This window comes from Carassius carassius, chromosome 50, assembly GCF_963082965.1.
Source record: "Carassius carassius chromosome 50, fCarCar2.1, whole genome shotgun sequence".
NCBI classification, from domain to species: Eukaryota; Metazoa; Chordata; class Actinopteri; order Cypriniformes; family Cyprinidae; genus Carassius; species Carassius carassius.
In genome coordinates this window covers 14,666,005-14,798,764 of record NC_081804.1, presented here as the reverse complement: position 1 = coordinate 14,798,764, position 132,760 = coordinate 14,666,005, and the positions used below count along the sequence as shown (strand labels likewise).

General features: G+C 37.4%; 8 protein-coding genes and 1 long non-coding RNA gene across 11 annotated transcripts; 2 read left to right on the top strand and 7 right to left on the bottom strand.

Moving 5' to 3' along the window:
* Positions 1–25,569: 25,569 nt before the first annotated feature.
* LOC132133599 (troponin I, fast skeletal muscle-like) lies at positions 25,570–29,349 on the bottom strand. Its single transcript, XM_059546487.1, has 4 exons — positions 29,186–29,349; positions 26,441–26,530; positions 26,155–26,331; positions 25,570–25,855 (listed from the first exon to the last, which is right to left on the bottom strand). Exons 1-4 carry the CDS (start codon positions 29,282–29,284, stop codon positions 25,769–25,771), a joined length of 453 nt encoding a protein of 150 aa, XP_059402470.1. The 5' UTR covers positions 29,285–29,349; the 3' UTR covers positions 25,570–25,768.
* A 311-nt stretch (positions 29,350–29,660) lies between these two features.
* LOC132133600 (uncharacterized) lies at positions 29,661–30,815 on the bottom strand. The gene is made up of 3 exons (XR_009429177.1): positions 30,524–30,815; positions 29,849–29,880; positions 29,661–29,742 (listed from the first exon to the last, which is right to left on the bottom strand). It is a non-coding gene; the product is annotated as an uncharacterized LOC132133600 (long non-coding RNA).
* An 8,695-nt stretch (positions 30,816–39,510) lies between these two features.
* Positions 39,511–43,996, bottom strand: tnni2a.2 (troponin I type 2a (skeletal, fast), tandem duplicate 2). Its single transcript, XM_059546460.1, has 7 exons — positions 43,910–43,996; positions 40,997–41,024; positions 40,565–40,601; positions 40,336–40,464; positions 40,160–40,249; positions 39,907–40,083; positions 39,511–39,819 (listed from the first exon to the last, which is right to left on the bottom strand). Exons 2-7 carry the CDS (start codon positions 41,002–41,004, stop codon positions 39,724–39,726), a joined length of 537 nt encoding a protein of 178 aa, XP_059402443.1. The 5' UTR covers positions 41,005–41,024; positions 43,910–43,996; the 3' UTR covers positions 39,511–39,723.
* Positions 43,997–44,584: 588 nt separating this feature from the next.
* On the bottom strand, positions 44,585–46,298 carry LOC132133574 (troponin I, fast skeletal muscle-like). 2 transcript variants are annotated; one of them, XM_059546459.1, is made up of 6 exons: positions 46,267–46,298; positions 46,051–46,087; positions 45,843–45,971; positions 45,651–45,740; positions 45,387–45,563; positions 44,585–44,915 (listed from the first exon to the last, which is right to left on the bottom strand). In XM_059546459.1, the coding sequence occupies exons 1-6, from the start codon at positions 46,272–46,274 to the stop codon at positions 44,820–44,822; spliced, it is 537 nt and encodes a 178-aa protein (XP_059402442.1). In that variant the 5' UTR covers positions 46,275–46,298; the 3' UTR covers positions 44,585–44,819. The 2 variants fall into 2 exon arrangements, with proteins under 2 accessions (XP_059402442.1, XP_059402441.1); XM_059546458.1 differs by lacking the exon at positions 46,267–46,298 and having other exon boundaries at positions 46,051–46,107.
* Positions 46,299–51,898: 5,600 nt separating this feature from the next.
* LOC132133661 (uncharacterized) lies at positions 51,899–57,822 on the bottom strand. Its single transcript, XM_059546556.1, has 5 exons — positions 57,743–57,822; positions 57,230–57,318; positions 56,399–56,485; positions 52,881–53,062; positions 51,899–52,790 (listed from the first exon to the last, which is right to left on the bottom strand). Exons 2-5 carry the CDS (start codon positions 57,306–57,308, stop codon positions 51,918–51,920), a joined length of 1,221 nt encoding a protein of 406 aa, XP_059402539.1. The 5' UTR covers positions 57,309–57,318; positions 57,743–57,822; the 3' UTR covers positions 51,899–51,917.
* Positions 57,823–61,939: 4,117 nt separating this feature from the next.
* syt8 (synaptotagmin VIII) lies at positions 61,940–69,927 on the bottom strand. The gene is made up of 9 exons (XM_059545998.1): positions 69,798–69,927; positions 68,282–68,408; positions 67,902–68,071; positions 66,592–66,687; positions 65,928–66,095; positions 65,626–65,793; positions 65,392–65,509; positions 62,562–62,695; positions 61,940–62,276 (listed from the first exon to the last, which is right to left on the bottom strand). Exons 2-9 carry the CDS (start codon positions 68,379–68,381, stop codon positions 62,037–62,039), a joined length of 1,194 nt encoding a protein of 397 aa, XP_059401981.1. The 5' UTR covers positions 68,382–68,408; positions 69,798–69,927; the 3' UTR covers positions 61,940–62,036.
* A 5,228-nt stretch (positions 69,928–75,155) lies between these two features.
* On the top strand, positions 75,156–79,534 carry LOC132133031 (cytosolic 5'-nucleotidase 1B). The gene is made up of 7 exons (XM_059545690.1): positions 75,156–75,271; positions 75,420–75,459; positions 75,574–75,696; positions 75,795–75,927; positions 77,744–77,866; positions 77,989–78,152; positions 79,247–79,534. Exons 2-7 carry the CDS (start codon positions 75,445–75,447, stop codon positions 79,517–79,519), a joined length of 831 nt encoding a protein of 276 aa, XP_059401673.1. The 5' UTR covers positions 75,156–75,271; positions 75,420–75,444; the 3' UTR covers positions 79,520–79,534.
* Positions 79,535–79,640: 106 nt separating this feature from the next.
* LOC132133030 (ras association domain-containing protein 8) lies at positions 79,641–99,981 on the bottom strand. Its single transcript, XM_059545689.1, has 5 exons — positions 99,707–99,981; positions 90,689–90,875; positions 83,081–84,045; positions 81,860–82,004; positions 79,641–80,878 (listed from the first exon to the last, which is right to left on the bottom strand). The coding sequence occupies exons 2-5, from the start codon at positions 90,789–90,791 to the stop codon at positions 80,757–80,759; spliced, it is 1,335 nt and encodes a 444-aa protein (XP_059401672.1). The 5' UTR covers positions 90,792–90,875; positions 99,707–99,981; the 3' UTR covers positions 79,641–80,756.
* Positions 99,982–101,645: 1,664 nt separating this feature from the next.
* Positions 101,646–111,260, top strand: kras (v-Ki-ras2 Kirsten rat sarcoma viral oncogene homolog). 2 transcript variants are annotated; one of them, XM_059545907.1, is made up of 6 exons: positions 101,646–102,027; positions 106,046–106,163; positions 107,215–107,393; positions 107,522–107,681; positions 109,397–109,521; positions 110,407–110,541. In XM_059545907.1, exons 2-5 carry the CDS (start codon positions 106,053–106,055, stop codon positions 109,514–109,516), a joined length of 570 nt encoding a protein of 189 aa, XP_059401890.1. In that variant the 5' UTR covers positions 101,646–102,027; positions 106,046–106,052; the 3' UTR covers positions 109,517–109,521; positions 110,407–110,541. The 2 variants fall into 2 exon arrangements, with proteins under 2 accessions (XP_059401890.1, XP_059401891.1); XM_059545908.1 differs by lacking the exon at positions 109,397–109,521 and having other exon boundaries at positions 101,648–102,027; positions 110,407–111,260.
* Positions 111,261–132,760: the final 21,500 nt, after the last annotated feature.

Genomic DNA, 132,760 nt, shown 5'->3' with positions numbered 1-132,760 from the left:
TCTGAAGGACCATGTGACAAAATTCAGCTTTATATCACAGGAATAAATTACATTTGAATATGTATTCAAATAGAAAACAGCTATTTTAAATTTTAATAATATTTCGCAATATTTCAGTTTTTACTGTATTGTGATCAAATAAATGCAACCTTGGTGAGCAGAAGAGACTTCTTTCAAAAATATTACAAATATATATATAATGCTCACATTTTAGGAAGCATGTAATTACAGTTTAGAGTTTCATACAGAGATACTTTTTTCATGAGTGACTACTGTACGTGTAATATTTGTTTTTATTTGTTATTGATCTACAAATGATGAGAAATGGTGACCAGTCACAGCATATAAATATTAAAGTTTCTTAAACATTCGTTCACCGTATTAAACACTGTACTCTATAAACTAAATTGATACTTTAATTAAAGGTGAAGTGCGTCATGTTTCCATTGATTGAACAAGGATATTAAACTGACATTTTAACCCCCCCCCCCAAAAAAAAAAAAACTAACCAAAAGCAAAATTCGCTTTTAAATCTCAATATGCTAATCTGCTTGTTTCTCATTTGCTCAAAGCAGATTTCCATATCAACATGTTTCCACTGTCTCTGATCTCATTTTTGACTGCACACAGGCACATTCACACACATAAACACAGGCTGTCTCAATCCACTGAAGCCACAGTCTTGTTAACCCGGTTACTATGGTAAACTACACAGCATTGAGCCCTGAAGACCGTTTCGCTCTCTCTCCAGACAATACTGGCACTCAGCACTGCAGTCCTCAGCTCTTTACTGAGCCTTGTTTAACAAGTCCAGCCCTGGCTTGAACACTGGCCCAGCGGCCCACACATGAGAGACATCAGCAAGAACTCGAGTCCTTCACTTCAAATACAGCTGAAGTCTCTGTTTGACTTTCTGTTACAGATTGAGTTGTGAATCCTTGTAGGATTGTGCTGATAATTGAAAATGAATAGTTTAAATCCCCCCAAAAAGGAAATATCCATCTATCTAGCAAATTGTTTTACACATTCACAGTGATTCATTGTAACATTTTAGTATTAAAAGTGAGTCTGTCATACGAGCTGGTGTGTAAATAAAGCGCACGAGGAAGAATATATATCTAAAGAGTTGTTTTAATTATCATGGGAGGAAAAAGGGCACATCCAACACAAATCTTCAACCATTAGAACATAACCTTATACATTAACAGCGGACAGAAAGGAACTGAACAGACAGGGTTTTTAAACACAAGGAAAGTAATGAGGGGAATGGAAATTAATTAACAAAACGGGGAACGGAACTTGACCAAATAGGGATAAAACAAAAGGAACAGAAAGTCCATGACTGTGACAGAGTCATAGTAATGGAAATGTTAAGAATATTAATGGTAGCAAATATATTATATATGATATGAATCAAAGGTACCAGTAATTTCAGTATTATTTCTATACTATTTTTATTTTTTGTTTTTGTTTTTATAAATATTTTGGAATATCTTATTTTTATATGTCTGGTTTTCATTTTAATTTAAGTTTAATTTTTATTTATTTTTTAAGTGCTTTTGTCATTTGTATTATTATTTTTAATATTAGTCTTTAATATATTTACAATTTTAGTTTAATTAATGTTAGTATTTTTGTTTCTTTTAAAAAGATGTTAAAGGTTTTTTTTATCTAATTTTACATTTTTAGTTTTTTTTTCTTTTCTTTTCTTTTCTTTTTTTTCTTTTGTCATTTTCATGACTTATTTTAATATGTGTATTTTTCATTTGGTTTTAAGTTAAAAAAATTCAAGTATTTATCTTTTTTTTATTGTTTTTTAGTTTAGTTTTTCATATAATATTCGTATATAGTTATTTCAGATTAAATTCAGTTAACAAATACTAGTTTTAATTATTAGCTTTTGTCTTTTTTATATTTCTGTTTGTCTGTAATTTATTTTAAGTTTTAGTTTTAATATTTCAACTAACAAATTCGTTTTTAATCAAACTGTTTCCTTATTCATTTATTGTTTGTTTGTCATTTCATATTTATTTCTGTTAACAATTTAGTTCTAGTTTTAGTTAACAATAACAACACTGAATTGGGACTGAGGAACACCTGTTTGGTTTTATGCAGCACGCATGAAGGAGTTTTTAACTACTGGGATCGTGTCAGTACATATGACAAAACCGGTTGGGAAACTCTGCAGTCTAGACCATGACAGTTTCTGTGGGTGAATCATCTGATACTGATGTGATCGCGAGTCAAAGTCACAACACAAAAGAAAGACATCAACAGAAGCCAACAGACAGGATGATCGTAAAAAAAGTTAAGACATGTTCCAGGATATCGGCCAAAATCTTGCTAAACATGTCAATAATGTCTCACACCAGCACAGCTGTGCTAATGACAGTTCAACTCACAGACTCACAAATATGAATCATGCCATGTGAAATATGGAATCACTGTTTGACGAAAGTAGCTCACATGCCAACAGTAAAGTTGTAGGGGAGAAATCATGTCATTTGCATCGCTCAGTTGAATCAGTGAGGTGGAAAGTTACACTGAGTATATTTGATATTTGATGACAAACTTATTTTGCAAGCATGAAATTAGGTATTGAACGAGACGGCAACTACTTTTTATTATACAATAGTGAGTTCCAGTCCTCAAATTGTCTGTTGGCGATTCTTTCTACAAGTTACGCCAGGTGCCAGGTTATCATTATGCCAAGTGACGACAAGTGACTGTCTTATGACTGAGACATCTGAAAGTGTGACTGTATGAGTGAGTCATTGAATTATTCATCCAATCAATTTGTTAAACTCTAATAATGTACATTCAGGAATGAAACACCACTATTGTGAGTTACAGCAATTCAGATTTTGCCTATTTTTGAAATATTTTTGAACCCAACTTACAGTACTGCTTCTTAATATCGATCTCTTGTCTACAGAGATGTTCTATAAAAATGGTTTGAATTTGTGATACATAGATATTTCAAAAATACAGAAAATTAAACTAAAACTTCACCCAAAAATTCATATTTGCTGAAAATGTACTCACTCTCAGGCCATCTAATGTAGATGTAGATGGACTTGTTTCTCTGGAACAGATTTGGAGAAATGTAGCTTTCCATCACTTGTTCACCAGTGGGTCCTCTGCAGTGAATGGGTGCCGTCAGAATGAGAGTCCAAACAGCTGATAAAAACATCACAATAATCAATTAACATCTTGTGAAACAAAAAGCTGCATGTTTGTAGGAAATGCATCTTTTATTAAGGCTTTTTAACTTGAAACTGTCCAAAATATACCATAATCAATGAACCAACCAATAAGCCATAAGCCATAATCCATAATAACGCTTCCTCCAGTGAAAAAGTCTATCCTCTGGTGTCCTCTCACATTAAAATCAACTGTCATATTTGTTTAGAATTGTTTTGAACTGATGTCACTTGTGAGCGGAGCTTGATCTCTGCAAACTTCTCTCTTAATTCAGACTTTTCCTTTTGAGAAAGTAATATTATGATAGAGGACATTCGTTAGCAGGAAACAATGGTTTGGAGTTAAAATGTCTTAATTGTGGATCTGAGTCTAAACCACAAACCATCCTTGAGTGAGTGTACAGTGCAAACAATTTGTCAACAAATGTGACACCTATTTATTTATTTTTTTGAAAAAACACCTTTGAATAATTGTAATGGAGCATCATAGAGTTTTAATGTGGTGTGGGTTTAAATGAATGTTAGAGAAAATGCTGACAGGGTATTTATCGCTGGACCTTTCTCTTTTTGCTCGCCTCAACTCACAGATGAAAAGAAAATGCTAATGATCACAGGAAACCAACCCTGTCATCTAACAGGACTATGCACTGACATATGACTCACCATGGGAATGCAGAGTCCTGCACTCCCTCACACAAACGCACACACACAGCAAGAGTTTCAAGCAACTACCCCAAATTCCTGTTGTCTCCCACACTTACACAGTCCTGCCCTCTCAAATTCAGAAAAACACACACAAACTAGTATTTTACATAGATTAATAAGTAACTACCTAGCAACCACTCACAATACCCTTAACATTACCCTAGCAACCATCTAAAACATTTTAGAAACTCCATAGCAAAACCTTGACAGTCACCAAGAGTTTTGCATGGGCAGATATAAAAATACTTCAACGAAAACAAACAATATATTGAATTTTTAAATTCTATAATTTTTACTTTTATCTTTAAAAATAATTATGTACCAATTTGTTGCTCCATGTACTTTACATTTGGACTTGTGGACAGAATACGATAGGGTCCAAAACATAACCCTGGGGGACACCCATTAAAAAATATGGACTGGTCAGTTGTTTACCACTATTTTTATTTACATACCTTGAAAGAAACTAGTCATGACATTGATCAAGGTTAAAGCTTGTAGTTATGAAGCCCAAAAAATTAATAAACACTTATTTCATTACTTGTAAGCAATGCAAGCAAAATATAATGATTCTTAAAACTTCATAGTACAGAGGCAATAGCTGAGAGACAAGATACCAAAAAGCTCCTCTTTTATAAATAATAAAAGTTGTCAATAAAAAAGCTTGTCTACAAATGTCACTGTCATGATACGCTTCGCAACAGAAATACTTCTGGAGCATTTGTTTTCTATGGTTATACATTACTCTTAAACTCTTATAGCAATGATATGTTTTAGAGTTGAATTGAATGATGTATTATTTAATTGACAAAATTGGGGATTTGGTTTTCTGAGATATTGAGTGTCTCTGGTAGGAACTCGATGGTTCATTCAATGGTCTTGAGTTTACTGAAATCATATGGGACTGATGATTACTTTGACATCATCATACAGAGAATTCTGAAAGAATTCTACATTTTGTAATTATTGTTTTCTATATAAAGATGAGATGTTTCTTCATCTGGTTTCTTTTTGGGATTCTGGCAACAATATTTTCAAAAAGTTACAATATTTTACACATTCAGACACCAACTCACAAAATGACATCAACAGAACTCAATGTTAAAATATCAAGATTGGAGATCTACGCAGTCATGCAACAGAAAAACTAAATAAGCATTTATGTTTAGTCGTTACTGTAACAAAAGACTTCAAATACTGTTTAACCACCATAATTTTGATTCACAGTACCTATAATTTTACCATAGATGGTAAAGAATTGTAAAACAGGCTTGAGTAGTTACCTGTTTGTTATAATCCCTTGTTAAAGCACAATAAAACCAGCTATTTTTGTTGCCAGTCATTTATAGATTCATGAAATGCAAACACCAGAGATGTCCTATACCCTTACAAGCATGTTTTTATGAAGATATATATTTACAAAATAGACTGAAACTGCACACCACACTATCGTTTCACCATCTCTCTTTCTAATATACATCATGGACTTTATGTTCAGATTTTGTGGGCCAATATCGTGACAAATTCCACAGAATTGCTCTCTGTTTTTCCATAAATTCCAGCTTGTTTGGACAAAGCTGTAGGACAATTTTATAGCCTTTTAAAATGGAGTGAAAACCAGAGGCCATGCCATCACGTTGAGCTGCAATCTCATTAGAGACTCCAAGAATAACGCAACTTTTTGTCAAAGCCATATTCTCACCATGAAGAATAAATTAGAAGATAAATACACTACCTTTGATTCATTAAATAAAAACAAGTTACATACAAAATACAATTGCTCTAAATTGCTTTAAAAATACAATTACAGCTTAGTTCAAGTTTAAATTACCAAAATAAACAGGATAATAAAGAAAAAAAATCACAAAGTGTTAACTGGTAAAGGGTATAAAAGAGCACATTCACTCATGTTTGAAATAACGTGTGTTGTGCTCTTTAAAAGCTCACTTAAAAAAAAATCTTTAACCACCTTAAAGTGCTTTTCTGTGCAAAAATAACAAATTTGACTAATCAGTTATGAAGTTATGAAATTGGTTGTCGATTATAATCTTTAATGGTTATTAATATGATTCAGTTAGCCATAGTGAGTCAAATTCAGGGTATAACACTCACTGTCAACTCAAGGAGCCATTCAGAAGTGCAACAACAATGCCAAACAGCAATTCTGATGTGATTATTGTACCAGTTTTAATTAACAATCACAGTCCACTGCATTTTCTCTGTTTCTAGTACTTCCTCAATGTAATGCCCTACAGCAGACTAATGCCCCAATAATCTGTCCTCACCATGAGGAATTGAGTTTCCAGAGGTTGTTAACCCCGCTGTGTTTTGGGAATAGGAACAGCATGCAGCACATACCAACCTGCTGAGATAATAGCTCAGAGGTGATACTTTTCTTCTAATAGGGTAAACACATGCCATGTGGTTCATTTTCTAACAAGTGGGTGATTGGGTGTAAATGGGGTAGACGTCAGTGGATGTTTACGACAAGCATTCATTTGCTTGCTGACCAAGGCCAAGGCCAAACCTGGGTAAGAAAATTGGCATTTCAAAAAGCCAGAATTTTGGTGAAAGAATAAAAACAACCATATTTGGCTCGATGGACTCCGTTATAAAAGGGGATCAGAGCATGTTAGGTCATGAGGCTGGGTATATTCACTTTCAAATCCAGGAATTTTGATGAGAAACATACATGTTTTAGTTCTTGGTATAGCAAGAACATGAGTATCTAAAACATTAGTTATATTTATGCCTCAAACATGAATTTTGATGCTCTTGTTGTTTTAAAAATGTAAGTTGCTAAAAAGGTTCCTATTTTTCCCTGTTTGCCTGTCCAGTCGGAAATACACTAACTGAACCCAACCACTTTAAGCAATGAAATGTTGAATAATGACTTGGATTTTCATCTTAGGATTTAAAATGAGGAGAAATGAGTTATAAAATGTCCTGTGACTTCATTCTTTTCTCAGACCCTTTCTGAATGCACTCAAGTGTTTATCATTCTTTGATACCCCCGTTTAAACCAGAAAATTTACTTGTTTTCTTAACTAGAAATAAAATGTTTTGAAGTTGTTTGTAAATTCAAATCTCCAAAAAAATAAACCACCTTGATATTGTTCATTATGCATTTTAATGTTTATATATATATATATTTAATTAATATAATTAATTAATACTTAATATTGTTACCTATTAGAGAGGATATCAGCATTCATGTTAACTATTTTCCAACAACCTAAAAATAAAATGTTCAAAAGAAATAACATTTTGTATACCACATAATTAGTATTATAATTATATCATCACATTAAGAAGAAATGAAGTTACTATTGCGGCCAGTCTCCTTTCTGTTCCTCATTTGTACTAATCTTGAATGTCTCCTATATGTGGTAAAGAAAACACACAAATCTATGACTTAATCTGCCCTCTAATGGCCAAATACACAAACACTAGATGAGACCCAGGCACATTCCTGTCATGTGGATGTAATCGCAATCCCTCTTTCCATGGGAAAAGAAGATCCATTTTTTTTTCCCAGCAAGCGCATTATCCACAAACAAGACACAAGGTGTCATTCTCATGGCCTGGACGATGGCACACTCAAGACTGCTCAGAAATATTTCGGATTTGGAATGCTCATGTTTTGAATGAGCAGGTATTCTCCCTGGCACAATGGATTTCCTGTGAATGACCAGTGGAAGCTGAAACCAACAGCCAACTAAGCATGAAGGTCTAACCCTACCCTAACTTAACCCTTAGTGGGCTGTGAGCACATCCTACAATAACATACAAAGATGAGATTGTTCAAAATCATATGAATTTGACACCAGTTTGTCACAGTGTCTGGGTTGTGTTCCCTGGGTTTCCACTAGGTGTCCTCCTTTTCCACGGTGTCTGTCACCTTACCACTTCCTGTTCCCTTATTTGGTCACCTTCCTCCTTGTTTGAGTTAATTGATTGTTCCCCACCTGTCTCCTGTTTCCCCATTATCCTTTTGTGTATTTATACCCGGTCTGTCTGAGTCTGTGTCACGGAGTCCTTGTTTAATGTTCATGTTAACCCGTTGTCTTGCCCTTGCTGTGTGTTCTTATCTGTTCTGGTTTATGTTTGGATTCTCTGGTTTTGACCCTGCCTGGACTGTTTACCCTTTGGATTTGCCCTTTAATAAAGTCACATACCTGCACTTGGATCTCTCCTCGTTTCTTGTATCAACGTACGTGACAGAACGACTCCGTCACACTGAGATCCAGCGGTATGTCTTTTTCCCGTTCCCCAGCCAAAATGGCGGAGCGGAGAGCTAAGTATCTCCGGCTGATCGCCCTCCGCCAAGAGGGCAATGAGGTGGGTGCCCTGGCACAGGTGTTCTGGTCCCTGGCCGAGGGTATGTGATACAACGATGCGGCCCTGAAGGATTATTTCAACAGCGGGCTGGATGATCCAGTTTCTCAGGAGGAGATGGGGCATTTAGAGACACTGGAATTCTGGGAATTCATGTACTTCTTGCAGCATAGGCTTCCGTGGGATGCCCCAGCCACTCCTGTCTCTTCCGCCAAGATGGCCGCTAACCCAGCGCCAATGCCCAAATCTGTCACCGATCCAGATTCATGGCCCAAGATGGCTGCCAGCCCAGCGCCACAGCACAGGATGGCCGACAGCTTAGAGCCACAGCACAAGATGGCCGCCAGCCCAGCGCCACAGCACAAGATGGCCGACTCAACGCCTGAGTCTCCAGACAAGGTGCCACCGACTCGCCATCATAGAGGGCGGAGGAGGAGACAGGCGTCTAACGTTCCTCAAAGCCCGGAGAATGTTCCCGAGGGGACCGCTGCCATCCAGGAGGACATTCCCGAGGAGGTGCCCGGGGCTGTTCCGGAGGCCGAGGCGGTGACCGATGCCGTTCCGGAGGCCGAGGCGGTGACCGATGCCGTTCCGGAGGCCGAGGCGGTGACCGATGCCGTTCCGGAGGCCGAGGCGGTGACCGATGCCGTTCCGGAGGCCGAGGCGGTGACCGATGTCGAGGCGATGCCCGATGCCAAGGCGGTGCCTGATGCTGAGGCGTCTCATGTCTCCACAAGCAGTCCAGAGTCGAGTCTGGTTCCAGTTGACCCTCCAGAGTCGAGTCAGATGTTTGTGGACCCTCCAGAGTCAGGGTTAGTTACCGTTGACCCTCTAGAGTTAGGGCTAGCTCCTGTTGATCATCCAGAGTCGAGTCATGTTCCAGTTGTTCCTCTTGAATCAAGTCAGGTTCCAGTTGACCCTCTTGAATCAAGTCAGGTTCCAGTTGACCCTCCAGAGGCGAGTCAGGTGCCAGTGACCTCTCCAGGGTCAGGGCTAGTCACCGCTGGTCCTCCAGGGTCAGGGCTAGTCACCGATGACCCTCCGGAGTCAGGGCTAGTCACCGATGACCCTCCGGAGTCAGGGCTAGTCACCATGGACTAGGTACCATGGACTTTCCAGAGACAAGGCTAGTCATCGTGGACCTTTCTGAGTCAGGTCAAGTCACTGGGTGGCCTTCTGCTCCGGCATCGACCACAGGGGCGTGGTGGTCCTCTGCTCCGCTCTGGGGGGCTACCGCTCTGACCACGCGGACATGGTGGTCTTCTGCTCCGCCCTGGGGGACTCTGGCGCGTCGACCATGAGGACGTGGTGGTCCTCTGCTCCGCCCTGGGGGGGCTTCCGCTCTGACCACGCGGACATGGTGGTCTTCTGCTCCGCCCTGGGGGGCGCTTGCCCTGACTACCCGGTTGTGGTGGTCTTCCGCTCCGCCCTGGAGGACTCTGGCGTTGACCACAAGGGTGTGGTGGTCTTCTGCTCCGCCCTGGGGGGCTTCATGTTTTCTTTTCCTGTGGTTTTTTTGTTAATTTCTGTCCTTGTTCCTTTCTGTTAGTCTGGCCCTCCATCCCTCCCCCTGAACCTCCTCCGGTCCTCCTCCCTCCTGGTCTTCCTGTTTTGTGTTTACATTCTGGTGCCTGTTCCCCATGTTTTTCTTTTCTGACCCGCCGTCCCTCCCCCTGAGCCTCCACCTGTCCGCCTCCCTCCTGGTCTCTGTTTTGTTTCTGTCTTGGAGCGTCTGGGAGCCGCTCCGTAGACGGGGGGTACTGTCACAGTGTCTGGGTTGTGTTCCCTGGGTTTCCACTAGGTGTCCTCCTTTTCCACGGTGTCTGTCACCTTACCACTTCCTGTTCCCTTATTTGGTCACCTTCCTCCTTGTTTGAGTTAATTGATTGTTCCCCACCTGTCTCCTGTTTCCCCATTATCCTTTTGTGTATTTATACCCGGTCTGTCTGAGTCTGTGTCACGGAGTCCTTGTTTAATGTTCATGTTAACCCGTTGTCTTGCCCTTGCTGTGTGTTCTTATCTGTTCTGGTTTATGTTTGGATTCTCTGGTTTTGACCCTGCCTGGACTGTTTACCCTTTGGATTTGCCCTTTTAATAAAGTCACATACCTGTACTTGGATCTCTCCTCGTTTCTTGTATCAACGTACGTGACACAGTTTGCCAAAAATTTTAATAGTAATGAATTGCCAATTGAGTGTGTTGCAATTGCTTTTTCTTTTTTAAATCGAAGCATGTTGCTATGTAGTTGCTAGGGTGTTCTGTCATATTTCTAATGCATTGTTGGATGTTGTTTAGACTGTTTTAGCATGTTGCTAGGGTGTTCTGAATATGACTTGGGTAGCTCGTTCAATATAAATTCAATAATAGATTGTATCACTCATTTAATGCAAATTGACAACATATAGATCTGGCTTGTTCACACCAAGAGCAATAACTGTGTAACAGAACATTATCGCTCTGTTTATAATAAGCACTCGCTGATGTTACATGCATGTCGTCTGCCACTTGAAATGCTCAAGCATAAGCTTTTTAAAAAAAATAAAAAATATTCTGAAAGTGCTTTGATAAATCATAATTATGACATAAAAAGTTCAAATTATGAGATGGTAAGTTATAATTATGGAATAAGAGTTAAAATTAGGTGGTCAAAACTAAGTCTTAAAAATTCAACATTTTAATTGTAATTAAAAAATAATAATAATTATGAGATGAAAAGACAAGTTTGAAATGTCAATCCAATCATAAACTTGTAAAATGTAAGATACAATGTCAAATTTATGACATGCTTAGTTAATAATGAGATAAGTCAAAAATTTAAGATAGAAATTAGGGGGAATGATGAAAACAATATGTACTTAAAAGTTTGTTTTTTTTAAACTGAAATTCAATCTTCTAAATGTTATAACGTTTGTTTTAGGTTTCAGGGTGTCTGTTTGAGTGCCTGAGGAAATGAGGTGCCCTCAGCATAGTTTGGCATCTTCTTGCATTTGGTGCAGTGGGGTCAGAGATATACTTAGCAAACCAGCTCCTCGCAGTTCAACACTTGTGCTCCTTGGAGAAATCTAATAGGGTCCCTGAGCAAATGACCACACAAGCTATTAAATCCAGACCAGCTTGACTGTACATGGAGGCGATGAGAGCCCTGGATTCAGAAAGAGGAGCTGATGGGTGGGCTGGGTGTGAAAGAGCAAGCCTGAACTGGTTCAGGGTCCTGAGGTGAAAAGAGTGCTGGGGGTTCCTGTGTTGACTTTGTGGAAAAAATTAAATGGTCAGTTATTTGTAAGTAGTAGGAACAGCTGGGATGACTGAGATGGATGTTTATTTTTTATTAATTAACTGAGGAAAAAAATGCCTAATTGTAACGAAGAGGCTGAGGCAGAATGTGAATCCATTTGCAGGAGTTTATTAAAGGAAGATAGTACAATCAGAGTCGTGTTACCAGGCAATGTGTCAGTACCGTAAGGGCAGTCCAATCTTTCAACATACACAGGGGTTATCCAGTAGGCAGAGACGAGTAGGCAGGCGAACAGGTCAAACACAAACATCAGTCCAATCAAGCAATATATCCAAAGGGGCAATCCAAGAGACGTGAGCAAGATATAGGGCAGAATCGTGATCAAACAGGCAGTCAGAATACTCACAAGGAAAACGCTCGGTAAGGCAAGTTAACTGGCAATACTTCGCAGTAAAGTGTCATGCTAGCACTGTCACAACCGGGACACAGGAAAACGCAGCGAGAGATCCAAATGCAGATAGGTCCTTTATTAGGGGTAATCCAAATCGTAAACAGTCCAGGTAGGGGTCAAAACCAAAGTAGCAATCCAACAACATAAACAGACAAAAACACAAGGGCAAGAACAACACTTCGAACTAGACGTGATAACTATAAGGACTCCGTGACACAGAGGGAGGAGAGGTGGACCGGCGGAGGATCAGGGGGAGGGACGAAGGGCCAGGCTTACAGAGGGGAACAGGGACAGGAAGTGAACAAACAACCAAAAAAAAAAAAAAACAACAACAACAACACAACAGGCGATCAGGGTGGGTCAGGGCGTTCAGGGACCCAGGACAGTGCCGACCTGGCAGGATTCCCCATCGGCACGACACTCCTCCGCCGCCCGGTGGACGGCGACGGCTCCTCCGGCTTTGGGCAGCCGTGGGCGGCCGGTAGCGAGCTCGCCCGTCCCCGGCAACTCACTCCAGCCCACCGCTTCGAGCGTCCATGGCGGCACACTCCTCGCCTGCTCGATGGCACCGCGAGGGATCTTCAGCACCCTCATTCTCCCGGGCTTCGACACCACTGTAATAATACAAACTTCGTATTCATCCGGAAGAAGGAGGCGGGAACCGGCGGACAATCAAAATGACATTTTAATAATTCCAAAATAAACACAAAACAGCGCACCAGCCCCTCACAGACGACTGATGCGCTCAAATAAAAAAGCAAAACATAAACTAAAGCCCAGGCCTGGTCCTCTCTCGTCCTTCAGTGTCGTCGCTCCAGTTTTATATCCTTCCATCTCCTCTGTGAAACTTCCGCTGGATTCAGTTGAGGTGAAGTATTCTGTAACGAAGAGGCTGAGGCAGAATGTGAATACATTTGCAGGAGTTTATTAAAGGAAGATAGTACAATCAGAGTCGTGTTACCAGGCAATGTGTCAGTACCTTAAGGGCAGTCCGATCTTTCAACATACACAGGGGTTATCCAGTAGGCAGAGACAAGTAGGCAGGCGAACAGGTCAAACACAAACATCAGTCCAATCAAGCAATATATCCAAAGGGGCAATCCAAGAGACTTGAACGAGATAACAGGCAGAATCGTGATCAAACAGGCAGTCAGAATACTCACAAAGAAAACGCTCGGTAAGGCAGGTTAACTGGCAATACTTCGCAGTGAAGTGTCATGCTAGCACATGTTAAATAGTCCCAAACAGGAAATGACTGTAGAAGCAGAGGGAGTGGGGAACAGTCAGTACTCCGGTGAAGGCTCCCTCTGCTGGCGTGGTGTTACACTAATATACCATGCAATTACCATGTTTTATTTTGGGGGGCATGGTACTATGGTATTACCATGGTATTTTCCAATGGGACTATGTAAATGAAATGGTACATGACTATGGTACTGGAATCATTTAGTAACATTTCATAAAAAAGTACCATGGTATTTCCACATGACACTATTACTGTATAAGGGGACTACTTCAGTGTAAGTTGTTATAATAATTTAATACAGTAATTTAAATCTTCATTTATGCCTTTCAGGTTCTTTCATAAATGTAAACTTTTTGCAGATAAAATAAACGTATCACGGATTCCACAAAAATATGAAGCAGCACAACTATTTCCAACTCTGCTAATAATCAGAAATGTTTCTTGAGCAGATCTATCTATCTATCTATCTATCTATCTATCTATCTATCTATCTATCTATCTATCTATCTATGTATCTATCTATCTATCTACGTATCTATCTATCTATCTATCTATCTATCTATCTGTCTGTCTGTCTGTCTGTCTGTCTGTCGTCTATCTATTTTTTATCTATTTTTCATTTATTTTAGTGTAACATTAATTTATTTAGTTGAACTAAATATTTTCATTATTTTGGTTGAAAATAACTAAAACTAAAATGTAAATATTAGTTAAAGCACTATCAAATCATCAATAACAATTTTAAAAGCATCTCAATGATACTAAAATAATGTATATTACGGTTTTTCTCGATTGGTTTGGCTCATTTCTTGAAACCGAGATGACATTCTCAAAACCATAAGGTCATTTGGCCAAACAGTCTTACAGTTCTGCTCAACATTATAGCTCACTAACAAAATCAAATATCTTTCCCCAAACTCTTCTTCCATGCTTCAAAAGCAGATTCCTTTCCCATATAAAAGGTCAGTACAGTCAAAATAGCACAGATCCTTCTCAATTGCCTTGGCACATGTGCATTCATTTAGTGCTTTTGTCAAAATAACCTGGATGGTTTAGCACAACACCATGGATCCCCTGCAAAAGCGCATATCTCTCCCAAAACAGTTTATCCATGTGTCAAAACTAAATATCCTTCTCATATAAATAGTCAATGCCCCCAAAATGCATTATACCTATGGCATTGTTTAAGCACTGCAAGTCAAAATGCTTAGACGTTTTGTCACTGAGGCACAGGTCTAGCAACAGAATACCACTATGAATAAAACTAAAAGATTTTACAGTAAAATCAGCCTCCAATAAACCACTCATACTCAAGGAAACTGTAAACATTTTTATTCGTACAAAGAAATGTTAACATTAGAGAACATACTGTGAAAAGAAAACATATACAGGATTCTGTAAATGTGAACAGTTATAAACACAAACAAAAAACAAAAAAAAACTCTAGCCTACCATACTGTAAATAATGTTTCAGAACTATAGTACAGTAATATTTTCAGTGGTCACCATTGTCACCCTCTCTTTCCTGGCCACCATCCTCATCCTCCTGGCCATCGACGCGCTGCTCTCTGTTAGGCCATAAATTCTCATCCACATCGCAACAGATATTTTCTCTTGCGATGCAGCGAGGGAAGAAACGGCGTGAATGTCTCAACCATCCCCTACATTGATCCCCTGTGATGTCCTCACATGCAGCATCCATTGCATGCAGCAGGGCCCTCTGGTCTTGAGCCTGATGCTCATACATCCTCCACCTCCAAGCTGAAAAAAAACTCCTCAATTGGATTTAGGAAAGGAGAGTAAGGTGGAAGAAACTCCATTAGCATCCGGGGATGGGTGGTGAACCAGGTTCTGATGCGTGGGCCACGGTGGAAGTTCACATTATCCCACACAATGACATAATGTGGTAGCTGAGGTCCTTCTTCACCTCTCTCATTTTCCGGGATCAGATCAGTATAAAGGTGGTCCAAAAAATTGAGGAGCTTTTGTGTATTGTAGGGCCCTAAACTGGGAATGTGTGTGGCCACACCTCTTTCTGATATAGCGGCACACATGGTTATATTTGCTCCTCGCTGGCCTGGGACATCCACAGTGGCTCGGTGGCCAATGATGTTACGGCCACACCTTCGACCTTTGGCCAGGTTGAAGCCAGCTTCATCAACGAACACTAGGAAGTGAGAGGTTTCGTTGCCTTCTAATGCCATTATTCTCTACAATAGAATAAAAATAAATCTAATCAGTCAAGTAGAGACAGATACTGCAGGGAGGATCTAAAGTACTGTAAAAAGAGGGAGTGAAAAACTGAAGACAATTTCTAGGCAAAATGCTCTAGTCACACAAAGCTGGATTCTGAAGGTAAAAAGGATAAAGCAAAACAAAAAAAAGTGGTAACCATGTCTTACTGTAATAGTGTTACAATGATAGACAACCAGTAGTTGACTTACATGCACATACTTGTACCACAGCTCTTTCACTCTGTCAGAGTTTCTCTCAAATGGTACCCTGTAAATCTGTTTCATGGTCATCTGATGTTTCTTCAATACCCGGTCTATTGTGGAGATGCTGATAGAGTTTATATTTTGGAACATTACATTGTCTAGAAGGATTGCATTACGAATCTGTCTCAGTGTGATGGCATTATTTGCAATGACCATGTTGCATATTTCTCGTTCTTGTTGTTCATTTAGAAGTTTTGTTCTGCCACCCACTTGAGGCTGTCGTCCAATCCTAGACATACAAGTCAAAGGTCAACACTGTAAATTTGTTACAAAATGAGTTACCAATGTAATTGTACTGCTGTTTTATGGTACTAAAAGTGTGATGCACTGCACAGTCACTGGAATACTATTCACAGTATTTTCTCCATTTTTTTCTCTTTGTCATTTTTATAGTATCATATAACATCACATGAAGATATTACAGTACTCTAGGCCTACACACACACCAACACTGAATAGTTCAATAGAATAGTTCTGTACCTGTTTTCCCTGCGAAAGGTTTGGATGATGGAGGAGACTGTAGACCGAGGCACATTAGGCTGCACTCGGCGACCTGCCTCTGCCATTGTTTATAACATAAATGGCGATGGTTTATAACATGGTCAATAAGGGTGGCCTGGATTTCATCTGGGACATCATGGTGCCTCCATGCTCATCGGCTTCTTCCCCCTATTCCTCCACGCATTCTCACTCCTCCTCTTCCTCTTCTTCCTCCTCTTCCTCGAGCAGGAAGTTGCTGTTGTACTTGGCGAGGTGCTTCCATGTTCACACTGCAAATGAAACTAGCCCCGGGCCAAGCTCTGTCTATATACTTTTGGCAGCAGTCATAATCATAGACAACACCTGTCAGGTAACTAAACAAACTGTTTGATTGGTCATCTGAGATGTGGGAAACTGCTCCTTCGTTAGTTCTAATTTCACCTGATTGATTGTCAAGTACTGTCATAAATGTATCAAATGTTCCAAGAAATTCTTTCATGGTATTATATCTTTGACTAATTTTGACAGTTGAACAGACAATTGTGCATATGATGACTTACACAATGAAACCGTGCTGATATGTTTTGGAGAGAGTAACCATTTCACTGAAAAATCAACTAATCAGTTTAGATCAGCAAGATCTATTTATTTGGAAAATGTGCTAAATGTGGGCTTATTGTGCTAACTGTAGCTACTTGTACATAATCATTTGAAAAAAATGCACTGTGAGTCACTGGAGTCACTTGAGACATGTACTAAAGCATTTGCAATTTGATAAAACCAATGAAAAATGACATTCTGTTGTGAACAATTGCAAGGTGGTTTGGAGATTTGTCCATGTTATTTTGAGAATGTCATCTCGGTTTCAAGAAATGAGCCAAACCAATCGAGAAAAACTGTAACGTCTGTTTGTTAAAATAATAATGATATTATTAATGAAACTCAAATTTTTATAAAACAATAATATAACTTTTTTCTCTATATAAAAAATACATATAAATTATGTAATTATATTTATTAAATGTTTATTAAAACATGGTCATTTTTTTATGCATTATTGTATGTATGTGTGTAATACACATAATACAAAATACACTTTTAAAAGCTTCTCAATGATACTAAAATAATGTATATTAACGTCTGTTTGTTAAAATAATAATAATATTATTAATGAAACTCAAATTTTTATAAAACAATAATATAATTTTTTTCTCTATATAAAAAATACATATAAATTATGTAATTATATTTATTAAATGTTTATTAATACATGGTAATTTTTTATTCATTATTGTATGTATGTGTGTAATACACATAATACAAAATACTACAAATAAGGTACAAACGGATACAATAGTTTTGATATGATAATCAATACAATATAATTGTTATTTAACCATGTCTATTAAAATTATTATTATTATAACTATTACTAATTCTTTTATAGTATGAACCTGCAGCCAGGGCCGTCGCTAGTGGGGTGAAAGGTGGTGACCTGAAAGGGGGGGGGGGGGATGTGGCAGGCGATCTCAACCGACTCAACCAGCCTAAAAAGGACAGTTGACGGGCCACTGCTGCGCGTCATCACGAAAGCTTATCATTTTCACGTGTTTTTAAATTACCACTTGTGTCGATTTAAACATTAAAGCATCCAAACACAAGACGCGGAAAAGCTGAACAGAGAAGCTGGTTACTCGCGCGCTGTGTTCGGTGCGAACGAGAGAGAGAGAGCCGCGTATTCAATTTTCAATTCAATTCAATTCAAGTTTATTTGTATAGCGCTTTTTACAATACAAATCGTTACAAAGCAACTTTACAGAAAATTATGTTTCTACAATATTTAGTAGTAGCTAGTAGTTTGTGCACGTTTGACAGGATTTTAGAAAAATAAAAATAATAAATACAAGACGTAGTCAGCTAGATGATGAACTATCAATATTATTAATTAATAGTAATTATATGATGCAGTCACACATGTAGCAATATTTGTTAGTTCTGTTTGTTGATTCAAGGTTAGCGTCATCTGGGGTCCTCTGAGGGTCAGCATCATCTCTTCTCAGGTGTTCTGGATCCAGACTGGAGCTTGTGTAAATCCTAGTTACCATGGGATGTTAATCCCGTGGCAAAACATAGAAACAAAATAGAGACATCATTAGCATAGCTGCTGAAACTGAAGTAAAATTAGTTTAACCCAAGCTAAAGAATAAAAATGCAGATGCAACTACACTCACAATTTAAGAGATACATTATTCGAATGCTTGGCGAAAGAGATGCGTTTTTAATCTAGATTTAAACAGAGAGAGTGTGTCTGAACCCCGAACATTATCAGGAAGGCTATTCCAGAGTTTGGGAGCCAAATGTGAGAAAGCTCTACCTCCTTTAGTGAACTTTGCTATCCTAGGAACTACCAAAAGTCCAGCGTTTTGTGACCTTAGGGTGCGTGATGGGTTGTAGCGTGGTAGAAGGCTAGTTAGGTACGCAGGAGCTAAACCATTTAGGGCCTTATAGGTAAGTAATGATAATTTGTAACTGATACGGAACTTAATAGGTAGCCAGTGCAGAGACTGTAAAATTGGGGTAATATGATCATATTTTCTTGACCTGGTAAGGACTCTAGCTGCTGCATTTTGGACTACCTGTAGCTTGTTTATTGACGAAGCAGGACAACCACCTAGAAGTGCATTACAATAGTCCAGTCTAGAGGTCATGAATGCATGAACTAGCTTTTCTGCATCAGAAACAGATAACATGTTTCGTAGCTTGGCAATGTTTCTAAGATGGAAGAATGCAGTTTTTGTAACATTGGAAATATGATTTTCGAAAGACAAATTGCTGACCGTAGAGGAAGTAACAGTACATCCGTCTAGTTGCAGATTGTAATCTACAAGATTCTGTGTGGTGTTTTTTGGTCCAATAATTAATATCTCTGTCTTATCCGAATTTAATTGGAGAAAATTATTTGTCATCCAATCTTTTACATTTTTAACACACTCTGTTAGCTTAGATAATTGGGAAGTTTCATCTGGTCTCGTTGAGATATATAGCTGAGTATCATCAGCATAACAGTGGAAGCTAATTCCGTATTTTCTAATAATATTACCAAGGGGCAACATGTATATTGAAAATAGAAGGGGACCTAGGACGGATCCTTGTGGCACTCCATATTTTACTGATGATAAATGAGATGACACCCCATTTAAGTAAACAAAATGGTAGCGATCGGACAGGTAGGATCTAAACCATCTTAGAGCCTGCCCTTGAATACCTGTATAGTTTTGTAATCGATCTAGGAGTATGTCATGATCTATGGTGTCGAACGCAGCACTAAGATCAAGTAAGACTAGAAATGAGATGCAGCCTTGATCTGACGCAAGAAGCAGGTCATTTGTAATTTTAACAAGTGCAGTTTCTGTGCTATGGTGGGGCCTGAAACCTGACTGAAATTCTTCATACAGATCATTTTTATGCAGGAAGGTGCTCAATTGAGCAGACACAACTTTTTCTAATATTTTAGACATAAATGGAAGATTTGAAATAGGCCTATAATTTGCCAGTACACTAGGATCTAGTTTTGGTTTCTTAATAAGAGGCTTGATAACCGCCAGCTTGAATGGTTTTGGGACGTGACCTAAAGATAACGACGAGTTAATGATATTGAGAAGCGGTTCTTCGGCTACAGGTAACAGCTCTTTTAGTAATTTAGTGGGTACTGGATCTAATAAACATGTTGTTGGTTTAGATACAGTGATAAGTTTATTTAGCTCTTCCTGTCCTATATTTGTAAAGCACTGCAGTTTATCTTTGGGTGCGATGGATGAAACTGAAGTGTTAGACGCTGTAGAATCTACATTCGCTATTGTATTTCTAATGTTATCTATTTTATCAGTGAAGAAATTCATAAAGTCATTACTATTTAACGTTGGTGGAATATTTGAATCAGGTGGCGTCTGGTAATTTGTTAATTTAGCCACTGTGCTAAATAAAAACCTTGGATTGTTTTGGTTATTTTCAATGAGTTTGTGGATATGCTCTGCCCTAGCAGTTTTTAGAGCCTGTCTATAGCTGGACATACTGTTTTTCCATGCAATTTTAAAAACTTCCAAGTTAGTTTTTCTCCATTTGCGTTCAAGACTACGAGTTACTTTCTTGAGAGAATGAGTATTACTGTTATACCATGGCACAGTACGTTTTTCTCTAACCTTTTTCAATTTGATGGGGGCAACAGCTTCTAATGTATTAGAGAAAATAGTGCCCATGTTGTCAGTAATTTCGTCTAATTCATGTGTATTTTTGGGTACAAATAGCAGTTGAGATAGATCAGGCAGGTTATTTGCGAATCTGTCTTTGGTGGCTGGAACAATAGTTCTGCCCAGACGGTAACGCTGAGACATATAGTTAATATCGCAGTTATACGCAGCATGCACGACACAAGGAAATGGTCTGTAATATCATCACTTTGGGGTACAATATCTATAGCAGTAAGATCGATTCCATGCGATATAATTATATCTAGTGTATGATTAAAACGATGAGTGGGCCCGGTGACATTTTGCTTGACTCCAAAGGAGTTTATTAGGTCAGTAAACGCAAGTCCTAATGTATCATTTGCATTATCAACGTGAATATTAAAATCTCCCATGATTAGCGCCTTATCAACTGTAACTAGAAGGTCTGAGAGGAAATCTGCAAATTCTTTTAGGAATTCTGTATACGGCCCTGGTGGTCTATACACAGTAGCCAGAGCAAGAGATACATTAGACTTCTTTTGCATGTCTGACAGTGTAACATTTAGCAGAAGTATTTCAAAAGAGTTAAACCTGTATCCTGTTTTCTGGGTAACATTGAGAATATCACTATATATTGTTGCAACACCTCCGCCACGACCAGTCTGACGGGGCTCATGCTTGTAACAGTAGTTTGGTGGAGTAGACTCATTTAGACCAAAATAATCATTCGGTTTTAGCCAGGTTTCAGTCAAGCAGAGTACATCAAAACTATTTTCTGTGATCATTTCATTTACAATAACTGCTTTGGGTGTGAGTGATCTAATATTTATGAGCCCACACTTTAAAAATTGTTTTTGTTCATTTACTTTACATTTTTCTGGTTTAATTACGATAAGATTTTTTCTAGATCCTACATTATATTTTGACCTCACTATTCGGGGAACAGACACAGTCATAATAGTTTTTACAGCGCACGTACTTTTATCATTTAAGCGGGTGGAACAAAACTCATCATAATAGTTATTAGAGAATTGTCTTACTAGTCAAATGGAGCGAAGTGTCCTTGAGATGTTGTCAGAGAGCAGCTCCGCTCCGATTCTGCTGGGGTGTAATCCATCAGCGCGAAACAGCCTAGGACGCTCCCAGAAAAGATTCCAGTTCTTAACAAATAGCAGTTTCTGTTCTTTACACCATGACAACAACCATTCATTTAAAGCAAAAAGTCTACTGAACCTTTCGTGTCCTCGTCGATACGTGGGCAGTGGTCCTGACATGACGATCGTCGCCGCGGGCGTCGTGCTGCGAACCGTCTCGATCAGGCTGCTGAAGTCCCTCTTCAGCGTCTCCGTCTGCCGCAGCGTGGTGTCGTTAACCCCGGCGTGAAGCACGACCACTCTGGGGCTCTCGTCGGCCTTCACGATCGCGGGTATCTGCGCAGAAACATCGAGAACACGAGCACCAGGCAAACAGTGAGTGTGCACTTTACCTTCGGCTAACGTAGCACTTACGTGTCGGACGATGGAGTCTCCGATGATCACAGCGTCGCGTCCTGTCTCGCGGAGGGGAGCGAAGCGGTTCCGGATGGAGATGTCGAAGGCAGGAGGGGGAGAAGTCGTCGCCCGGGACCCGGCTCGCGTCCTCCGCTGTGGATGCACCCAGGGTCCGTGGTGTCCCGGCGTCGCAGTGAAGGACATCTGGGAAGATCGCGTCCTGGGTGCACCGGGCCTGTGCAGAGAAACACACGGAGTAGACGTGGTGGGACTGTCAGCAGATCGCTGTATACTTACCCCGGACTTGTGAGCGTCAGCCCGGGATGATTCCAGCGTGGCTCTCCGCTCTCTCAGCTGGGCCTGCCTCACCTCCAGGTCGTGAATCTGCTTTCCCACGGCCTCGAGCTTGAGCTGCACAGAGTGGAGACATTCATCTGCCATTAAAGCAAGTAACAGTGAGTACAGCAGTGGTAATGTGTGTGAATAGAGTATTAGCAATGTAAGCGCAGTTAGCTGCAACCACGCCGCTGATGCTAACGGGCTAAAAGCTAATAGCGGACCCGGGAGATCAAAATAAAACTAGTGATAGCGAGGCGCTCTGATTGTTTTTGTTGTAGAATACAATAGAGGATATATTCACACGTTATATAAACGGAAACGATGATGTATAAAATTGATTTTTGAGTTAAAAATAGTCAATGAAAAGAATATAGTGACGGAGCTCAAACGCAGTACAGCCGCCAACAACAAACAGGAAGTGAAACAGGATGCTTATCCCAGGATGCTTGTCCGTATCACGGACAGCGACACTGAACCGAGCTCTCTTCTGCGAAGTTCTCCTCGAAGTCCCTCCTGCACCTGAACGAACAAATACAAATCGCAGCACAAGTTCATCATGTGACACTGTGCTAAATGCTGGATTACTCAAACTATACTCATCAAAACAAACACAACTCAGCATAAATTCTATAGAGTTTTACATTAAGTTGAACATTTTTCTAAACCAATAAAAACCCACAATCAGAATCAGAATATTTACTCTTACATGTTGGCAGTTTAGTGTGTTCTCACCCTGAATTGGATGGAAATTAACCATTAGATATCAGTTACAAGGCATCTTAGTTAATCAGCTAATCCAGGACAAGCACTTTTACATAGTTCTGAAATACAGGGAAACCTGAGTCTAAATTAAGACTTATGGCGTCCCCATGGACAGTTCATTTGACACCTGACTTTTCAAGTCCAACGGTCATTGATACCAGAGATCAGCTGCTGTATTCAATTAAAAATCAATTAAAAATTATAGTATTTCATATTATCATTCAAGATTTGCATGAATATATATATATATATATATATATATATATATATATACACACACACACACTAATACTTAGCAGATTGTGTCAATAAAAACAATATGTCATTTGATTATCATACACGTGATATATCAATTTAAATTGAATATGAATATTCAAGAAACAAACTTAATATTAGTTTAACCCCTTTGTGTGCAAGGATTTTTTTGACGGCCCCAGTTTATTATTGTTTCACTTTCACAGCACGTTAAACATCACTCTCTTACTTGATCTGGACAAACTGTGCATCAATTGAAAGTTTAAAGACTCTAGCTTCGATATTTGACCAATGTTTTGATAAAACATTGTTGCAGTGACAGTAATTTAGTAATTTATGTCAGGAGTGCAAAATAATAAATCTGTATTATGAAATTCACCACTCATTCATATTCAGTCACTTCTGCAGCGGTTTATTTATGTTCACATAGACTCACTGGACAGCGTCAATAAGGATTTATAGACCAAGGATGCATATCTGTGGAGATATATGGATATATTTACTGATGTTTACTTCATATTTCTTCAGACAGAATCGTAATTTCTATTCATTTTACACTGATTTATACGATCTGATGATAAACAGCCTCTCCCAGCGATCTCTGTGTGTGTGTGCAGTGCTGTGTGCTCGTGTGTGTGTCAAACTCTGATTGGTCCTTTGCCTTGTCAATCTTTAGAGTGTCATAACCGGACACCGCCACATCGTGTCACATGCTTCCTGTATACTTCCTGGTTGTTATCTGCCCATAACAACAATGAAACATCTCTGTACACATGAAATATCCAAATAACAAACCCGCGATTACGATAGTAAAGCTTGGTGTGAGATTTTCTTGAGATCTGGGGCAGTTTTATAAAAAATATAAAAAATGTACATCTCAAATGACAACTTGTGCAGCGATGAAAAAGGCTATAAATAGCATATTTTTACAACAGCAAATGACCAAATTCCACCCGTGATCGCTAAAGGATGTTATTACAAACACTGTACAAACACTATGATGATGTGTCATACCTGGCAGAGGTGTGAAAGACTAGTTTGGTGAGAACAATAGAATCATGAATGCGGGAGTATTCACAGCCAAAAACACAGACAAAGCACACAGGAGTGTTTACATGTGAGATCTTACAGATATGACAAGTGCCATAAATCAATCAGATTAGCCTTCTCTAAAAACACACAAGACATGGCCTTTGAAAATATTTCATAAAATTCATAGTTTTACAGATTGGATTATGAAATTTCAAATGAGGCTTTGGTAGACTTGTGGCTTTAGCTACACTGTGCTCCTAAACTCATATCCTACATCAATATTTTTTAAATACATTTAAAAAATATGTTTTTAATATTTTTATTTTTATGTTTGAGCTTATATATCTCTATTATCATAACAGTCTGAGTGATTCTGATTCCTGAACAGTAAACTTTGAAGTGTCAGCTTTGTGAAAATGTTGATTATGTATCTAGTCAGAAAGAATCGTGAGCAGAAACATTTTTATTTTGTATGTCATTTCTGTCTCCATGCCAAAAAATGGGGGATGACTGGTAAGGGGTTAAACTTCCTATTACTTCCTTTCAATTGATTTATAAAAATTCTCAACAAAACAAATTAAACTTCATTTAATGCATAGCCATTTAAAACAGCATTTAGCAATTTTAAACATTTAAAACATAGCAATCAAAATGTATACTTTATCATGTAATTTATAACTTTTGCAAACACACGTATATTCACGTATTTACACATGTTCTATCTGCTCATGAACATTAATAGATAATATGTGTCTAGACACTTATTGGACACAAAAATCAAGCAGTTAGAGCATGATATGTAGCAACTGTGTTTCTAACCATCAAGAAAGATCCAAACCCAAGGACTGACGTTTGTCCTTTACATTCAGATCTACAGAGAGTTCTGGATTGATGCTCACCTATGAGAGAAGGAGAGGGCAGTACACTAGGAAGAACTGAAAAGACTAGTGAGCCCCAGAGGGAGAAAATAGGATATATATGTTGTAGTCTGATGGCTCAGCAGATCCTGGGAGTGGATTCCTCTTCAGACCATTAAGTCTCAAAGCTCCTGAAATATCCAGAGCTCATACTCGTCAATTCCCCTTCTTTCTAGACGCATATGTGTGTGTGTGTGTGTTTTTAAAATTAAATTAAATTAAATTAAATTAAATTAAATTAAATTAAATTAAATTAAATTAAATTAAATTAAATTAAATTAAGAAATGACTGCTGTAATAGCAGCAATACAGTATTTATTCCTTAAAGTCATAGCAAACCACTAGTCATAGACTGGAAAAGAGTGGCATGACCAAACAAACACGAAAAAGGATTTTCCTCAAAAGCATTCGTTTAATGGTAGTGGCTCTGCGATGATACATAATTCCCTTCAGGACATACATGCTGCATGAAACAAATGCTCACTTGAGGCACTGAAAGCAGAAAAGACATACGACTATGGCAAAAAGATAAATGACCGCACAGCCTTAGACACATCCCTAAGGTAAATAAACAAAGAAACGTCCAGGAATTTAGGACTCGCCCTCGAACATCTTCTTCCTGCCGTCCATACCGGCCTTGTCCTCGACGTTCTTACGCCAGTCGCCGACATCTGCAACCTGGATTATGAGAGAAGGATTGGGTGTGAAGCAATGGTAAGCATATTTGCACGTTCACAGATACGGAATATTACTTTGTTATCTTTTTGCTGCTATTCTAAAAATTTATATATTCAGGGATATATATATATATATATAGAGAGAGAGAGAGAGAGAGAGAGAGAGAGAGAGAGAGAGAAATTTAAGACTATGTAAGACTATGTTTTAACGGCTTTGAACAAGGCATATCCAATCAGACTTTATAGCTGTTACTATTCATATCTGTTCTGTACTATAAGAGCATGGGAATATTCACTCACCTCCTCTTTGACCTCCTTCTTGACTTGTTTGAGGTTGGATCTCAGATCCAGAGACACCTTGTGTTTGGAGCCCAGCAGAGCCTGGAGCATCTGATCGGCAGAGAGACGCACTTTCTTTAGCGCAGGTTTCTTGAACTTGCCCTGCAGGTCGACCACCTTGATCTTCAGATCCTCAATCTAGAAACACATTAAACCGCAGTCACAACAGAGCTCAGAGAACCCAGTGCATAGACTCATCAGAAACATCATCACCGGCATAATAAGCTTTTTGAGTATCAGACATCACCTCTTTGTTGGCCTTGCCCACTTTGGCCTCCAAGTCATATCTCTCCTCATCAATATTGTCGATTTGCTGGTGAAGTTTCTTGCACAGTTCCTAAGAAGCAATGTTTAAATAGTCAGCTACTGTTTCAAGATATTGTTTCAAGAGCGTGTAATACAATCAGTCACCTGCACATACTTGAAGACATCTATGAAACATCTGGAATGCACTAATAAACATCTCAGCATATCTGTCCATTAACAGCTAGCATTGTCAAGGGAAAAAAAATAATTCAATGTACTTGCGCCATGGTAATACCTTCATCAGTGTTGTACGATGAACATTTGAATTAGTGTTCATTTTTACGTTTCAATTTTATTTCAGTTAAAGTTTTAGTAGTTTTGATGTGCGTTTTGTCATTTCTATCAGTTACGTCTAGATTTATTCATTTTAATTTCAGCTTTATGTTTGGTTATTTCAGTGCATCAGCTTAATCTAAATGAAAATAAGAAATGTTGCCTTGGAAACTAGCTGAAATAAAAAATAAATTGGGGTAACATTTTAAAAAAGGGCTTAAAAAACAATGAGCAATACATTTGTTACAGTTCTTTATTTATTAATCTTCGTTTAATGTTAATATATATAAAAAATGTTCACTGTTAGTTCATTTTAGCTCAGGTCCTTTCGAGTCGATTAACGCGGATACGCGTTTTGAGTCATTTTCTCCTGATAACCCCGAAAAGACCTTGAATTACACTTTCAGTTTTAATCGTACAGATAAGAGCAATACATCAATCGAATCTGTAAAGGGTCTACTTTTTTTTTGGATACAGACATAATAACAACAAAACTTTGTGCACTTATAAAATAAAGATAACAAACAAGGTGTGCTGTCTGCAGCCTTTGTCTGCGCTTATCTTCATTTACAAACAAGTCATTAAAATGAACTGTAACTCCGTGAATACTCAACGAAAATACATGGGGGAGATATCTATAGAAAGCTTGACATGTCTATTTTTAAACTAAACAAGTGCCGCCGAAAACAGATATTCTGTGATAAAGTAATCCATATGAAAACAACGCGATGTCTGTTTTTCAAGTCTCCCTTCATTATATCTAATGTGACCACGCCCCCGTGCTGAACGCGCTATTCAGATTCAAACTGAAGCGCGCGGCCTGAATACGCCCATAACAGAAGAAAAAGCAGCGAGACTGTTCTTCAAGTGTTTATTTTACTGTTTGCTTCGCGATGAGAGGAATAAGACATAATTCACCCCAAAAAGATGTGATGTGGTTGAGGATTTGAGAAATGGATTTCCTCAGAAAAAAAAGAATGCAGCACTTTATTCAGCAGAGATCATAAACATGAGTAAGTCTCTTTTTATTTATTTATATACTTGTACTAGTTTTCACATAACGTGTAAACATTTTACTAGTTAGACTTTTTCCAAATACTTTTTCCAAACTATAATTCCTTACTAAATGTATAGTAATCAAGTGAAACATTATGAAGTTTCAATAACAATATACAATACTATACCATTCAAAAGCTTGATGTAAATAATATAAATGTAACAAATAGATAACTGTCACAAATGTAAAAACATGCTTTTCTTTCAATTTATTCCCCCTAAAAACCCAGAAAATATTCTCAGCTCTTTTCAACATTAATAATAATGATAATAATAATAACAATAAATGTTTTTTTTGTAGAAAATAAGATTGTTAAAAGGATTTCTGAAGGATTGTGTGACTGGAGTATTGATGCCAAACAATTTGTTTGAAAGTCAGCTTTGATTGTTTCTAATAAACTGTTTAACTGCTCCCCCAAGTGGATATTAAATTATGTTGTGGGATAATTAAATATATTCTAAATAAACTACAAACATAAAATTATATAGATTTATTTTGTTCTTGCATTCTTTCTTGTAACTCCTTCCTCTCAGTGGCACAGATGACTGAAAGGCTCATTATGCAGCTCATTATGCAGGCCTTTGTCTTCTCAGGTGTAAATCACAATGATATTCATGGTAGTTGACGCCTACTCGCATATGACTTTTACCAACAAAAAGTGTCTTAGAAAATTTAAATCAATATATTGTTCTCTGTGAGTGAGTAAACAAGATGATTTTCACATCATTTAGAAAGAAAAATTCTAGGCTACAAGCTCCAGTTCTCAAAAATCCCGGGAACCATTGTTCTTTATGTGTTTTATTGCCTTATTCAAGCGTTTTAACATTTTTAGTTTTTCACTAACCACGCATAATATTTTTTTTCTCAAAAACACAATCATGTACATACATGCATTTCTTATATTATTATAGCCCAGTTTGTGCTGATTACAGTGAGATTAGACTTTACCCATTTAGATATTTATAAGAAACTGAAAAAAGCACAAATGTCAGGGCATGACAAAACTTCTCCAGGCCCCAAAAATACCCTTAGACTCCAGAGGGTTAAATCATATTAACAGATACTAAAAAGTAAAGTTTACTAATGTAGTTATGTATGTATGTAGCCTATATGTGTGTGTGTGTATGTGTGTGTATATATATATATATATACTATAATAACCCTACATGCTGTTTTGTAAGTAAGTTGTTGAAAATAATCACAAAAAATAAATCCATCTTGCTGATGAAAATGTAAACAAATAAATATCTAAGTGATACACATGTGCTGTGTGAGAATGTAAAAACATATTTTCTGTACTTCCATGGATTTGAATTGATTTAGCCTTCTGGACATATCCTGGATGAGGAAACTGACCTGCAGTTCCTGTGTGGATCCGGGAAGGGACAGAGGGGGGCAGTTTTCTGACAGGTATTTCTCCTTATCTACCTTAATCTGAATGGCTTCTTTCTCCATAATGCCCTTCGCAATGCTGAGCACCAAACTCTGTGGATAAATACATCACTGAGACCCTGAATCTCACACAACACCATTTCAGTGTTGCTTACATCAATAAACACATACGGACAAAAACAGAAGCAGTCAGTGAAAAGCTAAAAGCCACAAAATCGAAATATTAATTTCTTTAACATTATATTATATTATATTATATTATATTATATTATATTATATTATATTATATTCCATGCAATATTTAATAATTAATTATTGAATTTTTTATTACATTAAAAAGGCGAAAATTCAAATATTGATTTATTGTGGTCTTTAGTTATTATATTATATTATAAAATCCACAATAAGTAAAATATTGTTTCCATGCAGTCAAAATAATTATTCTATTCTATTCTCAAAAGCATCTGTGCATTATTTACTCCACCTTGAGATGTTGCCGCCGGCTTGATGTCATCTTTTTTCTGTCATGATAAGATGACGCAATTACAATTTAGCAAAAGAAGAAAAGGTTCCCATTTCTGTAATATGAAATGCAAGCAACTGAGATATTCATATTCATATACTCACTCGGACATCTTGGCCACCTGTTTTCTTCACCCCTGTAAAAAACAGAGCAAAGAGCTCTTTTAGAAATCGACTTGACAATGGTATACATTATTTAATCATAATTCATTCAGATGGCCTTATGACATCATAGAGACATCATATGGCATGCATCGATATGCAATTGCATCATATAGCTCGTGCTATATTTTCTGCATTCCGAATTTGAAACTGGCACTCGGAAATGTCTTGTAAGCGTGCCCACTGCGATCCAGTATCCCAATCCCCCTGCTTCTGGAAAAATCTATGCAGATGCCAACAATACAACCAGTCTGAAACCTGCATAAATCACACAGATCAGATTTTGCTGTGTTTATATGTCTTACAGAAATATAACAGATCTCTTCAAAGGGGTTCGACAGATATCTAGATATGAATACTGGTTGTTTTGAATGTTTGTTTGTTTATTTCCCATATGCGTTAATGCTATAATCAGAATGCATTAGAAATCCTATTCTGTCAGCATCCGATTGCCATTTTAGCAAAAATATCATGCTCTTCAAATATGTAATTATTGTGCCAAGCTCAAATACAAACCACAAGTTCCGTAATTTCCAAGTGTATAATAACCCAAAAAACTGAGCAACAAAAATGTGGGACAAATGGAATTAAAGTCTTAAAGACAGACATTCTCCTCACCTATATGAGAAAGTTAGGCAGCCGTGCAGACCTGAAAGAAGAATGCCTGAAGGAAGCAGAGCACTTGCAGAAGAGCTGCGCTCAAGAACCATATATAAGGCTGGCATCATCATACGGCTCCCTTCTTTATGGTAAGGAACTAAACACAGTTGGTTTGCCAGCCCCTTGAAATATCCACTTCTTATTTCTGCCAATCAGACTGCTTAAAATAGATGAATGAGAAAGACCAGATTTCCAGATGTCGGTATGATTCAACTACCAAGAAGAACTAGGTCAAGACGGATGTTTGATGTGACCTGATATGGGCCACCTGGAGTCGTTCCTCTGCCAGATGAATCTATTAACATGCAGGTGTTTGGTGTTTCTGTGTTTCTTTTATTGGCTGCTCTTTTTGGGTTATTATAAAAAAATAAAAAATAATAATAATAAAAGTAGTGTAGTGTAAAAAGTAGTGGCTGAAACGACATCCTGTCTTGTAATGATCATTTTTCTTATATGTGTAATTAAAAGAAACCACTTATTAAATGTGTTTCAAAGAGGTGCTCCCCCTGCTTCGACTTAATATGATCCTGCAAAGTCAGCAGTGCTGAGTAATAAACATAAGATCATTTACAAATACTTACACAGTTGTTAAGCTGGTAGTGTACTATTTTCAGACTCTCCTCAGAGGGCATCCTTGTGCTGCTAACAGGATATATATTATGTAATGTTTTATGTTTTTATTTTGGTCAAATTACAATTGTGGGTTATTTTTTAGATTGTTCATATTTTTGAAGAAAGTCTATTATGCTCATCAATTTATGAAGGATCACATGACACTGAAGAAAACTGGGGTAATGATGCAGAAAATTCAGCTTTGCATCACAGCAATAAATTCAGTTTTTGAAATATATTCACATATAAGAGTTATTTTCAATTGTAAAAATATTTTACTGTATTTTTCATCCATTAAATGCATATCTGAATTTATTGCTGTGATTCAAAGCTGAATTTTCTGCATCATTACTCCAGTTTTTAGTGTCATGTGATCCTTCATAAATCATTATGATATGCTGATTTGCTGCTTAAAGTGCCCCTGTTTATGGGTTATGAAAGGTTCATATTTTGGTTTTGGAATGGATGGATCCGTGCAGGCTGGGTGAAGACGTCTTGGAGTGAAGGTGAACCACACACACGCACAAGGGGAATCTGGGTCTTCGGAGAATCGCTGGAGAGAGGTAAGTAGAAGAGGAGTTAGTCCTTAGAGTAAGCATACAGGAATGACCTTGTCGCGAACGTGACCGGACAATGACTGAGTGCGTGTGTGTGGCTTTTATGGTGCTGAGGTGATTGGATGGTGATGCGGATCAGGTGGATGTGATTTAGAATTCTGGTGAGGGTGTGCGTCGTGATTACGTGGAGGTGGAACCTGGTGTGTTTGTAACAGTACCCCCCTCCCCACGGTCCGCTCCTGAGGGCCGGGGACCCCGCCGACTTGGTGGGCATCCTCTTCCCCTGGGAGCTGGTCGGTTGGGATGATTGGAGTGGAAGGTATCGAGTAAGGTAGGATCCAGAATGTCGTTGCGTGGGACCCAGGAACGTTCCTCTGGACCGTATCCTTCCCAGTCCACTAGGTATTCCAGCTGCCCACCATGCCGCCGGGAGTCCAGGATGTCCTTGACTGTGTAGGCTGCGCCGTCATCTAGGAGGGGGGGGGGGGTTCGGCTTCACCAGGTTCTGTGGAGGGAGAGACAGAAGGATGGGTGAGGTTTAAGGAGGGAAACATGGAATGTGGGGTGAATCCGGTACTCAGGGGGTAGTTGGAGTTTGAATGTGACCGGATTGATCTGCTGGATTATGGTGAATGGGCCAATGAACCTGGGACTGAGCTTGCGGCAGGGTAGGCGCAGGTGGATGTCCCGGGTGGAAAACCAGACCTTTGAACCGGGTTGTTAATTCGGGGCCTCTGATCGGCAAAGGTTGGCTGTCGTTCTCCGTCTGCGCAGTGCCCGTTGGAGTTGGTGATGTGCCGCGTCCCAGACCCTCTCGCTCTCCCGGAACCAGTAGTCGATGGCGGGGACATCCGAGGGTTCACCTGACCAGGGGAATAGAGGTGGTTGGTAGCCGAGTACGCACTGGAATGGAGTGAGTCCGTTGGTGGGTTGACGGAGGGAGTTTAGTGCATACTCAGCCCACCCCAGGAATTGGATCCAGGATTCTGGTGGCCGTGACAGAAGGTATACAGGAAGCGTCCAATCTCCTGAACCTTCCTTTCCGTCTGCCCGTTTGACTGAGGATGGTACCTGGAAGATAGGCTGATGGGCACACCTAGGAGGGAGTGGAAGGCCTTCCATACCCGGGATATGAACTGGGGGCCTCGATCCGATACGATATCTTCTGGGATGCCGAAGTACCTGAAGACATGGTTAAATAGTAGTTCAGCCATTTCCATGGCTGTGGGTAGGCCCTTTAAAGGAAGAAGACGACAGGATTTAGAAAATCTATCCACTATGACTAGAATACAGGTATTGTTATCTGAAGGCGGGAGATCCGTAATGAAATCCACCCCTAGGTGTGACCACGGGCGATTGGGAACGGGCAGAGGATGGAGCTTGCCTGATGGAAGATGGCGAGGGATTTTGGATATGGCGCAGCTGGTACATCCATTCACGTACCTCCTGACATCCGAGGCCATGTTGGGCCACCAGAAGTGTTCCTTCAGCAACGAGAGGGATTCATTGACCCCCGGGTGACCAGTGCCAAGTGATGTATGAGTGGAGTGAATGAGTGGAGTGCGCCGTGTCCTGGGGATATATTGGTGTCCCAGTGGGCAACCCGGCGGGGTGTTGGTAAATGGCTCGGTAGGAGGAAGAGTCTCAGAGGACCAGGTAATAGGAGAGACAATGATACTTTCAGGAAGAATGGTTTCCGGAGTCTCAGGCTTTTCTTCGAGGGCGTAGCATCTGGATAGGGCATTGGCCTTTACATTTTTTACCCCTGGGCGGTACGAGATGGTGAATTGGAAGCGGTGAAGAATAACGCCCAGAGGGCTTGTCTAGGGTTGAGTATTTTGGCTACTCGAAGATACTCTAGGTTCTTATGGTCAGTGAGGACCAGAAAGGGGTGTCAGGCTCCCTCTAGCCAGTGCCTCCATTCCTCCAAAGCTAGTTTGATGGCCAACAGCTCCAGATTGCCGTAGTTGTCGTAGTTAACCTCCGCCGGGTTGAGTTTCCGGGAGAAGAAGGCGCATGGATGGAGGCAGCTGGGATTCCCCTGCTGCTGAGACAGGACCGCTCCCACTCCGGAGGTTGAGGCATCAACTTCCACTATGAAGGGTCGATCGGGATCGGGATGGACCAGGAGTGGGGTGGTCGTAAAGGCCTTCTTCAGGGTTTGGAAGGCTTTAGTGGCGGCAGGAGTCCTGGAGAGAGACTTAGGTTTATTGCGTAGGAGACTGGTGATGGTGCTGAAGTTGCGTATAAACCATCTGTAGAAGTTGGCAAAGCCTAGCAATCGCTGTAACTCCTTGATGGTGGTTGGAGTGGGCCAATCCTTGACGGCGTTAACCTTCCCCTTATCCATCCGGATGCCACTGCTACTGATGTTATAGCCAAGGAACTGCACTGAGGGCTGATGGAAGGAGCATTTTTCGGCCTTGAGGTAGAGCTGGTAGGCCCTCAGGCGTTGCAGGACCTCCGCAACGTGGCGTTGATGTTCTGCCAGGCTCCGGGAGTAGATGAGGATGTCATCGATATAGACTAAGACGAACTTGTGGAGGAACTCTCGGAGCACCTCGTGGATGAAATCCTGGAATACGGAGGGGGTGTTAACAAGTCCATACGGCATTACACAATATTCGTAGTGGCCAGCAGGGGTGATGAAGGCGGTCTTCCACTGGTCCCCCTCACGTATCCGGATGAGGTTATAGGCGCTGCGGAGGTCCAACTTGGTGAATACAGTAGCACCACGGAGATGTTCCAAAGCAGCTGGGACGAGGGGAAGTGGATATCTGAACTTCACAGTAATGTTATTGAGAGCTCGGTAATCTATACATGGTCTCAAACCTCCGTCCTTCTTCTCCACGAAGAAGGAGCTCGAAGAAAACAGGGGAGGTCGATGGACGAATATAACCCTGGGCCAGCGCCTCCTTGATGTAATCCTCCATGGCCTTCTCCTCAGGAATGGATAGGGGATATATCTTTGGCACTGGTTCACCCGGCAGCAGATCTATTGCACAGTCCCACGGCCGGTTTGGGGCAGAAGACATCACTGAAGGGGGCGTGGAAGTGAGGGATTGCGACGGACTGGTTTTCCACTGGGCTCTCAATGGATGTGGAATAGAGTGGAAGAGGTTCAGGGGAAGGTGTGACTGGAACTGGACAACCGGAGATACATGACTTAAAACAGGCCTCGCCCCACTTCAGGATCTCGACTGTTTTCCAGGAAATTACGGGGTTGTGCTGCTCCAGCCACGGACGCCCTAGAATCACATCAGTGGTGGATTCCTCCAGAACCAAAAGATGGATTTCCTCGTGGTGGAGTAGTCCGGTTTGGAGGGATATGGGACCCACACTATGGCGTACGCACCACCTGCTTAGCGGCTTGCCGGTGATAGTGTGGACCTGGTAGGCTGCCGGCATTGCCGTGGTAGGGAGCTTGAGCTGACGGCAGAGGGCGCCGGAGATGAAGTTGCCTGCTGACCCAGAATCGAGGAGGGCGGAAACTGGAAGAGACATGTCAGCGGCAGTAAGTTTCACAACAGTGGTGAGTGGTTTCATTTGGTATCTTGAAGGGAGAATGGCACTCACCATGGGATGAGGAGGACGGACGGGGCATACAGCAATGGCATGCCCCGGGGCTCCACAGTAGAGGCACAGATTCTGGGCCAGCCGTCTTTGTCGCTCCGCCATAGTAAGGCGATAGGAGTCAAGAATCATGGGTTCGCTGGCTGGTTCTGGGGAGCTGACGGCCTCTGGTCGGCAGAGTGGTGTGGAAGAATACGCTTGGCCCTGGTGCTCTTTTAAGCACCACTGCATACGAGTGGCAAAGCGGATGGACAGCTGGATGAATCGTTCAAGCCCGATGATGTCCTCGTATGCAGCGAGATGCAACCGCACTCGAGGTTCCAATCCCTGACGCTAGGTAGTCAGCAAAGCCTGTTCGTTCCATCCACTGGAGGCCACTAGAGTCCTAAACTGAAGGGCATATTCATTGACAGACATTTTTCCCTGTTTTAGATTATACAGCTTCTCGATGTCGATGAAGCTAGAATAAGACTGGATAAATGGACTATTTTGAGTCCATATAGAATCTGCCCACAGTAGTGCTTTACCTAGCAGCTGGGAAATAACAAAGGCTACCTTCGATCAATCAGTGGGGTATAAGTGCGGTTGCATCTCCAGGACCAGCGGACATTGTAGGAGGAAACCGCTGCATTCCTCCGCCGAACCAGAGTAGGACGCCGGCCTGGCCATGGGACTGGCGTGAACTGAAGGAGAGGAAGTGTTGACATGGTCGGCAGAAGTGCTCACTGGTGATGTCGCTGGACATTTACAGACACTTTTGGTTGCAGAATAAAAAAATATTATATTCTTCTCTCCAGAAGTCTTTAAAAACATAGCCTACAGTCTATGGCCATGAGTCAACGCTTTATATGAGCTATTAATTAAACATTACAAATGATTTTCAGAACCAATTTCAGTACCATGCCAATAATAGTAATACTAACAATAATAATAATAAAAATAATAAATAGATAAATAAATAATTAATTAAATATGTTCATTATTACAGCTGACAATAATATTAAAGAAAATATTTTAAAATATTGGCATGTATGCTTCAAGTAAATACTTTAAAAAGATGCTACATGAGCAGTTTTTGATTTAAATTAGATACATTTTTATGTAATTTTAAAATCTGAAGACAGAAAACAGAATGGTCTGATTTTAGCTTTATGAAATTATGCTACATTAATCATCTGCACGCCTCCGCTGTAAACAAAGCAGTGCTGCGCTCATAAACGCTACTTTAGTATGCATTGTAGAGAGCCAAGAAACTTCTAAACTTTTCTGAAGACAGTTCCCCTCAGAGATACATTCATATAAAGCCCCAGCCGAGGGAATATTAAGGATTTCCTTCCAATATTTAGCGTAGGAACCCTGCATATACGGTACTGTACCTATTATGCAAATTTTATGTTTGCATACAATACCTTGGAATTAAAAAAAAAAAAAAACATATTTCACTGAGGTAAGACTCCACTGACATTTAAACTTAACGAGGTATGTGACAACAATACTAAAATTGAACCGTTTATCAGTGGATACTGCACACTGTATCATGTTGGAAAAAAAAATTGTGATCAGTATCCTGTTCTGTCAGTTTCATGTTGTGTATGCAAACACGATGATGTGAATGTATTTAGGGTTGGAAGAAGCACATGCAGTATTACCTGCAACTCCCACCATGACCAGCAGATATCGCTAGAGAGATCTCCAACTCTTCATCCATCTCCCTTCCTCATTCGTAGTCCCTGAAGAAAAGCACATGCTTTTTTTTTTTTTTACATAAGTATGTGTTTAGGGCATACTAAATTAATTTCCATGGCAGATTTGATGAACGTGATGTCTATATTAAATTTCCACAGGTCATCTCTCTCTCTTATTTCAATAACAATTTTGGTGAAATTGGTGGTGTGTGTTTTTAAACAAGTTATACTTGTCATACTATGGTGAAGTTTATAAATCAGGGTCATATATCTTACCTTTGATATGTTAGGCATGGATTTGTTTTGACCTCATGACTTATTAGCAATGCTATCATCTGAAACTGATAGTGACAATCATTGCAAGTACAGCTTTGGCTACAACTTTTATTTCTTAGGAATTCTTGGTATTAACATTACTTTTAAAATAGTTTTAAAAGTAATATACCAATAACTACCTACGGGAACACTAAAGAAATTAAATTGCGTGAATAAATCTTGATGATTCCTTCAAAACGAAATATGCAATAAGTAAAAAAAATTCCATAATGCAAAAACTATGTAGTCATCATATCAGTATCAGTTTCATATAGGCTTAAGTAATTGCCTAGTTTAGTCATACATGCCTCAAGATCCTGGACAAATGCATCTTTTACAATTTACATGAAATAGTACAGGGAAACAAACAATTGTCAATGAAGCAGATATATTATCTCACTTATTTTGTTAGAAAATGTATGTTAGCATAAACACATTTTGATTAAATGCAAACCAAGTGAAATCAGATCCCAAATAAGCTCCTCACAGTGGGACTCAGTTTCTAAGTGTCAAATCATCACTTCATAAGTCATCGAGCGACACGCAAGCTGCACACGTTTTTTCTTATGGCAAAGTCTAGTGCAAATGAGAGATCATAATTTATAACTATTAAAAATTGAATTACACATTAAAGTAATTGTCACAATGACATGTTAAACAATGGTATTAAAAATTCCCCTGAAATCCATAACAAACACACATTTTAAATGCACACATTTCCATGATGTTTACAACTGCAATAATAAAGGATTTTTATTATTGCAAAATTAGTATTTGTATTGTCACAAGCCTAACAGATGTTTACTACTCCAGTAGATAAGAACCATTTGATGGTTTATAAGTAAACTTGCTGAGATTACATGTCGATTTTGCTAGTTTAAATAGAGTTAGATAGATTAATAGTGGAATTACAGCTTTGATCCGGAAAGCAGGTTTTCGTCGTTAGATCCGGTAAAGAAAGAGTGCGTTAAATCCTTCAGATCCAAGGTAAGATTCAGGAGAGTTAATGGAGAGTCGATGGGAGCTCAAAGTGAAGAGCAGGATTCACACGCTGTTGAAGGCAATGGGAGTTTTTAATGGCATTCTTTGATGGCTCAGCAAAACCTCAAATATCTCTTTAAGGATCACTGTGCTGTGTCGCTAAGACCAGTTGGTCAGAGCACACATCTGAAATACATACCACAAATACCTTCCATGTTCCCTTCTTAAAAATAACTTCACCTTGACGTCATTCTTATTATTTGCTTATCCATTTATTTAATTAAGAATGTGAGCCCTCTGCTGGTTGTATAGTGTTAGTTTTTAAACTAATAAGAGAAAAAAAATACAGTTTAAGATGAAGAAATACACCAGCAAATGCATAGAGAGACGTGGGACTTGGATTTACTCACCCAATGATCCATCAATAAATATATAGGACATCATTCTGCAAGAATTATAAAATATTCTAATTATATTTTAACCTCACATTGACTATTAACCTTTTGAAGACAAAACTGTGATTTGAGAAATGAAGAATCTTACCTTAGATTTACGAGCAGTACCTGATTTACACTTGAAGTTAGTTAAACTGACTCCACTGTGACCGTCCTCTCCTAGGTTCACGAAGCGGTCGTCCATAAAATGCATTGCTGTTGTGTTGTAAGTAATCTTAAAGATTCCTAAATGCATCTACTTTCTGAAGGCCAAATAAAGTGCTTATGCTTTCTTCTAGATACACAGAGCATCTCCCTGACATGACTGTTTCAACACTGACTGTGTTACTGAAACCACGCCTTCTTTCTTTAGTGAACATTTGGACAGCATTATGCAAATATTTCCACATAGTGACGTAGAGATGTGGGGCGTGTTTAAACGAGGTGTTTTATGAGGGCATGGCAAAGTCTTAACTTTGATAAAGAATATCTCTTTGGATTTGAGATTTTAGTCTTTGCAACTTTACAGATCTTCATTATGCACCAAGAGCTTGTAACCATCCAAAGAGAAAGAAAAAATTGAAATCGCATCATATGACCGCTTTAACTGAAAAGGAAAGTAATTTTAACATTGACAAATAGATCACAATAAGACCAGGAATGTATACTAAATACTAAATGGGCCGAATTTGTAAACCTTAAGCAATTTTGTAAAAAATATGACAATTTTACAGGTTGATAGTTAAAAAAAGAAAAAAAAAGTTACACAAAAAAGCAGAAAGCAACAATTAGTACAGTTGGGTTATTTATTTAGAAAAGGCATAATTTTGACAAACAATCAATCTGTATTATGAACTGAACCATTTATTGTTGGAGAGAGTTTTGACTGGCTTTTCTATGCACTATAAACTGAACATATAAACACATTTCCTTTAATTACTGCATTTTATTCAGATCCTAGTCAGAAAAAAATCATTGTGAAATACTCATCAAAAACCTCTTCAAGATTCAGATTCAAACATCTTCTTCCTGCCGCCCATACCAGTCTTATCCTCAATGTTCTTACGCCAGTCACCGACGTCACGCAATTCTTTATCCTGTGAATGAGAGTAAGATTTTCAGCTTTTTGGAAGTTTTTGACCTTATCATCTAAAAACAAAAATTTGGTCATCTTTTGTACTCACCTCCTCTTTGACCTCCTTCTTGACTTGTTTGAGGTTGGCTCTCAGGTCCATGGAGACCTTGTGCTTGGAGCCCAGCAGAGCCTGGAGCATAGCATCAGCTGACATGCGCACTTTCTTCAAAGGAGGCTTCTTGAACTTGCCCTTCAGGTCGATGATCTTGATGTTTAAGTCTTTAACCTGAAACAAACGAAAAAGAATCTAAAGACCACCTCGTTCATGGACCGCAAAGAAAGAGATTAAAAAACCGTCTTACCTCATTCACAACCATGATGGCTTTGTGCTCTAAAATATATCTCTCCTCGTCAACAACCTCGATTTTTACATGTAACTCTTTGCAAAGCTCCTGTTGACAGAATAAAGTTTATGATTAACTTTGAATTTCCCAAAATGTTCAACTTCTAGTAGTAAGTAATAATAACTGAATTGGACCTGTAGTTCTTGTTTGGAGCTTGGGCATGACAAGGGAGGACAATGATCTTCCATATATCTCTTCCTCTCCTCCTGCTTCACCATCGCCTCTGCATCCAGTAAATCTTTTGCAACCTGGAGCATCATGCTCTACAAGCAAATATGGCTCAATAAGTGTATTAATAAGTGCTCAATATGGCTTCTTTTTCTTTTTTTTTTGGGGTTGTTTCAATAAGACATGAGCTCTTACCTTTAGGCTGTGTTTTTTACTACTAGACATTCGTTTCCTTAGCAAGAGGAAAAATAAAGACTTTACATTAGGATATTGATTTCTCTGTTGTGCTACCATAGTTAGATTGTACTTTGTTAGGACTGATCTACAATATTTACAGTGTTTGCAAAGCAGCACAGCACTGATATTCCTCAAACATTCTGGTTAGTGTTTATTCTAAACCTTAAAGCCAAAGTTGTTCAACGTTTGCAGGAAATACAGCCCAAACTGCTTAAAGTACATATTTTTTTATTGGCCTTTTATTTATTGCATGCGTTGAACTATATAGCCATATGGTGTCATGCTATGTGTTGATTATCGTACATAGTGTCATTAGAAAAAACTACTGGAAGAACACACACACACACACACACACTGAATGATGGAATCAAGATGGCACACTGTACTTACTCAGACATTTTCGAGAGTTTATTTGCACCTTTTTGACAGAAATATAAAAGAGAAATGCATCAGAGCTGTGGCACAGTGTGTTATGCTTATGTTCAAAACATATCAGAGCTATCAGTTGCTATCCTGCTCCCTATCTCCCTATATTGCTGTGTGAACCTTACTGTACAATAAAATAAAGTGATAAAGCTAAAAAAATAAAATAAAAGTTGAACTAGAGGACCATCCATTAAAAAAAATGCTATTCAAGTATATCAACACAAATACACCCAGCCGTATCACACTGTAGCCCAAGACTGGTTACCTACTGAGGTACCTGGATGGGAGACCACTTGGGAAAACTATTTCTATTGTCCTCTTGCATTATCAGCACACATTTTTCCTGTTTAACACTGTAAAGCTGCTTTGACACAAACTGTATTGTATAAAGCGCTGTATAAAAAAAGTGACTTGACTTGAAGTGTTTGTGAGGCCAGCAGGTGGTGCTCATCCTGTGGTCTGTGTGGGTTCTAATGCCCGGGTAGAGATGTGGACACTATACTGTAAAAAGCACCGTTCTTCAGATGAGATGTTAAAACAAGGTGCTGACTCTCTGTGGTCATTAAAAATCCCATGACACTTCTTGTAAAATGTAACCTCAGTGTCCTGGCCAAATTCTCTACATTGGCCCTTATCAATCATGGCCTCGTAGTAATCCCCATCCACTGCACTGGTGGTGGTGGAGGAGAGGACCCCTGATATGATTGTAAAGAGCTTTGGGTGTGCGTTAGTACACAGTCAAGCGCTATATAAAAAATGCCTCATTCATTCCTTCATTCAAATGCTTCTTAACATTGCCACAAGGGGCACTATAGCGTACATTAGCACAAACTTTTACAGTGAGTTATTCTGTTGTCATGGTGGAGCAACATTTTGAAAATAATTTTGCTGTGAAAGTTTACGTCTGAATAATAACAGTACATCCCCTCCCCGTGAGTAATGAGGTTCATTACCATCAAATAAGTCCATGAATCACGCACTTTAGTGAGTATTTTTCTTGAGTGTTTTCTGTCAACTAATTCTAAACTGGATAACACCGTTCTCACTAATTGTCAGTGGACAACTACTTCATGTTGAGAATCCAGTGGTGGTAAGCCAAGGTTTGTTTCTTGAAAGATTTTCCCAGAAGGCCATTTAATTTTTCTTTGTTGCATTCGCTCCACCAGTAGGAACTCTGAAGAGATGTAAACCATCCGATGGTGACGCCATTTAAGCGTGCCATTCAGATGGAGGACTGAGAAGTTCTTGAGCTTCAGCATCAGTTCATCTACCACTGTTTTCCATGTTCATGGAGTTCATAGTGCTGTTTTTTTTTGTATGGCATGTATTATGCCAGTCAACATACATTTACCTCACTGGTAGTTACTATTGTGCTGGGATAAATACTACTCCAAAGTAGGTGCTAATTTAGTCCCTCCAAAAGGTGTTCCTAAAACTAATATTGTTCCCAGTTTCTGTGGTGTGAACACACCAAAAAACAGGTATTTCCACCAATAGTTTTAGAAATTAGAAAATGTTCCTTCGGTGCCACCGTTTGGAAAGGGTACCGCGCTAGTGACAGCTTTTGTACCTTTTTTTCTGAGAGTGTAGCCATTGCATGTGGACACAATCCAATGGCACCAAATCCACAGACATTCTGATTGTGTGACCTCTCTGCACCGCCCTTAATATCAAGAGTTGTGTAGTCTCAAGAGGACCACATGGTTCCCAAACCACTTTGACTCATCCGAGAGGATTTTCTCTAGGACGTCGTTGCAATATGATCTCAAGGCCAGTACATCAGCTGCAGACACAGCCCCATCCTCAAGTGCATCTCTGGGATGTCAAAGATATGACATCCCAGCTCTCCTTTATGCCCCCACTAAACAACCGTCTCAAATGTCTTTCTTAATATACGCTTGCTCTGAGAGACAGACCGGACTAACTGGCTAACTGATGACAAACTGATTGACTAATTTAGTACACTTAAATGGACTCTTAATGCCTCAATGACATACTTAGAAAGCTACGAAGACAACAGTCAGGTCACACTAGGCTATTTGAAGAAAGGCTATTCTAAGTAGCCAGGGAAGAATATTGAGGACTTGTTTAGCAGAAACACATGGCAGAATAGATCAAGTAGTACAGTGGTGTTCTTGTGTAAGAGTCTGGCAAACATACTCTTAAAAGTCAGGACTAATCAGGTCTCTGAGGAAATATACGAATATTCCAGATGTTCCAGAAGGTTAAGCCATTTCAAACCATTACACAAGATGTCTAAGATGAACTAAAATGTCTTTGTGAATAGTGAACATTGTCCTTTAGATTAAAAAGTACTGCGATTCAGTTTTAGATGAGACAGTTTTGTAAATCAGTTGTTAAGGAGAACCGTAAGAAGGTGCTGACAGGGGGAGTAAGACTTAAGGATCAGTTGATGTTGAAATTTATGCTTGTGTCGGTGTTTACTTTCCTATGGCCACTTCAGCAGTCAGTACATCAAACCTGACCTCAGCCATTAGGTGACCAACCAAAATGTTTTCTTTACTTTTTAGTATGGTGTTTCCAGAAGAAAAGACTTCAGATGAGTCAAAAAACAAACTTTCATGAGTTAGAATTACCAACAATGATCATACAACGTTGTGAGGACTATCTGAAGATATTGTCACCAATCATGAACCAATCATCTAGTACAACAAAGAATTTATACATTACATTCATGTTCTCAGCTATGTATCTCACCTTCTTACTATAGTAACTAATAGTAGAAAAACCAACCCCCATGACAACCTTCTCCATCACCACATCAATCCCACAAACTACATTTTACAACTTCCAACACAAATCTACAAAAATGGTATTTGCAAGGCTAAGACAATGAAGCAAGAGAACTGCTCTCACCTTTCTAGGAGAACAGAGGAACGTCTTCTAGGGACAGATGGTTGTCAAAAAGAAACACAGGCAATGGACGTGTTAAGAAGATATATATATTGCATTCTCTGATCTCTCTGTAAATCCATGGTTCCTCTTTATGGAAGTGGATTATCCGCCACACCAATGAGCTGACAAGGTCATGAAATACGGCACTATCCCTCCTTCACTGCGCCATCAGTATAAATAACCCATCCTTCAAGATAGCCATTCTTTTATTCTGAGGATGACTTTCTCACAAAGGCCTTTTTGTGTCACAAGTATCTATCTATCTATCTATCTATCTATCTATCTATCTATCTATCTATCTATCTATCTATCTATCTATCTATCTATCTATCTATCTATCTATCTATCTATCCATCTATCTATCTGTGGTAGATTGTGTAGATTATACCTTCAGGATTGTGTGTTCGGCATCCTAGTTTCCGGTCAGTTTCTTGTAGGAGCCAGGAAGGTGTCCCTATAACCTGTTGTTTTTAATCATAATAAAATGTGTTAACAGCTTTTATTCGGTCATAAACCAAATGGATAATACAAACTGACGATAAATACTTACTTGTTCCACAAATCCATGAGGAAATAATGTAAAATAAAAGGCTGGTTACAAAGTGGTTAATTCGGCAAAATGAACACAGGACTCCATTCTTTCTTTACTGTTTTAATGATCGTGTAAGACTTTGAGACATGGGCTAAGAATACACAGTACCAATGTTGAACAGAAAACTAAGGGATCATATTTACTTTTGATAGCGTTCTCGTAATATCAAATGTAAATGAATGTGTTTTAAGTACACAAACAGATTATCGCACACAAAAGACATAGTTTTAGGCCAATTCTAGCTTAGCAGCACATTGAACTTCAGAAAAATAATAAATATTAAGCTTCAGTTTCAAACATCTTCTTCCTGCCGTCCATCCCAGCCTTGTCTTCAACATTCTTACGCCAGTCACCTACATCACGCAGTTCCTTATCCTATGAAACGTAAATGAAAGACATTTGTTCAGTAATCCAAAAGATTTAATGCCCGTTCACACCAAGCACGATAACTATAAAGATAATGATAAAGATATAGTTCTAAAAATCATTCTCAGTGTTAACGAATAGCAGAGTCCACAGAGAAACGATATCGCTGGAATCACTTTCAAAATTATTTATCTCCAGCTGATGAATGATACAAACATTGACAGCCAATCAGAATCCACCCAGCTATAATGAGCTTGAGAATTTAAAGCGGCAGACGCATGTGCGCTTACAATAAACAGACGATATTGTTTACTGGTGTGGACGCTAATATCGTTGTCTTTATAGTTATCGTTTTTGGTGTGAACCAGGCTTAAGGGTCTAAGATCAGCATCTTTCAGAATTTAGAAGGTTCTAAGCTCTTTTGGACCAAGAAATACAGGAACCTCAAGGAAAATGAAAAAGCTGCAGTTTAACGCTCACCTCCTCTTTGACCTCCTTCTTGACTTGCTTCAGGTTGGCTCTCAGATCCAGAGACACCTTGTGCTTGGAGCCCAGCAGAGCCTGAAGCATAGCGTCGGCCGACATGCGCACCTTCCTCAGAGTTGGCTTCTTGAACTTGCCCTTCAGGTCAATAACTTTGATATTCAGGTCTTCGATCTACAGTCAGTCAGTGAGGGCCATCAGTATAAAAACTACAAGACAAACCACAAACTGGATCAGAATAAGATTTAGATGACATCTTACCTCCTTCGCACACTTGTTGACTTTCATTTCCAGGTCATATCTCTCTTCATCAGTGACATCAATTTTGTGGTGAAGCTCCCTGCACAGTTCCTATAAACAATAAGAACAAAGATTTTCGTCATCTATTTACCATGTTTTTAACGGTGTCATGCACATAATTATTTACTTTTTCAGAAGGTGAATTTATTGTACCTGTAATGCCTGTATGCCTGAAGGTAGAGACAGAGGCTGGCAGATCTCTGCCATGTATCTCTGCCTCTCCACCTCTCTGTCTTTTACTTCCTGTTCCAGTATACCTTTAGCGATTGAAAGCATCAAGCTCTGGGACACAGAGAGGCTGGGTGTCATTGTTACTCAATAATGGGCATTCAAATATGTTTTAATTTGAATCATACATTACCTTTAGATGATGCTTGCGACTCGATGACATTTTTTTCCTGAGTTGTTTTGAAATCATTAAAATATATTTTGTTGAAGCAGTAAATAATCACCACAAGACACTTCACAATTTATTTTATTTTTTACGCCCATTATATATGAATAGAAAATATTAAATGTCTGTTAGTTGAGGTAGATAATGATAATCTAATAAGGGGAAATTAAAATATTCACTTACTCCGACATCTTGGCTGAATTTAGTTTTTGCCCCTGTGAAATTAAACACCCAATTTACAATTAACACAAAACGCTGGTAATATTACAGAATGCAATAACCATTTGTTCTCAAGTAAAACTACTTTTGGGCATTGGATAATGTTTTAACAACACGGAAGTTATCTGCAAAATGACAAGTAACCAAACTTACCACCAATCATCACTTTTTTCAAATAAGGCCATTATGAAGTCTTCTGTTCTAAAGTGAATCATATGCTATTTTTGAGCAGAAAATCTCTAGAGATGCTCTGTGCTAAGCCCGTTTCTGGGTGATAATCAAAATCATGACCCAACCTCTATTCCTTCCCTCCCAATCATCTGAAACTGATCTAACAAAACCATGACGTCAATTTTTTCAAAGCCATCCACTAAAGCCTAAGCCTAATATGAATTTTTGACACAATGATCAAAATATACAGCAAGGCAAGATTCACCCAATTAAAAATTCTGTATAATAATAATTATACAGAAAAATATAATAATTATATTATATTATATTATATTATATTATATTATATTATATTATATTATATTATATTATATTATATTATATATAATTTAAATATTCAATAAATGTAATAAATAACGTTTAATTTTTTTTTTTTTTTTTTTAAATGTACAGCATGAATTTTCCTACAGGGATCAACACAGTAAATTAAAATTGCTCAAAACTAAACTATTATCAACTCTCTAATCTACTTTGTATTTCAGGATTACTTTCAGAATGCAATTTACAACGCCAGGTCTAAAGTTTGACAATGAGTATCCCTGTGATAATGTGAGTAAATATGTAGTAAAGGTCTTTATATTTGAACTATGCCAGCACAGATTTAAGCCATAGCATCGTCTAAATCGCCAAAGAGATCCCTGTGCGTCATTTAGACCCGCCGACTGAACCCTAATATTTATTTAAAGATTAAATCTTGACAGCAGAATAAACACTGGCATATCACCTTCCAATCCTAAAAGCTGAATCGGATAGCATTTCCAAAACTCAAATCAACACATTACATTTCAGCTACCAAATGTGTATCCCAAAATAGCGCAATGATTTTTCAAAAGCAGTTTCCAGTATTTCCAGTAAGGATGCAGAATTAATGTCTCATGACAAATAAAATATAATTAAACAGGATAATGGATTTCCCAACTCAACGAGTCTCAACGAGCTCTTTTCCCAAAAACTCTGAACAATTCTGTCAAACACAAACCAACTTGCCCTTTTACAAAAATAAAAAATAAGAACAATTAAACAGCAAAACACATTTCAAACACATTAAAAATAGCAAAATCCAGTTAAAATCTGAAATTCCACAAAGAACAATTGACTGTCAACACCAACATTTTTATTTTTACTATAGTGCAAGTGGCTAAGATGCATCTAGATACAATTCCAACAGCATAAAGACATGAACAATACGATAAGCAAAAGAAAACTGCATCTTACTTATGAGCTGAGGCAGACACAGCCAGAAGAATGGAGGAAGAATATAGTCTCTGCGGGCAGTGGGCATCATAAGTATATATTGTATTCCCTCATGACCAAGGAAAACCCATGTATCTGTTTATGGTAGTAGATGCAATCTCAGAGCCAATAGGCTCTCAAACACCTGAAACACTAGATCAAATCCCTCATCTCCACCCTGAACCCCCTGCATATAAATAACCCCTCTTTAGATTGTGTATATTTTTAATCTAAGAGAAGCCCACACGAGGCAGAGATTATGAATATCAAGACATTATAAAAAAAAATGCATTGAAAAAAAAAAAGCATTTCTTCAGCTTTGCATATACAGTCAAAATACACAACAAAAAGTTGTGACTTTATTCTTAAAAATGAATAAATACATTTAAAAATGAATGGAAATTAAAGAAAAATAAATGTATTGTTCATGAACATTTTTTTTTCTTTTCTGAAACATACAGTCAATTCAGAAATAAATAATATTATAATGGGAATGCTAGTAAAGCATTCTTAAAACATATTTTTGTTAGCCGGGTTAATATTATTTTTGCAAAAGCTCAGTTTATGAATAATAATTAAATCACTTGGTTAGGTTTGCCCATTGGGCGAATGTCACATACAAAATGAATATTCAGAATAATTAAATTCCAACTTGAAGGTGCAATGTGCAGATAAGTTGTCGAGAAATGTAGATTGTGGTTCATTTAACAATTCTTTTAGAAATATTGTTTTTTTCTAATTCTTATTTTTAACCACAGATGAACTGCTATTCTAAGACCCCAGAAGAAAGATCCAGAGGGAACACACAGAAACATAGCCAGGTGACAAACAAATTGACATAATTCATTTATAAAAATTAGTTTAAACATATTGTTTAAAAACTTGAGTGCCACATAAGTCTATTATCTATCTATCTCTATATATATATATAGCAAATTTTACTGAACTATCAGCAACTTTATATTCCATTTCCAGCTTGACAAATTAACTGGAAGGGATAGCAACTGCCATTTGATTTATTTTTGATGTTTTTCTTACAACAAAGCAATGCCAGACATAAATAGTCTAAATAGTCTGGAAACTTCATTGCTCATTCAGTATACGCTTGTAAATACATGCGGAGTAGCATATTTCTAACGGTTCTATTTATGTTTCCAAACAGTTGGTCTGGTGCTGATGGCTACCTAGGACTCTTCCACACCAGGCATTCAGATATAGTGGTGTAATTGGTAGGCTACAGCTGTCAAACAGAGGGCAGGACAACTATCTGAAATTGTGGCAAATAAGGACCATAATGATTTTCAGTATTTTTAGAATTTCTATGTGGGATACTTTTAAACTAGTAACGTGTCAACTGAAAAAAATAATAAATAACACCTCGACCATTATCAATACATTTAGTATACTTTAATAACTTTATCCTAATTTAATCACTGTTAATACTTGCTATAAACCTCATTCTCAAGTTAAGATTTTCACCAAGCGCATTCAAATGCATTAATGATACGCACATTTCTTATATTCCATCTCAAGCATCTTCCCTGATAAAGTTGCCTCCTTGGAAACAATTACAGCTGTTGAGATGAAAATATGAATAGATTAATAAAATTAAGCGCAAAAATATTTGGTGTGGTCTTAATTTCACATCTTGAAATGGTTTATGATTATTTCACTGTTTAAATCATCATAGTTAATAATGTACATTTGTGAAGTATTAAAAATAAATGTTTAGGTTATTTTAAAAGGTTTCCAAGTTTTGATATAATTTTTATGTAACAAAAAGATGAATATGATGCTATATCTTTTCTCCCCTGGACTGATTATCTTTAGTTAAGTTTAAAAAAAGAAGTCAATTAACCAACAGCAGTCCTCCCAACCACTAGGGGCCGTTAGTGAAATTTGGTACACTAGTATCCACATTTTCAATTTACAATACCATACCGTGAAAAATGGTAGTTTCTAGATAAAATCTGGAAATACTCAAACAAAATGACATGAGCACCTACATTTATCTATTCCAAGATTCACACGATTTCCTATTTGAACAAATCACACACACACAAAAAAACAAAAATCAGTGCATCAGATTCTCTTTAATATCAACATGTACAAATGCATTTTCTTCAAAAACATGATACAGAAAATACATTGCCTCACATTATTCTGGTTTCTAACGCATTGTTTTCTAGGCCAATAAAGTTAACCTGAGAGTTCATGTTGTTAGACCTTTACAGGGCGAGATCAACCATCCAAAAATATAGATTTAAATCAGCTAATGAATAAGAATAAAGCAGAAGTTAATGTTCCATTTGAATCTAAATACAGCTTTACTAATATCAGAAGCTAATTGCAGGCCCGTAGAAGAAGGTAATGATCTCACACTGATTGATGTCACCACCACACTGATTGAAGTACAGGCACTGTTCACTGTGAGCACTACTATGAAACCTTTACAACAGCGTATTCAGATGAAACTGATCTCTGCCATACATCACAAAATAACACCAACATGGAGCATTTCCTGAACATTTCAAAGCATGAAGACGACATTTTGTCTATACCTGATGAGTGCATATAGTGTGCGTGTGTGAATGTCACAATAATCAAAACTGGACGAGTTCAAACAAAAGGCACCAAAACTCAAGAGGGTCTTTCTTCACCAAACTGTGCACTAAACATCAAAATAGAAATATCAGTGCTGACAAGCATAAGCCATGTCAAATATATTTCCCGGTAAGCACATGTACATCACCAAGACAGACATAATATTATATTTGTGTGCAGATGTCAGAAAAACAGCAGATTCATCTAAATTTTAAACCATAAATGTTGCATACCAATCTACATACCAATCTAAACTAGAAGCAAGTAACGGGTTGCAAAGCGTCAAAACTAGATTGCTCATGTTATAATCAACACTGCTAACCTCGTTAGATTTATCTATTATAAAGAGAGCCATCTAGGTTTGTTGCATTGGTCACTTTCAGTACAAACTGGGTGTATATCTGACAAGGATTCTGTCAACAACATATTGCAAACTATCTAATGCTTTAAAAAAAAAAACTGTATAAATGAAGCATGCATTCAAGATGTCTCGGTGACATACGTGTGCTATAAGTCAGGGTTGTTACATTTTTCCATATGGCTAAATCAAAATACAATAGAAACCATGAACAACAATCATTATAGTTAAGCATAAACATTAGCCTAATAAAAATATTTTTATCTATATTCACTGCGCAACATTAAATCAAACTAAGCCACGTTTCATCAAAACTTGTGCATTTCCTTGTGGTTAGTGCAATATCAAGCCTTTGCAACTGAGCATTGCTCCACAATTTGGTTTAATTCATTTTTCCAAATACCAACACTCCATAAAAGGTATAAAGTGGGCCAGTTTCAATGCTTTACACCATAACAAAAATTCACATTGTTTCCAAGCACTGAATTATTTGATCAAACTTGTTGAATATTATACATTTAATAAAAGACACTTAGTAAATGAAATGTCTCCTCATAGAGGACTACTCTTACTGAGTATCTTTCGACCCTGATTGAACACAGAGAAATATCAACCAACTGTCAAATGAATAAGGAGGCCAACAAAGGTTGTGCTTTGTACTGCCAGATACAATGACTAATCATGTTTAGTCCTCAATCTGTTAACAGGGTGTTTGAGATGTTTAGTTGATAGTAGTCCAGTTTTGACGTTTCAGCCTCAGTAGTGGTGTTTGCAGTCATATGTGACATCGTTTCGTCTCCTGAGAGCGCCCACTACTTTCTTCCTCAGCATAAACCTTCGGAGTATGGCTATGTACCCACGTGAAGAAGAATAAACAGGAGAAATATTCCCAGACAAATCAAATTGTTTAGCAGCTGCAAAAAGCAAGTTTGTTCTCATTTTGTTTAGCCAGAAGCCAAAATTCTCAGGCTTTGTTTTGCTAAAATGGCCACTGAACAACTTCAGTAAAATTTCACAGTTAATACTCACATCATGACATCCAGCTCAGTTGAAACACAAAAAAGCTGCCTTTCACTGTTTCACTGAGGAAAGGAAAAGAGAAGAAATGAGAGGAGAGGAGAGGAGAGGAGAGGAGAGGAGAGGAGAGGAGAGGAGAGGAGAGGAAAAGGAGACTCCCCAAGGTTCGCTATCAGGTCCAAGCCACTTTGCGGGAGATGGCCTGTTTAAAACACTCTGGATCCGTGTTCCCACCCGGTCTCAGAGCACTTTCGAGACTTACCAGAACGTTCTGATGGGACTCGCGAATGTTGACAGGGTGTTTGGCTCTTAGCAGCTCGTAGGCAGCTATAAGCCTCATATTTTGTTTAACCATGAGGTACTGTATAATGCAAGTGGGGGCAAGGGAAAAACCATCACGACAATGCACTAACACCCGCTTCCTCTTCTCCATGGAGGCATCGATGCACTCATTGATGTCTTCAAAGCAGCGGTGCTTGAGTGCCAGCCCTTCTTGGACAGTGTCTGGAAGGTCGCTCATGTCCACTTTGAGGCGAGACCAACTATGCTTGACACCCCTTGAACAAGTGCAAGGAATGACTCTCAAACAAGTCTCCCCTGGCAGGCTGCTCATGTCGATGATGCTGTCGATGTTATTACGGCACAACATACGTCCACTATAAGCTGCATTCAGGTTGCCCACATAAATGTAATCCGTAACCTTGGATATGACCGGTTCTGAGTACTGGAAGTGCTCAGGGACGCTCTGCTTGGGTTCTGGAGTCTCTGGGCCCGTTTTGGCACTGCCAGGACCGGCTCTACAACTGTAGTTGCGCATTTTCTTGGATCCGGAGCGGGAAGGTGGATTGGAGTCGGTCTCAGAACTGCTGTTCCAAGGAGGGGAGAAGAGTGAAAAGCGACTGGAGGACTTGCTCTTGGTGAGGTGCTCCACCGGACTGGAGAGGCCAGAGCTGGAGGTGGTGGTGGAGCCAGAAGCGCAAAAGAGAGACGCTCTTTCCAGGGAACCTGTACTGCTGGCTGCTCCGGCACTATGGGCCTGCTCCATCTGATGGAAAAAGTCACACATTACTATGGGGTCTCGAACTGGACCTCCAACAAGTTACAAGCAGCTATGTTGAAAGTACTTCCATCCTACCTGAGCTTTGAGGTTGTTTTTCCATTCCTGGGTCTCCAAAGCTTTGAAGCGTCCATTGCTGTCAGAGGACACTGAGAGACACAGGCGCCGATGGGTCCTGGGGGGTAGCTGGGGCGTCAAGGCCATGGCAAGCGGCCGGGAGCCAGGTTGCTCGTTCCTACTCATCAGATCTGGACAGGAGCCTTAAAAAACAAATCAGATGGACTGAGGTCAATGAACAAATCTTTTACCAGTTCAAATAAAAAGTTTAATTTGTTTTATAAGCTAGCAAGTATTCTTGTTCGGTCCATAGGGATGCATTAAAATATGCATCTAAAAATGTGGTTCTGAGTAAACAAGATGATGATATAGATGGTTGGATAGATACAAGACAAAGATCCATATTCAGTACGCAAAGAAAGGAGGATTTTTTTAAACCCCTTCAACAATGCCAGAGTCAATAATCTAGACACTTCCAGATCTAGGGCTGGGCAATATGGGCAAAAAATCATTATCTCTGTATTTTTTGGCTGATTTGCGATATCTGATATATATCAATGTATCTTCATTTTTGTATTTGGATTTAACAAATCTGTATTTAATATCTATTTATTTCACTTATCGCCTAATGTTGTCTAACACAACAATAATTAAGCTCTGTCTGTTTGGCGTGCATGCGCGAGGAGGTGCTTGTTCACTGAAGTTTAGCGGAGAATCCCAGAACAGAAGGCTCATGCACTTCTGACAGAAATATTTAAATATTTCCATGGCTTTCTAACATTAACAGATGGAGGATATACCTGTGAAATGTAAGTTAAGCATTCAGGAAGACAGAACATCTCAAACGCATTAAACAGCGCGAGTAGCCTGTGTCTCAGTTAGAGGCACACACAGCCTTTTTGTCTGAGCATATGATGGGCCCAGCCGATTAAACTACTACGAAACTGAATTATAAACTGTCTTACCAGTTTTTAAAGGCCTTAATATTAAGCTTGTCACATTTTAAGAACAAATTGGATTGTGCACTTTTTCTCTGCAGCAGCTCAGTCGGTGTCCTCCACTATATTTTCAGATGCGCTCGTATCGAACTACTGTACATCCATATAAACGGTATTGCCTCTTATCGAATCACTCAAAGAAAATATCGATATATTGTACAAACCGATAAACCGGCCAGCCCTTCCGAGATCCCAGAGGGATGGGTAATTAATCTGAAATTAAATAATTCCAATCAGTGTTTATCAGTGGCCATTCATTTAAATCAGTGTTTGTTTCCTTTTAGGGGGTGCTTTCACATCTCTAGTTCGGTTCATTTGGTCCGAACTAAGAGCAAACAATTATACATTGTAGCATTTTTCAGTTTATTTGGTTCCTTTTCACACCACACTGATTGTTTTGGTCCGAACCAGTTGAAACGAACCAAAATGCAGTCACATGACAACATCCACATCACTCATTGGCCATGACGTATTCGATTGGTCAGAATTTACGTGTGGGAATATTCCAACATAAGAGAGAAAGCCAGCAAACAACACGGAGACAACACAACTATGGAGAGACGACTGCGCGGGCTGGTTTTGTCCCTGGCCATAATCTAGTACATTGTTTGTATACACCACAATATGCAAACAATACATTTCTATAATGAAGCGCGGATGTGGCTTGAAAACAACATTCTAATGCACTGCAAACGGCAGGCTCGTAACTTCAAGCGGAGGCGTGCATTAATTCTTCTTAACTATGACATGCTCATGGTCATCTGACCAAATTTCTATGAGGCTCGGCACCTCCTCACTACTCCAAGTTTGTCCACGAGCTGCAATGCTAAAGTGCAAACTGTCAACAAACACTTCCTCATCCCATAATGCACAGCGCAGCTGACTACGGCAGCTGGTTTAGTCCAAAAATTATTAGTACTTTTTGCAGTTGGGTCTGTTCGAGGTCGGATCACGTTCTCACCACAAACGAACCGTTCCAGAGTTCGTTTAAAAGCGTACCGAGACCACCTCTTCAAGCAGGTCTCAGTACGCTTGTTTGGTCCGCTTTTGGTGCGCACCCGAGTGCGATTGCTGCTTTCACACCTGCCCAAGCGAACCGCACCAAGCGGGGAAACGAACTCTGGTACGATTCAACCGAACTAAATGAGGCAGGGTGAAAGCACCCTTACTTCTGCCCACTGAAAATTTACAAAGGCCACAAAGTTTAAAATGTTGTTACGTCTGGGGACACTCTCTCTAGTGCTCTTAGGTGACTCCGTCTGGACGTAGAGCAGATTTGTTGGCATTGTGTCGGTTGTGAATTACATCTCGTTGTTACATAAAGTGGAACCTTTTTCTTTGTGTTGAGAATCATGTTGGGTATATCCCCAATTACAAATATGATTATTTTGTTAACTATTGCTTTGTTGTTTAAGCTATTTAGTTCATTTTCTTTTCTTTTTATTCCAGTTAAGTAGCTGATTTTTGGTTTAGACAGGGAGTCAGCGAAGAATGCTGTCATTTGTTTCTTTTTCTATCACATAGACTATTTAGAATCCCTGGGTATAGATAGTGTTATGTTTTAGCCTTGCACAATCCCGAAGAGCCTTTTAACGGTGTCACTACAAATGAGACTTAAAAAAAGAAAAATAAACTCACCAACACAAGTTAACAGCTGGTTTCAGATTTCTTTGTTATCTTCCCTGACCCTAGACCAGGGTCATAACAATGTTCTGTTGACATGTTGATGATTGGGGCATTATACAATCTCCCAATGCAAAACAAGAGTCCCACTTCAGCGGTGTTCTTAAGTGCTCAACAGGCTGATAAGAAATTGCCCTTAAGCTTCTCCCGATGAGGCACCTGTCTGCCAGCGAATGTGTGTGATTCAATGAGGATGCTCATTAATGGAGCTGAGAGTTTGTTTGATCCAGGAAAGCACGACTCAGGCATTAATACACCCACATATCTCACTTCAGACAGCCATTCCATCATTTTATTGTTCCGCCAATTGACTATGTGCATGTTTGCTAACATGAGACAGCGTTAAACAGCAATTCTGACCAAATCTGCCTGAAGATTCGTTCAGCTGCAACTAAATTTGAAGTATCTGCATATTAGCTGGTGAAAATGAACAACCATTGTCAACAATATTAAAAGACATTCAGATTCAAGCAATATTGTGTATTACAATCATTACAGTTCCATAAAATTAATTCTTGCTTTAGAGTGTACATTTTGTACCACAGATTTTCTAATTTGAAATTGAAAATATGAAAACTCTCTGCACAAAATAATTGACATTTAAAAAAATAAATGTTTAATAAATTTAAATAAGATTTATTTTTATTTCTATTTACTCCAAATCATTTTGCTAAATCAATTTAAGATTTTATTTTCAGAAGGGCTGAATACCTATGAAGAAAATACTAAAAATATTTTTAACAGAAATAAACTCTTGTTAGACAGTGACATACACAGTATATGAATGTAAAAAAAAAAAAAAAAAAAAAAAAAAAAATGATAGTGTCCTGATTAATCCAAATTTTCCAAAGTACTTACCAGTGGCACATGCTGAACGAGAAATTGGATGGAGCTGCAAACGACTGCAAATCTTAAGAGAGTTGAGCAGATTTTTTGCAATCATGCCTGAATAAAACAGACCACAAGAAAAAAAAAGGTTGTCCAAACCACCAGCAGAAAAAAAAGAAAATGAATATTGAAGTTGTGTGGTTTACAGACCATGTCTGCACTACAAACATTCATCCAATCAAATGAGTTTTAGAAAACATTGGTCCACATCTGTAGCACAAACTAAATGCTATTAATTAATTATTTTTTTAAGTGGATGAACCCTAATAGTGTAAAAGGGACATGTTGGCATTGGGCCAGGGTATCGCAAACAAAAAAGTTACTTCAAGAGGTATAATGATGTTTAGGCACATAATTTGGAAGCTTAAAATGTACACAGAAAATGCAAATATGCTGTACTGGTTTTCTACACCATTTAACCAATATATTTAGCAGAACAACTTATTTTACTGTAAAGCGTGGGGTTTTGGAAGTAGAAGGGAATTATGAAATAATTTGCAGTGAAAATCTATAGAAGACAACACATGTATGCGTTTCGTATTGTGGAAAGGTTTATGAAAGCAGCACTTCTGATGATCTGTAATTCATCATGAGGCCTTCTGTTTTACTTTTTATGGGGATAATCAATATATCAATCTAAGATTAAAGCCGTTTTTAGTTGTCCAAGAATCCTGGTATATTTACATAATACAAATTAATTATATATGTTTGCTTTTATAAAAGTGTGCATTTTTTAATAAACAATCAGTTTAAAGACGTTTTAGAAAGACACAATTCTTATTACCAAAAAGCAAAACTCACCATTTTGTTCAGACTGCTCTTTTTTATCCAGCTGATGAGGTGTCATGATGTCTCTGCTCCATTTTTCCAACGTTTCCATCTTCCTCCCTCTGTAAACAATTCAAATAACATTTTCAAAGCCATGTATTTCAGTGTTTGCGGTGTGAGGGATCATGCATATGCTGGTCAGATGTGTGACTGCAGTGAAGGGACAGACAGACACCCCCGCATGCAAGCATTCCAGGACTTCAGTCTGCTTCACAAATATATATGGCGTGGTTTCACGATCAGGTGCTGGCTTCACGCTGCCGAGCGCAGGCATGATTATATAAACGGGGAAAATCATCACTGCGTTAAATGAGCGTCCATGTCTCATCAGATGTGTTTGTTCAGCTTCATCCGCGTGGACGTGCGGTTTCACTGCATGCAGGCGACTCAAAACACCAGAGAGCAACGAACAGAACATACACATACAAGACATCTTTAACATTTGTGAGCAGGAAATATATGAAGCATAAAATTGTTCAAACAAACCCCAGCCATTCATCTCTGCAGCGCTCAGCTGAATGAAGCTCACGTGGACAAACGACGTCACGGAAGCGACGAGCTGAGCTTCATGGGAAAAGTAGTCCATATGTGATGGCGAAAGTGGGTAGTTGACAAATAACATCGTCTTGAATAGAATTTAACGTATTGATGTATATAGATAAGTGCAAGTCTGTTTAGTTGTAGTAGGGTATATATATTTACTAGGGAATAGTTTTTGCAGCCTTTACATGAACAGATAAACCTATTACTGTAGTAAAATGTACAACTACCTCTGTACCATACTGAATGGTTACCATATTAACACACCATAATTTACAGGGTACTCCAACTTTACAGATACCGTAGTATAACCACGGTACCATGTAGTACCAACCAGGCGGGAAGGAAGTCGGCCGGAAGTTGAAGTCGGCCGCGTGCCGCCATCTTGTAGCATTACTTCACTTGCGTTAGCATCCCATTGACTCCCATTCATTTTGGCATCACTTTGAAAGCGAATACCTTTACATCTGAGGCGTTTAAAGACTCCATTTGTCCATTATTTATTTCTAAAGATACACGACAATGTATAAAGGGCTCCATTACCTTCTATGTTACATTATGGCCCCGTAGAAACAGTTTTTGTAAAAGTAGGCTAACGATTGCGTCATAACCACTCAACTCTCTGTCGCACAGTAGAGAAATTACCATACAGACAGGAGGAGAAGCTCGCAGGCAATCGGGGAGACGTCAAGAGAGAAGCCCATAGATACAAGCCCTGGCGTTACATTTTAAAATACTATACAAAATAATTAATCGGAATACTTACTCCTGCTCACTCACGCCAAAAAACTCCCCGCTCAAGCTCGCCGTCTCTGCAAGATTAACGATGGCAGTTTGCACGCACAGCTACTAGAAGATTTACATCTGTCAGGCAGGTTGCTGATGTCATCAAGCTTAGTTTGAGTCTGCGCGTCAGAAACGGAAGTGCTAAAAATCGCTAAAAATAGCCTTCACTTGTCTCAATTGAGTTCCAATGGGGTCGCTGTGTCCATTTCTTTTACTGTCTATGGTACCAACCCAGATAGCACACGTACACGTAAAAAATCGCTTCATCTGGAAAGCATATGCTGTGTACAAACATCTGATAGACGTCTTTAAGATGTCAGTTTTACATACACTCTAAATCATTAACAGCTTAAAGACATCTTCTGAATGTCTGTTTGACATGAAACGTCCTATAGATGTACCGCAGATGACCAAACAGTCTAAAAGATACATCTTGCAGATCTAAATGCAGACGTCAAACAGATGCCTCTGTGATGTTCCTGTGCTGAAGGCTACTTTTTTGTTACTAACTCAATGTCCAAATCCATGTGGACTAAAGAAAGAAAACCTCTTACCTTGTTGTGTTTCTGTTACAGATGCTGATGTTATCTGTGCTTAGGATAATCAGAGACAGGCTCAGGCTGCTGCAAGTATCCAGGAAACCCCTCCAGATCCTGACATCATGTGCTGCTCTTTAGCAACAAAACTACACCCCGGTAACTCCATTCAGCAGCAATATTTCACAGCAATTGTTTACATTGGAAATTAATTAGTAGCCTTATTGTAATTTGTGGCTTTAATGTCTATAAATCCAATTAAATAAGTGCCTTGAACGGACATGTCGCCTAAATGGATTTTCAGTGGCTGTTCAACAAACGTTGTAATAATGAGACCGCATGATAACGGACCCTCATAAACACTGAATAAAGTGTGGCCCAACACAAGTGAGAGCTATAAGACTTTATTTACATAGCAAAGTGTCAGTCTGTGCTCCTCCACCATTCAATTGCTTACAAGATCTGAATTACTTATGACCTGGTTCTCTCATCTGCTCAAGTCCGCCACAAACACACACACTCTATTATTCCCGTCTGTTTAAGAGGTGTGGTCTCCTGACCACGAAGAACAAGATTTCAGTTAGAGACGTGAGACATGCAAATGAGAAGATGTGTTTTATAAAGGTACTAAGGACTGAATCATTCATAACTGGATTACCTTGTATCGCTGTATTGGTAGTTTTTGCAGAACCCAATCAGAAACACACACACAAACAATTCTGTGCAATTACTGAATCAAATTTTTATTGTTCCTGTGGGTCAAGTGGCAGAGCATTGCATTAGCAGCGCAAGGTTGTGGGTTCGATTCTCAGGGAACACATGTTAGGTAAAAAATGTTAGCATGAATGCACTGTAAGTCGCTTTGGATAAAAGCGTATTTTAAATGCATTAAAAAAAAAATCAAGATACATTAAAATTTATCATTGCATCACAGGAATAAATTGCATTTTTCAAATATAAAGCAGCTATTTTAAATTGTAATAATAATATTTCACAATAGTACTGTTTTTACATCCAGTTAATGCAGTGTGGATGTACCCTGCACAGCATGGTAAGATAGCGGGAATATTCCCTTTGATCGGAGATGAAAGCTGCACTCTAGTGGTAAAGAGACTCTAAAGGTCATTTCAACAGTGTTTACTACTTCTGCTGATCATAAACCTCCTGTGCGCCTCCTTTTGTGATGGTTAATGGAAATGGAGATCGCTGCAAATCAGCTATAAGTGGTCTATATTGTTCTTTTCTATGGAGCCATTTTCACTTAAGGTGGCTCAGGCTTTGAAAGAAAATACATGCATAAAACAATCTTCGATAACGATGGTTACGTATTTGAAAGAAGTTTCTTGTGCTCATCAAGCCTGAAATGTATTTGATTAAGAATGCATAACAATTCTATTTGAATATACTTTAAAATTTAATATATTCCTGTGATTTCCAGCATCATTACTTCAGTCTTCAGTGTCGCATGATCCACATACTGCCATTTTTTGATCAATTCTCATAAACACTGGATAAAATGTGGCCTGAATTGAATGCATCCTTGCTGAATAAAAGCAACACAGCTTAACATATTTAATTGATTTTATACAAAAACAATATATGTGACCCTGGACCACAAAACCAGTCTTAAGTATCATTTTTAAAAAATTGAGATTTTAACATCACCTGAAAGCTGAATATTATATGGTTTATTAGGATCAGACAATATTTGGCCGAGATACAACTATTTGAAAATTGCAAAAAAAAATCTAAATGAAGTTCTTAGCAATGCATATTGCTAATCAAATTAAATTAAATGTTGATATATTTATGGTAGGAAATTTACAAAATATCTTCATGGAACATAATCTTTACTTAATATCCTAATGATTTTTGGAATAAAAGAAGAATTGATAATTTTGACCCATATCATGTGTTTTTTTTTTTTTTTTTGTCTATTGCTACAAATATACCCCACCAATTTAAGACTGCTTTTGTGCTTCAAGGTTACATATATAAATCAAAGGACACCTTGAAGAAGGTACAAAAAGTGTGCTTGTTGATGACATAAAGTTTCAAGCATGTTTAAAACATGACTGTGCAAGAGCAACTAATGAGTTCTCCAGCCTTTAGCATTCTTTAAACTTGCTCAAAGGAAGAAACCTCATTATAACGCTGTAATTTGCCTACATGTGTGCTGAAAGCCTGATATTCACACTCTTATCTAGTGCCTACTGTAGTCACAAGAGAAATAAGTGTGTGTGTGTGTGTGTGTGTGTGTGTGTGTGTGTGTGTGTGTGTGTGTGTGTGTGTGTGTGTGTGTGTGTGTGTGAACTCACCAAACCTAAAACAACAGTCTCGCATCTGCAGTATCAAAACCTGAGCACTGAACGTATCATCATTTTATCCAAAACTTCAAAACATTAGAAGGTTTTGCATAAATTATATAAACAACAAAACATTAAGTATAAATGTCTCTAAATAGTGAATAGAGGCTTATTTATACATATATAAGGAAGTAATAGATCATTTAATACAAAATTAGGGGGATGTGACAGCATTACATGAATCTTACAGATAAATTTATGCTAAATACAACAAATAAAATAGATGTATCGTTATATCTGATTTTAAAACATGGCTAACAGCAGCATTTAACTACAAAAAATTAGCTTTTCTTAGGAAGACCATTCTTATAAACAGATTTGCTTTCATATGTTTGACTAAAATATATTGGACTTGTTATTCGCTAAAAATGATGTAGAAGACAAAATAGTAGAGAGTAATGAAATTTTTATGTATTGTTATAAATAAACCACAAAGAATGGCAAGAAATCAGATATCTTCTCATTGGTCTTTACTATAGTCTGAGCATTACACTCCAGTAACTTAATGAAATTCTTGTGAACATTGTTACAAGGAATGAGAATGGAGGTTTTTCAGAAGGCTTTGTTTGTGAATGGGATCTTTAGCGTGTGTATTAAGGCCAGCGTTGTGTCCACCTGTTCAGAGGAGAGTAACGTGTGCCACTGAGCCACAGGCTTGCGTGGGTTGGACAGCATGTCCGCCCAATGACGCAACTGGTTTCCTGTAGCATCACAGCTCAGATAGATCTTGCCAATCGCATCATTTCTGCTCATTTTGTCATGATCCCACACAGAGATGACCAGCTGGACTTTCTGTATTAAGGGATAATGAGCAAAAGAAATGGTTATACACAATTTAAATTACTTGACGAGGTTGAAATCATATGAGAATGATATTCTGACTTTACAACCCTATTTATTTTTTCCTCACAGACACAAATCAAACCATCGAAAACCAGTCAGTCTAATAGACAAATTCTCAGGTACTTCTGAGGATAAACATGACAGTGGCTCCGGAAGGTCACAGCAAATGTTGTCCATTTATTTGCCATTGGACGCTTAATTCATCTTAGCAACCGGTTTCTAGGCATCACTCACCTGAATCTGTTCAAATGACACTTCAAAAGTGAAAGATTCATTAAAGTATGGATTCAGTGTCTGCTTCTTCACTGATGTTTTCTTCTTCTTCCACTTTTTCTTATCCAGAATCAATTGGACTTTCACATAAGGGTCTACAGAACAAAAACAGAACTATTAATCCATTTCTAAGCTTAACACACTCCCTATATCTTCATGAAATAATGCTATGGCTAAAATACGTTGGAATTGGAATAACACAGGTACACAGCTATTTCTTTTTTTTCACCTGTATAGCGGCATTTCTACAAAATCAAATTCTTTCAAAGTGAAATGTCCAGTTAGTGGCACTAAAAAGCACATTTAGTTGCATCTAAAACAGATGAACTTGTATTTGGCAATGTTTTGCCGCTTTATAGCTTGCCCTTTACAAGTCTGTGAACTTGTGTATCGTGACTCACGTATGTTTCACAGGAGTCGTACCTGAGCTTTTCATCGCAAATGCAGTTCTGTACCAGGTGAGCTACCGAGCAAGTTTACTGTTGTCAGAAAAGCAATTCACGTGTTTTACTGCCACTAGTATTCATTTTAGCTGGACACTGCAGTGAATTGTACATTTATTGGTACGGTTTACAAAACTGTAGGTAGAGGCACATTTTTCCTGTGAGCCAATGTTACCATTTCTAGTGTTTGAGGAGTTTTGTTTCTGTCCCCTGCTGAAAAAAAACAGCATATGCTGGTTAGGTATGTTTTGATGCTGGGATGCTGGTTTATGCTGGTCCTTTTTTTATTTATGATGGTCCCTTGCTGGTTTGAATTGGTCCTTTGCTGGTTTATGCTGGTCATGTGCTGGCAAAGGACCAGCATAAACCAGCAAAAGGACTAGCATAAACCAGCAAAAGGACTAGCATAAACCAGCAAAGGACCAGCATAAACCAGCATCCCAGAATCAATACATACCTACCCAGCATATGCTGTTTTTTTCAGCAAAGGACCAGCATAAACCAGCAAAGGACCAGCATCTCAGCATTAAAACATACTTAACCAGCATATGCGTTTTTTTTTTCAGTAAAGGACCAGTTCAAACCAGCAATGGACCAGCATAAACCAACAAAGGACCAGTTCAAACCAGTAAAGGACCAGCATAAACCAGCGAAGGACCAGTTCAAACCAGCAATGGACCAGCATAAACCAGCAAAGGACCAGTTCAAACCAGCAATGGACAAGCATAAACCAGCAAAGGACCAGCATAAACCAGCAAAGGACCAGTTCAAACCAGCAAAGGACCAGTTCAAACCAGCAAAGGACCAGCATAAACCAGCAAAGGACCAGTTCAAACCAGCAATGGACCAGCATAAACCAGCAAAGGACCAGTTCAAACCAGCAATGGACCAGCATAAACCAGCAATGGACCAGTTCAAACCAGCAAAGGACCAGCATAAACCAGCAATGGACCAGTTCAAACCAGTAAAGGACCAGCATAAACCAGCGAAGGACCAGTTCAAACCAGCAATGGACAAGCATAAACCAGCAAAGGACCAGTTCAAACCAGCAATGGACAAGCATAAACCAGCAAAGGACCAGCATAAACCAGCAAAGGACCAGTTCAAACCAGCAAAGGACCAGCATAAACCAGCGAAGGACCAGTTCAAACCAGCAATGGACCAGCATAAACCAGCAAAGGACCAGTTCAAACCAGCAATGGACAAGCATAAACCAGCAAAGGACCAGCATAAACCAGCAAAGGACCAGTTCAAACCAGCAAAGGACCAGTTCAAACCAGCAAAGGACCAGCATAAACCAGCAAAGGACCAGTTCAAACCAGCAATGGACCAGCATAAACCAGCAAAGGACCAGTTCAAACCAGCAATGGACCAGCATAAACCAGCAATGGACCAGTTCAAACCAGCAAAGGACCAGCATAAACCAGCAATTGACCAGTTCAAACCAGTAAAGGACAAGCATAAACCAGCAAAGGACCAGTTCAAACCAGCAATGGACAAGCATAAACCAGCAAAGGACCAGCATAAACCAGCAAAGGACCAGTTCAAACCAGCAAAGGACCAGCATAAACCAGCGAAGGACCAGTTCAAACCAGCAATGGACCAGCATAAACCAGCAAAGGACCAGTTCAAACCAGCAATGGACAAGCATAAACCAGCAAAGGACCAGCATAAACCAGCAAAGGACCAGTTCAAACCAGCAAAGGACCAGTTCAAACCAGCAAAGGACCAGCATAAACCAGCAAAGGACCAGTTCAAACCAGCAATGGACCAGCATAAACCAGCAAAGGACCAGTTCAAACCAGCAATGGACCAGCATAAACCAGCAATGGACCAGTTCAAACCAGCAAAGGACCAGCATAAACCAGCAATTGACCAGTTCAAACCAGTAAAGGACCAGCATAAACCAGCGAAGGACCAGTTCAAACCAGCAATGGACCAGCATAAACCAGCAAAGGACCAGTTCAAACCAGCAAAGGACCAGTTCAAACCAGCAATGGACAAGCATAAACCAGCAAAGGACCAGCATAAACCAGCAAAGGACCAGTTCAAACCAGCAAAGGACCAGTTCAAACCAGCAAAGGACCAGTTCAAACCAGCAAAGGACCAGCATAAACCAGCAAAGGACCAGTTCAAACCAGCAATGGACCAGCATAAACCAGCAAAGGACCAGTTCAAACCAGCAATGGACCAGCATAAACCAGCAATGGACCAGTTCAAACCAGCAAAGGACCAGCAGCCCAGCGTCAAAAAATACCTAACCAACATATGCTGTTTCTTTCAACAGGGTCAGTAGTGATTGCAGACTACACTTTAGAGGATGTAGGATATTTTAATAAGAATGTCACCTGAAGAGCCACCATGGTCCATCCTCTTCAGGTTCTTGGCTTCAAGGATGATCACAGTGAGTTTACTACTAGCCGGGACATAACGAAGAGAAAAGCAGATCTCTCCCAGATGCTCTTGCTGTGAAAAGGACAATGTACTGCATGTAAAGGGCAAAATAACTTTTTGGGACTTGCAGTTGAATTCCAGTTTTTAGAGAATAACAATGTGCACTGTATATAGATACTGAACTAAACCTCATGTTTGGAAGCTTCGCTCAGATCTCTCCACTCCTCGATCACATGATTCCAGTCCACTGTGGACAGATTCAGTCTGATCTCACCGATGATGTCGTGTTTGGAGAATCTGTTAAAGTCATAGACTTGCATCACCAGTATCGACTCAGTCAGCTCCTTCTGAGGGATCTGCAAGTGATGAAAACAACACATCAACAACTCCACCTCATCAGGTCATCGATTGAGCTGACAAAAGACTGTTGTTCTAATATGAATCTATTTCCCCTATGATAGTGAATGATTTCATATGCTGCATGGTTTACCTGATATTTGAAATTTTCATTGAACACTGGGTTTAGGGTTTTCCTGAAGACTTTCGTCTCATATGTTTTGAACTTGCTGGGAAGGATGTAGACTTTCACATAAGGGTCAGATGTCCCTCCTGAGTCCATCGCTTTCAAAGCAGCAGCTTCTTTTATCCCTACAGTCAGCTGATGAGAAATATGGTACAGTATATATTAGATTATGATCTTAAAAACAGTTTTAATCTAAAAGCGTTTCCTTAAAGTCTGTATTTACTTTGTCAGTTTACATTACTAGTCTTGTGCAGAACAATTCATCCATGAAAATCCACAATAATAATTTTAAAAAGTATATTGGTGATTTTTAGTCAAATTATGTATGCTTCTTCCCCATGGACTTTAAATAAAAATATGCACTTCACATTAATTGATAGAATGTCTTGAACAGTCAGAAAAAAAAAAGAAATAATGATGACTTGGAAGTGAAGAAGATGAAATGTAAAGTAATTCTAACTTGTTTGTTAATTTTAAGCACTACGTAGTTTCTGTAATTCGGATTCATAGTTTGAATGATTTTTCTATTATTCTAAAAGTACAATCTCGCTTTATAACATTGAGAATATTGGCATTTTGGAATGAACCGATGTGCGCACTGCTGTAAAATCAGTGAAAGAGATATAGTGACCTCTGATCTGGATGTGTTGAACTCCAGTGAGTACTGCAGTTTTCCTCTCTGCTGGTCAGCTGATCCATACTCCGCACCCTCTGTCTCAGGCTGGACCTGTCAGTAAATCCAGTATCCCAAAAATGAAAATCTGCTGAAAATGTACTCACCCTCAGGTCATACAAGATATAGATGAGTTTGTTTTTCATCAGAGCAGATTTAGAGAAATTTAGCATCACATCACTTGCTCACTAATGGATGCTCTGCAGTGAATGGGTGCCATCAGAATGAGTGTCAAAACAGCTGATAAATACATCAAAATGATCCAAGATAAAGCATTGTGTTTGTAAGAAACAAATACATCATCAACACATTTTTAACTTCAAACCATTGCTTCTGGCTAAAATACGAGTCCTCTATCCATAATATTGCTTTCTGCAGTGAAAAGGTTCTTTAGTCTAAATCAGGAGAGAAATATTCACAGATCAAGCACCATTCAAAGGCCAAAACAATCCAAAATATGTAATTGGATTTTGATATGAGAGACTTTTTCACTGGGTGAAGCGTTATTATGAATTATGGACTTGTATTTTGGCCAGAACCTTATTGATGGATTTTGTTTCTTATAAACAAACAGCTTTTCTCATCAGCAGATGTTAATTGTTGGACTAGACTCAACTGGAGTGGATTATTGTGATGTTTTTATCAGCTGTTTGGACTTTCATTCTGACGGCACCCATTCACTGCCGAGGATCCATTGGTGATCAAGTGATTGAATGATAGATTTCTCCAAATCTGTTTCCATTAAGAAAATTCATTTACAGCTTACATGAGTAAATGTTCACCAAATTAAAATTTTTGGATGAGCTGTTCCTTTAAAGGACCATGTCAACAATGGCAGCCAATGGTGTGAATTTGGAGACGGGACTTGGATGTTTTTTTTTTTTCAACCAATAGCAGATGATGGGAGTGTTGAGGAATTTTGTTTTGCCACACTAGTGCAGACATTACAAACCTTGCCTTTAAAATATCTTAAAAGAAAAAAATACATAGGCATAAATGAGATAATTATTGATATATTGCAAGATTAGAGGACAATAAAAGCAATGTTAAAAGCACTGACGTATTTGATGAGAAATGTTGAACCTACTACGGTATCTTGGAGTTTCAAAGACTTGTTTGTTTGAAAAACAGATTTTATGTTGAGATCTCTTCTAAATCTCTAGAGGACACGCATGTGAGATTAAGTGAGAAGTTTCCATAATGCTTTTTTTTCTGACTAGAAGAACAATTTAAGCAGCATTCACAAGCATGGATGATCCATCTCTTACCAGAGCTGTGGTTGTAGTTCCTGAGATCCCTTTCATACTGATCTTCTGGTCCAACTTCTTCTTCCTCTTCTTTTTCCCTTTGCAGCAGCATTTCACACAGCAGCATATCACACAGATAAGAATGAGCAGGATGACGGCAGCAAATATAGCATAGATGGCCCATCTTGGCACTGTTGTGGCAAAAACAACAATATTCCATCACATATCACAGTCCAGGGACACACATCTGAAGGATGAGGTGAGACCGAGGCCAGGAGTCGTAAGACAAGTTAAAGTTGTAACAAGTGAAAATTGAGTAGAAAGAAATGTCTGCAAGGGGTGGAATTAGATCGGCCCTCGTGGAGCAGGTGCTGAAATGAGGATTCATATGATATACTCACAAGGAATCCTGTCCAGGAGAGAGGGCAGGAAGCCTGGAGCAGCTGTTGTGGTGTTGGTGTGAAGTGTTTTAGTTGGTTTTAATGTTGGTCTTGGTGTCATGGTGAAATGGATCAGGCCAGTGGGTCACTGGAAATATACATACAAAAGACAGTTTGTGTCTGGCAAGTGTTAGTTACCTTGTTTTGTGATGGCCCCTACTGGTTAGAATGGTTGTGCAACACTTTAGTCAGCCCGAAGGGAACGGTTTACAAAAAAAATTGTAGGAATAGTTGACCCGAAAGTGGAAATTCTGTAAGTATGTCATTTCAAAACCTTGGTAAATATAATTAGGAGTCTGTAATGTGAAGTCATACATTCTATACACACTCTGCTAAATATCTCCTATTGTGTTCCACTGGAAAACTGAGGATGAACAAATGATGGCTGAATTTAAATTTTTGAGCGAACTATCCCTAATGAAGGCTATTTCTGCTATGGAATAAAAAAATACAATAACAACTCAATTGTGATTGTTTTTATCTCAAAATTCATACTTTTTTTCTCAGATTTGCAAGATATAAACAAATTGAGATCGGAACAAGTCAGTATTGTGAGATATAAAGTTGCAATTACCTTTTTTTATTCTGTGGTGAAAAAAAAAATCAAGCAAGCAAACAAAATAGCAAGAATCCCAAGAAGTAAATTTAGAATTCTGAGAAAAAAAGTCAGAATTATGAGATTTAAACTCACTGTGAGATGCAAACCTGGAATTGTTAATAAAAATCCAGAATTCTTAGCTTATATCTCGCAATTCTGATTTAATATAAAAAAGTCTGTGGTTCCATAATTTATCATTTTAATAAAGTAAAATTTAAAAACAATTTAAAACAAGTAACTGCAACTGAAAAAAAAAATCTTACACCGTGTCTACACTGGATGCGGCGTGGCATGGCGTGTGAAATCCCCGACAGAAAACTGCTGCTGCGTTCTATTTATGACGTATTGACACAGATTTCAAATGATTTTCAATAGTCGCTTTGCTGCGTCCAATGTAGACAGACTTTAGCTGTTGCACGTCCAGTGTAGACACGCTGTTAGATGGTACAAGTCTGCCTTTATTAAACTCTGGGTTGCATGACTAAAAAGCATGTCGTCACCACCAAAGTTAAACGTGTTGACAGCCACCTGCAGTCCATTAAAACTGGGTGTGCTTAAAGTGTACCGATAACATTCTTTTTCAGTGAAACAGTCATAAAAATTGAATAGTGCTGCCTTGAGAATACAGTCTGTTGCAATGCAACAATAAAGTACTTAAATAGTCCAAGTCCCAGTTTTGAAAGAGAGAGAGAAAAGTGTAAACAGTGCAGAACAATAACAAAATACATGATTATGCCTGAGAATGATGCCTTAAATAAAAATAATGTAATGGAACTATAATCAAAAGCAGCACAAAATAGCTACAAACTGAACATAAAAACACATTTCCATGAAAGAAGTAAACTTCAATATAAAACAGAGCATTATAGTGGCACTTACTGTTGTAAAATTAGATCCTTTGGAATAGTGTCTTCTCAGTTGTAGTTTAAAACATAAAGAATAATATTCTGAATAGTATGAACACATTCCTAAACCGTTCACTGTATGCAGAGCCACAGAGAGGGGAAGGAAGTCATCAGCTCAGGAAAGAGCCACTGGAATGTGCCATTTACTAACTATTGAGGCTTTAATCATTCGGTAAGACAAGAGTCTGTTGTTTATCTCAGTTCCATTAATACAGTACAATTCAGTATTTTCAACAGCCAACTTTTTGCCTTTGAAGAGTAGCTGCTTAAACTTTTTATGACATTTTAAATCTTTTTATGACAGTTGTGAAAATAGGAGAGAAAGAGAGACACTACAAATGAAAGAGAGGGATAAAGGCGAAGAGTGAAAGAGATGAACATTAAAAATCACAAAAAAGACAAAGGGACAGAATCAGATTTACACACACTGTATATCATATCTTCCATCCATCTTCCAAACTGCGGTCGCAGGGAGAAATATTGAAGAGCGATAACAAAATACATTTTTACTGGTAGTCCACTGTGTGAAGAATTCTTTGGGTATAATACATCATAGTTTACTTTATTTTATAAAAAATAAAAAAATAATTATATCTGGTGTCTAAATAATTTTTTTCACTCCCCTTTTTAACAGCCTAGTATCAGATATGTTACCATTAACATTATATCTTGTTAAATTTGCTAAATATCATTCCATATAACAAATACTCCCAATATGCAATTTTTATTTACAGAGTCATAGACAACACTCAATTAGAACTTGTTGGATCCAGCTGAAACCTGTCTAGAAAAGGCACTTGAATACACATTAACTCAACTTGCCTTTATTACCCTCCACTTGCAGGTCCAGCGGTTGTCTTGTCCAGTTCTGCAGTATTAAACACTTAAGTCATCGTCTTGTGCTGGAATCCAAAAATAGTCGGAAACAAAGACTAGGCCACTTAGACAGCTCTCCTCAACGTGTTCCTTCAATACATAAAAAATGTGCGGCACCTGCCACACCTCAATAATACACAAAACTGCCTGTGCATATGCCTTTACAGGAATAGGTTAACACCTCATGTGAAACTCAAATGGTACACAAACAGTCAGATAGCCTACAAGATATTCAAATACTTTCTTATAAGGAAGAGCTAAATATCACAGCTGATTAAGTGCTGATAGCATGAACAGCTTCCTTCTTGCTCTTGAAATACTGTATGTTCTGCTGTGATGAGCAGTGAAAACATACTGGAAATTACAACAGAAACCAGTCTTGCCACACTACTGTTTGAATATGAATGGTAATCTGATAATGAAGAAAATGTATTTATTTATCACTTTAATATCAAACATCATTTATTTGTTTAAATCCTTGTTCAGTAACGTAGAACATTTTATATATTCCAAATATCTATAGGCTACGTTATGAAATAACTTTTGTTAATTCATTATCTCATGTTCTAATTATCTCAATTATCATCATATTTTTATAGATCTGACGCTTGACTGGTTGCACTATTGGAAGAGAGCTGAACTGGATGATGACATCACTGAATCATCAATGAACTGACTTTAGCTGGAAAAGTGATTTATTGTCAGTGTTGGAGAAAGTTAATTTTAAAAGTAATACATTACAATATTGCGTTCCTCCCTAAAAAAGTAACTAATTATGTTACTTAGTTACTTTATGTGAAAAGTTATGTGTTACGTTGCTTTTGATTACTTTTGCATTGCTTTTTAAATATGTGCAGGTGTGTTGTTAATATAAGAAGTTCTATTTATAGCAAATGTAAAAGCCCTTTCACACTAAAAAGTGTAATGAATTAACTTCAGGCTGAAGGAAAAGTAAATTCACGTCTGTACAGTAGAACACGTAAATAAACGCCTGACAATTTTGCCAATAAAGTTTTGACTTTATGATTGTATTTATGCCCATGTATGATGATAAATGAGCGTGTTGTGTTTTCAGTTACACATTAAACTAAGTAAATTATAAATTTCTCAGTGAAATACTATATAAATACTTTAGAATTATGATCCATTAATTTGCCAAAATAAAATTTAATACATGTTTAATTTAAACTGCATTCCAGCTAAAATTCCAGTCAGCATAATCAAAGCTTTATTTGCATGTCCAGCATTTACAGTAGGCTATTATTTACAAAAGTATTCAGAACATTAAGCAAAGAGATCGAAATAAAGGGGGAAAATTATGATTATAAAACCAATAATAATAGGCTTATAATAATAATATACAATTATAATGGGTGTTACGACCAGCTCGTATCAAACAGAAACGTTTGAATCAAAAAAGAGGTTTTATTGAATTAGAGGAGAGAAAAAACCAATCAGGAGCTCTCACGACCTGGACCAATTGAATCAGGAGACTCAGGGTCGTCACATGGGGAAAAAACTATTAGTTAATGGACTTATGGATAAAAATGTTTTCTTTTAGACCTATTTTATATTATGCACTTTCTGTAACATTTATTCATGATGAATTTGATTGCTGACAATTGCACATAATACAGTCCAGTAGCCAAGGCCTATGGTTAATATAATAATTTAATAATGTAATAATTTCTATAATAAATAATATAATAACTTCTAAATTCAAAATAAAATATTAAGGAATCCACCTCTGATAATCTCAGGTTGCTATGATCATGCAGGTTTGTTTACATTTAACATATGGCCACAAGAAAAATATGTAGTTTCCTAACCATAAGAAGTCATGGAAACAAGAAATGGATGTCATTCTCTTAACATAAATTAAAAATTAAATTAAAATTTAATTAAATTTATGCATTTAGCAGACGCTTTTATCCAAAGCAACTTACAGTGCATTCAGGCTATCAATTTTTACCTATCATGTGTTCCCGGGGAATCGAACCCACAACCTTGCACTTGATAGCGCAATGCTCTATCTCTAGGCCTCGACATAAGGATGTTGCTACCTTGACAAAATTATCTCTTGGCCACAACGTAATATCACGTTCCCACGAGTTATTATGTCGTGGCCACAACAAAACTTCCGGTAAGTGAACTGACCATTTCACCTTCCGGGCACCATACTATACAAATAGCCTAAATGTGACATGACTTGACTAGAGTGTTTGCTCATTTGCAATACGTCTATAGCCTATAGGAAGTTTCGTTTCAGAAAATGTATGTAAAAGTGACATCTTAAAGATGTCTATCAGATGTTTGTACACAGCAGATGCTTTCCAGATGAAGTGATCTTTAACAGACGTAGGGCTACGTGTGCTATCTCGGTTATGAGTCGGTTCGTTTTAGTGAATCAAAACCATGCACAACAAGTGTAGTCAAAAGGCTCACAAACCTGTGACGGGTTTATTCTGCAGTGAATAATAATTCATCAGACTGATTACTGAAGCAACATTGCTGAACTGCCAGTTATTTTTTTTGTGATGTCCGTCTCGAAATTAAACCAGTTACGATTCATAAACCTGAAATCAGCACCATTACAGGATCTTCTTTATATGGCAACGGACAGTTAAAGACACAGATTTTTACTGAATATTTTAATAAAAGCAGAAACTACACCAGCAGATCTGATTTGAAGGGTTAGTTCACCCAAATATTAAAATTATGTCATTAATGACTCACCCTCATGTCGTTCCAAACCCTCCGTTCATCTTATAAAAACATCATCAAAGTAGTCCATGTGACATCAGAGGGTCAGTTATAATTTGTTGAAGCATCGAAAATACATTTTGGTCCAAATTATTTTTGGACTAAATCTAAAATATCTTAAACTGTGTTTCGAAGATGAACGGAGGTCTTACGAGTTTGGAACGACATGAGGGTGAGTGATTTAGCCCTATTCGGACGGGACTAGTTTTCTAAACTACGTTTGAGTTTCGATTCTTACCACCTGACGTCTGCGATTTTCATGTACCAGTTCGGACGGGACTAACATCTCCGTGTTTATTACAGAGGTGGGAGGGTCTGTTTTGTGCATCTGGGCATCACAGAGATCACGTGCTCTGTATGCGTGCATTGCATTCATTCAGAATGATTGCCATTAACCATGTTAATGTGTGGTTCCTTTAGTGTAACTTGTTTTCCTTTTTTTTGTGTGTGTGTGTAGTAGGCTAAACCTACCATATGTTTAATTTTCATAAAGGTACTTATGTAACTGAGTGCATAAATTAATGTGAGTAATCTTACGTGATGCATGATATTACAATAGGCGGTATGCAAATATATCAATATATCAAATACATGCGCGTGGTAATAGCATCAACGGTAATTCACGTTGGCCAAAACACACAAGGAAACGCGTTGTGAAATAAAATATCACCGGCAATCACAGACATTCGGACGGGATTCGTTTTCTCAGAGTAGGTAATTTGCTCTGGAATTATCACAGAGGTTGTATGAGAAAAACACAGACGTGGCTGATTCAGACGGGATTAAAATCAACAAGTACGTCTGTGAAACACATATTTCTCTAACGACCCCCTGTAAAACTGGTCCCGTCCGAATAGGGCTATTAATGACCAGTGTTTGGAATAACGGCGTTTAAAAGAACAGCGTTAGGTAACGACGTTATTTTTTCAGTAACGGGGTAATCTAACTAATTACTTTTCCCGTCGTTACAACGCCGTTAACGTTACTGAACGTTAAATGCGTTGCGTTACTATGCATTGATTTAATATGCAATCCGAACGCACCCCTGGCTCACACAGCGAGTGAGCAGGTGGGTTAATAACGAGATAAGCGATTATGATTGGCTAAGGCAGAGTCATGTGTTTCATGGTAGCCAATCAGAGCCAGTGTTTTTACACACACGCGCCAGCGGCGCCAAACACACACAGTCACACACACGCAACAGCTACACAGAGATTCGCAGCAGCAGGAGAAATGGCGAGTCAGGAGCAATCTGATGAAAAGTTGGCATTTTCAAGGTGGAGATAAACACTACTTCAAATTCATTGTAGTCAAAGGCAAGAACGTGCATGTAATGTGTACATGTAATGTGTGACACACGCATCTACAAAGCTAGTGGCCAAAAATACTTTTTTACAAAGAGTGCAGGATAAAACTCTTGCTGTCTGTTGACGTGCAATAAATATCGAAAACAAATTCTTTGACATATAGCAACTTTTTTTTTTTTTTACAGTAACGCAGTAATTTCTCTGGTAACGAGTTACTTTTATTATAGAGTAATTCAGTTACTAACTCAGTTACTTTTTGGAAGAAGTAGTGAGTAACTATAACTAATTACTTTTTTAAGTAACGTTCTCAACAGTGTTAATGACATAATTTCAATTTTTGGATGAACTAACCCTTTAATCTGATGTGCCGCTCCAGGGCGCAGGGTGGCGGCGGATTACAATGAAAGTGAATGACAGCAGTAGGCTACTAATAATAGTGCACTTGGTTTGCACACTGTCACTGTGTACACTATGCAGCTTGAAGCAGGCGGGAAGTATATAGGTAAAGTTACTCGCGTTTCATTATTTTATTACATCATATATGTCTTTTAGGAGTATCAATATCGTGCAAAACTACGCGTAGTTTTGGTCTGTGTTCGTTTAAGTAACCGCTCGCCACGTTTTCTTCACTTCCGCGTCTGTTTATGCAGGTAAAGGACGGATATTTTGAAGAGTATGGAAGATGAAAAGGTGAAGTCAAATGTTACTACTCTATATGCGTGGTAACTTCTCTCCAGTAACTAAAGACACTTAATGACGTGCAATTTACGCTCATTTATAACTGCAGCTCATCTGTTTGTTCAGAATTGCACCGGTCCTCTTATGATAGCGCTGCAGTATAATGACCTGTTTGACTTGGACTCGATCTCTGCGTCCACAAACACAGATGATGCACTACCCAAAGGAAGAGCAGTCACTTTTGTTAAGGTAGGAAAGGTCTAGTTATTAAATGTTATACGCGTGGTCAGTTTCTGAGGAGTTTTTTTTTTTTTTTTACGATTTCCAAATGCTTGCTGTGAATGTAGGCAGTACAAATAGTGAACGAGAGACTTGTGGAACAGAAAGAGACCGAGTCTTTGCTTTTTGAAGTGATCCTCATCGCAAAGGAGTGCTCTGAAGAAATCAAAATGAAGATAGTTGAGAGTGTAAAGTATTATGGTAAGTTCACTTGACATTTTTAACCCTCTGGGCTTCTTCGTAAATGGGTCACACTTAGCTTCCTCCCGCCCGAAAACGGGCGAAGCCTTAAAATTGTACTTTACTTTTTCCCAGGATAACCAATCAAATATATTTTTGTTCTATAATGTTTTCTGATTATTATTTAGAATTTTTAGATTTTTTTATGATACTTTGCATTAATTATATAATTTTTATGAGCTATTTTTTCCATTAGAATTAATATATCATTTTTTATTTTATATTTATTTAAAAAAAAAATTCAATAAATGCAGCATTTCACATCAAAATAGAGTGCCAGCCTAAAAAAAAAATGTTCCAGGAGAAGAACTTCATCTAGTGGCTTTAAAAAATAGGCACTTTTGTGTAATGTCCTGTACCAGCCTGTAGGCTGTCTATAGCTTCCTATATATCCTATATAGAAAGGCTTTTTGATTCCTTTTGTTGTTTTAGACATGATTTCTCTATCTTATTCGTTTTTTTTATTTAGATATACATTTAGATATTCTAAAAGATGATTACTTTATTTTCTTAACAAAAATGTTTAGATAAGTATCAGATTTTGCATTATGATTACAATTAAACTATAGCATTTGGTTAGAAAGGGAACACAATGTGTGTGTGTGTGTGTGTGTGTGTGTGTGTGTGTGTGTGTGTGTGTGTGTGTGTGTGTGTGTGTGTGTGTGTGTGTGTGTGAGTGAATGTGTGTGTGTGTGTGTGTGTGTGTTGCATTTGAGCGAGAGTCTCTTTTTGTATTTTTTATTTATTTATTTTTGCATATTCTCAAAATCTGCTGTTGCAGTCTTACCAGTCTCTCTCTTTCTCTCTCTCTCTCTCTCTCTCTCTCTCTGTGTGTGTGTGTGTGTGTGTGCATTTGAGCAAGTTTTTTTTTTTCATTTATTGATTTTATGTGGAATATTCTACAAATTTGCTGTTGCAGTCGCCAGTTTATCTGTGTATGTGTGTGTGTGTTTGTGTGCGTGGGTGTGTGTGTGTGGGGGGGGGGGGTCTTATTTGCACTCTTGATGTTCTAGAGTTTCACCCCTTCATTGCTGTACACTTTTTTTCAGCACAGTTGCTGATCTGTAGCTTGTACCACCAAAAGTTTCTCTGAGTTTTCCTATTTTTTCGTATTTCCCATTCATTTCCTATGTCGCCCGTTTTCGGGCGGGAGGAAGCTAAGTGTGACTTTTTTTTTTACGACCCTTTAACAAATCAGAATCATCTCCTTGATTTTTTTGTATGTTCATATAGGTAATACAACAAATCCCCATCCGATGAAGCAAAACAATTAAACATTTCAAAACGTTCAAGTTTTCGCCCGTTTTCGGGCGAAGAAGCCCAGAGGGTTAATATGGCACTTACGTAGACTATAAAAATATGAACTATAACTTATTTTATTTTTTTCACAAAGCGGTCAGTTAATGGTGGTGCTCCCAAAATTATTAAAAAATGTTTTGTATTTAATGTTTTGTAATAAAGTTTTGACTTTGTTTTATTAACCAAATCATCAGAATCACCATTTTATGGCAGGTGATATATGTAATGTATGTAAAAAAAAATTGTTTTCATGCTACTTTTATAGTTAGGTAATAATTTATCAAAAATATCTTGGATGTCTCACAATGATAAAAACAAACAAACATAGGATTTGTGACTTAAATACTTAAATAAAAAAATGGCTTTTTTTTTGTATGTACTTTTTAATTATTTGTTTCACTTGTTTTATGCAATTATGCAAATCTTTTTTTTTTTTTTACATGTGCTTATATTGCATTTTTTTTTTTTTTATCACCAGGTCTAGAAATAGGCAAATTTTTCTTTTGCAAAAAGGAAGAACTCATAAATACTCTTCAGTCAAACAAAGTTAAGCTGTTCCTCTCTACTGACAGGGATGATGTCTGTGAAGCTCTGCATACAGGTACAAAGTTTAACAATTCAGGTTTAAAATAATATTATTTATTTTTAATGCATTGTTGTAGTTTTTTTCATCAAATAATTGCATTAATACATATTAAAGTTTGCCCATTTTGTTGCATTTAGGAATTCCAGCTGCTTTTCTGTACGATCAGTGTGATGATCACGTCCTCAGTCAGCTCAAGGTCATTATCTCAGGTGATGTTATCGGTTTCACTGAGGATTCACTTGACAGTCTTTCAGATTTTGGATTCAGTGAAACCCAAATAGAGACCTTCAAAGCAGCAAAGGTAAATCATGAAATATTTATATTTATGCAATCATCTTTTTTTGCCCTAGTACCGCTTTTAAGTTTCATTTGTCATATTAAAGCGTTAGTTCACCCAAAAATGAAAATTATGTCATTAATAACTCACCCTCATGTCGTCCCAAACCAGTAAGATCTCCATTTATCTTCAGAACATAGTTAGATTTAGTCCGAGAGCTCTTAGTCCCTCCATTGAAGCTGTGTGAACGCTATACTGTCCATGTCCAGAAAGGTAAGAAAAACATCATCAAAGTAGTCCATGTGACATCAGAGGGTCAGTTAGAATTTTTTGAAGCATCAAAAATACATTTTGGTCCAAAAATAGCAAAAACTACGACTTTATTCAGCATTGTCTTCTCTTCCGTGTCTGTTGTGAGAGAGTTCAAAACAAAGCAGTTTGTCATATCCGGTTCGCGAATGAATCATTCAATGTAACCAGATCTTTTTGAACCAGTTCACCAAATCGAACTGAATCGTTTTAAATGGTTCGCGTCTCCAATACGCATTAATCCACAAATGACTTAAGCTGTTAACTTTTTTTAATGTGGCTGACACTCTCTCTGAGTTCAAACAAACCAATATCCCGGAGTAATGCATGCACTCAAACAGTACACTGATTAACTGCTGTGAAGATGAACACCGAGCCGAGCCAGATAATGACTCGTTCACGAGTACATCGAATGATTAGTTCGCGAACCGGATATGACAAACTGCTTTGTTTTGAACTGTCTTACAACAGACACGGAAGAGAAGACAATGCTGAATAAAGTCGTAGTTTTTGCTATTTTTGGACCAAAATGTATTTTAGGTGCTTCAAAATATTCTAACTGACCCTCTGACGTCACATGGACTACTTTGATGATGTTTTTCTTTCCTTTCTGGACATTGACAGTATACCGTACACACAGCTTCAATGGAGGGACTGAGAGCTCTCGGACTAAACCTAAAATATCTTAAACTGTGTTCCAAAGATAAACGGAGGTCTTACTGGTTTGGAACGACATGAGGGTAAGTTATTAATGACATAATTTTGCAAATTGGGCGAACTAACCCTTTAACATAGTCTTATGTTGCCAGATCTGCATGAAGGAGTTTGCCGTTCTGATCGGTCAGATGAGGAGGAAGTTTGGGCGAGAGAACAGCCCTCTCTGCATTTGTGTTTTAACAGCATGGGGCTCTACGAACGTCTGTGCGTCTGCCCTGAAAACTCTCCGGGAATGGGGTCTAGATGTGGACGAGGCGTTTTGTCTGGCTGGAGCTCCCTGCAGCCCCATACTAGCTGTGGTTAAACCCCACATACTCTGGGATGCTGGCCTTCACAACATCAGGGACTTGTCCACACATTCCTGAGAGTTCGTAACACTAAGCTTACTTACCTTTCATTTTATTCAGGTGCCATTTCTGTTCTTTTGCTGTTACACTTGACTTTGCATGCATTATTCAAAAGGGTTATGTTGTAAAATATGAAGCATTTATATAGGGGTGATTTGGGTTTAATAGTGATTCACAGTACTACATACAGACTTTCTAGGGGTTTATATGAAGCTTTTCTATGTTTACAAAAATTATAGTACATGCTGACTGTAGGAATCAAATAAAAAAGTTTAAATACCCCCAAAATCTGCTGAAATTAAATGCAGCCATATGTACAAGACACCATATGAGCAAATCTGAACACAAAACATCATAATATATTTTATACATACACTGAAAATACTGAAATTTAATTCACAGAGTCTGATACTAACATGGCTTGGGTTGAATTTCAGTAAGGCACTATTTTCAGCTAAATAGCTGTGATTTAATATATTGAAACAAACAAATATATACTAACATCTAAGGTACAGTTCACCCAAAAATGATCTCAATACAGAGAGATATTAAAAAAAAAAAAAAAAGAAATTCTGTTTAATTTTGGGTGAACTGTCCCAGTATCCCTTTAAGATTAAAAGTACATTTTCAAGCAATAACACTTTTGTATTTGTCAGTATCAGTTATTATGCATATTTCAACAATGATGACATTAGCTAAATTAAAGCAAGGAGTAGTACGATATTTTGCGGTCATGCAGTAATATATTGCAACTGAAAAAGGTGATTGTCTTTGGCTCAACATAGTAAAAACACTTACATAAACAGATAACACAGTATGAATAGTATGCCATAGTATGAAAAAACGAATAAAAAACAACTAAATATCACAGGTCAGCTGGAAAGTTGCACATTCATACAAATGTTTTTAGAGACTAAAATAAGGATACAAAAATATATTTATGCTTCCAAAGTAATTCATCCTTCATCGCCTAGTTTTTTGTTGTATGTGACGAGGTTACAGGTATCACTTTCTAACAGTAGACAGTACAAATAAGAAAATCAGCATACTTATTGTTTGTATTTGAAATGGTATGCAGCTCTTTATGATCAAGATCAAGTATTATGACAGGGAATTGAAAAACAGCTTGAGAGGTCTTCATGATACCACTGAAGTTCTCCTTCATTGTGCAACAAATCAAATCAACTCTGTCTAAAACATATATGGAGAGGTTTTTAAAAATCTGGTTTGCATCTACTGAAGTGATTTATGGTCCTCAAACGTAGATGCCCTCAGGATTCAAACCTGAGGAGATTGGACTATGGAGTCCATGGTTGCTGCCAACCACTGGATGAGATGCGCCCGGTCGTTTCAATGAGCCAGTTAATGCAGCAAAGTCTGGGAAATGAAAGAAAACAATTAAATTAAAGAACTTTGTCTAACATTGCATTGTGCTTGGGATTGTAAAGATCATTTTAACTACAGTTTGTGCTAAGAAGAACTCAAGAATACATACAAAATTAGTGCAATCTTGACCAAATATTTCCAAAGATCTTTGCTTTATTCCAATAATGGTTGCTTGTTTGGAATATAAAACCACCATACTACTATTTCTGTGGTGTATAGTATGGATACAATGCACAGAATATGCAAATACAACAGAGCACACTGCTGTATCCCACAATGCAAACTTATTTCTAATGTGATGACTGAGCTGGCAATAATATCTGTGGTTTTCACTCATTATTGTATCAGCCACAGGCTGCATTCAGTATGCTGCATGGTAATATTCAAATTAGACTTTTAATTAACCAATTAGCCAAGCCTTTGTATATTAAACTTTTTGGTAATGATTGCAGGAATAACACGTACAATACCAACTCTAACCACAAGGTGGAACTTTGGATTAGTAATATTAACAATAATAGGAAACACTGAACTCAGTGACATCTACAAACAGAAGGCTTGCAACTGCAATGTTATTTTTCTTCCAGGCTTGACGTCAATAAAGTCAGAAAGAAATAGCAGATTTCTATACTCGACAGAGTGCATGAGTCAACTGCTGCAACTATAATCTTTCACGGCACTGACGAAGCAGGAGCACACAAAAACTGCAGTGTTTATGAATCACCCTCAGCCTTATATATTTTACAGGAGAAGACTGTCCAACATGGACTTGATGTGAGAGTGAAAAGTTACTTGGCACTGCACTAAATTAAACCCAGATGTGGTCTGGCTATTAATGAACCTTGTAAAATGGGCTTGTTACTCATTATGGTTGAGGTCTTGTCTTCATTCATGTTGAGTCCTAACAGTATTCATACTGTGTGGAGCATAACCATGAGGCTTTAGATATATTGGCAATAAAAAAAACAATACCTTTACCATCTGTTGTGTTGCTGGAGTCCTCATCACTGGGCTCCACGGGCAGAACCGTGACTTTGGTGCCTGTTTGTTGAATGAACTGCTGTAGGTTTACCTGCCTCAACTCTTTGGTAAGCTGTTCCAGTTCGTACTGACTCGCCTGGTGGAGAAAGAGGGTGGAGAAGGTGCTAATGAAATGTTTGTGTAGCATTGCAACTGGCATTCAGCCTGCAGCAATGCACTAACAACGGGCTATAAACGGGAACAATGCTCCAATGTACTTTCACAAAATTAGCTCATGATTCCAAACACATGCGACATTTTTGCATTTACTGCAATCACAAGAATTGAAAAATGTTTTAGATCCAACTCTGCTAAAAACCCAGCATGAATTTCATTGCTAGTTAGTGCCAGTTTGGTACTGGTCCAGTTGGTGTACCTTAGCCAGCCATGATGCTCACCATTTGTTGAGGCTAGTCAACCTGCATCAACGTTTTGCTGGTTTAACTGCTTAAGAAGACTTGAGGGGGAAATCAAAAAGTCAAGGTTTGGCTGGTTGGCCTGGTCCAGTTAGTCACTGCTAGCAGATGCAGATATTTTTGAAAGGCTCTCAAAAGCATGAAATGGAAATGTTCCCTGCTGCCTTTGACATCACAGCTTAAGCTAGTCACTAATGAAGGACTAATGATCGTACGTTCTTGTGGTGTCATCAGCTAATCGGCATGTTAACATGTCTTGACATCAAACTTAAGACAGAAATACACTACACAACTTTTATATCAGTACAGATTTTAAAACAACTTGGTATCCTTCACTTGCCGACTGGATACAGATGAAAAACTGTTTATCATAGACTAAAAAACTTACAAAGATGACAATACCGAATTATTAACATAACTTCAAAAATTGGTTTAAAATATCAAATGTGATTAATATCCTTCAGATGGATGGAATTATTGTCTGAAACTACAAGTTACAAGTTATATGACATACAACAAGCAACAACCAAACAACATACAACAACCAAAAACTGTGTCCATCTTCATTTCAGACTGCAAAGCAACAAAATGTGATTCTTTTAAAGGGGTTGATTCTCTTCTATAAACTCTGTATACTGGTTAAAAGGAATCTTTTTAGTAAGAATCAGTGGCACAACACCACTGCTTACCATTGCAGACTTCGATTTAAAAATGTCATATTGATTACTCAAGTTTCTGTTTGTGAACCTTAACGTACCTGTCGTCTCTTGCATGACTCAGCCAATGAGCGCTCCACTGCTCTTGAGCTGTTTTCAAGCTGGGCCGTGTGTTGAGCCTGAGCCTTGAGCTCTGATTTCACTCTCTGAAGTCTAGCCTTCACTTCCCCCTCACTGGCCTGCTGGCTGTCTCTGATCTCCTTATGCTGCTTTTGAGCCTCTATGCCTGCCTCTACGCCCTGCAGAGACATCAGCCGCTGTTCCAGATCCGCCTCACAGCCGCGCACCCGACTGCTCAACTCCTGGAGGCGCTCCTGCAGCTGCCTCTCGCTCTCGCGCTCAATCTCCAGCTCGGATTCCCAGAATTCTTCTTCCTCAATATCTACCTTGTTTCTTCGCACCTGCTTTTCCAACCTTGAAACTTCCTCCATCATCTTCACATACAATTCATCGTCCTCTAGTCCAACTCTTTTCTCAGTCATCATTCGGAGCTCTGCCTCGTACGCCTCCATCCTGCTGTCTAGAAACGAAAGTGTCTCCCTCTGCAGTCTCACCAGTTGGGTAAGGTCCCCCACTCTTTGGGCTGATAACCGGGGGGAGAGTGACGGCGAATTGTGGGGACTTTTTACTAAAACCTCTCGTTGTCTAGCACTGCTGTCACTGAGCCTTCCTCCACTAAGGATGTCCCTCAGACTGCGGGGCGCACCGGTGTAGGTCAGAGATTTGCGGCGTGGTTCACGCCGACAGAAGGACCGATCACCCGGAGCTCGGAGCTTGGCCATCAACGGAAGGCTCTGCCGATGCAAGCCACGCTCTGGGCCTCGAGAATTCAGACCTTCAGTTGAGGGGTACTCATTGAGAGATGGACCTGTGCGGTGTAGGATAAACTGCACATCTCCTGCATACTGCCCCCAAGTGTTCAGAGAGGCCACCGGACTCTCGTGAGGAACGAGATGTCTCTCGGTGTCCCTCCATTTTTCAATCAGTGTATAGCGTCCTGTGCGACCTGTTAAAAACAATAAGGATTACAGTGCTGAATAAGACTATCAATAAGACTGGAGACATAGATATTAAATGTGTTCTCTGTTATGTAGCACAATTGACTTCATACTCAGCATCATGCTAAAGCAATTTCTTTGTAAATCAAAACAGTCTGATTTACAATCTCATATTAGTGTACATTAATTTAAAAGATACTTCCCAAACGTAGTATTACTTTAAAACCTTTTTAATGGAAAAAAAAATAGTGTTATTCTTGTTTAAATCTGTCATGTTATGACTTATATCATTGTTATGTGAATACACAATTATATTAAGGATGTTTTTCCCAATCTCGTTCCACCCTCTTCCGCCGATCATTTCCTGTCCTTTTCCACTACCATATTTGCTTTAGGGCAAAATGACCAAATAATTCTTCTTCATCTGATTAGTGAGCTTCATTTGAAGATACACATTTGAAACAGTGAACTGTGATTCTTCCCCCTGTAAAACATACAGATTACTCCCAAAACTGTGAAAGAAAATGGAGGTGTTTTTAAGAGTTTTTTTCCTTCTTTCAGTAGAATGAGTCAGATTTTCCATGTCAGTGGGCACTTTGGTTTTGCCAGCACGTTTCTCACTCATACGAGAGGGGGGCTTTAGATTATACTAGTCTGAGTGCAGCTGAAAATAGAATCAAATGGTGACGTCAACCAAAAGAGGTTTGAATCAAAAACAAATTGCTTTGGGTCCCACTGGTGATGTAATTAACTGAAATCAGCTTTGTTGACCATCTCCTTGAAACTCCTTAAAATATGCCTGTTAAACTTGGAAAGTCAGTACAAACTCTCTGATACTTAATCTTCTTTTCAATTATGAAAAGGATGATGATTACTCAATCAACCTGGATGCCAGATGGTTTCAACATTACTCAGAATTTATGGCACATCTGTGTTAGCAACTATAGCTTCCATGATTTAAGTCTTCCAAACCATACCATTATTTATTTTTGTTGTATAAGCTATTTTCCAGTAAAGAGCTACTTTTTTTTTTTCAACAGATAGCAGTAGCATGACAGAATTGTCCATGAGTGTTTTTGTGTCATATTGTGTTACTCCTTGTGTGTTGGAAAGCCTGATACATTTTGGTGGATCAGTTTGTTTAGTGAACTACCTATGTATTTGAGCCATAATTAAATGTCTGTCCCAAATTCACACTTTATTGACCTAATGCCTCTCTGAATCTTGGGTAGAGGTCTGCTCAGCAGAAGTGTGCATCAAAGGTGCATAGTGGTTGCAAAGGGGCGCTCGTGGGCCAAACCTAAATGACAAATGGGACCCCCTTTCGAGCATGTGGTAGTCATTGAAAATCTGCAAGACCACAAGTCTATATGAAGTGTGCCTTTTGGGACAGGGACTAAATAGTATTTCCAAAAGTCTATGCGCTGTGTTTTAAGTTTTCCCGCACTACATGCAATTTTAACGTCGAGTTCACGTCAACAACAGCAACAGATATGTGCTGCATTTTACTCATCATTAGCTAATTTCAAGATCAAAGACTGCAGAGCGTGGCATCAGCACTCATAAAATAATTTAGTCATTACTTTTAATGAGGATGATTGTGTGTTGAGCATCAACGACTTACTTTGTTTCACTGGCAGTTTGCATGTCGGCTTGCTGAAGAGATGCTCAGCTACTGTGTTGCATTAGCGCTGTCATATCTGAATATAACATGATATATAGCCAATAACATGCTCACACTTTTATTGTATTTAATTTTTTTACACTTTAGGAGGAGTTACATTTACATATGTGGTTTCAGCAATCACATGCATTTACACTTGTCCAGTTTCATTAGGAATGCATTTCAGACCACCTCCTGAAGTGGTTTGAGTAATTGAATTTACAGTAAATCTAAGTCTCTAAAGTGTTTCGGAGGGCATTTAGCCCTCGGATATACTAGTAGTGGTCGACCGATATTGGTTTTTTTGACAGCCGATGTCAATATCTTGGAAAGCAGGGTGGCCGATAGCTGATATAAAAGTACAAAAAAAATATACATAAAACAAACATACTTATACTTTAGATGACATAGTATTTTACACAAATAAATAAATATTTAATAAAAATTTTATTAAAAAGGAAGTAAACACTGTAACCAACAGGGCACTCTGTATTCTGGGAAGTTTGTATGCATTGGGAATCAGATTTTCAAATAAAGCCAAGGTAACACTCATTTTACATTCAACACACTAAAAAAGGACATGAATATCATTATGCTACTTTGTAGTGGTCGACCGATATATCGCCAAGCCCGATATATTGGACGATATTTGACACTTTTCAATATCGGCATCGGGCAATAAGTTTTTCTGCTTGGACGCTGTGTTTAAGGTGGGACTTTTATTTTGACAGCGCTGAGAGCGGCAGCGTCTGAGCGCACACAGTGCTCACACTCTCTCTCTTGTTCGTCGTCATCGTTAACAGTTCTGTATGATACGGGTAGAAGTCTATCTAATAATCAGATAGAACGGTTAAACAAAGGAATTAATGTATACAGAAAGTATTATAATGATTGCTTTTATATTAGGCCTATTAGTAATAGAAAGTCAAGCATTATAATACTTTCTCATTTGCCGTCAGCATTAAGCAAATGTGCATCCAGCATGATCACATGTTCTCTGTGACAGTCGGTTCAAATTACAAATTATGCTGCAGTTTATGCATTTGCCCACTGGCATATTCATGTCATTGTCACTGTGCGCTGTATGTAAAATCAGGGTTACCCTTGCTTTATTAAAAAAAAAAAGCGTTTACTTTCTTTTAAATTCTATTTTTATTACATATTTATTTATTTGTGAAAAATACCATCATCTAAAGTATAATATGTTTGTTTTACACATGTATTTTTTAATCCATTGTCAAATTATTTCCAATTTCTTAAATATTAATAATAATAACAATAAAAAACTATATTGGCTTTATATTGGCTACCCCCCCCCCCCCTGCTTTACAAGATATCGGCATCGGCTGTCAAATACTTTGTATACACTAATTCCTTTGTTAAACCATTCTATTGGATTATTAGATAGACTTCTATCCGTATTAGACAGAACTGTTAACAACGACAGAAAGCAGAAAAACGTATCGGTGCCAAGGACACCAAGGACGATATATCGGTCAACCACTATATATATGTCGAAATCATACTCTAGATTTAATACTGTCACATGGAATTGATGTTGATGGTGTTGAAATTATTCAGCCAAGTGATGATATCTCAGATCATTATTTAGTTCTTTGCAAAATTCATATAGCCAAAATTGTAAATTCTACTTCTTGTTACAAGTATGGAAGAACCATCATTTCTAACACAAAAGACTGCTTTTTAAGTTATCTTCCTGATGTATCCAAATTCCTTAGCATATCCAAAACCTCAGAACAACTTGATGATGTAACAGAAACTATGGACTCTCTCTTTTCTAGCACTTTAAATAAAGTTGCTCCTTTACGCTTAAGGAAGGTTAAGGAAAACAGTTTGACACCATGGTATAATGAGCATACTCGCACCCTAAAGAGAGCAGCCCGAAAAATGGAGCGCAGCTGGAGGAAAACAAAACTAGAGGTATTTCGTATTGCTTGGCGGGAAAGTAACATATCCTACAGAAAAGCATTCAAAACTGCTAGATCCGATTACTTTTCTTCTCTTTTAGAAGAAAACAAACATAACCCCAGGTATTTATTCAATACAGTGGCTAAATTAACGAAAAATAAAGCCTCAACAAGTGTTGACATTTCCCAACACCACAGCAGTAATGAGTTTATGAACTACTTTACTTCTAAAATCGATACTATTAGAGATAAAATTGCAACCATTCAGCCGTCAGCTACAGTATCACATCAGACAGTGCACTATAGACCCCCTGAGGAACAGTTCCACTCATTCTCTACCATAGGAGAGGAAGAATTGTATAAACTTGTTAAATCATCTAAACCAACAACATGTATGTTAGACCCTATACCATCTAAGCTCCTGAAAGAGGTGCTTCCAGAAGTCATAGATCCTCTTCTGACTATTATTAATTCCTCATTGTCATTAGGACATGTCCCCAAAACCTTCAAACTGGCTGTTATTAAGCCTCTCATCAAAAAACCACAACTTGACCCCAAAGAACTAGTTAATTATAGACCAATCTCGAATCTCCCTTTTCTGTCCAAGATACTAGAAAAGGTGGTATCCACACAATTATATTCCTTCTTAGAGAAAAATGGTATATGTGAGGATTTCCAGTCAGGATTTAGACCGTATCATAGTACTGAGACTGCTCTTCTTAGAGTTACAAATGATCTGCTCTTATCATCTGATCGTGGGTGTATCTCTCTATTAGTTTTATTGGATCTTAGTGCTGCGTTTGACACAATTGACCACAACATTCTTTTGCATAGACTTGAATACTTTGTTGGCATCAGTGGAAGTGCATTAGCATGGTTTAAATCGTACTTATATGACCGCCATCAGTTCGTAGCAGTGAATGAAGATGTATCCTATCGATCACAAGTGCAGTATGGAGTACCTCAAGGCTCAGTACTAGGGCCGCTACTCTTCACGCTTTATATGTTACCCTTGGGAGATATCATCAGGAAACATGGTGTTAGCTTTCACTGTTATGCTGATGATACTCAGCTCTATATTTCTTCGCAGCCCGGTGAAACACACCAATTTGAAAAACTAATGGATTGCATAGTCGATATAAAAAACTGGATGACGAGTAATTTCTTACTGCTAAATTCTGAAAAAACAGAGGTGTTAATTATAGGACCTAAAAACTCTGCTTGTAATAACCTAGAACATTGTCTAAGACTTGATGGTTGCTCTGTCAATTCTTCGTCATCAGTTAGGAACCTAGGTGTGCTACTTGATCGCAATCTTTCCTTAGAAAGCCACGTTTCTAGCATTTGTAAAACTGCATTTTTCCATCTCAAAAATATATCTAAATTACGGCCTATGCTCTCAATGTCAAATGCAGAAATGTTAATCCATGCATTTATGACCTCAAGGTTAGATTATTGTAATGCTTTATTGGGTGGTTGTTCTGCACGCTTAGTAAACAAACTACAGCTAGTCCAAAATGCAGCAGCAAGAGTTCTTACTAGAACCAGGAAGTATGACCATATTAGCCCGGTCCTGTCAACACTGCACTGGCTCCCTATCAAGCATCGCATAGATTTTAAAATATTGCTTATTACTTATAAAGCCCTGAATGGTTTAGCACCTCAGTATTTGAATGAGCTCCTTTTACATTATAATCCTCTACGTCCGCTACGTTCTCAAAACTCAGGCAATTTGATAATACCTAGAATATCAAAATCAACTGCAGGCGGCAGATCCTTTTCCTATTTGGCGCCCAAACTCTGGAATAACCTACCTAACATTGTTCGGGAGGCAGACACACTCTTGCAGTTTAAATCTAGATTAAAGACCCATCTCTTTAACCTGGCATACACATAACATACTAATATGCTTTTATTATCCAAATCCGTTAAAGGATTTTTAGGCTGCATTAATTAGGTAAACCGGAACCGGAAACACTTCCCATAACAACCTATGTACTTGCTACATCATTAGAAGAATGGCATCTACGCTAATATTTGTCTGTTTCTCTCTTGTTCCGAGGTCACCGTGGCCACCAGATCCAGTCTGTGTCCAGATCAGAGGGTCACTGCAGTCACCCGGATCCAGTACGTATCCAGACCAGATGCTGGATCAGCACCTAGAAAGGACCTCTACATCCCTGAAAGACAGCGGAGACCAGGACAACTAGAGCCCCAGATACAGATCCCCTGTAAAGACCTTGTCTCAGAGGAGCACCAGGACAAGACCACAGGAAACAGATGATTCTTCTGCACAATCTGACTTTGCTGCAGCCTGGAATTGAACTACTGGTTTCGTCTGGTCAGAGGAGAACTGGCCCCCCAACTGAGCCTGGTTTCTCCCAAGGTTTTTTTCTCCATTCTGTCACCGATGGAGTTTCGGTTCCTTGCCGCTGTCGCCTCTGGCTTGCTTAGTTGGGGACACTTCATCTACAGCGATATCGTTGACTTGATTGCAAATAAATGGACAGACACTATTTAACTGAACAGAGATGACATAACTGAATCCAATGATGAACTGCCTTTAACGATCATCTTTGCATTATTGACACTGTTTTCCTAATGAATGTTGTTCAGTTGCTTTGACGCAATGTATTTTGTTTAAAGCGCTATATAAATAAATAAAGGTGACTATATATTAGGTATCCGATTAGAGAATGCAAGAATTGACCAGGTGTAAACAGTCCCAAATATTTAGATAATACTGCCACTTATAACCATGGTTTCCATACATAAATATCAGTTAGGATAAATTTGTTTTAATATTTCTGTTTGATGTAGTGTTTAAGTTAGATAATGTCTAATTTGTTGAGTCATATAAGTATTTTGAGCCTCTATGCCTGCCTCTACGACATGAGTGAGAGTAAATGATGAGTTTTCTTTCTTATGTGAACTACTATGAAAAGTTTTGTAGCTTAACCTACTACAAAGTAGCTTCTCCAACAATTTATTTTTGTATTTTTTTTTATAAACATGAAGGACTAAATTAAAAGAGCTACTTCATATTAAGACTCTCCCTACCAATTGCTTGAGCCAGAGCGATGACCACTTCCTCGCAGGTGGTGGCCTCTGTGACCCCACAGATCACACGCTGAACTCCATCGACCCACACCTTCAGCTCCATCCCGGGTCAAACTCTGGAGGGTCTGGGGCTGCTGGTCTGTGACGTCATACCGTCCTGCTCTAGGGTCACCCCCTAACGGCAACTCTGCAAAAACCAAAACACAGGTTAGGAAACACCTGGGAATGATATATACTTCTCACTGCCTTGTGCAGATGTTCTCATACTAAAAAGTGTGGACGTCTGAGATGAATTTGATCATTGACTGGTATTTCGTTTAGCAAGTCTGTTCATCACACAAAGCAATTTTTAAGGCGCCAAAGGGCTATAAAAGGGAAATATAGCGCGCATATGGATCACTTATGGTGTAATTTTCTGAGCTTTCTTATATTTAATAAGGACCGCAAAATTAGTTGGAATGACAAGAGGGTAAGTAAATGATGACATTTCGGTGTGAACTATCCTTTTAACACTATTGTTTTGCTGCTTTATTTTCTTCTGTAAATGCAAATGATTTTTTTTCCCATAAGATTTGTCTTTTTGTTCTCAACTGAGAACAAAGCTTAAACAAATATCCATTAACGTTACAATAATCTGAAATGCATCTGTCTAGGAACAAAGACAAGTGTTATAATGAGAGCATTTCCTAATCAGGAAAGCTTTGTAAAAGGAAATGGCTGTGCTATTAGCAGGAGACCTCTGAGCTTCCAGATGGACATGTTTCCTTCCTCAGATCTCTGACTAGTTGAACAATCAGCTCTTGTATTGTATGTAACAAAGAAACAAGATACTGCTGTCTAAAAAATGATTCTGTATCTTTGCAACAACAGCTTAAACATGGTCCAAAAATAGCCTTTTTTCCAAGAAACAAATTGGCTATGAATCAGTGCCTTTAGTGGAGGTGTGCTGAAGGTGTGAAGAGGAGGATGACATAAAAAACAGTTGGCCGCAGTGCAGACGTCCTGCTACAGTGAGACCAGCTGGACCTGATATTATGTTCCTCCCACTTGAACAGGTAGAATTTTAGGACGATGGGCTGGCAGCCATGTTTTTACAAATGAGTCTTTACAAAAATCTTTTTAAAACGAGTTGAATTCAATAACACAGCGGAGTCATCCAGAATATACAGAGCTCTCCGCATGCATGTTAGCAGTTTATAAGAGCCAATTTTAGTCTCACAATCAAAAAGAGAGTCCATTTACACGTCCAGGGACTATGAAAGCCTGCTTTAATTTAAAAAGAAAAAGGTAATTATGTCTGTTTCCCATCATTCCTAGTTAATTTTTTAGCCTGCTGTTTGACTTTAAATATCACAATGTGACTTCCTTTCTCATTATCAATAATATATACCTAATTTCATCATTTTACCCAAACAGTTATGTATGAATATTTAATAATCAATTTAATTGACAGTATCAGTTTTATATACAGTATTATGAATAAAATATTTCGTATACACTTCACAGGCAAGTTCAATTGGTTGTCACTGAAAATTTGTATTGATTGTCTTTGTGTTTGACTATACAGCTGCTGTTTTGTGTGTGTGTGTATGAGAGACCCTGGACCACAAAACCAGTCTTAAATCGCTGGGGTATATCTTTAGCAATAGTCAAAAAAAAGAAGAAGAAAAAAAATACCTTGTATGGGTAAAAATTTCAGATTTTTCTTTTATGCCAAAAATCATTAGGATATTGAGTAAAGATCATGTTCTATTAAGATATTTTGTAAATTTCTTACTGTAAATATATGAACTTATATATAACTTTTGATTAGTAATATACATTGCTAAGAATTTCATTTGGACAGTTTGAAAGGCGATTTTCTCAATATTTAGATTTTTTTGCACCTTCAGATTCCAGATTTTCAAATAGTTTTATCTCGGCCAAATATTGTCCGATACATTGATCATAATAAACCATACATCAATGGAAAGCTTATTTATTCAGCTTTCATACCCTATATAAATGTTGTGATACATTTTTATACACATTTGTTGTTGTTGTTGTTGTTAACATATACTAACAATGACAAGATTATCCATAGTCTCCTTTTATTTTTTAGTATATTCAGGGCATTTTTATTTCGTCCATTCTCTCTATTTCTTTAAGTCTAAGTCCATTCTTTTCATCTGTTCATTATGTTTATAGAGCCTTGAGTTTGGCTCCAGAGGAGGGACAGGGACGATTTACTGACTGTATGGGGCACTGTGCTGGAAAAGTAATGCACTGCAGCAGCCAAAGACCACAGCATCAAGACAGATCTCCTCTCTGAATGAAATACTACACCCGTCCTGCGCTAATAATCTGCAAGCACACAAAATTATGCATTACCCATAAAAAAAACAAAGTGCAGTCCTCAAAGGACAACCCTTTGGGACTAAAAGCCAGGTTGTTAAAACATATAATTTTTCACGTTTTTTCAACAGAATTAGCTCAAGATCCTTGGTAATTAAAAATAAATAAAAAATTAAATAAGCTGATCTGGAAATCTTACACAGATAAAATTCATTCATGATTCACCTTGAAAAACAGCTTTAAAATGAATCCATTTTTATCCAAAGCAGCTTACAGTTTTTTTAAAAACATTACTTTATCAGGACATGTTTCCAAACCATGACCTTGAAGTTGTTATTGTCACCCTCTACCATTTCTGCAACAGTAACCATCTCGTTTGAATACAATATATAATAATACTTTGCATTAAACAGTCAAGCCATTATTTCCCAGAATTACCCAAGAGAAAAAGTGTCTTTTCAATTGCCTTTTTCAACCCTGTATAAGGGAGTACACTGAATATCTCTGGTTTAGTGCAGAGACATATGGTGCAGTAGAACCCTATAACAGCTCTTCTATCTGAGCCAAAATGGAAAAAAAGAGAGCTTATAACAACAAAACCAAATAGCTACTGGAGTCGATGTGGAGTTCTTGCCAAATTTCTAATTTTTGATTTATATATGGTTTGGAATCGTTCAGAATCCAGGCTGCCAATGCAAGGACATTCAAATCATATTTTAGACTGGCTCATAAATTTATACAAAATGATTAAATTAAATAAAAATCACACTTGGAATTGTCACACAACATTGACTCTATTTAGGTGTGAGATACTCAGCAAATGTCAAAAAATGTGATGTTTTTTACATGCTGCATTTCATTTTCTCCCCATTTTGCCCTTCTGTGAGCAGATAAGTGTTTTGTCCTTCATTTTTACTACCCTTTAGTGTCTATGACAACAGATGGAGCCCTGTAGCTGATAGTCAGATGCATTGTGGAGCCATTTTATGTGTCCTTTTTCCGACTAGTGCAAAAGTGGCCTGCAGCCGACTCTTTTTTGCAGCCTGACATTTTTGCAGGAGCGATCACTGAGGCAAGAAGCCCAGTTAACGGATGACTTCACATCTGCTGCATATATATTTGAATGAATGAACCAAAAATACAAGGGAACCAAGATTGCCCAATCAAGACATTGTACGAAATGCAACATCAAAACATTTGTTATATAAAGGTACACTATGCAAGTTTTTTACTTTATAACATAAAAATACCATGGTATGTTTGCAGATATTTAAGAAACATGCCAAGTTAACATAGTTGTTTATCTGAACAACAATGCTACAGTCAGTGATTCTGCTTTGAAAATGTGCATTCTGTGTCAGAATGTCTATTTTTGTTTTGGACTGTGTGACTCCGCCCACTGCAAGTTTACCTGAATGTATTTTAGCACCCCGGGTTGCCAGTTGGTGGAAAACATACAATGTATTTAAATTCAGTCATGGAAGCTGCCAAATTAAAGGGGTCAGAGACTTTCAGTGTAAGGCTTGATGCTTTCCATTATCAGGTGCGCTCATTCCTGTTGGTGTCGTCAATCTGGGTCAAGTCTGAGGAGGAGGGGCCGGGTAAAAAAATCCCTCTCCAATATTTTGAATTTGGAATACTCAATCCTACATACAGCACCTTTAAAGTTTGACATAAAAATGCATTACAAAGATAAACTCATAGTTCTTTCATTAATTTAATATTGACAGAAAAAAGTATTATTTTTATAGCCTACACTCCCAATATCAACATTTGTTAAAAGAAAATTTGTAGAATAAACAAAATTAATTGGGTGTGCTTCCTGCATTCTCAGTCTCCGTGAATATCTTCCTGAAACCAGTCACTAAAATGAACCAAAAATGAGCTTTAAGTGTCTATTATTAAGTCAAGTAAGTCATATCAAAAACAAATATTCTCTGATAAATGTATTCTCTGTAATGCTGATGCGGCTTAATGCAGCGGATGATCGCATTCTCATGAGTCATTTATTTTAACTTATTAGTGTTACTGTGACATAAACTTGTACACATTCACTTACTTAACTTTTCCCAAATTATAATGTCGGACTAAAATATATTGAGTGCAACTTTTTGAAATATGTTTCATACAAATTGAAATACAACCTTTCATTGCATCTAAATGTTGTAGGATTGTCTGCATTTTAGCTCACATTGTCCGGTGATTTATTAAAGGGCATACTGACCCGCAAAACATGATTTTTTAGTTCATAATTTTTAACACTGCATTTGCAACACTAATAAGTAACATAATTTTACTGGCATAAGTAACTGTTATCAAATAACATAAATTTAATTTACTGCGTTACCAGGAAAAGTAATTAGCTTACAGAAACGCGTTTCTGTGTAACGCATTATACCATACTCTGGTCACGAGACACATCCGAGTCAAGCGTGGAAATTGAGAAGTACAACATTTGGCATTTTGAACGGTTTTGTTCAGGCCTTAATCAGGAAGAGTCTGTGCTGAATTTGATTGCTGCCCCACCATGAGGACTCTAATCAATCATCTGCACATCATGCTGAGCACGAGCGATCACTTTAGTTGGTCTAAATCGAGCACTGCAGAAGTTAATCAAGCACCATATGTGAATGTCACAGTGAAGCACTTGGGAACTGACTCTCCATTTACTGAAGCCATTTCTGGCTTCCTCATGATGACATCATTCCACTTGAAAACTTTGGGCCAGATTTACTAATGCAAACCCTGTTTTGGCATTAAAAAACTACTTTCAGGATCTACTAAAAGACACAATTAGCAATGTAAAGCATGGACAGAGTTGTTCTATTTATCTCCCATAGTTCATTTAGGAGTTTCCATTTCAGACGCAAAGTTTAAGGAAGGAGAGTATTTAAATAAGTCATGCAAGGTTATTTACTAAGGTTTGCAATAGTCAGATTACCCCCCCCCCCCAAACAAAAGCAGGTCTTAACCTATATTGCACCTGTGTTGTTAGTAGATTACACACACCTATTTATCAGGTTTGTTTCTATATCTTTTATCTATATTTTTGTAGCATTCAGACCATCAGTACTAAGTGAAGGAAACTCTTGCACCATGAAATGTGACAGAGGTTGTTGTTTGCAGACAGAAAGCAGGAAGGATGTATAAATTCCACCAGCAGTGATTTTGTGAGGTTTCTAAGGCTAATCTCAATGTACTCTGCTGAGTAATATCCTCTTACCATTGCTCATACTTCTGATTCAGGCATATGAATTTTCCCTCAGGAATCAATGAAGTAAGGTACCCAACGTTTTCCCGCCAATTTTACTGTATTCCTTGTCCCACTTTGTGTGTAAATATAAACAACACATTTCATTTCAACCTGCTTATTAAAAATATTTGGCAAACACTTCTTCCTTATGCTTTGTCCGTGGCTAAAATAAGAATTTGTGGTGCTTGCTAAGACAAACAAAATCTATTACTACTCAAAAGTTATCATTGCTTAAACTTTGGATGGAATTTCTGGATGAAGGTTTTTGTATGGGCACTTACATATTCTTCAGGAAAAACTCAAGATTTGACAGATTCAAAACCTGCATAAAAACTAATATATATATATAAATAAAGTACAAAACAAAAAACCATATCCTCCAAATGGGAAATTAACACAGCATATGTCCAACAAAACCTTACCTTTGGATGTTAAGAAATACAGTGAGCTCTTGGTAGAGGCTAAACCTCAAAGTCATTAAAGATAGGATCAATGATCAACAAATGATACAAGATTTGAGGTCTCTCAGAGAGAATGAGTTAATTTCCTGAGTAATGATGGTGTGCCGTTACTATTGCTGAGCTATTTTGGATTAACCTTTTATTCTTCTTATGCTTGCGCTAGCTTGCCATGCTACATGTAATTACTAGTCATTTATGCACTCTCCCATAATCAGTTGCAGGCCTGGGCTGAAACTGTTCCAAGAGTAAAAACACTCCAAGAAACACACACTTAGATAGATAGATAGATAGATAGATAGATAGATAGATAGATAGATAGATAGATAGATTCAAGAGTGATTAAAAGTCTACTTTGTACTTCGGTCAGCGTACAGTGCGCATGATGCAAATTTGGTCATGAGAATATTACACAGTTACCGTTGTGAGATAGCAGCAACTTTAGTTTGAGAGTCTACAAAGAAACTTTCATCTGTCATAATCTCTGGAACAAATAACACAGTTGGAGTAAGATTAACTTTTCTAGAGCGCATGTGTCGGCTTTGTACATTCGCGCACTCTATCAAATGGAGTATAGATTATATGCAAATGTGCACATAAAAAACTGAAGTATACTATGGGCTTTACATTTCCATCTGTTCTTCACAGAAAGTGTGAAAAATGTGTTACTTCAAACAGATTGTATTGTAACACTGCACTACTATTTATTGCACTTTTTTATTACATTTGTATTTTTGTATATTTGCTTCTTATTTTTCAATACTTTATTCTGGTTTTTCTATTAGCGGCATTCAGAGTGGAAAGCAAAGAATTTCATTGTACAGGGAATGTGCATTTGACTAAAGGCTTTGAACTTTGAAAACTTACAGAACAGTCATCCGTATTACTTTCATGCTATCTTTTGATCCTTATTGGAGCTTGTGAGATTTGGGTCCAATTGACTTGCATAATATGGAAAAAAACAGCTAAAACATTCTTCAAAATATCTTCTCTTCTGTTTCACAAACAAATGAAAGTCATACAGGTTTGAATGAGGGTGAGTAAATTATGACAAAAGTTTTGTTTTTGAATGAAACAATTAAAATTCATGAATGAAAATGTTTTCTTTTATTTTTTTTTACTTTAAGGGCCACTGTATAGTGAAGTTACTGAAAAGATTAGCTAGTGACTAATGCTTTGTTGAGCCTTGAAGGCATGCAGGTGGTTATCCGAAGACTTGGGCCTTGATTTTACACCATGAAAACTGATAACATTGAGGTTACACATTCCACGCAGCTGAACGCTGAAGGAGATAAGATGTTTCTTGCCCACAACCTCATGTTTTCTAATCAAATACTTGCATTTGTAGTCATCGTCCTTGAGTGAAATGGCTAAGAAATGCTATTTTTAACATGGTAGGATTGGATAGTAAAGTTCAAATGTTTTGTTTTTTATTTTTTTATAGAAGAACTGTTTTTCCTGGTATTCTCTTATATGAGCTTTGGCAGAATTGGAATATATTTTTAAACCTTGTGTTTTGAATCTTGTTCCTTCCCGAGGGAAAGTTACGGTGCAACTCAAACGCAAAGTAAACAAACAACACCACTACACAATCAAACTGAACAACGAAAGACCTACCATCTGCCAAAGACAGAGGACAACTGTGTCCTCACCAAATCTTCCATCTGGGACGACGGAGGAAGGAAAACAAACCTTCTTTCCCCACCCCAGTAAAACAATAACCTGAGGTTTTGGAAGAAAGTGAGTGAATTCACAGTTAAATCTCCAAATCTTGCTTCTAAACCCCCTGGGTGTCCTGCAATGAACTTTGCTACTGTACGCTTGATTCTTTCACGTAGTTTAGCACAGTTAGCCTGTAAGAGTAAAAACAATGAGGAGCTTTCATGGAAGGCAACAGGAAAACAACGCTTTCCTCAAAACTATGAAGGGAATAAAACCATGCCAGGTTTTAAACAAAGTCCTTCTCTAAGGATTTTAGATGGCAAGAACAGTCTACCTACTGTGGTTTTTAACTACGGACCAGCAAGAGCTGCCTTCGCTCTTGTAAATCTCAGAGTTTGTTGAATCCCAAGTCTCAGCTGAGGTGCTTTAATAAACTTCAGAATAAACGTCTCCTCCAAAACCTACCTCCAAACTCACAGCTAGGACGCAGACTGGCAGAATCGCTAACATCTGGATGGCACGTTTCGCTTGATATAATACTGCCTTTGTTCTTTTGCCATGGTTGTGACCAGCAGGCAAGCTTTGAAGGACCAGCCAAAAACTGAGTTACGAGTGTACTGGATGAAGTGTCAACGTGACTAAGTAGTTTATTAATAATCTCTCATGATCTTACCACTTTTGGTAAAGTATTTATGCATTCCCACTCTAAAGCATTTGCATACTTTTGTGGCAATACAAAAATGCACTCAAGACACTTTTTTTGGATTGAATAGTATTTTGCAGTAAATAGTCTACATGATATAAGATATAACCAAATGATTGTAAATCTCCATAATCTTTGTTAGAACCACCAAAGCCATTATTATCTATTGCATTGTATGACGTGTATTCTACATCCCATACACAAAATAAAAGTGCATTAAATAATGTTTCAATAGCTAGAAAATAACTGGGTTTCGTAGTAACCATATACTGCATCAAATAAAAGTTTAAATAGTCAAACTAACACATACTCATGTTTTTTTAAGCAGAATGATCCTTCAAATATCAATAATTGAATAAAAATAGTATTGCAAAAATCTGAATATTGAACATTCTGTTTTAATATTGTTTTCTTTTAAGTTAAATAAAACAATAACAATGATTTTGTTATTCCGTTAAAACGTTAGATCTAAAATGAAGACAAAGTTAAATCATGCAAATAAATATTTTAGATTGTCGTGCTGAATGCGTATTAAAATATAACTGCAGTTTTTAAGTTACATTAATTAATAATTCGGTTTTCCGCATGAAAAATCTGTACATTCTTACCTTTGTTATTAAATGTAGAAAAACATTTATCCACTTTTTGTCCGAGTCGATGTTGCGATGACCAAAGTTTGTAACGTTGCAATAAATTATAAGGACAATATAATAATCAGGGGTTTTCTCTGCATTAAGCTAAATATAAACGAACTGCTGTACTTTGTATTTTTTTACAGCGCAAAAGACTGAGAAAATTAGCGGATTTCATTCGTAAGTATCACCGCCCCACAGGAAAAAGTTTTCCCACTGTGCTGCAGTCAGTCCATCCGAGATATAGACTGTGGAAAACACGACCGTCTCTTCTACTCGCCGTATTATGTGAAGTCCCGCCCTCAATCTCTTAACTGTCCAATCAGAGACCGCTTTTTGAGGCTCCTATTGGCCCATCTCGTCGAAGGAGGCGGGACTTGTGTGAATACCGTTCTCTTCCTCAAGAGGTCGCTTGACGGCCCAGAAAACCAAAGCCTCCATTGAGCTGCATTAATCTGGACCTTTTTTGTTTTTAATTGGATATATTTGCACAATAAAGAATGTCAGTTAAATAATTTAAATGATTAATCATTAAATTAAAAATGGCCCCACTAGTCTCTGTTTAAAAAGTATTATTTAATAACAAACGGTTATGATTTGGACATCCTGTCAGCGCTGAGAAAAGTAACACGCAACACGTGGGGTTCCTAAGCGGGTTTAATAATGATTTACAGAGTAATGACGCTTAAAGAACTTTAATAAGAATAATTAAAGAAACAAAACAAACAAACAAAAAACACCTTCAAAACACAAACCATCTAAATACAGCAAAAACAGTTTGACGCCATTATTGAAATTAAACTTGAGTTAGAAACCCATGGAAATGCTGACACCTTGTGTCTTTAGCTTTTTTCATTGAATCTTGTAAAATTAAAATGGAAATTATTTATTCAAAGATTATAATTATTTAACACACACACGCACGCACGCACACACACACACACACACACACACACACACACACACACACACACACACACACACACACACACACACATATATATATATATATATATATATATATATATATATATAGGTAGGTAGGTAGACAGACAGACAGACAGACAGACAGATAGATAAATCGTAAATCTTTCACTTTGTTTTTTCAGCACTCTTGGTTTAGCAAAATATTTTTGTATTAGTAGATTCTTTGGAATTACTTACATTATAATGTAAATATATGAATAATAACTAAAAGTGAACTTTATTAAAACATGTAGGGGGAATTTCAAACATAATGTATGCAATCATAATCTTTTTCTTAGTAAAATATTTGTGGAACTCTAGTGATGTATTTTAAAACGTATCCAGCCCTGATATTAATGTTCATAATCATTTAGTGAATTTTCTTTGCCTATTAGTCATATTGTTTTTGGTTACTATATAAATGATCATTTTAATTGTGATAAATGTATTATTGTAAACTAAAACATCTCTTCACAAACTGTTAATACTGAAATGCAGACATACAAATATTTTCAGTATTGACAGTTTTTATGAAATAAATAAAACATTACATAGAAACAAAAATAAATAATAACAATAATAATAATAGTAATAATAAAACTTAAATAATAATTTAATAATTTAATAATTTAAATATATATTTATTTAAAAAATGTTCCCTATATATATTATTTACTTTGTATGCTTTGTTTCAAAATTATGTGTATCTGTTAACTGTATTTACATTAAATGTCAAAGAAGAAAAATAACTTATAAAGTATCAAGTCAAACAATAAACATCTAAGGCGAGTAATTTGTATAAGTCAGTCGATACCGTAGACGATTGGCTCCTCGCACACCGTAAGCAAACCCCTGAATTCTGACTGACAGGTGAAACATCCAATAAGATTCCACATACGCGATGACGCACGCACGTACACGTTCCGGTTATATTTAGGGCCTATTTAAGCAGCAAGCCAGTCTACACCAATACTGCTCTCATCGCTTGTCAAAAGCCGGTCTTTGCCCAGTATCGAATATGTTGTGGCACATTCTCGTGTGCTATTACACTGTAAACTAAAGTGCATTCGTTATCCGTCGTATAACCACATTTAGCCTTTAATCAGCAGCGTTGTTAGCCGGTCAGTTATCGATCAAGCCCTCCGCCCTGCACAGCTCATTGAAAGGACACCTATCGGGATTATTTGCACCTACAGATGTTTCGTCTATTATAATGCAAGATGCATGCTGATGCTCGGAAGTGGTTGCTCGACTGCGTATTACTCGTCCTTTTAACCTCCTCGACCTACTGAAAATAACCGTAAACAGCTGCAAATCGTTGATATTTTGGGGTAAGTGATCATTTAGGTGGACGCAACAGTGTGTCCGCCCATATCTGTGTGAAGCACAGCCTCCGAGCGCAGGCCATGTAAGCCTGGAAAGAACAGAATTCAGCCCTATTTTTATTATTTTCCAGTTTGAAAAAAATAAAAAATAAGTAAACCCTCTGACGGGAATGTCAACAGATATATGCGCTTTATAAACGCTCTTTAAATGGATAATAACATTAATGCAAGGTCATGATAAACGCTCGAGTGATTAGACGCTTTTCAGACGCGGAACTTACAAACACCGAGGTAAAGATAATAAAAAAAAGCTATTTTAACGTGTGTATTAACAGTCACGAGCAATCATGTACAGATAAAGCTGAACATTGGTTAAATGTGAGCTTTTGTGTGTATATATTTTGTTCCAGTGTATTATTGGCATCGCACGCCCAAGTTAAACTCGGGCCCTGCGATACAATGCGTTTAACTATAACGTACTTCTTAAAGATTCACTCATTTTAACTTGAGTTTAAATCTAATTCACACTTTATTACACACAACATAAATCATATAACCTCAAAAAGATACATGAAATACTTAAAGGTTGGTTTTTAGTAAAAACGATATCAAATCGTAGTATTGTGTTGCAGTCTTTGAGTCTTTAACCCCTTAACTGTCACCCCCCATTTTTAAATAGGCATTAAAGTGCACTATCCAAACTTAAATTGCTGTAATTTATGAACACTTTTTGCAATATAAACCTAAGGTTGGTCTCTCTTTAAAGAAGAAAAATTTCAGATTTTGGCAAAAGTGCAATAAAAAAAATTGAAGTATCAAAAAGTTATAGAAGTTTAAATGTACTGTAAATAAAATGCGCTATATTCATTTTATTTTATTATAAATTTTACATAACCGATTTTACTCTAAAATTGGTATAAAATTCAATCATTGTGTCTAAAATAAATTGTTACAAATTTGAAGTTGATATATAAAAAATTGAGGTTCCTTTGAGATTTTATTTAGGGCATCATACCACACACAGCCACTGGGAGTTATCAAAGCTACTTTGAATTTTGCTTAATGATTTTTTCTATCTCAAAATAACCACCAAATATGAAATCCTGAAACTCAGACCTTTCCAATGATATGTTTGTGGCCAAGTTTATAAAAAGGTTTGATTCTAGAAGACCATAATGCATTTTGTAATCTGACACTTGACCCTGCCCACTAAGGGGGAGGAGACCGCCATTAGATATTAAAGTACCATTTCCATGGTAACGCAATATCCGTTTTTTAAAATGGTTTTCACAGAATGAATCTTGGGCTTCTAACCTTTCAAATGATATATGATTTATGATGATTACTAAAAGATTATATAGAGAAAAAGACAATAACAAAAAAGAGTGCCAAGCGTCTCCACAGGTGGGACAGTGACTGTTATGGGGTTTTAAATTAATCGATTTTAAATTCCAATAAAGAAAAATCCAAGTAAAAGTCTTCTAGAGGACTAGTTTATAAATATATAACTTAAAATTGTTAAATTTCTTTTTGCATCGTGTATCACCTGTTGAATTGATTCTGTTTACTGTAGATTAATCGGTTTTGAGTTATTGTAACGAAAAGTGAGAAGTAACGATTATACTCATGATTAAGTTATAGAGTAGCAGCATGTAAGATGATATGATCTTCATAACATGTCAAATCATGCTAGTCTATAATTCATTATGCATTGAATCCGGCTGAGTCTGTTTATTTTACTGGATTTATTTAGTTGTACTAATAAAGTGATCGAAGAAAATCTATTGTAGAGATGATGAATGATGTAGGTGTTATATATGCTCCTACAACGAAATAATTTCAAGCCATAGAGAACTGTAGTATTCCTTTATGGATCAGTTGATTCAGTGCCATATTGATTATTTCTAGAAAATAAAATTTTCCCCTTCATACTTGTGTTCTTGTTGCTATGTTGTATTGTTTTCTATGTGAAACGCATGTTGAAAACCACTGAAACAGAATTTCCCCAAGGGGATAATAAAAGTACTACAACCCGAATTCCGGAAAAGTTGGGACGTTTTTTAAATTTTAATAAAATGAAAACTAAAAGACTTTCAAATCACATGAGCCAATATTTTATTCACAATAGAACATAGATAACATAGCAAATGTTTAAACTGAGAAAGTTTACAATTTTATGCACAAAATGAGCTCATTTCAATTTTGATTTCTGCTACAGGTCTCAAAATAGTTGGGACGGGGCATGTTTACCATGGTGTAGCATCTCCTTTTCTTTTCAAAACAGTTTGAAGACGCTTGGGCATTGAGGCTATGAGTTGCTGGAGTTTTGCTGTTGGAATTTGGTCCCATTCTTGCCTTATATAGATTTCCAGCTGCTGAAGAGTTCGTGGTCGTCTTTGACGTATTTTTCGTTTAATGATGCGCCAAACGTTCTCTATAGGTGAAAGATCTGGACTGCAGGCAGGCCAGGTTAGCACCCGGACTCTTCTACGACGAAGCCATGCTGTTGTTATAGCTGCAGTATGTGGTTTTGCATTGTCCTGCTGAAATAAACAAGGCCTTCCCTGAAATAGACGTTGTTTGGAGGGAAGCATATGTTGCTCTAAAACCTTTATATACCTCTCAGCATTCACAGAGCCTTCCAAAACATGCAAGCTGCCCATACCGTATGCACTTATGCACCCCCATACCATCAGAGATGCTGGCTTTTGAACTGAACGCTGATAACATGCTGGAAGGTCTCCCTCCTCTTTAGCCCGGAGGACACGGCGTCCGTGATTTCCAACAAGAATATCAAATTTGGACTCGTCTGACCATAAAACACTATTCCACTTTGAAATAGTCCATTTTAAATGAGCCTTGGCCCACAGGACACGACAGCGCTTCTGGACCATGTTCACATATGGCTTCCTTTTTGCATGATAGAGCTTTAGTTGGCATCTGCTGATGGCACGGCGGATTGTGTTTACCGACAGTGGTTTCTGAAAGTATTCCTGGGCCCATTTAGTAATGTCATTGACACAATCATGCCGATGAGTGATGCAGTGTCGTCTGAGAGCCCGAAGACCACGGGCATCCAATAAAGGTCTCCGGCCTTGTCCCTTACGCACAGAGATTTCTCCAGTTTCTCTGAATCTTTTGATGATGTTATGCACTGTAGATGATGAGATTTGCAAAGCCTTTGCAATTTGACGTTGAGGAACATTGTTTTTAAAGTTTTCCACAATTTTTTTACGCAGTCTTTCACAGATTGGAGAGCCTCTGCCCATCTTTACTTCTGAGAGACTCTGCTTCTCTAAGACAAAGCTTTTATAGCTAATCATGTTACAGACCTGATATCAATTAACTTAATTAATCACTAGATGTTCTCCCAGCTGAATCTTTTCAAAACTGCTTGCTTTTTTTAGCCATTTGTTGCCCCCGTGCCAACTGTTTTGAGACCTGTAGCAGGCATTAAATTTTAAATGAGCTAATTAAGTGGATAAACGTGTAAAATTTCTCAGTTTAAACATTTGCTGCGTTATCTATGTTCTATTGTGAATAAAATATTGGCTCATGTGATTTGAAATTCCTTTAGTTTTCATTTTATTAAAATTTAAAAAACGTCCCAACTTTTCCGGAATTCGGGTTGTACTACTAATGTATTAATAGTGGTGTTCAAATGCTCTTTTTGGGTCAGTCCATTTGACCTGGCATTTTAGTTAAATGTCAACGTGCCAAACTTTTCCAGTCTTGCCTTACTGTAGGATGCTGTGGTGCAATGGTAAAAAATCTGGGTTGGTAGCTGAACGGTTGTAAGTTCAAACCGTAAAAAGGCTTTATTATTGTACTATCACTTTCAATCCCCTTGAGCAAGTTAGTCTAACTCTAGGTTACACCAGCAGACTGAATCTGAAATTAGTGAAGGTGCTTTGGATAATAGCATCAGTTAATTGACAATTATTTGAAGTCCGGTAAGTATATCAAAGCTGGTGCTGCAAAAGTCTTTAACTGCTCATTGATTTGAATCTCTTTTCATCTGCAGGTGAAGAATGACAGAATATAAGCTTGTGGTCGTAGGGGCTGGAGGCGTGGGCAAGAGTGCTCTCACCATCCAACTCATCCAGAACCACTTTGTGGACGAATACGACCCAACCATAGAGGTGAGGCATGTGTCACCCACATGTGATTTATGTAAAAAAGCTATTAAAGATTCAACACTGTGATCTGGTTTAAAAGAAGGTGAATTCCAGATTGAAGGCCATTGTGTCTCTTACCTTTCACTTTTCTGGCTTGGCACCCTTCTATGTTTAGTTTACAAATTTACATATTTCCAAATAAGTTTTTTGTTTGTTTGCTCTCTCTCTCTCTCTCTCTCTCTCTCTCCCTTGTTTCTTGTTATCTTTAAAGTCAACTTCAAACAGCATTCACAACCTATTTATTTATGTGATGTGTCCTATCAGAGTGGGGAAAAATGTAGGACAGAACTTTTATTTTTACTCTGGGATTGGTTGATTGGCTAAGAAGTGCAGTTGTTTGGTCTTGTAGTTTTGTAATTGCTTTTTTAGATGCTTTTTAGATGTTTTGTAATTGTTTTGAAGTTATTTTTAGATGTTTTTGTAGTTTTTTTTAATGCTTTTTAGATGTGTTGGTATGATTTTGTAGTTTTTAGATGTTTTGTAGTGGTTCTTTAGATGTTTGTCTTGTAGTTTTTTTTTTGGGGGGGGGGGTTGTAGTTTTTAGATGTTTTATAGTTCTTTAGATGTTTGTTTTGTACGTGATTTTTTTGTTGTTGTTTTGTAGTTGTTTGTTTTGTAGATGTTTGGGGGTTGATTTTTTTTTTTTTTTTTTTGTTCTTTATATGTTTGTTGTAGTTTTGACGTAAAATTATGGAGGCAAATTTCCTTTGGAATAATGTGTGCTGATGAATTAAGTCCTAGAACATGCAATACAAATGCTGAAGAAAATTTTTCTAATTTGGATTTCGTGTTGACCTGTACAGCCATTTTGCTAGACTTAATTGACACGAATGATCCCTTAAAACTCAAACGCTATTTTTGCTATTCGCTATTTTTTACAAATGTCAGGTTTTTGATATAATTTTGGGGATATTTTATGCTTGGTATTATTGTGGTGCATTGATATGACAGAACCAGTATAGCTTGGGATTGTTATACTGTTCAACCTGCTCAAAAGGTCATTTCACTTGTGCAGGACTCCTACAGGAAGCAGGTGGTGATTGATGGGGAGACGTGTCTCCTGGACATCTTGGACACTGCAGGTCAGGAGGAGTACAGCGCCATGAGGGATCAGTACATGAGGACAGGAGAGGGCTTCCTCTGTGTCTTCGCCATCAATAACACCAAGTCCTTTGAGGACATTCACCACTACAGGTGAGGGATTGATAGAAACCGAACAGTGTGCAGTCACATAACCTGCAGAATCAGGTCAGTAATGGGTTAAAACGCCTCACAATGTCAGATTCATTTTTGACGTTCAGTGTGCTGTGTGTTTTTGGCAGAGAGCAGATAAAACGAGTAAAGGACTCTGAGGACGTCCCCATGGTCCTGGTTGGGAATAAGTGTGATCTTCCATCCCGCAGTGTGGACACCAAGCAGGCTCAGGATTTAGCACGGAGCTACGGCATCCCATTTATAGAGACCTCAGCAAAGACGAGACAGGTATGCAAGACATGGGTGGTCGTGGATCGAATACAATCGTGTCTGACAAATCAATGAAAATAAAAGGTTTAAAACTGGTTTAAAGACAACATGAAATCAAAATCAACTGTTTTCTATAAATAAATGTCCTTAGTACTTGTGCACTGCTCGTCATTATAAAAAAATTGTTTACCATAAACCTTTATCCACCTCTGAAACCACTTTTATGCTGACACTACTAAAGCCATAATTAAAAAGAGTCTATAATATCCTAGTAGCATAGGATTCAAATTTCGATGGATAAAATTACCCAAACCTTCATTTTATAAAAATTTTTCACAGTATTATTTAGCTTCGAAATGCGTTAAGATAAATAGATAAATGAGTTGTGAATGCCATTTCATGTCGTCTTTAATGTCATGTTAATGCATTATTGGGTTAAAAATGGTTTTGAAATCTATAATAAAAGTTAACAATAACCAGAATATATACAACCATTAAAGGTGTGTCTTGTAAAGCATTATAAGAACATGTCTCGGTCACATTTTATCAAAATCAAAGGAAATTGTAAAAAAATAAAAATAATAAATAAAAAAATATATAATATTTTTTTATTTAATTTGTAAGAGGTGTAATATAACATTTGCAATGATATGATAATCTATATCATGTATGGTTCACCCAAAATGAACATACATTTTTTTTTTGCCCAAGCAGAGTCATAGATGTGATGTCAAAATGTAACATTTTAATGAAGATAATTTTTTTTGCTAACTGTTTAAAATGTCTTTAGAAGTAATAATAAAAAGGTAAAATTTGAACTCCCCTACACCCCTGTTTTTATTTTTTTTCATTTAAAATAGTCACAATATAAGTAAGTCTTATTGCATGAATATGCATTTTATTGTATTATTTTTAGGAGGTAACTGTGGCCTAGACATGGTTTTTGTTACATTCACACACCATCTGAAGTCAGTTGAAATGTATAGAATTGTGGGAAAGCTGGTCATTGTGTACTGTTGCTTTACACTGGGTTTATGAATGAGTTAATTCTGAGTGCTTGATGAATAATCAATCAGGTCATATCACACAACACAACTGATCTTCCTCTGGGTTTGTACCTGGTCTCTCATGTAAATTCATTATAATGTGTCTGTTTGATTTCATAAATGGATCTTTTTTTGATTGGTTGATCAGGGGTTTAATCACTATTAATCAGTTGGGGATATCAAACTGTTCTATCTGTCATGTTAAATATCAGGGCAGACACTCTGCAGTGCTCAAATCACAACTCCTTGTGGTGCTGGGGTGTAATAAAACCTCCTGAATTAATTTATTTTCTCTTTGTTTGGAGCATCACATGCACCTCGCCGGCACCAAAGTCTTCAATACCCACAATTCCCTCTCTGGCCGCAGGCCGAAATGGTTCTGTGTATCTTGCTCTAATAGCACTTTCTAATTCTAAAACTGTTTTCCAACATGTATCATCCCATTGAATAGCATGTTTTTGTTTAGTTTTTTGTGGAAAGTTGATGTAAAAACTTGATTATGCCAAATTCTTTCCAAATTCCCAGAAATAATCAAAAAGAAAACGCTAATATTAATTGTGCCAGCACTATGTGGAAAACTTTATAGTGCCATTTGGTTCCCGAAACCCAATTCAGACTGTTTCCGCTTCTCGGTGATGAAGGCTGTGCGTCTCTTGACACTGAAGGGAGTTGTGTTTTGCACTGCAGAGAGTGGAAGATGCCTTTTATACTCTGGTATGGGAAATCAGGCAATACCGGCTGAGAAAACTCAGTAAAGAAGAAAAGACAACTCAATGCATCAAGCTTAAAAAATGTGTTTTGATGTGAGCGGGGTAAGTGTGAAGCCCAGCTGTGGAGTACCAAATCTGCTGTATACACTTTACACCTCGCACTTTACGAGTCTCGCAATCTGCCAGAGAAATATCCAGGTCATGTTTCAGCCCAAAATACGTTTTCCCAAAAAAAAAGAAGCCTATTTTTAAAACCGATAAGAGATTTAGCATCGTGATATTTATTTTCATAATCGCACCTTCCACATTTGATCATAGAATAAAAATAAAACCTTATTTTAGAACACAAATGAAGTGTTTAGAATTGTACGTCATATTTGAATGTAAAGAATGCTAATTGTAATACAATATCATTTTCAAGACCGTTTTTATTTGTTTATAGTATTAGTTTTACTTAATTTAAATAATGCTAATAGTAATTAAAAAATCACTTTCCAGACGGAAATTATTTGTTTGTTGTGGGGATTTTAATAAATGCAAAGTTGTAAAAAAACAAACAAAAAAAAACAGACAAGATATATTTACGTAATTAACTGAATTTAGGTATTACATTTAAAAGCATAATTTCCCATACAGGATTTATTTTATTTTTTAAAGAGAAAGTGTGCTTTACTGGCATAAAAAAAAAATATTTTTTTTTTTTTGCAGGATATAACGTCTCCTTTTGATATTGGAATTGAGTATGACCGTTTCTTTGTGAGATTGACGTTCTTCTCTATCTTTTCCCCCAGTTTATTTTTAGTTTCACTGTGGGTTTGGTGATCATGGCCTTTTTAAGACTTCTCTGAGGCCAGTTTTAATGTTAGATGGCTAATGTTTGGAATATGGCAGCCTAAGTTGGGCATAGATTCTTGTTCTTTTTTTTGTTAGAGTGTTTGATGCTTTTAGACGATAACCCGAAGTTCTTGTTTTCCCTTTATTCTGAAGGGCGTGGACGACGCGTTTTATACTTTAGTCCGAGAAATCCGGAAGCACAAGGAGAAGATGAGCAAGGATGGCAAGAAGAAAAAGAAGAAATCCAAATCAAAATGTGTATTAATGTGAACAAGCCTTTCCCGTCATTATAGACTCAGAAGAAAAATAAAAAAACTTCCACAGCTGCATTTTGTACATTACACTAAATTATTAGCCTGCTCAAAATACAGAATGGATCCTTCTTAAAAGAAATAAGCTTTACTTCTCGTTCGGTGCCAGTCCCTTGACACCGTTCTGGCTTATTTTACTGGGTGGGCTGTCAGAAGTGGTTTTATTTTGCAGTTGGTTTATCTAGAGTAGTTTTAACAGATTTCTAAAGAAAGGTGTGGACATGAAAACAGGCTTTTGGTGTGAGGTATGAGGTATGATGTGAGAACTAGCCGTGTAGCTGCACGTGAGTCACTTGATTTTCCAGGAACTGAAACTTTGAGGAATAATTTTTTAGGACCGACCATTCCAGGTGGCGTTTTGAAACATTATCACTGTGTATGATCCTGGCTTTGGATGTCCCAGACTTCCAGAAACGAACTTCCATTGTAGTCTGATTTACACACCCTCTCTGGAAAGCCATGGTCATGCATGGTGAAATCTTAACCTTATTTCCCTGTGTGCATGCTGTGTTCTGTTCATTAAACTTCCAGGGAATTCTGTATAATAGCCACTGTGGTGTCTGTCCGACAGGCGCTATTATTTCAACATGGCCGTTGTTCATTGTTCTGATATCTTCAGTTCAATTCATGAGGTTTTATATAAGAGTCAAAATCTGCTAAGAGGTAACAGCATGTAAAAAAAGTATCAACTTCATTAAAAAAAAAAAACTATTTAAATGTAAAATCCTTGCATTCGCTGAACCTCTGCAGGCTTTTTTTTGAGAACTTGTTTTATTTAATCGTATAAATCATTTGGTATAAGTCTTTGATTTAAACCTAAGAAATTACAGATCCTGTTGTAAATAATACTGAAAAATCACCAGCTCCTAGCAGATTCTGACAAAAAAAAAATAAAGCTGCAGTTGACCAATCAGAGTTAAGTATTCCGGAGAGTGTTTGGAATCTCTCTGTAAGTATCTACATTAGCAAAAGCCTCAGAGGAGGATTTTTATTACATATGAATATTTACCCTCTTGTGTCCAGCCAAACAGCACAATACAAGGCTGAATTATTTTTATTGCTAAATTTTGATTAGTGAATATAACCTACTGTACCACTAGTTATTTTGATGCAAATGTATGTTAAAAAGGAACAAAACAAATGCCTTGTTCGTTTATGCTGCCATCAACCATCAATATGTTCTGGTTCTAGAAGACTCCGTCTAGTATACTAAGGCAAAATGTGGCTAGCTTTAGTTCTGAAGGGTAAATTGTCAGCCATCACTCAAACCAAAGAGAGTGATCTAAAGGGTTATTTTGTGATGTCATGAGATGATGTCATTTATAGGAGACCTACAATATACGAGCAGAATGTTGCTTTAAAACCTTGGTCCTTAAGCATGACTAGTTTGCTTTTCTGATACTTGTTTCTATATTGCTGTTTGACTAATACAGAGAAACCTAAACAGGAAATAAATCAGGATGTCTGCTCATATGCAAAGTTAAGTGTTGTGGGTGATTTCTGTTCCCTTTAAAATCATTTACTAGCCGTCTGTAACGCGAGTCATTAGATATTTTTGGAATGGTTTCTGTTCTGAAATGTTCTGTCTGTTAGTGTGCCAATTGCAAATGTAGAGAAAAGGGTTCAGATGTTCATGGACCTTGTTTTAACAGCCTTTGTACGGTTGTGATAAAGATGAATATTTTGTAAATTGTGCTTTTTTTGTTTAATGAATTTAATGACGCTTAATTGTGATTAAGGGTCATGTGTTAGCGTCTATGAGAAAGTGCTGATCTGAGGTCGTCTTTCGCTCTTTGTTCATGTTTTTTTGGTGAATGTGATTGTTCGGATGATGGAAACTGTTCTCAGATCTGCACGCTTTTATAAATGCAACCCAATCCTGTTTTCCCCCATTAATCTCACCTGTCTTATTTAATGTGTAATTAAAAGAAGTACATAAAACCCACAGGAGAGACTCTGTGTGTGTTTGTTGGTTCAGAATGAATGCAAAATGATACCAATTATTGGTATAATTGCTAAACTTTTTTTTTTTTTTTCAAAGTTGAATCTCATGAGAACTCAGATTTTCCCCCAAAACTCAAATTTTGCTTGATTTTACAACATTTTAGAAGGTTTAGTATGTTTTGCAACCATGTTTTTGTGCTTGCCAAAGCTGAATTTAATTGATCAAAATACGGTAATAATGTAAAATGTTATTAAAATATGAAATGACTGTTTTCTAGTTGAACGTAATTTATTCCTCTGATGCGCAGCAATATTTTCAGCATCATTACTCCAGTCTTCAGTGTCACATGATCTTCAGAAATCATTCTAATATACTGATTTGCTTCTCAAGAAACATTTCTGATTATTATTAATGTTGAAAACAGATTAATATTTTTGTGGAGACAAATGTGATACATTTGTTTTTCTGGATTTTTCAATCGTACGTTTAGAAATGAATAGACAGCATTTATTTGTACTAGAAATCTAACTTTTGAATGGGATATGCATTCATATTAAATTTAAGCAGTCATTTTCATGAGATTCACCCGTATGCATGCATGTCTCTTATGTGCCACAAAGTGGCAGTATTCTCTCATGCCATGCTATAGTGGTTTCTCAGATGGTCTTCTGTAATGTCATCCTAACAGAATTAAAATAGCAGGCACTCTCAATAACTCCCTGATTTAATCCAGGGCACGGTATCATTTCTTCGGCGTAATTACATTCGCCATGTGAAATTAAATATCGAGCTTGCTGTGGATTTGAAACCTACCTTTGTCTCTGGTGCCAAGATGAATAGGTTGTTCCATATTAGTTTAACTGCAGGCGAAAAGGACACGTTGCATAGGATAAGCCATTTGCCATTAATAATGCAGTTTTTAAATGTGATTGCAGTGCTCGGGTGTCCTGTCTGGTGTCTTCAATACAATTTTAAAAGGAATTAAAAAATAAATACATGTATGGTTTAATTATGCTGTGTGGAAAACCTACAGAAACCTCAATAAAATATGGGCCCAACATTGATTTTGTTTTTAAAATGTATTTTGTGCCATGTTAATCCTCTCAAAGCACTTCAAATCAAGGTAAACCTTCTGACCAATTATCATCATTTTGTTTTTCATGACCTTTTTGTCATTCATTCGTGATTCATGATTAAGGATTTGTCATGAATCACGAATGAATAAATCATAATCCAAAGATAAACAGATAAACAAGATTATGACATACTAAATCATTTTTATGAGATTGACTTTTGTCCCAATTGACTTTTTAATTTATCATTATAGCTTTGTCGTAATTTTGATCTTTTATGTCATAAGATTTAACACAGCATGATTTTTTTTTCTTATGTTGTGGAAATAAGATACACAAGATACACAACCAAACAGCTGATGAAACATTTTATCTTTCAATATAAAAATTATATCTCTTTCATTCGCAAATAGCAAAACTTTTAGCGAAACATGCTAGAAATTGTGGTGGTTTATATTGTAGTCACTGAAACTAAAGATGGAATGGAATTATGGTTTTCTTTTAATCTTTCTTTTTTTCTTAATGTATTCCAAAAGTTTTGGGGCCAAAATGTCAGGGCCCAAGTAGGATTCAGCCAACAGCTACATTTTGATTGTCCATCCTCTTCAGCTCTGAACTAATTGTGTCCTAACTCTTGAAAAATGTGTCTGTGACCACGGTTGTTCATTTTACATGCTTGTCTTGTAGTAGACAAGCAGGTGGCCTTAATACTCAATCACTGTCTGCTGGTTCTCAGATGGTCTAGATCAGGGATCAGCAACCTTTTCGGCATGACGTGCCATTTTTTATTTTTATGGTTAACCACTGTGCCAAGTGTGCACAGCCCCCCCCCCCCCCCCCCCAGCCCCCCCACACACACCCCGATATAATTCTGTATTTAAACGGTACATACACAATTTTTTATTATACGATAAAAAAAAGTTTTTTTAACGTTTAATCAACGTTAATGCACTGCTTTAATTGATGAACGTGCACACACAGACACACAACACACACCACTCGCACACAGAGATCTGAGATCGTGCTGTGCAAAAAGTAGCATTCAGAAGCTCATAAACCTATGAGTGTTGTCACGCTACTTTTATTAATCGATACTGAATCGCTACATTATATTTCTCAACAACAAAGGGGCAAAATCGCTTCATTGCCTGCAGAGAGAGACAATTTACCCCACTTTCTTTCTCTCAAAATGGCCATATTTCAGAAAAATTTTCATCACTGGATATAGCTTTAGGTCATTTAACATTTCTATGGTAAAACGTATTATTAAAAGTTGACTAATGTTAATTGATTTGCAGCTTCATCTTACCTCACTCTCTTTAACGTTAAACTGACGCTTCGCGCTCTGCTTCTGTGAACAGTAAACCCCGCCTACTTTGATCTGATTGGCCATCTCAGTCATTTTGACGTTGACGAGTGCTGTTAGACGAGGCTTTGATCTGAAGCACCTAGTATGTGCAGTGTTTGCACGTGCATCCATGCAAGTTAATTCTCACACTTTAATAGTATTTGTAGCTCCTAACAGGCTGTGTGACTATGAGAAGTTATTACATCAAACTGTTCGTCATTATACAGTTTTCCTTATTGCTTGCGTGCCAGCGATTATCCCTCTGCGTGCCACTGTTGGCACGCGTGCCGTAGGTTGCCAACCCCTGGTCTAGATTAAGGTCTCACAAATGTTTTTGAACCAAGGACCACTTTGTTTTCATTCAGTTTTTCCAAAGCCCTGTCCACAACCCAATTTAGGTTAAGTAAAAAAATACATGAATACAAGCTGCACTTGAAATGATGTGACTCTCAAATCCACTTGTTAACCTTTAAAACAGAAATATCGGTCGCTCAACCACTCCAAGAGCAGAAATAGTGTGAGAAAATTGGAGACTCCATTAAATTATGCAGACTATTTCTTGACTGTATGATAGACCTGAGTCCTGACAGGAGAGAATGGAGAGGAAAATACAAGCTGGAGCAGTCGCTGTAAATCCTCCTCTTGATTCTCCTGGGTGCACCTTAGGCCAGACCCTGTCAGTCAAACCTCCTCCACAGCTGTAATCTCTGGACAACAATGAGGGGCCTGCATGTCTGATAAAACTGCTGAAACGGAGCAATCCTCATCCGCAGCACCTCTGGTGGGTCGAGAAGACAGTGAAATGGTGGATGTTCAGAAGTTGACAGACTCACAACTCTCTCAAACATGTCTGTGAAATCCCTCCTAAACTAGGACAGAGATATTTGTCAACGTTGCAAAATGTTCTTGGATACAAAGTGAATTTTCAGCGGTCTCTTCAAAAGTCCTTACCTTCTCGCATTGTTGGGCAGATAGTAATGAGGCCAGTGAGGAGACAGTTTGAATGCAAAATAAAGCACACACACATACACAACTACAGTAATATTGTGAAATATTTTTACAATTGCTGTTTTCAGTTTTCTGTTAATTTATTCTTGTGATGGCAAAATTGCATTTTAAGCATATTTTACTCCAATCTTCAGTGTCACATGATCTACATATGCTGATTTGTGGCTCAATTTTTTTTTATTACTATCAAGTTTTTTTGATGAATAGAAAGTTCAACAGAACAGCATGTAAAAGTATCTACTGTGAGTTTTAATTAAATGCATACTTGCTGAATATATTACCCCTAAGTTTAGTTAGTACATATATGTTAGACATAAGTAAATACAAATACACATTACAATACAATACAGTAAATATAAAAATATGTAGTCTGTATAGAGACCTGACCTGGTATTTTATAATTGATTTATTGTGATAATTATTCCAGAGGCTAAAAAGAAGAAGAATTTTGAAGAATAAGAATATAGATATTCTAAAGGGCAATGTATGATAGGTAGGACAAAAATAAACTTATTAGCAGTTCAACTATTAAATGTAGAGTAGGCGATTTTGGAGAGACTAGCAATAGCAAGCATAAGATGCCACCCTCCCTGCAAATCACTCTCTAAAGCCACGCCTCCTCCAGAACTCATGACCACACACATGAAGACCAGAGGCTAACCAGCATCACAATGAGAGATGGCGTTGGTGGAGGATTGAATGCAACACTGTTAGATTACCTCTTTCACAAGTGAGAAAAAATTACATTACAAAGCACATAATATTACAATAATAGCCCCTCCATTCTCGCTCAGTCAATGTCAATGTCAATGTCACCTTTATTTATATAGCGCTTTAAACAAAATACATTGCGTCAAAGCAACTGAACAACATTCATTAGGAAAACAGTGTCAATAATGCAAAAATGATAGTTAAAGGCAGTTCATCATTGAATTCAGTGATGTCATCTCTGTTCAGTTAAATAGTGTCTGTGCATTTATTTGCAATCAAGTCAACGATATCGCTGTAGATGAATTGTCCCCAACTAAGCAAGCCAGAGGCGACAGCGGCAAGGAAACGAAACTCCATTGGTGACAGAATGGAGAAAAAAACCTTGGGAGAAACCAGGCTCAGTTGGGGGGCCGGTTCTCCTCTGACCAGACGAAACCAGTAGTTCAATTCCAGGCTGCAGCAAAGTCAGATTGTGCAGAAGAATCATCTGTTTCCTGTGGTCTTGTCCTGGTGCTCCTCTGAGACAAGGTCTTCACAGGGGATCTGTATCTGGGGCTCTAGTTGTCCTGGTCTCCGCTGTCTTTCATGGATGTAGAGGTCCTTTCTAGGTGCTGATCCACCATCTGGTCTGGATACGTACTGGATCCGGGTGACTGCAGTGACCCTCTGATCTGGACACAGACTGGATCTGGTTAACGGATTTAACGGATTTAACGGATTTAACGGATTTGGATAATAAAAGCATATTCGTATGTTATGTGTATGCCAGGTTAAAGAGATGGGTCTTTAATCTAGATTTAAACTGCAAGAGTGCTCAGTCTGCAATAGCGCACTGGAATGCACTGATGATGTATCATGTCTGCGTGAATGGTGCGCAGAAGTGTGCAAAAACATACATTGACAGACAGGTAGCACAACCTATAATAGTCCTCGGACTAAGGAATATTGGACGGACATTTTATGGTCCTATGACTTCCACAGATTATATAAATACATTTAGACCACTTAACTTAGTGATTGCTACATTGGGATATTAAGAGACTTTCAACCAGCATTAAAACAAAATAGATTTATCCTTATATTACCAACTGTGCATTTGAATAACTAGAGCTCAGACAAGAAGTAGATTTTTTCCTTTTATTGTACTGCATAAAGCAGTAGGACAGGGCAGTCAACATAATAGGTTCCAAAACAAAAACACCATGAGTTTTTAAACACCTAGAGGCAACAACAGTGTGAAAACGATAAGGAGAGATTTCCTGAGGGTCACGGCTGAGAGAAAGAAGATTTCAGTCTTGTCAAGATTAAGATTGAGTGTGTTTGATATGTCTGTCAGGCGTACAGAGATTGCAGACATCGAGACAGAAGGGGACATTTACAGCTAAGTGTCATCAGCACACCAGTGATAAGAGAAGGCATGCAATGAAATGACAATTCTTAGCTATCTATAAATGTCTGAATGTAGACAGCAAAGAGTAACGGCCCCAGCATCGAGCCCTGTGGGACTCCCACAGTGGGGCTTTTCCAGCTAACTTGGTGTGGTTCACTTGGGAAGTTCTTACTTATTTGAAAAACATAGACCTTAGACCATACTGAATTTTGCATGGATGTAAACAAAGCTGTGAGGGATAGAATTAAAATCTTCACAATGGAATGCACTGAATAAAGGTCCTAGATTGCATGCATTTTTCCAAACCCACAACTTTTAAAAGTGTTTCGTGAAGTTCTTTTCTTTTCAAAAGATGTTTCGTCAGCTGAACAATAGGTATGTTAAACTACACAATCAATTGAACACACTGTACTTACAGTATATTCCTCACAGCCTTGTTTTTATTCCTATCATATAATTAATATGGCTCTGCAATAAAAGGATTTTGGTCAGAACAACATCAATGCCAGTATGTCTTTTTCTTATTGATACCAAGCTATGTTTTTTTTTTTTTTGCTATTGCAACAAAATAAAAACCATATGATGCACATTAGGTGTGAAAATTATTATTATTATTATTTTAATAATATTTTATCAATGGCATTTCAAAAGCATATTCTGGCCAGATCTTTAATCAACAGAAGGTTGACACAAAGTGTAATTATGAGCAATTTCCAGAGTTGTTCGGTGCGTGTTGTGACCATAGACTGTAAAAGAAAATAGGTTGTAACGAAGAGCAAAGTATGCACATGTGCATGTGAATGATGGGAAATCTAGTTTGGTGCTCTGTCTCCCAACATCTAAATGAGTAGTGCTGTGTGTTTTTTTCGCTATTCTTCATCAACTGTATCTTACACAAACCACATAAAAAAATGTTATTGTACTATTTTTATTTTAAAATTGTCGTCACAATTCTCCAACTGACACACCCCGCTTCCGGCCAATCATCATTGATTATTCACAGAAAGCACTTTTTAGTATTTTTGCATATTGTAAGGGGTAGGTTTAGGGTTGAGTTAGGTGTAGACGTTAACAAAACAATCTAATTTGTAGAAAATTCAATTCATTGTTAGCTTAAATTTTTTTGCGGTATCCCCTCTAGCCACAACCAGCCGAAAGAGAAGAAAACGATACAATCAGCGACATTAGTGACTTTAGAGAGTTTGGACAAATTCACAAGAGGTTTAATTTATCACAACATGTTTAATTTATAGATAATCTATCTATCTATCTATCTATCTATCTATCTATCTATCTATCTATCTATCTATCTATCTATCTATCTATCTATCTATTTAGTATGTTTCTTATACAATATGCTGATTATGTCAATTCTAATATAGATGAAACAGTCTATTAGATTAGTTTTTGCATGTCATCCTAAAACGAATGGCTATTTGTTCATGTAGTTTGAATAAAATGATGTATTGGTGCTGGGAAAAAATCAGTATCTGTTAATGTTATAGGGTCGTAAGATCTTGAAGAGAGCAGGCATTGTCTTATAAATGCAGGTCAGGTTTTACAGCAAGCCCATCCAGTTTTAGAAGAAGAGGTATTCAGTTCACGGATGTTTTATTGATGTCGAGCTACCCAAGTAAGCCTGAAGATACTTCACATAGGCATAAGAAGATTAATCGCTCTGGAATAACAGACCTGGATCTTAGGACCTGTGGCGAGGCAAGACTAACATGCGCACACAACGCAACATTTTCAGCTGCTGAAGTGGATCTGAAGTCTCTTGTTTGTCTTGACAGATATAATTCTCTTGAGAAAAAGATTGCAAAGCCTTGAGTTACTTATTTCTTATTCCTGCAAGGTTTGATAGCTTGATAGAGAGGGAAGAGAGATGACCAGTAGTTTTTATAGTTGTTGTATTTTTGGAGCGTTTTTTGAGTGTTGCAGCTTTTGCTGATAAATACTTTTTTGCATTTTTAAAAGAATTTCACTTAACTGCTGAATTGTGAATATTGCAGATACCCTGGCTTGTCTTGATTGTGACTTGTTCATGCACATAGATGTTGATTAATATCACAATATCACTTTGTCATGTTGTTTCCTAATTCTTACAACAGTTCAAATAACCTCAAAGATCCATACAGTGACCTGTAGCAAAGCAAGCAGACACTGGTCAAGCGGATCTAATAAATTTGACAAACTGGGCAAAAGCTAAAAAGGGCTACTGCCAAAACTGAATGTACATATGATACATATTTAATAACCTTTCTCTGTGCATGTGTGGATTTAATATAACAGGTGGTTTGGCAGAGAGTTATTTTCAGAATTTTAAATGGGTGCTTTTTTTTTTTTTTTGTCCTCTTGATCCACACCCTGTTACTCTATCAACACATTAGAAAATTAAAACCCGTTCAAGCTGAAGACAGCTTTTAAAATTTGCTATGTCAAAACAAAAAAATGAGCCCCTTTGGCTAAAATTACTAGATAATGTGAGATATTTAAAACATGGCAGTGTTTGTTAGAAACAGGAACCATTGATAAGTGCATTTCTGACATTCACATTAGCACAATATTTACTTTTTGGTTCATTACAGTCCATAATGTGGATGATTTAATATTTCAACACAAGGAGCAAAAAAACATATCTGTTGTAGTTGTAATATCTTTATTTGTTTCTTTACACAGCAATTTGGCCATTTAAGTGGAAAAAGTGCTAAAACCATTCTAAAAGAATGTTACAATTTAATTTCTAAAATGAATCTTCATTTATATAATTGTGTTAATTTGGTTTAAATAAATTTGCTTTTCTCTTAGAAATAAATGCTTTTAACACTGTAACTGTACCATCCATCCCTGTTTTGGAGTTGGTTAGTTTGACAACTCCACAGCATGATAACATATTGCTATATACAGCAAAATATTTCCTACATTTCAATGTGTCTGTTAAAATAGCCGTTAGGGTTAACTTAAAAATACAGAAATCAACACATTAAATAATAATAATAAAATAGTTTTTACAATTATTAAATAATACAATTATTCATTCACCCTTATCTAGTTCCAAACCAGTGATGTGTATGAAAAAGTTTCCCTAAAAACATTTTTACTCTTTACCATACAATGAAAATGAATGGTGGCAAGGGCTATCATGTACCAAAAAATAGGAAAAAAAATTGTCAGTACAAATAGTGGTGAATATTCCATGTCTTCTGAAATCAGTTGCAGTGATATTTTAATATTGTTTGCTATACAACTATAGTATTCAATTCAAGGTTATTTGTATAGCGCTTTTTACGATACAAATTGTTGCAAAGCAACTTTACAAGAAACTTTAGTTTCTACAATATTTAGTAGGAGATTATCAGTGGTGACTGTCAGTTTATGTGCATATGGCAAAAATGTACGGGAAATTAAATTAAAGATGTAATCAAACAGGTGATGAACACTATTAACAGCAATTATTATGTGATGCAATCAAACTTATAGCAAAATTTGTTAGTTCTGTTTGTTGATTCAGGGTTAGCATCATCTGAGGTCCTCTGTGGGGGTCAGCATCATCTCTTCTCAGGTGTTCTGGGTCCAGACTGGAGCTTGTCCAGTGGCAAAACAGAGAAAAAAACAGAGACACAATTAGCGTAGCTGCTTTTCCAACCAAGAAAAATTAACTGGTTTAACCCAAGCTAAATAATTATAATGCTCTTTTGATCAGATATAACTGCAGTACAAGATTATGAGATGCATTGTTTGAATTATTGGTGAATGCTTGAATGCTTGTGTCTTTAATCTAGATTTAAACAGAGAGAGTGTGTCTGAACCCCAAACATTATCAGGAAGGCTATTCCAGAGTTTGGGAGCAAAATGTGAAAAAGCTCTACCCCCTTTAGTGGGGATGCAATGATACCATTTTTCAGAAACGATCTGATACCGAAAATACTGAGTATCTGTCGATACCAATCCAATCCGATAACAGCACTTTTTTTTTTTAAATCATAGTATTTCTATACTTCTCTGTGTTGACCTGATCATCACTCTTTTGTGTGTTAAACACAATCTACTACATATACACAACTTCATTTGAATGAAAAATAACAAATGAAAAAATATATAATCATAATCTATGACAAAAATACTATTATAATCTATGTTAGTGGATAATTCGGCAGCAAAAGATACTCTAGATTCTAGAAAAATCAGGGGGGCACAATAATTGTATAAAATCTAGTGAAATATTTTATTTACAAATAAAAGTGAATAAGTCTAAACATCTGGTAAGATGTTACACGTTGCTCTTTGTATTGTTGTAAAATACATTCATGAAAAAAAAACAAGTATATAAAATAAGTATATAAAAGATGTTTCTCTTAAATGTGTAGCACAGTAATAAAAGCAGCGACATGTGATAGAATAGGACAAAACAAGAAAGACTATTCATAATTAATATAAAAAATGAATGTGCAGAAAAGTATTATAATACTAAAGGTGCCAGAGAAGCACAGAGCACATCTTGTGCGCAGAATGATGAGCTTGAAACAACACGGAGTCACAGTGTGCACAACCCTCCTAGATGCATTTACAGTGCATTCAGACTATGCATATCTTTTTACCAGTATCTGTTTTCCCCGGGAATTGAACACACAACCTTTTGCGCTGATAACACAATGCTCTACCACTAAGCCACAGGTACACTAGACATAGCACCTAGAACAAAACACAAGCTGCTCGGCTCGGTGTTCATCTTCAGTTCTCTCTTCACAGCAGTCAGTCAGTGTACTGTTTGAGTAAATGAATTACTCCGGGATATTGGTTTGTTTGAACTCAGAAGAAGTGTCAGCCACATTAAAAAAGTGAATAGCTTGAAAATGTTTTGGTGCTTTATGATGTTTCTGTGCCTTTCGTGGGGCTAAATAATAACACAGAGTAGTAAACGCACAATATTGGATTTGGATACTCGATCTGCAGAAAATGCCATAATCGGATCGATGCATCCCTATCCTTTAGTGGACTTTGCAGTCCTAGGAACTACCAAAAGACCCGAGTTTTGTGACCTTAGGGAGCACGATGGATTGTAGCATGGTAGAAGAGTTAGGTACGTAGGAGCTAAACCATTAAGGGCCTTATAGGTAAGTAATGATAATTTGTAACTGATAGGGAAGTTAATAGGTAGCCATTGCAGAGACTGTAAAATTATGATCATATTTTCTTGACCTGGTAAGAACTCTAGCTGCTGCATTTTGGACTACCTGTAGCTTTTTCTTTTTTTTTTTTTAAGATAAATGATTCATACTCAGTATCTATTTATATTCAGAATTAGCTTTTATTTTGATACTTTTTCATTCGAATTTTTTTTTGTCATTTTTATTGGTATTTCGATTTTAGAAATTTAAATAAATCATTTGAAATACATTATTATTTATTATTATTATTATTATTATTATTATTATTATTATTATTATTATTATTATTATTATTATTATTATTATTATTATTATATTATTAATTTTACAAATTTCAGTTATTTACCAAGGGAATATTGAATTTTTTTGCTTACATTTTTTAAGTTGAAGCTCTTAATCTAATGTTTAAGATTTTTTTTGTTTACAAAAACACAAAAGCACTGGTCAGATAATACCTTTGTGAGAGAAACAGACTGGAATTTTCAGTTATTCCTTGATAATTGTCTCTAGCATCTCTGCCATATCTCAATCACACATTTTCAAACATGACACATCAAGATGAGTCACAGCAGACTTGACATAAAGACTTGACATATTTTTTCACATTAAAAAAAAGCATTTATCAATGCTGCAAATCAGATTTGAGAGTTCCAGTAAAAGGAAACGCAGTTGTGATATTCACACAAAGCTCTTGTGTGGTTTTGAATATTAGTCATAAGCACCACCTTTATGGAGTTAGTCATCGTTCACTTTCATTGATATACTAGCTAACATTTCCTTTTGTGTTCTACAGAAAAAAAAAGAAAAGCACACTTGTTTAGAAAAGCATGAGGGTGAATAAATGATGACAGAATTTTCATTTTGGCTGAACTCCTCTACTTGTTCATTTGTACTTTGTTGGGTTGTCGTAATGTTTGTTCCTCCAGAGAAGAATAAAAATTGTGTCAACCAATTCTGGTCTCCCCTACAGATATTGCCTAAAAAATACAGCGCTGCTTTCTCCCGTGTTTGCCGTCTGCTTACAGTAGTCGATCATGACTAATGTCAAAACATTTCAAAACAGTGCGAACACAGCCCTGTAAGTCCTGTCACCATCATTTCACTCAGACCAGAATGATGATGGTCTCTTTGTTGAGAAGCGTGTTGTTTTGTATGACAGTTCTGCTCTGCTGCTTTGTAGAAGTCATGACTGCTGGGGCCGAGTTTGTGTGTGTGTTTCATCGCATACCCATGTGCCCGAGGGGGGCAGGGCTGATCTCTGGATCTTTCTCTTGCTCCACACGCCCTCAGATGGGTAATTCATACTGGTTCCTCGCTGGTAACAGGAGGGACATCCAGCTCTTTATTACCCTCATCAGTCACCATCAGTTCATCAATCCAAAGACCGGCGGCTCTGACCAGTGGCTGCTCCTCCTGAGTCCCTCGTCGCCTCTTTCTGCGATGAATGGGACGTTTATGCTGTCTCAGATGCACACAAACAAGGAGGCAGCAGCCAGTCAGCCTCGAGACAGTGTCAGGGATGAAGTCCCTCGAGATTTGAGTGTGAAGATGCTGCCTGTGTCTTGCCTTTTCATTGTCCCAACGTCCTCTCACGTCAATTCTTTACCATTTGGTTTAGTTGTGTAAGTCTCACTGTTGCTCTAAACTTAATGATGTTGTGCATATGACTGTTCAAAAGTTTGGGGTCCGTAAGATTTCTTTTGAAAGATATCGATGCTTTTATTTAGCAAGGACACATTAAATTGATCAAAAGTGACAGTAAAGTCATTTCTAATGTTACACAACATTTCAAGTAAATGCTGTTCCTTTGAACTTTTTTTTTTTTTAGCTATACATCAACGAATCATAAAAAAAATGTATGGTTACCATAAAAATATGAAGCAGATTTTCATCATTTTTTTTTTTTTTTTTGAGCAGCAAATCAGCATATTAGAGTGATTTCTGAAGGATGACACTGAAGACTGGCATAATGATGCTGAAAATTCAGCTTTGATCACAGTAATGAATTACATCTTAAAATATATTCAAATAGAAAACAGTGATTTTTAGATTGTAATAATATTTTTTTTATCTTTTACCTTTACTTTTACCTTTTTCTTGATGAGCATGAGACTTCCATCAACCCTAGCTTTTGAACAGTAGGGGTTTTTGAACAGAAAACACTCATTTTACTTCCTTATTGTGTGAAACAAAATATTAAACTGAATAAAATATTGAGGACTTAATTCTGCCCTTCAGAACATGCCAGTTACCTACAGAATGGAGGCTGATGCATGTTTGCTAATGCTATGGTGTGGTGGGTGGTTGCCAGAACGTTGTTTTTCAGTTGCTAATATGTTCTAGGCAGTTTTGAGCATTTTGCTAGGAGTTTGCAGGGTATTCTGGGTAGGTGCTAGGTGGTTTATTACAGTAATTACACAAGAGTTCACCAAAAGTCTCAGTGAAGGTCTATGAATCTGTATGACTCTGGTACCTTCTTTAATGTAAGTCAATTTTCATTTGCCCCATTTTTACATTTATATTTCATTTTCTGTCGTTTAATGCTCACTGTTTTTTTAAGTTGATTAAAAAAATTATTAATAACACCGTTTAATTTTAAGCAAATTTAAACACCAGTTAAAAGTAGAAATTAAGAAACACCAGCTGTAGTAATGAATATCATTGGTTTCATTGTTTTTTTTTCTGTTACTGACTAAATAGTATAAGATTTTAATATCAGATGTTTATCTGTAATTGGCCCTAGCATGAAAAAAATAATTGTCTTATTGTACCAGTCAGAATTTTAATATCACTGCATCCCTGTTTCCTTCATTGCAGGCAATTGAACTTTTTTTGCATAAATCTTCATCATAAATCTCCCCTGAATGCATCAGGAGAAAAGTAGTATATTTGTTTCATATGAGAGGATTCTGTAACTTCATAAGCATGCACATCCCATATTGATGTAGTGTCAATATGCCATGCAAATATACTGTACTTCATGTTATCAGATGTATTTTCATCAGCCAGTTTCTGAAATCACTGATGCAACTAATTATGCATTTGGTAAGACAAGAGCTAATAAGATGAATCCGCTGCAGTCACTGAGGTAAATACCTGAAGGACACCAAATCCTTGAGGATAAATTAGTTCTTTACAAACATTTCCATCATCTTGTGACATTCTTGTGACCTGAGCAAAGTGACTGGAATAATAATGCAAATGTTGTTTTTATAAAATCTGTTCTGTGCCAGAGAATCCTACATTCTGCTCTGGCTATATGGCCATTTTATTTTTTTATTCATCCAGGTCAGTTTTTAGAGGTACTGGTTTTCTCAGTGGTAAGCACATCATTATAAATTGCATATCCACCATGTTATGTTTTGCATTGTTTTTGCATTTTTCTCAATGCAGAATATGGTAATGGAGTCCCACTCCAGTTTCAGCCTCAAAAAGGTTATTGGAAATATAAACATTTATCTTAATGTGTAAATTGTGGAAGCTGCTGCTGACTACTGCATAAATCCGCATAAAATTGTCACCTACAATGAATCAAGGACTTGGCAAACAAGTCTGAATTCGAGTGTTGAGCCAATATCACCAGACAAAGCTCATTGCAGACATTCATTTCAGAAAAGGAAATCATGAAAACAATATAAGCAAACTTTTTTTTCAGTTCAATTCAAAACTTTTTCTCATTTAGTGTCCGTTAAATGCCAGCAGGTCATTATTCACATCATTAATGCGTTCCTATTGATTTCAAACTATTAACTCAAGTGAGCACCAATTAAAGAGGCAAAATGAGGATCTAAATCAAGGGACCTAAGTTTCAATCAGCAGCTTCTGAATTTGTAATTCATAAGCTTGTATAAATGGATGGATCTCACTTTTCTGCCACGATTATGCCACTAATGGCTCATAAGGGGATCTTTCCATGGAGACCGCCGTGTGGCAGTGCACTAGACTGAATGTATAAATTAGTAGCTGCATCATGTTTACTCAACTGAAAGGCTAGTGGGGGCCGAGCCAGAGTGTGTTTCTGTCAATGTTCCCTCGTGAGGAAAAATTATGCTTTTCATGCAAGTGACAGCGAGTGGAGAGTGGATCTGTTGGTACGGGTGGTTATCTAAGTGACACCAACAGACTGCAGACACGTATAGACTATTGCTTAACACTGGTCTAAACGGTTGTGTTGGGAAAAGCTATCAATTTAATGTTAATTCAGTGCTTTAATTTTCTATTAAAAAAGCAGGATAAATTAATTGATTTTACCATGACCTGTATGCCCTCACCAAAGGCAGTTTTTAGATTCTAAAACCGCTGGATGAAACCTCCCAAAATGTACAGAATGTACTGTAGGTAGAGATTTGTTTACCAAACAATAAAAGGTTGATATTTTTATTAAATCCATGTCTTATGCCATTTGATTACCATTGCTTTTCATAAATCTGTATTAAATCATTAATACATCCAGAAAAATGAAAGCGTGCCATTTCGGGGAAAAAATAAAACCTTTCAGGGGATTTTTATTGTTGTGAAACAGTTAATACATTTTGGTTTAAGTTTAAAGTTTCAATTGATTTAATTCATTTAATTGTATAAACCTTCAAATGGAATCCATTTCATAGGGACCTAAAATAGGATTTTTGTTAAGCTTTTAATAAATTTTTGTCGAATGGTCTGTTTAATTGTTTCAATTAATTTGATGTGCTTTTTGATTACTAAAATGTCATTTAACCATTTAAAAAAAATATCTTAGGCCAATACATAGGGATCTTAAAATTTGTATTTTAATAGTTTTATAAACAGACAGCTTCTTTGTCAGTAAATTGTGTTTGGTGAATTGTGATTTTTAAAGAAATTATACATTTTATAAGTAATTTGTAAATAATTATGTCTTTATTCTATTTTTTTATGTGTCAGTATTAAACTTTAAAACTCTCTTGTCTGCCACAATGTAATGTCTTTAGAATTTATTTTTTATTAACAGTCTTTTCTTACCAAATATTAATGTGTTATTAATCAGTGGTTAACTATCATCTAGTTAACTATCATCTAGTTAAAGATTTTGTCAATCTTACACAATGTCCCAGTGTTTGTGATTGTATTATCATCTTGAATGCCTTATAAATGAATGCAGGATTGTAAGCCCTTTTTTTTAGCCATACCAGTCATATTTTGTGATCCAGCTCAGAAATGACAGCACGTCTTTTAATATGCAGTGCATTCTTAATGCAGGAAATTGTAATGGTTTTCATTTCTCAACTGTATTCCCACAGACTTCTCTCAAGAAGTGTGCAGAGGTACTATGGCCAATTTCTTTTATTTCACGAGTGCATGGTCTTTGTGTGTTCGTACCTGTGTATGTGCACAGCAATCTCTTCCCCATTCAAGTCATGTCACAGACTAGACACTCCATTGTCAAAAGATGCTTTCATCTATTGGCTTCGAATATGGCTGTCATCCAGTCCAATTATACACAGAGAAATAGGTACCTTTACGCCTAAAGGATTGATAGAAGACAGAATAGAAAAGGGAAGAAAGGAATGCCGACTTTGATTCAAGGACACACATGGCTGTGGAAAATCAAGTGCGCTACAAAAGTCTTAATTTGTTTGGGAATTTAAGGCATTTATACATTTCAGATGGTAGCTGATATGATGATCAATTAAAGGACTGTGGCACATATTTCCAGAAGTTTTAATTCTACAAATACACAGGCGCTACTATTGGTCAACCGAAATGGGATTTTTAATGGCCGATATCGATATTGTGAAAGATATGAGGCCGATATGACACACAAAATTACAGTAAATGAGAGAAATTTGTCAAAATAAAGGAAAATGTTATATGCATTAATATTTATTAAAACCTTTAAGCAATTGAAGTAACAATTAGTGCATTTCTTTTGCTGAAACATCTACAAAAAATAAATAAAACCTAAACATTTAAAAGGTAAACAACAGATGTAACACTTAAATGAACAAGGTTTAGTGCAGTCTTTCTAACATTCATAATTAATGAACAAATTAATATTCATAAATTAATGTAAAAAATAGTATGTGTAATTCCATTTATTTTATGTGCAATACATATATAGTTTACTGAGCATCAGGTTGTTTTAACCTCCTGGGGTCAACGGTGGCGCTGGTAACACCACTTGCAGATTTATAGTATGGAATAGGTGGTTAATAATAATGTTTTTTGTCTCTGATCTGTTTGGTTCTGCTTGTCTGTTTCATTGTAAAAATAATACAAGTCTTAGACGTATAATAACCAACCAACCAACTCAATTTATAACAACGTTTTCAGGATTTCTGAGAGGGCAGGCTTCAAGTATAACTCGTTTGAAGTAATGGTGCTTCATATAACATTATCCAGAGAAACAAATGTTAATGATAAATCCCCTGTTATGTTTGTACTGGCTACTGTATACAGGCCACCAGGGCACCATACAGACTTTATTAAAGAGTTTGGTGATTTTACATCCGAGTTAGTTCTGGCTGCAGATAAAGTTTTAATAGTTGGTGATTTTAATATCCATGTTGATAATGAAAAAGATGCATTGGGATCAGCATTTATAGACATTCTGAACTCTATTGGTGTTAGACAACACGTTTCAGGACCTACTCATTGTCGAAATCATACTCTAGATTTAATATTGTCACATGGAATTGATGTTGATAGTGTTGAAATTATTCAGCCAAGTGATGATATCTCAGATCATTATTTAGTTCTGTGCAAACTTCATATAGCCAAAATTGTAAATTGTAAGTTACAAGTATGGAAGAACCATCACTTCTACCACAAAAGACTGCTTTTTAAGTTATCTTCCTGATGTATCCAAATTCCTTAGCATATCCAAAACCTCAGAACAACTTGATGATGTAACATATGGGCTCTCTCTTTTGTAGCACTTTAAATAAAGTTGCTCCTTTACACTTAAGGAAAGTTAAGGAAAACAGTTTGACACCATGGTATAATGAGCATACTCGCACCCTAAAGATAGCAGCCAGAAAAATGGAGCGCAGCTGGAGGAAAACCAAACTAGAGGTATTTCGTATTGCTTGGCGGGAAAGTAACCTATCCTACAGAAAAGCATTAAAAACTGCTAGATCCGATTACTTTTCTTCTCTTTTAGAAGAAAACAAACATAACCCCAGGTATTTATTCAATACAGTGGCTAAACTAACGAAAAATAAAGCCTCAACAAGTGTTGACTTTTCCAAAAACACCACAGCAGTATTGACTTTATGAACTACTTTACTTCTAAAATTTATACTATTAGAGATAAAATTGCAACCATTCAGCCGTCAGCTACAGTATCACATCAGACAGTGCACTATAGACCCCCTGAGGAACAGTTCCACTCATTCTCTACTATAGGAGAGGAAGAATTGTATAAACTTGTTATATCATCTAAACCAACAACATGTATGTTAGACCCTATACCATCTAATCTCCTAAAAGAGGTGCTTCCAGAAGTCATAGATCCTCTTCTGACTAATATTAATTCCTCATTGTCCTTAGGATATGTCCCCCAAACCTTCAAACTGGCTGTTATTAAGCCTCTCATCAAAAAACCACAACTTGACCCCAAAGAACTAGTTAATTATAGAACAATCTCGAATCTCCCTTTTCTGTCCAAGATACTAGAAAAGGTGGTATCCTCACAATTATATTCCTTCTTAGAGAAAAATGGTATATGTGAGGATTTCCAGTCAGGATTTAGACCGTATAATAGTACTGAGACTGCTCTCCTTAGAGTTACAAATGATCTGCTCTTATCATCTGATCGTGGGTGTATCTCTTTATTAGTTTTATTGGATCTTAGTGCTGCGTTTGACACAACTGACCACAACATTCTTTTGCATAGACTTGAACACTTTGTTGGCATCAGTGGAAGTGCATTAGCATGGTTTAAATCGTTCTTATATGACCGCCATCAGTTCGTAGCAGTGAATGAAGATGTATCATATCGATCACAAGTGCAGTATGGAGTACCTCAAGGCTCAGTACTAGGGCCGCTACTCTTTACGCTTTATATGTTACCCTTGGGAGATATCATCAGGAAACATGGTGTTAGCTTTCACTGTTATGCTGATGATACTCAGCTCTATATTTCTTCGCGGCCCGGTGAAACACACCAATTTGAAAAACTAATGGAATGCATTGTCGATATAAAAAACTGGATGGCGAGTAATTTCTTACTGCTAAATTCTGAAAAAACAGAGGTGTTAATCATAGGACCTAAAAACGCCGCTTGTAATAACCTAGAACACTGTCTAAGACTTGATGGTTGCTCTGTCAATTCTTCATCATCAGTTAGGAACCTAGGTGTGCTATTTGATCGCAATCTTTCTTTAGAAAGCCACGTTTCTAGCATTTGTAAAACTGCATTTTTCATCTCAAAAATATATCTAAATTACGGCCTATGCTCTCAATGTCAAATGCAGAAATGTTAATCCATGCATTTATGACCTCAAGGTTAAATTATTGTAATGCTTTATTGGGTGGTTGTTCTGCACGCTTGGTAAACAAACTACAGCTAGTCCAAAATGCAGCAGCAAGAGTTCTTACTAGAACCAGGAAGTATGACCATATTAGCCCGGTCCTGTCAACACTGCACTGGCTCCCTATCAAACATCGTATAGATTTTAAAATATTGCGTATTACTTATAAAGCCCTGAATGGTTTAGCACCTCAGTATTTGAATGAGCTCCTTTTACATTATAATCCTCTACGTCCGCTACGTTCTCAAAACTCAGGCAATTTGATAATACCTAGAATATCAAAATCAACTGCGGGCGGCAGATCCTTTTCATATTTGGCGCCTAAACTCTGGAATAACCTACCTAACATTGTTCGGAAGGCAGACACACTCTTGCAGTTTAAATCTAGATTAAATACCCATCTCTTTAACCTGGCTTACACATAACATACTAATATGCTTTTAATATCCAAATCTGTTAAAGGATTTTTAGGCTGCATTAATTAGGTAAACTGGAACCGGAAACAATTCCCATAATATAATGTACTTGCTACATCATTAGAAGAATGGCATCTACGCTAATATTTGTCTGTTTCTCTCTTATTCCGAGGTCACCGTAGCCACCAGATCCAGTCTGTATCCAGATCAGAGGGTCACTGCAGTCACCCGGATCCAGTACGTATCCAGACCAGATGGTGGATCAGCACCTAGAAAGGACCTCTATTGCCCTGAAAGACAGCGGAGACCAGGACAACTAGAGCCCCAGATACAGATCCCCTGTAAAGACATTGTCTCAGAGGATCACCAGGACAAGACCACAGGAAACAGATGATTCTTCTGCACAATCTGACTTTGCTGCAGCCTGGAATTGAACTACTGGTTTCGTCTGGTCAGAGGAGAACTGGCCCCCCAACTGAGCCTGGTTTCTCCCAAGGTATTTTTCTCCATTCTGTCACCGATGGAGTTTCGTATCCTTGCCGCTGTCGCCTTTAACTGAACAGAGATGTGGTGTTGGCGCAGTGGATAAGACACATGCCTTTGGTGTGAGAGACCCGGGTTTGAATCCACTGTGAGACACCAATG

Excerpts from the sequence above, each read along its gene's own strand:
- LOC132133030 (XM_059545689.1), bottom strand. The coding sequence starts at position 90,791 with ATGGAGCTGAAGGTGTGGGTCGATGGAGTTCAGCGTGTGATCTGTGGG. Across the intron at positions 84,046-90,688 it reads CGCTCTGGCTCAAGCAATTG|GTCGCACAGGACGCTATACA; the intron begins GTAGGGAGAGTC and ends TGTTTTTAACAG. Across the intron at positions 82,005-83,080 it reads AGTCATGCAAGAGACGACAG|GCGAGTCAGTACGAACTGGA; the intron begins GTACGTTAAGGT and ends TTTCTCCACCAG.
- syt8 (XM_059545998.1), bottom strand. The coding sequence starts at position 68,381 with ATGACACCAAGACCAACATTAAAACCAACTAAAACACTTCACACCAAC. Across the intron at positions 65,794-65,927 it reads ATGAAAATTTCAAATATCAG|ATCCCTCAGAAGGAGCTGAC; the intron begins GTAAACCATGCA and ends CATCACTTGCAG. Across the intron at positions 65,510-65,625 it reads GCGAAGCTTCCAAACATGAG|CAAGAGCATCTGGGAGAGAT; the intron begins GTTTAGTTCAGT and ends TCCTTTTCACAG.
- LOC132133031 (XM_059545690.1), top strand. Across the intron at positions 75,928-77,743 it reads TGAGAGTGTAAAGTATTATG|GTCTAGAAATAGGCAAATTT; the intron begins GTAAGTTCACTT and ends TTTTATCACCAG. Across the intron at positions 78,153-79,246 it reads AGACCTTCAAAGCAGCAAAG|ATCTGCATGAAGGAGTTTGC; the intron begins GTAAATCATGAA and ends TTATGTTGCCAG.
- tnni2a.2 (XM_059546460.1), bottom strand. Across the intron at positions 40,465-40,564 it reads GTAAAAAACACAGCCTAAAG|AGCATGATGCTCCAGGTTGC; the intron begins GTAAGAGCTCAT and ends ATTTGCTTGTAG. Across the intron at positions 40,084-40,159 it reads CCATCATGGTTGTGAATGAG|GTTAAAGACTTAAACATCAA; the intron begins GTAAGACGGTTT and ends CGTTTGTTTCAG.
- kras (XM_059545907.1), top strand. The coding sequence starts at position 106,053 with ATGACAGAATATAAGCTTGTGGTCGTAGGGGCTGGAGGCGTGGGCAAG. Across the intron at positions 107,394-107,521 it reads GAGGACATTCACCACTACAG|AGAGCAGATAAAACGAGTAA; the intron begins GTGAGGGATTGA and ends TGTTTTTGGCAG. Across the intron at positions 107,682-109,396 it reads CCTCAGCAAAGACGAGACAG|AGAGTGGAAGATGCCTTTTA; the intron begins GTATGCAAGACA and ends TTTGCACTGCAG.
- LOC132133661 (XM_059546556.1), bottom strand. The coding sequence starts at position 57,308 with ATGGAAACGTTGGAAAAATGGAGCAGAGACATCATGACACCTCATCAG. Across the intron at positions 56,486-57,229 it reads AGAGCAGTCTGAACAAAATG|GCATGATTGCAAAAAATCTG; the intron begins GTGAGTTTTGCT and ends TGTTTTATTCAG. Across the intron at positions 53,063-56,398 it reads TCGTTCAGCATGTGCCACTG|GCTCCTGTCCAGATCTGATG; the intron begins GTAAGTACTTTG and ends TTGTTTTTTAAG.
- LOC132133574 (XM_059546458.1), bottom strand. The coding sequence starts at position 46,107 with ATGATTTCAAAACAACTCAGGAAAAAAATGTCATCGAGTCGCAAGCAT. Across the intron at positions 45,972-46,050 it reads GTCGCAAGCATCATCTAAAG|AGCTTGATGCTTTCAATCGC; the intron begins GTAATGTATGAT and ends TCTGTGTCCCAG. Across the intron at positions 45,741-45,842 it reads CAGGCATACAGGCATTACAG|GAACTGTGCAGGGAGCTTCA; the intron begins GTACAATAAATT and ends TATTGTTTATAG.
- LOC132133599 (XM_059546487.1), bottom strand. The coding sequence starts at position 29,284 with ATGGAGAAAGAAGCCATTCAGATTAAGGTAGATAAGGAGAAATACCTG. Across the intron at positions 26,531-29,185 it reads GATCCACACAGGAACTGCAG|GAACTGTGCAAGAAACTTCA; the intron begins GTCAGTTTCCTC and ends ATTGCTTCTTAG. Across the intron at positions 26,332-26,440 it reads TGGGCAAGGCCAACAAAGAG|ATTGAGGATCTGAAGATCAA; the intron begins GTGATGTCTGAT and ends ATGTGTTTCTAG.